Source organism: Hypomesus nipponensis, chromosome 18, assembly GCF_054491055.1.
Source record: "Hypomesus nipponensis isolate SF chromosome 18, ASM5449105v1, whole genome shotgun sequence".
Classification (NCBI taxonomy): domain Eukaryota; kingdom Metazoa; phylum Chordata; class Actinopteri; order Osmeriformes; family Osmeridae; genus Hypomesus; species Hypomesus nipponensis.
In genome coordinates, this window is record NC_140378.1 from 2,291,717 (window position 1) to 2,415,495 (window position 123,779).

Below are 123,779 nucleotides of genomic sequence, written 5' to 3' on the forward strand. Positions count from 1 at the left end.
GGACATCTAAAGCACTTTGTGACATTGCAAACAGGGCTATACAAATAAATTGGACTTGATTCTGATCCTAAATCTGACAACATGGACCCAAGCTCACCTGTTTTTCCCCACTCCCCCACTGCACTTTGGCAACACACACACACACACAGGCACAAAGAAGCTTCCAACGTTCCAACCCCCAATAGTCAGATATTTCTGAGGGGTGGGGGTGTGTACTCGAATGGTTTGCGGTTTCCTGAAATTGACCTGGGAGTCTTTTTAAACGACGCTCAGGGACAGCTGCTAGGTAAGGGTGGACAAGCGACAATAGTGACAATGGCTAGTCCCACCGGAGAGGAGGAGAGGGAGACCGAGAGAGACAGAGAGAGAGTGGGAAAGAGAGGGGTAGAGTGAGAGAGATGGAGAGAAAGAAAGCTGGAAGGGAGAGAGATCTGGAAGGGGGGTAGGGAGAGAGAGGATGAAAGAAAGGCAAAGTAGACACAAAGACCATAGTGTGCTACTGCATATCCTGTCCCTTAGAAAAGAGAAATCATAACCCACAATCTGTGTGGGAGAGTTTATAAGTATTTGAGTGACTGTGTGTGTGTATATGTACATTATATGAAGGTTTTTAGATTAGTGTCTATGAGTGTCTCTCACATATCTATTATAAGTGTATTAGTGTGTATTAATATTATTGTAATTAGAGTGTGTATTTAAGTCTTTAAACACCCTTTTGACCGTAAATGTCTGTGCTTTTGTGTAGATGTGGGCCAGCAGCACATAATACTCCAAGAATAAATGTACGCTCAAATAAACAACAAAGTAGATGTGTGTCTGGGGAATACAATGTGTGTGACACATGATGACATGGGTGTGTGTGGAATGTGCAGGGTGTGACGTGTGTGTGTGTGATGAGCCGAGTGGGTTGGTGCCACTGGGCAAGAGAATGCCGTGTGGCTCACATGACCTGGATTCCGCTTCTGCCCTGTCCCATCCCTGGGAATCCATGGGAATGTGTGTGTGTATGTGTGTGTACACACCAGTTCACTCTCCATCCCTCTACAAAGATTGCTTTGTCCGGTCATGGCCTAAGTGTCCCTCCCTACCCCAGAGTGTGTGTACGTGTGTGCATCTCTGTATTTTAAAGTTTTCCATTATTGATTTAAGAACTACACGTGAATATTAGATTTTTAATTGCTCTAGTAGTAAGGTTTTCCTAACTTACCCTAACTGGGTGTGAAGTCCATCTCTTTCTCTATGTGTGCATGTGTGTGTGTGTTTCTTTGATCCTGCGCCAGGCTTGGTGAGTAAATCGGTTAATATGGGGTTGGCAGTGTGTAGGTGATGACGAGTCTGAGCTAATGATACTTAATGCTTTCTCCAATTGATTCACACACACACACACACACACACACAGCAGCACATCCCTACAGGTACACTGAGTCTCCACTATGCACACAGACGCAGACATACAGGTAATAACACCGGTACTTAATGCCCTACCCAATCCTCCTCCCTACCATCAAAGACTCTGTATGAGCCCAGTACAGCTATTCTAGCAGGGATTAGACCCACTGAATAGTCTGCTGGAACAAAGCAGTGATCACACACAAACTTGCGCAGACACACTCAAGCTACCATCACTACCAAGCTACCAGCTACTGTTTTCTTTTAAATCAAGAGAGAGATAGACAGAGCAGAAGGGTTTAAACAAACTACAGGTGGCATCTTTTAAACCCAAAGGCCTAACAGCACACTAACACTCATCTATGATCACTATAAGGCTCTGAAGGAGAAAGTTGATTCTACAGGTGGTTATTGGATCAGCAGGCTGTGCCACTGTAGAGAGTTTGGGGTTGAAGCCCCCAGCCTGAGATCACTTTTATATTTGGAATGAAGAAGCTATAGCAAATCTGGGAGACTTTAACTAGCTTTTACTATCATGGCAGCTGGCCAACCTCTAATCCTTCTTATTCAGGTTGACCAGTTTCATATGTGTTCCGTGTTACTGGATATGGTTCCTTTGAGGCACTGATCTCGAGTAAGTTGTGGGATATCTACGGTCATGGCTAAGATGGTGTTTAAGGGTTGGGTAAACTGCTTCTGTAAGGCAGAGTACCCTCCCAGGAAGAAGAAATCAAGTTTGACAGATGTCTGTGGACCCCTTCCCTCCTCATCATTTGCATCAATTTCTGCTATTTCTGCTGGTTTCCATTTCTAGCTGACCTGCAGAGGGGGAAATGAGTATAATATAAAATATGTCTAAATATTTGACCAGGAAACAATACAATTCCTATCTTGACTACAGTCGACTCAGGGCAGCTGTAGAAACTTACAGTAAGCTTGTTACTGTAATTTTTCAATATTTGAGGATCATTGTATTTTAAAATTTTATAGTGGAGAAAGGCCAACAAGTGTGCAGGCATAACTTCAAATGTGAAGCTGCAGTAAATAAATTTCTGAGCATGGAATTGGACATCTTGGGCCCAGAAAACACTAAAAACTCCCAAAAGATTCTATGAGCTTTTATTTCCAGCTTTTATTTAAATTTGCGCCATTTAATGTTACATGTACTCTAAAATGAAAGCAAAGAACAAACAACCAACTGGTCATGGAAATTACTTTGTATTCTAAAATTGTTCTCATCAAAGTTGCCACCTTTTGCAGATACACCTGCAAAACACAGTCGTGGGATTCTTGACATAATGAAAATCTGATATTGTTTGGAAAGTTCTATTCAAAACTGCAGGTTTTGCTATCACCCTTCTGCACAGTTAGTCCCAAACAGTTTCAATGGAGTTTGAGTCGTAAGACTGTGCTGACGTTTCCATGATACTGGCTGTTTTTTATCCTTCTGAGGTAGTTCTGTTTAACACTTTTTATTGGTGTTTTTTGAGTAATCAATACAATTATACAATTTATACATCACAAATCTAGTGGTTATATCCCTATCCACAATAAGACCCACCCACCCCCAGCCAGCCTACCCCATGCAGCTGTAGTAAATACAGTAAGAGAGAATTTAGAATATATATATAGAAATATTATTAAATAGTATTACAATACAATTACATACAACAATGCTGAAAAACAAAGCATAGAAGTAAAAAATTAAAATAAAATAAAAGAGAGAGGGGAGGGGGTTGCCATCGAATCTTTCTCTTGTAGTGGCCTTTCTATGCTCTCATAGTACGACAAAAAAGAGGTCCAGGTTCTCTCAAAGCTGTGTATGTAACTTTTCAGAGTATATCAGATTTTCTCCAGTTTCAAGAAAGACATGGTGTCTCTAATCCATCTACTGAATGTGGGTGGTGTTCGTTCCTTCCATAAGAGTAGTATCAAACGTCTGGAAAGCAGAGAGGTGAAAGCTATGACAACACGGGCCCTGCCCTTAAGAAAACAAATGTTGTCAGTAAAGCCAAAAATGGCACATAATGGGTTTGGAGGGATGACCACACCAAACATTGTAGAGTAAGCATTAAAGATGTCTGCCCAAAATGTTCTGAGGAGAGGGCAGGACCAAAACATATGTATGTGATCAGCTGGTCGACTTATACAGCGGGGACAAGAGGGGTCAATATCCAGATTTTAAAAGCTGAGTCCAAGGCAGAGGGTGGGAAGTTGTGATTATTGACCTGAAGAGGGGAGTGAATTGACATTGAGATTGGTTGACATGTCTTTTAAACTGTGACCAGATTCTAACTGACTTGAGGACAATTGGGTTGGAGAAAAGTCGAGTTTGTGGGGTCGGAAGGGACGGAGCGCGTAAGACAGAGCGCAGGTGGACCGGGCCACTTGTGCAATCAAGATGTATCCAGGCCTCACTGCTGTCAGGTTGATAGTCCTCCATCCAGAACAACATTTTCTGGATATTACAGGCCCAATAGTAATACATAAAATTGGGCATAGCCAAGCCAGCAAGCCCATGGGGTCTTTCAAGTGATTGCCTTTTAATTCTATGTGATTTACCATTCCAGATGAAGGCCTAATCAAGATGGGAATGGTTTGGAAGAGATTAAGAAATGTTGGTAACACAATCATTTGAATTTGGTTAACCCAACCGACTAAGGAGAGTGGCAGGCTGGACCATCTCACCATATCTTGTTTACACTTACATTTAGTAGACGCTTTTATCCAGAGTGACTTGCAGTAAGTACAGGGACATTCTCCCCGAGGCAAGTAAGGTGAAGTGCCTTCCCACACAACATCATTGTGCACAGCCGGGAATCGAACCAACAACCTTCAGATTCATAGCCCAACTCCCTAACCACTCAGCCATCTGACCCCCTCACTTTTCAAAGAGCACCCCAAAGTTCTTTATAAGTAGCCAGATATTTTCCCAAACTGATTTAGAGTATCGATAATTGAGGGAACTGCAGTTATAGGGTTAGAAGTATATAATAGCAAGTCATCTGCATAGAGGGATAACTTGTGAGCAAGTCCACTTCGAACTATGCCTGGGAACTCATCAGATTGCAGGAGGGGAGAAAATATTCAGACTGGAGACCGTTGGTAACTACTGCGGCTAAGGGTTGGGCTTACAAAAGCTTTATTCAGGATATAAAAGCCTCAGCAAATCCAAATTGCTTGAGCGCTGAAAACATTTAGTTGCATTCAACTCGATCGAACGCCTTTTCGGCGTCAAGCGAAATCACCATTTCGGGTCATTTCGAGTCTTCTCAAGTTTGAGCTCGAGTGTCTGTTTAAAATAAAACCAGTTTGATCTGTGGCTATTATTTGCGGTAGTAACTTCTCCAGTCTAAGACATTGTGACCGACCATTCGGGGATTAACAATCTCACCATTTTGACCATGAACCTTAGGTATGCCCCTCCGTGAGTCACCACCTTACCGCGGTGGAGGGGTTTGCGTGTCCTAGTGATCCTGGAAGCTATGTTGTCGGGGGCTTTATGCCCCTGGTAGGGTCTCCCAAGGCAAACAGGTTCCAGGTGAAAGACCAGACAAAGCGTGGCTCAAAAAACCAACCATGAAGAAACACAACAATGGTTCCCAGTTGCCCCTGCCCGGAAGCGGGTCACCGGGGCCCCCCCCTGGAGCCAGGCCCGGGGGTGGGGCTCGATGGCGAGCGCCTGGTGGCCGGGCCTTTTCCCATGGGGCCCGGTCGGGCACAGCCCGAAGAGACAACGTGGGACCCTCTTCCAGTAGGCTCACCATCCGCAGGAGGGGTCATGGGGGTCGGGTGCAGTGTGAGACGGGCGGCGGCCGAAGGCGGGGGCCTTGGCGGTCCGATCCTCGGCTGCAGAAGCTAGCTTTAGGGACGTGGAACGTCACCTCGCTGGCGGGAAAGGAGCCTGAGCTGGTGCGCGAGGTAGAGAGTTTCCGGCTAGATATAGTCGGCCTCGCCTCGACGCACAGCACGGGCCCCGGAACCAGTCTCCTTGAGAGGGGCTGGACTCTCTTCCACTCTGGAGTTGCCCTTGGTGAGAGGCGTCGAGCTGGGGTGGGAATACTTGTTTCCCCTCGGTTCGGTGCCTGTACATTGGGGTTCACCCCGGTGGATGAGAGGGTAGCCTCCCTCCGCCTTCGGGTGGGGGGACGGGTCCTCACTGTCGTTTGTGCTTATGCACCAAACGGCAGCTCAGAGTACCCACCCTTTTTGGAGTCTCTGGAGGGGGTGCTGGAAAGCGCTCCTCCCGGGGATTCCCTCGTCCTCCTGGGGGACTTCAATGCTCATGTGGGCAATGACAGTGAGACCTGGAGGGGCGTGATTGGGAGGAACGGCCCCCCGATCTGAACCCGAGTGGTGTTCTGTTGTTGGACTTCTGTGCTAAACACGGCTTGTCCATAACGAACACCATGTTCAAGCATAAGGGTGTCCATATGTGCACCTGGCACCAGGACACCCAAGGTCTCAGTTCGATGATCGACTTCGTAGTCGTGTCGTCGGACTTGAGGCCGCATGTCTTGGACACTCGGGTGAGGAGAGGGGCGGAGCTGTCAACTGATCACCACCTGGTGGTGAGTTGGCTCCGATGGTGGGGGAGGACGCCGGTCAGGCCTGGCAGGCCCAAACGTAATGTGAGGGTCTGCTGGGAACGGCTGGCGGAACCCTCTGTCAGAAGGAGCTTCAACTCCCACCTCCGGGAGAGCTTCGATCATGTCTCGGGGGGGCCGGGGACATTGAGTCCGAATGGGCCATGTTCCGGGCCTCCATTGTTGAAGCGGCTGACCGGAGCTGCGGCCGCAAGGCGGTCGGTGCATGTCGCGGCGGTAACCCTCGGACCCGGTGGTGGACTCCGGAGGTGAGGGATGCCGTCAAGCTGAAGAAGGAGGCCTATCGGGCTTTATTGGCTGGTAGGACTCCTGAGGCAGCTGATGTGTACCGGCAGGCCAAGCGGAACGCGGCTCTGGCGGTCGCGGAGGCAAAAACCCGGGCATGGGAGGAGTTCGGCGAGGCCATGGAGAATGACTTCCGAACGGCTTCAAAAAGGTTCTGGACCACCATCCGGCGACTCAGGAGGGGGAAGCAGTGCTCTGTCAACACTGTATACGGTAGGGACGGTGCGCTGCTGACTTCGACGGGGGACGTCCTGGATCGGTGGAAGGAATACTTTGAAGACCTCCTTAATTCCACCAACACGCTTTCCGACGTGGAGGCAGAGTCTTGGGACATCGGGGGGGGCCCTTCTATCTCTGGGGCCGAGGTCGCCGAGGTGGTTGAAAAGCTCCGCGGTGGCAGGGCCCCTGGGGTGGACGAGGTCCGCCCGGAGTTCCTTAAGGCTCTGGATGTTGTAGGGCTGTCTTGGTTGACACGACTCTGCAACATCGCGTGGACATCGGGGACAGTGCCTCTGGACTGGCAGACCGGGGTGGTGGTTCCCCTCTTTAAAAAGGGGGACCGGAGGGTGTGCTCCAACTTTAGGGGGATCACACTCCTCAGCCTCCCTGGGAAGGTCTATTCAGGGGTCCTGGAGAGGAGGGTCCGCCGGATTGTCGAACCTCGGATTCAGGAGGAGCAATGTGGTTTTCGTCCTGGCCGTGGAACAGTGGACCAGCTCTATACCCTCCGCGGAGTCCTGGAGGGTACATGGGAGTTCGCCCAACCAGTCTACACATGTTTTGTGGATTTGGAAAAGGCGTTCGACCGTGTCCCTCGGGGGCTCATGTGGGGGGTGCTCCGAGAGTACGGGGTACCGGATTCCCTGATCGGGGCTGTCCGGTCCCTGTACGACCGGTGCCAGAGTTTGGTCCGCATTGCCGGTAGTAAGTCGAACTTGTTTCCGGTGAGGGTTGGACTCCGCCAGGGCTGCCCTATGTCACCGATTCTGTTCATTACCTATATGGACAGGATTTCTAGGCGCAGCCAGGGTGTTGAGGCGGTCCGGTTTGGTGACCTCAGGATCGGGTCGCTGCTTTTTGCAGATGATGTGGTCCTGTTGGCTTCATCGGGCCGTGACCTTCAGCTCTCACTGGAGCGGTTCGCAACCAAATGTGAAGCGGCTGGGATGCGAATCCGCACCTCCAAATCTGAGGCCATGGTTATCGACCGGAAAAGGGTGGAGTGCCATCTCCGGGTCGGGGAGGAGATCCTGAACCAAGTGGAGGAGTTCAAGTATCTCGGGGTCTTGTTCACGAGTGAGGGAAGAATGGAGCGCGAGGTCGACAGGCGGATCGGTGCGGCGTCCGCAGTGATGCGGGCTCTGCATCGGTCCGTCGTGGTGAAGAAGGAGCTGAGTCGAAAGGCGAAGCTCTCTATTTACCAGTCGATCTACGTTCCTACCCTCACCTATGGTCACGAACTATGGGTAGTGACCGAAAGAACGAGATCGCGAATACAAGCGGCCGAAATGAGCTTTCTCCGCAGGGTGTCCGGGCTCTCCCTTAGAGATAGGGTGAGAAGCTCGGTCATCCGGGAGGGGCTCAGAGTAGAACCGCTGCTCCTCCGCGTCGAGAGGAGCCAGCTGAGGTGGCTCGGGCATCTGATTAGGATGCCTCCTGGACGCCTCCCTGGTGAGGTGTTCCGGGCACGTCCCACTGGGAAGAGGCCCCGGGGAAGACCCAGGACACGCTGGAGGGACTATGTCACTCGGCTGGCCTGGGAACGCCTCAGGGTCCCCCAGGAAGAGGTGGTGGAAGTGGCCGGGGAGAGGGAAGCCTGGGCCTCCCTGCTTAGGTCGTTGCCCCCGCGACCCGATCCCCGGACAAGCGGAAGATGACGAGACGAGACCTTAGGTATGAGGCGAGAGGAGGTGGATTGGCGGGCTTGTTGGGCTAACAAAGTGGCTTTGTCTGTGGTCAGTGTATCGTATTCTGTCTGCAAGCGCAGCCTTTCTTTATAAAGACTTGGAGAGGGGAACAAGGCGTATTGTTTGTCAAAATCAGCTAAGGCTAGGGAGATGGTCTCAAGGTTAGCCATTGTTGTTTTTTTATTCTGGAGAAGTACTCAATTATCTTCCCTCTAAGAACGCTTTCAGCACCTCCCATATGGTTGAGTGGGAAACCTCTGGGGTAGTGTTAATCTCTATAAAGAAATTAATCAGGGAGATGTGATTTACAAACTCTTCATCGGCCAATAGAAGTGGGTTGAGCCTCAAATGGCAGGAGGGTCTGAAGCAATTGGGTAAGCTCAGTTCAAAGGATAGAGCGCCATGGTCGGAGACAGAAATTGTGTGATATTGGCAAGAGTCTGCTCTCCCGACCAACCTGTTATCTAACAGAAAATAGTCAATACGGGTGTAAACATGATGGACACTGGACAAGAAAGAGAAGCCTTTTTTATTGGGATATTTAAATCTCCAAATAAAACACACTGTATGGAACGGGTGTTAACTCTAGGTGTCATTTTGTCTAGCACAGTAAATGAGGTTTTAGATCAATTGAGAGCTGTGGGAAGCCATAGTGAAATGAGATGATGGCAAGGGGTGAGGGTAACGTACAGAGAGGATGGAGGGGGGAAATAATTAAAAAAAATATAACTGCAAGCAGTAATGGCGGATTCCTCCAAACACTGCGAACCATTGAAAAATGTTTATTCTTGACAAATTGTAACTGTATAGAAAAATGTATGCTGCAGAATTACCAATGGCATACCAAATCTGAAATGCAATACCATCAAGATCCACAAGGGCCTTTATTTCAAGCCAGTAAGTGAAGGAAGGGGGCTTGGTGAGCTTATCCATTCCAGAAAGCCTTGTATCTTTATGCATTAAGGCGTGGCCTGTAGCGCCACCTATGGGTAATGGTGGGCCATTTGTGGTGTGGTAGTTACTCTTGGCCTATACTATTAATGTTTCAGGATTTTAAAAACTTTTTACCATTGCATATAAAATCGGAAATGCAATACCAACAGGATCCACATGGGCTTTGGGTAAAGTGTGGTAGTTACTCTTGGCCTGTACTGTCAATGTGTCAGGATTTGGCGACCTTTTTACTATTGCATACAAAGTAGGAAATGCAATGACACCAAGGTCCTCAAGGGCCTATGCTGATATTCAAGGAATGAGTGGGGGCTTGGTCAGCCCACACAGTCCTGATATGTTGCGTGTGTGTCTTGCCAAGCCCGCGCGTGTCAAGGGAAGAATGAATGTGTGAGAATTTGGAGCATGCGCGGGGAGGAGCGGGGGACACATTTCATTGTAAATTTCCCTAGAAATTAGCCAAGCATGCATGTTTCAAAGATTCACCAAAAATCGACCTTTCATCTTAGAGTCAACTTTTTCTCAGATTTGTGTACTAAACATTCTCAAGAGTCTTCATATGAACTTGTTTGACTGGCTTACGTGTAAAGCATTGCGAACCATTGAAAAATGTATATTCTTGACAAATTGTAACTGTATAGAAAAATCAATGCTGCAGAATTTCCAATGGGATACCAAATCTGAAATGCAATAACATCAAGATCCACAAGGGCCTTTATTTCAAGCCAAGAAGTGAAGTGCTTTAATCTTCACAAGAAGTGAAGTGCTTTGTGCTTTAGGGCGTGGCCTGTAGCGACACCTATTGGTAATGGTGGGCCATACTATCAATGTTTCAGGATGTTTTTAACTTTTTACCATTGCATACAAAATCGGAAATGCAATACCAACAAGATCCACATGGGCTTTTGTTAAAGTGTTGTTGTTACTGTTGGCCTTTACTATCAATGTTTCAGGATTTGGAGAACTTTTTACCATGGCAAACAAAATCTGAAATGCAATACCATCAAGATCCACAAGGCCTTTGCAAAAGACCAAGGAATGAGTGGGGGCTTGGTAAGCCCACACTCTCCTGAAATGTTGCGTGTGCGTCTTGCCAAGCCCGCGCGTGTGTCAAGGGAAGACCTATGGGTAATAGTGGGCCATTTGTGGTGTGGTAGTTACTCTTGGTCTATACTATCAATGTTTCAGGATTTTTATTACTTTTTACCATTGTATACAAAATCGGAAAAGCAATACCAACAAGATCCACATGGGCTTTTTGTTAAAGTGTTTCTTTGCCTATACTATCTATGTTTCAGGATTTTGAGACCTTTTTACCATTGCATACAAAATCGGAAATGCAATACCATCAAGATCCACATGGACCTTTTTTTCAAGCCAATAAGTGAAGGGAGGGGGCTTGGTGAGCCTATCCATTCCAGAAAGCCTTGTATCTTTGTGCTTTTGGGCGTGGCCTGTAGCGCCACTTATGGGTAATGGTGGGCCATTTGTGGTGTGGTAGTTACTCTTGGTCTATACTATCAATGTTTCAGGAATATTATAACTTTTTACCATTGCATACAAAATCGGAAATGCAATACCAACAAGATCCACATGGGCTTTTGTTAAAGTGTTTCTTTGCCTATACTATCTATGTTTCAGGATTTTTATAACTTTTTACCATTGCATACAAAATCGGAAATGCAATACCAACAAGATCCACATGGGCTTTTGTTAAAGTGTTTCTCGGCCTACACTATCAATGTTTCAGGATTTGAGACATTTTTACCATTGCATACAAAATCGGAAATGCAATACCATCAAGAGCCACATGGGCCTTTGCTAAAGACCAAGGAATGAGTGGGGGCTTGGTCAGCCCACACTCTCCTGAAATGTTGCGTGTGCGTCTTGGCCGCGCGTGTGTCAAGGGAAGGCTGAGTGTGTGTGAGATTTTGGAGCACGCGCGGGGAGGAGCAGGGGAGACATTCATTGGAAATTTATCTAGAAATTAGCCAAGCAAGCATGTTTCAAATATTCACCAAAAATCGACCTTTCATCTTACAGTCAACTTTTTCACAGATTTGTGTTATGAACATTCTCAAGAGTCTTCATATGAACTTGTGATTGAATCAGAGTATCAGTTTTTGACTGGCTGATGTGTAAAGCATTATTTTAGCGTTAGCGATAAGTTCAATTTGCTTTATATCAATCATTTTTAGAGATATTAATTTGCCTTTGCACATGGTAACATGTTGTAGTGTCTTCCTCTGATCTACCAAGTTTAGTGTTGATATCTCAAAGATTTGCTGAGACATGACTTCACATCCTGTTTGGCGGCTTTTCTGATGAATTTGATTGGCTGTACCGGACAGACGGTTATGAGGATCAAAATTCCTTTGATAACTTTTGTGAGGCTTGGTCTGAAGATCATCTCTGGTGATTTTGAAGAAGATATGACAAAAATTGTAGGAGGAGTAGGCTTTCAAAGGTTTTTGATAAAACCGGAAATGGCGGGAAATCTATATAACCGGAAATTAACGCCATGGTGTGCGTTGAACTCGGCTTGATCCAGGGAATCCAATGGTACTTCATTTTTGAAAATGAGTCATACGGTTCAAAAGTTGCGTGTGTAAACATAAGTCCAACTTTGACCCATTGGTGGCGCTAGAGTGGTCTAATGGGAGACATGAAACTTGGTGTAGGTATAGAAGAAACTGTCCTTAATGAGTGTGCCAAATTTCACAAAAAGTTATCGATGGGGTCTAGGGGCTGCCATTGACTCCCATGGTACAAGAATTACAAATAATAAAACCACCAATAACAATAGGTTTCCTCCTTACGGAGGAATCCTAATAAGAAGGCTGGGCTGAAAAACTTGCAAGAGCAAAAAGCACAAAGAACATGTACTACCTATGCTTAAACTCTACACTGTACTCTGTTATTACAGAAAATATGTTTTTCATTAAAAAGGTTTGTGCACAACGCAAAATCAATAGGAGTAACACCTTTTAAGAGTAGCAAGAACAGTAAGAGGAACAGTTTTAGATTTTGAAGGATGAGATAGCCTAACTATGAAGATAAACAGTCTACTTGGCCTCTTAAAAAATGATCAAATCAATCAAACTTGGCATACAACCAGAGCATTTTCTTAACTTTTTTTGTAATCGAACAGGGCCTTATGCATCACAAAGCAGTCAAGGTAAAAAAAATAAAGACAATTTATAATGATTTATAATAACTAATAATAAGTTGACTAATGTGAAGTCCTATGGAGTAAGCTACCGTCGAGTTAGTATAATAAGATGTATCTGGAGTTAGCTTTTTCGACAGATAGCCTACTCGCGCTCGCTGCAGGTTTCACCCTGCATGGAAGTTTGCCTGTACGTCTTTCCACAAACAAGACTGCTTCAGGCGAGAGAAAAATATGTTTATACTGCCCATCCTTGTTGGTAACCTGGAGCTTGGCAGGGAACAGCGTAGTTGAATCAGCTACAGGATGCTGTTGAATCCAGCATTTTTAAGTGGTGACTTCACTGGGATAAATGCAGCTCTCTTCCTGGAGATTTCAGCGCTGAAATCCGGGGAAAAAATGAATTTGTGATCCGCAAAAAGAAATGAAGGTGGCCTCTCTTGCAAGCCTCAGGATGCGTCCCTTGCTCTGGAAGTGGTGAACTCGCACGATGGTCTGGAGTTAGCTGGATTCTTTCTGACCATGGCGATTCAATGAGCGGTGTCAGCGATCGTTGTTATCTCGTTGTTATGATCAGTGACCTATGCACTTTTGTAAAGCTCTCTTTTGGAAGTCGCTTTGGATAAAAGTGTCTGTTAAATGCATAAATTTAAATTTAAATTTTGAGGTTGGGAAAGCCTCCACACCAAATGTTTCTCTCAGTAGCGTGTCAATGAATGAAGTGGGGTGCGTTCCCTCAATTTTTTCAAGCAGGCCTATTATTTACATTTATGCATTTAGCAGAGGCTTTCATCCAAAGCGAGTACCAAGAGAGAGCTTTACAAAAGAGCATAGGTCACTGATCATAACAACGAGGTAGTCCCAAACATTGCAAGCAGCCAAAACATGAAGCATACATCGTGAAAAATTAAACAAGTGCCAAGTGAAGACCCATAAGAGAATGCAGTTATACAAGTTACAAATTGAAACAACATGAACCCCAAAAAGTGCAAGACTGTACCTGTAGAAGAACAATCAACAATAAAATATTTCACATTGAGTACAAGAGTTCAAGGGTTAACTTCGTTACAACTAACCTACAAGAGCAACAAGTCTCTCAATAAGTGTCATTGTGTTCCTGGGGGACATCTGAGCACTTGTGTTTTTGAGGCCCAAGCAAGGCTTGTTTTCTTATTTATCCATCTTAGCTACTATGCTATAGGCTATATGTAGCTACATTTATTACTGCCACTCAAACCTGCAGCTTGAAGTCTTCTCTTCACAATAAAAATGGGAACTTGCTTGCTCAGACCAGTGTTGAGTTGTGCTTGAAGCTGTTGTCCTGTGGTGCTCATTACGTAGGTTGTTGACTCCAGAAACTCATGTCTTCTGTCCTGGGTCTGTCAGAACTCCAGTCATGGGGTCCCTCCATTTTCCAAATGCCTTATTATGGTGAGGGAAACTTTGCTCACTGACACCTTGGTTTTCTGTGCAATTTCAAAGGAAAGATATACACTTTTGAGAGGTGTGATCTGTCTTGTTAATTGCCTTTGTCTCACTATTGTGATAACAATATATTACTTCAAACAGTACAATACTGTCCAAGTAATGCTTCAAAGGGTGTAGTAAAAACAAATCAACAAGGTACTGGTACTGATAGATCCAATTTACTTCCATTACTGCTAAACAGCTACAATATGTAAACCCATTACTTGAACTACATAATTTCAATGAAAACTGGAAAGATCTTGGTGTTTTAAAGGTGACATGACATGAAAACTTCATTTTATGAGGTTATTTAACATTAATATGAGTTCCCCTAGCCTGCCTTTGGTCCCCCAGTGGCTAGAATTTTCGATAAGTGTAAACCAAGCCCTGCGTGTTCTTCTCCGCCTTTGACAAAATGAAGGCTCAATTGCGCTGTTTGAAAATCTCCCCCTAGTGACGTAGATAGGGGGAAGGTTACCTCCCCTCTCTGCTTTGCCCGACCAGATCATCTAGCCTGCCCATGAGGAACTGAGCTATCACCGTGCAAGGGCGAGTGCGATATCGGTTTTTCCTGGAGAGACATCATGGTGAGCAAACAAACGAAGCATAACAGTTGCTCAGTGCTTGGATATTCAAATGCAAGCACACATCTTTTTTTTTGTTCCTTCATCCAAGCCTCTGCACAACCCGTATCTTAATTGTATTTTCGCTGGAAATGCGCCGACACAACTTCCCAAAGTGTTGTATGTCTGCACCAAACATTTCCTCAACTTGAGCCAACTCAAAGCTGGCCTTGCTGAAATTAAATTCTGGATCATTACTAAATCTCCTTGGTCAAGCTACAAACCTTGGACAAGTAAGTTAACTAACGCTATATAATTTTGTTGCTTTACTGTATATGGTTACCTAGCTTGCTACCCTTAGAATGTGGCTGTAACATTAGCTCTGCAGCTAACAGCTGAGTTACTGTTGCTAACGTAAAGATAAATGGCATCAAGTGTGTGTGTGAATACAAACGCTGTAACGCGAGTGTTGTACACTTCTTTGTTATTTGGATAACCGTTCTGCTGTTGGTGTTATGGCTCGCGATATCCCCCTTTCTCCACATTGAAAAGACTGAGTGTGCACCTCTGCAAACCAGGGTGATCAGATGAGAATGGCTAAATTCTAGGCATTTTACAGCAACGGGGGCAACGAGCCATTGCGATACATCCTGTAAACATTGGCGCATATTGCCGCCCCTCTCCTCCTCATTAGCATTTAAAGCTACAGACACAGAAACAGCGCGTTCTGAGGACAGCTGATTGTGGGACTACTTGTAGTGGCTATAATTCTGCACCATGGCTGAATTTCGGGAAAGACACTTCAGATACAGTATTAGGGGACAACTAAGGCCTATATAAAAGCATCCAAAAACAGCATGTCATGTCACCTTTAAAACGTTTGTCCAGTAGTGTAGATGCTATGCTTATTTAAGCAATAAGGTACGAGAGGCAGTACTTTATCGCCAATAAAGTACGTGTTCAAGGGTGTTGTTAGGCCCGACGCGCAGCGGAGGGCCGGCAAACCCTGGAACACGTACTTTATTGGCGATAAAGTACTGCCTCGAGTACCTTATTGCTTTTATAATACGGTTGCCAGCGAAATTATGAATAGTAAATAAATAGTAAGCTGCCTTTCAGCACAAAATAGTTATAGACAAAAAACATTGTGTATCGCATTTCAGTAGCCGAGAGAAAATAGTCCCTGTAAACGGTGGCTGTTGCTATGCAACGGACAAACAGAATTGTGCACTGCACGTTTGTTAGCCTAGCTAGATCTCGCACCATCTAATTCATTCAATGCTAATTTTATAAAAGCTACCTTTAAAATAACAACGACAATGGGACACTTTCAATAAAATAATATTTAATTTAAACACTAGGCCTAAACATTGTAAATAAATCATTAATGTTTCGTAGGCACTGGGTATATGGTAGCTAGCTAGCCTACTAACCTACATATGCTGTAAACAAGTTACGAGTGACTTGGGACTCGATAGACGAACATTAGGCTGTTGTTAAGGTTAGCTTATGTTGATTTGGATATCGCCATTAATTGTGCATCCGTGGAAAACGTTGTTTTAAGAAGCAAAGTCCGGGGTCTAATTTATAAAACTGCGTAAGATTCTTACTAAAACTGTACGTATGCCCAAAAGCCTAAAATGGCGTACGCACACAACAATTCAGATTTATAAAACCGTGCGTACGCACACCTGTACGCAATGTTCCCTTTATAAATCTTAGATTACCCACAAGTGTGCGTACGTGAATCAGCATTGTACCCCGCCCTGAACACGCCCATTTTTAACCATAAATAGTCAATGCAAAGCACCTCATGAATGCTAATCTAGTATCTCATCATGACCCTGGCATATGATTGTTCTTTACGGTGAATCATAGCGCATGACAACTTCTCAGACACTGTTAGCCTATTGGTGGAGCCCGATAACTCCGAAAATGTGGTGGCCGGTAGATCACCAATTTTAAAAAAAACTGTGGCAGTCAACTGTGGCAGTGATACTGCAGGTCGAGATACAATTTGAAAACAAAAGCGTTTTGTTATGAACAGTAATCTATTAAATTCTGGACTGATAACGAGGACGTAGAGTGTAGCGATTGCACGGGAGCTTGATGACTGTAATTCGAGTTTTTGACATATGAGGATATTTGCACAGTATTATATAAATATATTTAGTTATAGCCTACACTGTGTTCTGCAGTTATCTTAAGGTAGGATATGTGATGTTATCGTGTATTCCATGCAGTCGGGGAATCTCCCCCTCCTGAACTCCCGTAGTGGACAATCTGATGGTGAGGAATGCTGAATTTTTATTTAAAATTTGAGTTGGATTGTACAAGGTGTTTATGGAACAAGAATCACTCAGTACAAGTGCAAATAACATTGCTGGATGTAATATTCATGATAATCATGAAATTGAATGAAAAAAACGTGTGTCAGGAAAACAAAATATATAAATATTACGAGTAATGTTCTTTCCACATCCAATTTCTGCAGCCTGACTACAGTACAGTCATCTGCGTCGCCAAGTCCAACTGTTTTCAAAATGTGCGTAGGCCTATGGAAGGGTCGGAGTTTGCGTGGAGGGCCGCACATTCTCCCGTCAAGTTTGTTTTTTATAAATCACAACCTTTGCGTGGAAAGTGGCGTACGCACATTTTCAGTCCCGTTTTGTGCGTACGCAAGCTTTATAAATGAGACCCCAGGTCATGTAATTGCGTGGCTACGAAGGTCAAATTAAATAAGTGTAGTCTAGTTAGCAACTATAGACCTGAGCTTCCGTCCAACGTTTCAGTAGCTAGACCAGCTAGTTAGCACGGGACAGTGCAATATTATTGCTCAAAAATTAACCGAATGTTGCTAGTATAGCTTGCTAACCAATAAATTGCTGCATGCCAGTAGTTACTTGTAGACAGTCTTTCTTCGGCAACATTTTAGTTATTTTGAGTGCGCACTAATATGGAACGCTCCCGTTTTAAGGTAAATGTAATAAGTCATACCAGAGCATTCTCTGGGCGTACAGTACTTTATGCTCAATAGAGCACACCCTCAACCTCACTCTCACCTGACTCACTCTCAACCAATCAGAATGCTTGATTTCAACCACCCGTATTATAATGGCATTTACGTTCCTACTTGTTCGCCAGAGGTGTGGTCGGCTGTTCCCCTGAGCCCCAACTACCTCCACCTGCTCTACTCTGCACTTTTACCCGCGCAGCCTCACCCATTATGCCCATTACCCCCCCTCCTAAATCACTTAATCTTACCATACTACCTACTCCGCCTAACTAACAATAAATACATTCACTAAAATACTACCGACAGGTTAGTACAAATACCATCCCGCTACACAATGTTCTAGCTAAATAGCTCCCCAGCGCTTACCTCATACAAACACCCCTGTCCTCAAACAAAGTCTTACGTTCTGTGCCCCGCCGTTTTAAAAGACCCTTCCGACTTTCCGTTGGGTCTTTCCTCCGTCCGGACGCAGGATGTCACCGTGCCACCGCCCAGCCCCGCACAACGTTCGCCATGCGGTGCATGGACGGCTCCCCCGCAATGGTATGTTGTTTGCTAGCGGAAACGGGCAACCGCACCGTTACATAGTGAAATGTACATAACTGTTACTACATGTATGCATGTCACTACAGTACATGTACATTGGTTGTTCATATGTTGTCATTGCTTATATGTTTGTTATTTACATTGTCGTTGTTTATATGTTTATATTGTTTACATGTTTAGGTTGTTTACAAGTGTATTTGTTCATATTTTTTACATTATGTTAAATATACAGTACCAGTCAAAAGTTTGGACACACTGATACTGTATGTCAATTGGTTTTCATTATTTATTCATTAATGTATTATCTCTATCTCAGGCCTGTCACTCTTGCTGCAATGCCTAAAATTCCCCACCTGTGGATTCATAAAGCGTTATCTTATCTTATTAGAAGGTTTGTCCTCGTTGAGACATTTTGTCTAAGCCCAACTATGTGGTGTGTCCACATGTGTCAGACACAGAGGGACATTGTGTGTAGCCCCAAGTGTCTCTTCCTGTTGAAGAGCTCAAGTGGTTGACCTTTCATCTTTCCCTCTCCCATCTCATGACAGAGTCTGAGTGTGTGGGAGGACAAGGGGTGGACATAGATGTACAGCAACCTTGCTGTGTACTGTATGTGTGTGAGCATGTGTGTATGAGAAGTGTTTATACATTCTTGTTTGCGTTTGCATGCCTTCTTTTGCATGTACAATTGTGTATGCAAGTGTTTATACATTAGTGTCTGTGTGTCTGTGTGTGACTTCACATGAATGAGTCCCAGAAGAAGTGAAGATGTTTCCCATGACATCGTCTCAGACTAAACAGGCACCCTTCCCCTACCAGACATCCGCCTGTCTTTCTCTCCTCAAACACATTAGGAAAACACACACACACTCACAAAACACAGGAACACAAAAATCAGGGGCTTCTCTCCTCTTCCTTCCTCTCCGTCTCTTTCCTTCCTTTGTGGCCTTGCCCCCTCTGTGACTCTCCCTGTCCAGGTGAAAGACCTCTTGCTATCCTTCTCTTTGTGGCAGTGAAAGAGAGAAAGAAAGAATAAGGGAGGAAGAGAAAGATAAAGAGAAGAAAGGCCCAGAACCCCTCCCAGGAAGTCTGGGAGTGTGTGTGAGAGAAAAAATAGTCAAGAGAGGTATTGTATTCTCCTTCCTGAGACATTGTGTGTATGTGAATTGTGTGTGTGTTTGCGTGCGTGCATGTGTGCTGTTGTGTTTGGGAGAAGGAGTTAAATACTGAAATAGTCTATTCACAGGCAAGCAAACACATTTTCAGACCTCACACACATGTGCATCCCCACACACACTCCTCTGATGCACTGGCTGTAACATTGGCTACCAGAATCGTTGTGTGGAATCATCTTGGCCTTGCAAGCATAGCTCACTTAAGCTGGAGACTTTACTGCAGCTGGGAGAGGCAGGTCAGGGTGTGGCCCTCCTGATATTTTGGTCCCCAGGGAAGACCAAGCTTAGCCTCTTCTAAGTTCCATTATGGTAGACGGCATTAGTAATGTTCTGTAGGAAAGGACAGCTTCAAAGGGCTCAGAGTATACCTTGTATTGTTCGCTGTGTATCAGGTAAGTCAGCACCAGAGCTGGAGAGTGGGAGGAAGGAGAGAGTGAGTTAGAAAGAGGGGAGGAAGGAGATAGAAAGGTAGGAAGACGGAAGGAGGGAGGGAGAAAGATCTGAGGCTTCAGTGTTCTTGCAGTCGATGAATCTGTGTGTGTGTGCAATGTGTGCATTTTAGAGAACATACCTACAGGTGCTGAGGGAGAGAGATGATACATAAGAGTGTGAGAGACAGTATGTGAAAGAAAGGGTGAGAGAGTGAGAAAAAGTGTGTTCGTGTGTTTGTTTGATTGTGTGTGACAGTCCCAAGGCAGGACAAAAGCTATGAAATGTGTCCTCTTCTCAGCCATCCTGACAATGTGACGTAATGCGATGTTGCACAAACACACACAGTGATGCTACCCCCCCTACTGTTTGTGTGTATATATATATGTGTGTGTGTGTGTGTGTGTGTGTGAGGGAGGTACAGTATAGGTGATGTGGTTAGTTGTTTTGCCACACCCTATCACTAGAAGTCAAGTCCATTCAGATTCAACTACAATGGGGATGGGGGCACACTCACACCAGTATACTCTGCAATTGTGCCTTCCTTTGTGATTGTGTTGTTCCCCCTCACCATGGAAATAATTTTAGACTCAAATATCACACAAAACACAACCTGACCGACGACAGTAACTGACCCACACACACGCTACCTGACTCACATTTCGGAGACCCGCGCCTTCATGCATTGCCCAGTGTCTGCACACACAAAAACACAAAACAAGTCAAAAACTAAAATTCTGTCCCTGACAACAATCACATTCTGTTTCTATACTTAATGTATCAACACATTATTATTGACAAGGTACTTGGACAACATAATGCATTATCACACAACAAACATTTTATGCACATTGTCTCTGAGGCCAATGAAGTGAAAAGCCTTATGATGCTGTCATCTGTACTATGTTTGAGACACAGAGATAATAGCTGTAGTCATCGTAATGGTTCCAGTCCTATGAGGCCAACCAGGGGCGGAGCAAGGGTTGTGTCTCAAGGGGGGCGTAAACTGATTGGGGGGCCCCCTGTTATTAACATTTTGCAGTGCAATAAAATAACAATAAAAAGTGAACTATTGCTCACAATAGAGGTTCACAACCTCTATTGTGAACAGCACATATTAGCCTAATAAATGTGTTCAGTCATCATAGCCCATAAAGTGTGAACAAAATGTAGGCCAGTAGGCTCACATTCAGCATTCATTAGAATCTCTTACACACAGTATACTGTAGGCCTACACAAAGTCATGCATAGAATGGGTTTAATGATCTGTCCATTTACCAAATACATTATATTCAAATTCAATAAGAGGTCATAAGCCCCCCAAAATGAAGTTAAATACAGTAGCCTATAGTCATCCTAACAGTGACAACTTATAATGTAGACCTACACAAAGTCATGCATAGAATGGGTTTAATGATCTGTCCATTTACCAAATACATTATATTCAAATTCAATAAGAGGTCATAAGCCCCCCAAAATGAAGTTAAATACAGTAGCCTATAGTCATCCTAACAGTGACAACTTATAATACACAAACATAGGCCTATATAACAATTCTTTCAGCAACAATTTGGGTCGAGCTACACGCGCGAAACAAGCTCCGATGAAAAAAAAAAAAAAAAGAGTGAAGCGCACTGCAGTACGCCACCTAAAGCCGGCATGCTACAATTGAACTAAAATTCCATCAGACTATAATCATTTTCTGTTCTGAACTGACATGTATTGGGATATTCAAAGCCAGCAAACTCACAGGTCAAAACACATTTTTTAACTTTAGTTTTACAGAGGCAGAATATGCAGATATAGGCTATATTCAGACATGAAACATAGGCAGGGGCATTTGTTGTGGCCTATTTAAATCATCATCTGTTCTTATCGTTAGCAAATCTGTCTCTCTCGATGTCCCTCTCGATGCACAGCAGCGCTAAGTTGGACAGCCGCTCCTCTCCCATGCTTGATCGCAAGAAACTCATGATCAATTTCCGACAGCTTAAAGTACTCTCTGCCACTGCTTATCGGAAAGTAAATGCGATAGAGAATGGAAAGATTGGGGAAAGCACGGTCCATGTCGTTGTCAATGAGAAATGGTAGGATGCTGTGTGTGTTTAGTTAATGTTTTTCCATGCTCAGCTCGCGGTACATAGTAGCCTACGAAATGTAACAAATTCGTCAACCACATCATCGGCCTTAGACAGATCCTCCGAATAGAACTCTGCAAGCGCTCTAACTTTCCGAGCAGCATTGGGGTGACAAATGTTTCGGAAAATGTAGGCCTATATATATTTCGTTAAATTGTCTACCATGGATACATTAAACATTTTGTTGCCAAAGAGAAATTATGAAAAAAAAACAACATAGATCGGGGGCCCCCTTGGGTGCGGCCCAGGGTTTTTGGCGCCCCCACCCCCCCTCCGCCACTGAGGCCAACATAGCAGTGTGGAAGGATAGCTAGCCAGGCAGGGGGATGAAAGCATACCTGTGTTGGAGGAAATCACTGAAATAGCCATGGGCCTAAGGAGGTGGCACCTGATCTCTGCGTGTATGTATGTGACTGTATGATGGTGTCTGTTCTGGTGGGCTGCCCTGACACGCCCCTCTTCCTTTTAAATTCTTCCCTGCAGCGTCAACCAAAGTTGCTGCCCCCTTGCGCACACACACACGCACGCACATATGCACGTACGTAAAAGACATGCAAGCACATGAACATCTTAAATAACTCCCAGAGATTACTGGTGTGTTTGCAAACCACTTAGCAGAGGTTTGGAGAAAGGCCACGGGAGACAGAAAGAAAGGACTGAAAGAATGAACATCAGAGAAACATGACAAAATTAAAACAGAAAGGGGCAGAGCTGACTGTTTGTTGAGGGATGAACATGGTTCTTAGGTTTAGCTGTAATAGAGAACGAGAGAGAGAAAGAGAGAGACTGTGTGTGTATGAGTTTTGCGTGCACAATGTGTGTGTTCTCCCTCGACCAGTGGACAGAACCTTAAGCTCATCAGTCAACATCTGTCTGAGGCAGCAGAGAGATCTGAGGGGACTGGTGTGTGTGTGTGTGATGATTGACAGGTCTGGTGTCACAGCAAGGACAGTGGGGCTATTCAGATGAACATGGTGATACTGCGATGGCAGATATATCATGTCTTATCTCATGTTTTCTCAACAAAAAACACGTAGCTAAAGTCTTGCAGTACAAGATGTAGGTTGTATTAAATTTTTTGGGGCCTTTAGTTATAGAGATGTTGGAGAGCTAGACAGGAAAGCAGTGAGAGAAAGAGGAGACATGCAGGGAATGGCTCCAGTTGGAATAAAACTTGGTTTCTTATATCAAGGCCTCAGTCCTTGTGGTGTGCTGCGTTACCAGGTGAGCCACCCCAGGTTGTGTGAAACTTAAGCATAAAGAATCTTTATCATTTTGACTTTTGCATTTGACGCACACCATCTTAGCTGTCCATCGTATTCGATGATGACGCTTGCTCCAAGGGTTGGGTTGGGGAAGGGGGGGGGGGGGGTCAGCGACGTTGCCGCTGGTGCCACTTCTCGTGGGCGTATAGACCAATCCTCGAGCCGCACACTCGCCCGCAGATGGAACACGGGAAGCCAGATGCCAGGGGAACACCAGCCGCCCGCTGGTGTCGCTGGGTGCGCCTCTCGGATCTTCTGTCCTGGGTTTTTTGGTGGATTTGGGAAACTGCCATGGCACAGGTTCCCTGCCAGGCAGATCTGTTGGTGGCCAGGTTTTCAAGCTGAGTGAAGGGGATGTTCGCTCGCTTTAGGATGTCCCTGGTGTAGTCAGTGAAGCGCCGCTTTTGTCCTCCAGCGGAGCGCTTTGCGTCCAGTAGCTGGCTGTAGAGGACTTGGCGGGGCAGGCGGTGTTCAGGCATTCGTATGGTGTGCCCTATCCAGCGCAGGTGTCTTTTGGCCACAGCTGCTTCCATACAGACAGAGCCAGTGTTGCGGAGGATTTCTGTATAGGGCGTCCGATCTTCCCAGGACAGACCCTGGACCTTCTGTAGGCAGCGGGTGTGGAAGGCCTCTAGGTTGGTGATGTGCTGGCGGTATGGGGTCCATGACTCTGCCCCATAGAGCAGAGTGGAGAGACAGACAGCGTTATACACAGCAACCTTGGTGCTGACCTTCAGTTTACGGTTTTCAAAAACCCTGCTGCGCAGGCGTCCAAATGAAGAGGAGGCTTTGTTGATCCGGGTGTGTATTTCTGTGTCAAGGGAGCAGCATGAGGACAGAGTGGACCCAAGGTAGGTGAAGTGATCCACTGTTTTAAGTGGAACACCGTGTATGTGAAAACTTGGGGGTGTGGGGGCGGGAGTGGTGAGATGGGACATGACCTCGGTTTTTTGAGTATTAACCTGTAGGCCAAAGGATTGATACAGACCAGATATTGTATTGAGTGCGTGCTGCATAGAATCCGGGCTGTGAGCTATGACTGCACAGTCATCAGCATATTGAAGCTCACAGATTTGGCGTGTTTTTGTCTTGGTGTGGGCCTGGAGCCGGCGGATGTTGAAGAGGCTTCCATCAAGACGGTATTCGACATGGACACCGTCTTCTTGTCCCATGACCCGGTGGAAGAGGCAGGTTACGGCTGAGAGGAGGATGTTAAAGAGCACCGGAGCCAAGACACAGCCTTGCTTTACCCCAACGTTTACCTCGAAAAACTCTGATTGGAGTTCTCCTGTGAGCACTCTGGCTTGCATTCCGTCATGCAACTGCTGTAGGATGCTGAGAAACTTGGGTGGTACCCCAAGTTTGGTGAGGTGTTTCCAGAGCAACTCACGGTTGACGGTGTCGAAGGCTTTGCTGAGGTCGATGAAGGCTATGTAGATGTCTTTGTGGTGTTCTCGGCTCTTCTCCAGCAGCTGCCTCAAGACAAATACCATGTCTGTTGTTGACCTGGTCTTCCGGAAACCACACTGTGTTTCTGGGAGCACAGCTTCAGATATGTGCTCAACCAGTCTGCTGAGCATGACCTTGGCCAGGACCTTCCCTGCGATGGAGAGGAGAGCTATTCCGCGGCTGTTGCCACATACTGCTCTGTCTCCTTTATGTTTATAAATAATGACAATGTTTGCATCCTTCCAGTCCTGTGGGATTGTCCCATGTTCCCAGATGTTGTGGATCAGGATGTGCAGGCGACGTGTGAGCATGTATCCTCCGTGTTTGAAAACCTCTGTGGGGATACCATCGGGTCCAGCGCTTTTGTTGTTTTTCAGCCCTGCAATGGCTTGCTGGATTTCTGAATGGAGTGGTGGAGTGTCCAGGTGAGTCGTTGTTGGCAGGTCTGGGAGATTATCCAGGATATGTGGGTCAACTGGGTTGGCGTGGTTAAGGAGACTCTCAAAATGATTTGCCCAGCGGGCAAGAATCTCGTGGCGGTCTTTGAAGAGCGTGGACCCGTCAGCTGATCGGACCGGAGCAATCGCCCGCTTCCTGGGGCCGTACAATGCTTTTATGGCATCGTAAAAGCCTTGGGAGTTATTGCAGTTTGCCAGGTTCTGGATCTCTTGCGCCTTTTGCCTCCACCAGGTGTCCTCCATACTCCGGAGGGCTCACTGGGCTGCTGTTCTTGCTGCAGTGAAGGTGGATTTGAGGGTGGGAGATCCAGGGCAGGACAGGAGAGCTTTGTGGGCCTCACGCTTGGTTTTTAGGAGTGACTGTATCTCAGCTGAGTTAGAGTCAAACCAATCCTGGTGACGTTTCCTTGACTGGCCAAGCGCCTCTAAGGCTGAGCTGTAAATAGCCTGGCGCAGAGCTGGCCAGTCGGCTGATTCCTCCGAGATGTTGTCGAGGTTTTCAGCAAGGAGCCGTCGCAGGTTGTCTGTAGTGGTGGGGCTGTTGAGGGCTGTGCGGTTGAGTCTCTTGTTTGGAGCTGTCCTCGGGCCACGGGGTTGAACGCTCATGAGGAGTTTGGATCTGACCATGAGGTGGTCAGTCCAGCACTCAGCTCCACGCATGACACGGGTGATGAGGACATCTTGTCTGTCCTTTTGACGGACAATCACATAGTCAAGGAGATGCCAGTGTTTTGAGCGGGGGTGTTGCCAGGTGGTCTTGAGCTTGTTCTTCATCTGGAAGATGGTGTTGGTGATGACCAGCTGGTGCTCTGCACAGAGGGAGAGGAGCCTGAGCCCGTTTTGGTTCATTTTCCCCACTCCATGCTGGCCAAGAACCTTATTCCATACCAGGTGCTCTGTGCCCACTCTAGCATTGAAATCTCCCATGAGTATGAGCCTGTCTGTGGCCGGGGTTTTCTGTAGGATGGCATCAAGAGCTCGGTAGAAATGCTCTTTGATGTTGTGATCGGCATCAAGAGTTGGTGCATATGCACTGATGAGGGTGGCGACCCGTTCCTTTGCCAAGGGAATGCGCCACGTCATCAGCCTTTCACTGATGCCGATGGGGGATTCCGGAATGCGCTGCAGCAGTTTGGTCTTCACAGCAAAGCCAACTCCATGGTTACGGCGGGTGCCTTCGGGGACCCCCCTCCAGAAGAAGGTGTACCCAGCACCAACCTCTGACAGGGAATCCTCTCCATGTAGTCTGGTCTCGCTGAGAGCTGCAATGTCGATGTTATATCTCGCGAGCTCCAGGGCCACCAGTGCTGTCCTTCGGTGGGGCCTGTCAGGAGTTCCAGTTAGGTCCAGCAGTGTTCGAACGTTCCATGATGCTATATTTAGCATAACTTTAGTTTTTGTTTTTCGACCGCGAGGGGGGATGCTCCGACGGTTGCGGTTTACCGTCCGGAGTAAGGAGAGCAGACAATTTTTGGACCACCTTTTCTAGGTCCTTCCCCATCTCAGGGGTGAGCAGTGCAGGGCTGCTCAGTCGCAATGGAAGCTGCCGAAAGGACGCGCTGCTCCATCCCACAGTCCTAACGACCATCACTCCATTGCCGCCTGTGTGCATGGTTTGGCTAGACACTCCCAGCCACATCCTTGGCCTGTACCCACCGCCATTCCACAACGCCACAAGACTTTAAGGGGAGGGGGAGGGGGGGGGGGAGGGGGCAAGAAAGCTTGCGCGTAGGTGAGGATTAAGGTGAGGGTGAGGGTGCACAGACCTCACTCCCACCATCTTCACTCCTACCAGATTGACCTCCAGTGGCATGAGAGAACCCATGACGACCTTCGTCTGGCAGGAGCTGCAGGGGGCTGCCGGTGGTCCGGTCAGTTGGACTCCGCCTGTGCCTGTCCCCAGATGCAGGTTTGTCTTCGAGGTTTGCTCCCCTAGCCACTGTACCCTCCCGAGTTTACCCACGTGGCTGTGGGGTTGCCTTCTTCCGCCTTTCCAGCCGTTGTGGTGGTTCTCACACCCACCATCTTCCGCCTGTTCTGCCGTTGGGGTCTTGACTATTTACCCATAGTTGGGTCTATTTGCCCATAGCTGGGACAGTGGTTGACGGGCAGCAGGGCATTTCCACTCACCGATGGGCCTGCATGCCGCGTCTCTGGGGCCCACTGCTGCTCCGAGATCCCGTACAACTTAGCCTGGAGCCGCAAGGAACCAGTTACCATGTGTGCCACAAGGAGGCGTGTACGAGATCTTGGCGGTGGAGAGGCTATGTACCGGCTGAGGAGACTTACGCACTCGGCTCCTCTTTTCGCCCCTGATGACCAGGGGCTCTCCGGTGGCAGTAGCTGAAAGCAGAAAGTAGCAAGCAGAGGCAGCAGCAGCATGCAGCATGCACTAACTACAAGCACTAACACTCCAACACTACTGCACTGACGCATCACACGCCCTGTGCACAAAGACACACACACACACACACACACACCCAACCCCCCAACAACAACCAATGGAACCAAGGAATGAACTGAGAAGGATCAAGGTGCAGGCCATGGGTCCGGACGGCATCAGCTCAAGGCTCCTCAGGTCCAGCGCCGACCAGCTGTGCGGGATAGTGGAGCACGTCTTCAACTTGAGCTTGAAGCTGGGGAGAGTACCACAGCTGTGGAAAACATCCTGCGTGGTACCAGTCCCAAAGACCCCGCGACCCAAGGACTTCAACAGCTTCAGACCGGTGGTGTTAACATCCCACCTGATGAAGACGCTAGAGAGGCTGGTTCTTGTACATCTCTGTCCCCCTGGTGAGCTCAGCTCTGGACCCCCTTCAGTTCACCTACCAATCTGGCATTGGGGTGGATGACGCTGTCATCTACCTGCTACACAGATGTCTTTCTCATCTGGAAAAGGCTGGAAGCACCGTGAGAATCATGCATTTTTATTTCTCCAGTGCCTTTAACACCATCCAGCCTTTACTTCTTAGGGACAAGCTGGAGCAGACCGGAGTCAACCACCACCTCACTGCATGGATATTGGACTACCTGACCAACCTTCCACATTATGTGTCGGAGTGTGAGTCCGACCTGGTGTCCTGCAGCACGGGGGCCCCACAAGGAACTGTTCTTGCTCCATTTCTGATCACCATCTACACCTCGGACTTCAGATACAACTCTGCTTACTCCCACCTGCCACCTTTCTCTGACTCTGCAATCGTCTGCCTCATTTCCACTGGTGATGACAGGGAATACAGAGAACTGAATCTGGTGGATGTGGTAGGAGACAGGAGGAACACCTTCCACCCCATGCGAGGCGCCCTGGCAGCTCTAAGCAGCTCCTTCAGCCACCGGCCGGTTCACCCCCGGTGTGTGAATGAGAGGTACCGCAGGTCCTTCCTTCCTGCTGCTGTCAGGCTGTACAACCAGCTGTGCTCCCAGTAGACCACCAAACACAAAATCTGTGCAATATATTTAATTATTAGTACTCCATCATATTATTATAATACTTAATTTGCTACATTGTTGTTTTTTTTGTACTATGTAGTTTTTTTTAACTCTTGTTTGTAGTTTGCACTATCCCTGTGCTGCTGTAACCCTGCAAATTTCCCCATTGTGCGACTAATAAAGGATTATCTTATCTTCCCAAAGTGGAACTTGCCTGGAACTAAAAAGTGAACTGGGCCCTTTACTAGTGCCTTTACCTCGCAAACATTTAGCAGGGTAACAGCTTACCTATAGCCTCACGAATCAGACTTTTTAATATATCTTAATTGTGTGCAGAATTGTGCATATGTCACAATTTCTCTCTATCCCGCTATCTTTTGACAAATCATTGATTTAGGCGGGGATCTGCAAAACACACGTCATGTCATGTAAACAGTCTTCCCCTTGATTCCTCCCCACAGAACCAGTGGTCTCCCCTCAGAAGTTCACATTGTGAGAAAATGAGCTCAAGGTCAATTTACCAATCCCCCCCTTTACCAACCATCACTGCTCATTGTATAGTATTTGGGAAACGCTCATGGGCCTAAACCAAATGCCTGCACACAACACCGTTGCTCTACCTTTGGATTTCCCTGGCTACAAGTATGTTGAGACCAGAGGTCTTCAACCCTGGTCCTCAGGACTGTCCTTCATGTTTTACATGTTTCATTGCTCTAATACACCTGGTTCAAATGAATGTTATCAGGCTTATTCATTTAAATCTGGTATATTGTAGCAGACATGCAGGACAGTGGGCCCTGAAGACCGGGATTAAAGACCATTGCTTTAGACTATAGCTGTGTTCTTCTAAATCTAATTTGAAGTGTAGTGCTCTTTGCACACCTGTAAAGACATAACCAACTGGGGATGTTGACCACTTTAACCAAGTGAGGGAGCTAGGCTCATAGAACAAACACACACAGGTTCTCGTGCAGAGGGAGCTGTCTCATGTGATGTTGTGAGAGCAGGCCAGAAACGAGCTCCATCTTTGTAGCCTCAGTGGAAAACAATAGAGATCACTCACACTGCAATAAATTATTGGACTACTGGGCCGATAATGACACACACACACACACGCACAAGCATACACACACACAAGAGCATGTTCATACACACAACAGCACACACACCAACACATAGTCAAACACAGCGTTTAGACACAAACACATAACACACACGCACACACCAGAGATGCCTATAAAAAGAAGATAAACCTCAAACTCTGAATGTAGAAGTTTCAGCCATTGTATCACCCACTAATGTTCTTTTATTTTATTTTTTTATTCTGGCGTTAATTTGCGCCGAAAATACCTCCCGTCACCACAAAGGCCCCTGACGCAATGCACATGTGGTGCTCATCAATCATAATTATCATCTTTTACGAAAGCCACAGCTGTTATTTGATTTTAAAAACAAGGCCTGTGTCACCCTGCTCTCCAACAATATGTCAGGTTGTCAGTGGAGGCCATGGGACTGCAGATCCAGGAATATCCCTCCCTCCCTCCCTCGTCTCTCTGCCTTCCTCCCTCTCTCCATTTTTGCTCCTTTTCTGTTTCTATCGACCTCGGTCTCTCTGCCTGCCCTTCTGTATATCTCCCTCTCTCTTTCTCCTTCTCTCTTTCTTGGTACCAAAACCCTTTTTGGAGCGCACATCCGATCTGTGCTTCAACGTTTCCCCTCCATGACTCACTCCTCCTGCCGTTTTTATTTTTAAACACTTTCTCCACGTGTTTATTCTGTCTGAACGCAGCCCTGCCGCACACGACCTGACCCAAAGCCTGTTTCTGACGTTTCAGTCAGAAACCCAGACCAGGAGGACTTGAACATTGACACGCTATTCACACGCTATTCACACGTTCTCCACGTCTCTCAAGAGTGTGTGAGAGAGTGTGTGAGTGGGGTGTGTGTGAGATCAACTGATGTGTGTGTGTTTGGGTGACTTAGCACATGTAGCCCTATCAGCTGGTGTTCCTGTGTACACACCTTTCATCGCAATTAGCATGTCAGCCAATTGGCATCATCAGTACACCCGAGTCCACTCTCATCCGTTTGAGACTTAAGCATAAACATATGCCTGCAAATCAAAACTGACATCATGGAGGGCTAGCTTATCAAGCCTGTTCATGGGAACCTCCCCAAACATCCAGCCAGCCAGCGTCTACAACAGCGGCCAGTTCTGTAGGTGTCTGGGGTCACCCTATTCCCCTCAGAGGGCCTGACAAACCAACAAACATCACTGCATCAAACTCCCAGCAGGGAAGGGTTCCTGAGAGCTGAGTTTACGTTTGCTATCCCGGTGGTCCAGCTTTCTGAGCTACGGCTCGTCAGACACAAATACACGGGGGATCGCGTTCGCTCACAGGCTCACACGTCACAGCGGAGAACACAAACTCCAATGTGTTAAATCACACAATACGCAAGCTCAGGAAAACAGCAACACACACAAGCAGCTACAAACACACACACGCACATACATTGGTTATTCAGAATACAACCCACACTTTGTGAGGACGTGTGGAGCTAATCCCCAAGAAGAGCAACAATAAGAGAGGGGTGAGGTAACATGCTCCTTCTCCTCGCTGTGTCTGTGAGAGATGACCTGACATGACTGAGACCATGAGGTCATATCACGTGTTTTCAAAGAGGCATTACTATCACCAGTGTTGTGTATGTGTGTGTATTTGTATATGTATGTGTCTGTATGTGTGCGCATGCTGTACTCCTCCCTCTTCAACCAAAAAGCAGCTGAATCAACAACCCTCTCATGTCAAGAGTGTGTGTGTCATAGCATTAGTAAAAGGTGTGTGTCTCTATTGCAGCTCTCTATTAAAGAGAGAGGGGTTGTGAAAGAGACAGAGATTGTGGAAAAGAGAGAGATTGCAAGAGAGCGGTTGAGTAAAGAGAGAGAGGGATTGAGGGTTAGATCAGAGGAGAAGGTAGGGAAACATCTGGAAAAGAGAAAGGAGCAGGGACCAAGGAGGTTATTGCAATGCCCAACAATGATTCATTGGTTAATGTTCTCCCTGCTTCCTTCCGTCTCTCCCTTCTCTACTGACCCTTCTCACCTACCCTCCTCCCTCATTCTCTTCTCTCTCTTTATCTCTCACACACACACACTTGGTTGTCTTTTCAAATTTAAAAGAAACCTCTCACTCTCTACTCTCTCACATAATTGCTTGTTAATAAAATTACATGCACTTCAAGCTTTCTCTCTCTCCCTCTCTTTCAGTGACCTGAGCATGAACAACATCAGTGAAATTCAGCCCAGAGCCTTCCACAGACTGCACCTGCTAACCGAACTGTGAGTCGCAACACTCACACAAAATTACCATAATTTATATGTGACAAGAAGTTGTGTGATACACAAGCAGCAATATTGCTAGTCGGAGAAAATGCAGAGGAAGAGGAGGACAGGAAGGATAGGTGATCTCATACTTCTTGTCAAGTAAGGTTTTTCACGTTCGATTTTTAATCTCTCTGAACTCTGTTTTAACTGGACTACTGTATATACACACACCACTGGTAAAAGGTTTTAGAACACCTCAATTTTTCCAGTTTGAATGTGCCAACATGTTCAAAAAAGAAAACATTTTAGTCAAGACACTCACATTAATTAGCCATTTATTGCAACGGAAATACATTTATCTTTGACACAGTCGTTCTATCCAAGGGTCAGGCTTTCAGGAGGAACAATTTACTGAGGGATGGTTGGTAATGCAGATTATTATTATATTTTTGCAACAATAAAATATATTTCACAGATAAATATTCAGTGAAGTCACTGTCAGAGTTTGCATTGTTCCGTAGCTGATGCAGATACAGTATAGAGGAGCTGGGGACGGTGGAAGGTGTCAGCAATTGCCATACAGCAACACATGATGGGAAAATGTGTCCAATGCATGGGAAAATGTGACTGAATGCATACAGTATTTACGTCCACTATAGGGGAAGGCCCAGACCTTCAATTAGAAACATGCAGTGATTGCGGAACTGATGTCAAGAGATGACATGATATGCTGCACCAGTGCCATGCCTAAATAGCTTTGCCAATTTCACAAATAAACAATTGGAGCTGAAAAGAAATTGAATTGTTTTTTTCCACTGTATTTACTGTAAGTAGCCTTTTGCAGATGTGACAGCCAAACACACTAATGCATGGCAAGGTGTATAGAAAACCATCTGTAACTTGATCTGCATTTTAAATGAAGGAAAGTCCTACACTTCTACGTGTTGTAATGGTCTCACCATATTACTTCTAGACAGTGTTGGGAATAACACGTTACAAAGTAACTCCACTACTTTTGGCGGTAACTAGTAACGTAACTAATTACTTTTTTCAATTAAATAACGCAGTTACATTACTGAAATTTAAATGGGCTTGTTACTCGTTACTTTTTTCTTGCATGAATTCCCCAATTTCCTGCTTTTAAGTAAGGGATAATGCCCGACAAGGTGTCCAATATCACCTGAAGATGGACAATGCGGAGGCGTGAACCGTCCGACGCGCAGCAGAGTCCATTATCAGGTGATATTGGACACCTCTAAATGGCATTATCCCGCTTATACCATGGTCACTTTTCCCAAATTTTTTTTTACAAACATTGATTTATGTTTTCAGGCGTTTTGCAAAAGACGTTTTTTAACGTTAGCCAACTGATATTTTATAGTCCGTTCAGCTCATAGAACCAACACCGGCTTTCCCTTGGCTGAGCTATTAGCCTGAAAGCTAACGTCATGCTAGCAAGATTCAAAGGCAATAACATTGTGTACGGTTGACAAACAGTAAATATAATAAAGTATGTTTGACAAGAAGATTAGCTAGCTAACCAGCCATGTCACTGTCCCAAAATTAATATCAAGATTTCCCAAACAATATCCATAGGCCATATAGCCTACTAGTATTAGGCATGGCCGCAGCCTGTGGAGCGAGTTGAATAGCAAATGGATGTGAGATGACCGCATCAGACATATATCGTTAATTTTTATCGATATCGATACCATTTGAGACTACATAACGATTCGAGTCTTTATCGATACTTTTCTATTTCTTAAGTAAAACAGATTTAAAATAGAACAAGGGGAACGTGTTGCTCTCAGGAGGAGGCTGGCTAAAAGGAGCAAATAGGCACAATGGCTTTATCTAAATCTGTCCACAACCTGGATGAGTAACTAGACTGATTGGTTGGTTGACAAAGTGAAATTGTCAAGCTCATCGACTTTATGAAAAGTTGAACACGTTTCAACTGAAGGCACCTGATACAGCTAAATGACCAGCTAACCAAACCCAAACCTTCCTTATCTTATCCCTATTTTCTTCTGTCTCTGTTTTTGTTTAACACGATGTTTAGGCATCTCACAGAGACATGCTCGCGGTGGCTATGTTTTGAATGATCAACAATGGATCGGTCTCTTGTTATGTCTTATTTATTTCCATTTGTTAAGAAAAACATAAGTGTGTGAATCCCCCCTCTGTGTGATTTTGTTTGAATCCACCTTGGCCGTTCTGCGTTGTCATGGATACCAAACACTTTTTCGCCAGTCAGTTGAGTGCAAAGAAAGTAACGTTGGTTAACTTGTTGGAGAAGAGGATTTGACCTAAAATAGGGTGACCAGACGTTCTCTTTTACCCGGACACATAGCCGCGGGAACTTATTTTATCAGGGGAGTGCTGGCGGGGGCTCAATGTTGCGGGGCGGCAGGGAGGAACGGGGAGTAAAAGTTGGCCCTGGACTTTGATCCAGACCGGCCGACCGGACATGTCCTCTTTGAGACCTCAAATGCGTCCGGCAGGGATTCCAAAATCGTCTGGGATTTTGCCTCGTTGGATATTCGTCTTTCTCTGGGTCTTTCACCAACTATTATGCCCTTCCAAGTTCAGGAAAGGGTATCTCCCTTACGTTCCACTGTCTTGCGCGAATTCTGACTGTAGAGAGAACTGTCATTTTGATCAGACAGTGCAGCATGCAATACATGACCAGCACCCCCCCGCGCTCGCGCCGACGGGACCAAGTGTCCTCTTTTTCACAAACTCAAATCTGGTCACCCTACCTAAAAAGCGGAGAAAACTGGACCAGCAGCCAAGCATACACGTTTTTTTTTTGACGGTAAGTAACTTGATACCAAGCTAAATGTGTAACGCTAAGCAAATAAAACGAGTAGCCTCATAAAAGCATGAGTCGCTGTTTTTCTGATAAAATGGCGTGGTCACAATGCAGGCAGTCACTGTTTTGGAGAAATTACACCATTCCTTTAGAAGTGACTTCAAATGGTCAATGTAGTCCTCGAAACTATGTTCTAAATGTGCAAATGTTCATATATAAAAAATAATTGTAGGCAATGCACTTAACCAAAAAAAATGATACTCAAGGGTATTCATTTGGACCCCCCAATTGTCTAAACCATGGTTACGCCCTTAGTCGTGTTGGCCACAGCCTGTCTGAAGTGAAGTGAATAGCGAATGGGATGTGAGATGAGCGGTTACGTAGGGTGACCAGACGTCCTCTTTTACCCGGACATGACCTCTTTTCGAGACCTAAAAAATGCGTCCGGCAGGGATTCCAAAATTGTCTGGGATTTTGCCTTGTCGGATATTTGTGTTTCTTTGTTGTGGGTCTTTCACAAACTATTACGACCTTACAAGTTTTGGAAAGGGTATCTTCCTTCTTCCTTATCTTCCACCATAATTATCCTCCAAATACGATCATTTTGACCCCCCCCCCCGCGACAAAGTCAGTGCCAGACTTTTATATATGGGACGGCCAAAGGGTGGCCAGGGCTACTTCAGGGGGTCCACAGACCAAGACTGAAAATGTGTGTGTAACCTTAACCTGGCATCTAAGCAGTGTCAATTATTGATTGCTGGTGAGATAGAAATTCAAATTCACTTAAGCCTGAGTTCTTCAGTGTGGCCTAGTATAGTCCACTAGGGTTACTTTATCAAATTCTACATTTACTATGAATAGACCGTGTCTCTACATCTGAATTGCAACTCATTAGGGCTACTTCAGGGGGTCCACAGACCAAGACTGAAAATGTGTGTGTAACCTTAACCTGGCATCTAAGCAGTGTCAATTATTGATTGCTGGTGAGATAGAAATTCAAATTCACTTAAGCCTGAGTTCTTCAGTGTGGCCTAGTATAGTCCACTAGGGTTACTTTATCAAATTCTACATTTACTATGAATAGACCGTGTCTCTACATCTGAATTGCAACTCATTTCTTTCTTACACACACTCCTGTACTCACAAAATGGAGAGAATTTGGTCACTCTGTTTTCATGAATATATAATCTTGGTCTATCCAGGTAGGGGGTATGGAGCATTCGAAGGTAATACCAGGTTTAGCGTCTGTTCTTTCTGTTACGTCTGGTTTTAAAAGAGACGGTCACTATTGTTTTGTGGGCTAACTTTCTTTTATTTAGCATGGGCTAGGGCCAAACAGCCTGTGTACCGTGTGGTTAATAAACACCAATTTGGAACTTCATCTTATGCCTGGACGATTGTTCCTTTCTGACCTAGTCAGGTCATTACAAAAGATTAGATTTCAAATGGCTAAATGATAATGTTGTTGATTTAAAAGTGTGCTATATAAATGACAATTAGTAAAACAAAATTGAATCAACTGTGCTGTGAGCTACTATGGTAGTGTTAAGTGCTAAACAAAAACAGAGACATCTCTTATCTGAATCTGTTATGGAACCAAACTGCCAATATGCATCTTTTTCTGCAGCCCAGCAACTCAACTTTCATAAAAAAAAAATAAAAAAAATCAGGGAGCCTCAACCCCATTGCTAAACCTTAAAACTATAACTGTAATATGATGCTCTTGTCTTCCGTCGCTGTATCAAACGCTGACGTAGTGATTTGTGACTGACTGGTGAACTGTGGAAATATCCTCAATTGAAAAAATGCGCTGCCAGATGTCTCTTAGAAACTCTTCTTTTAACAAGATGAATTAAATGTCAATCAGCATCCAATTGCCAGGGATAGCAAATGACATTTTGGGGTGGCACCTGGGGTGGCCAGTCCGATATCAGGGGGGTCCAGTACCACCCCGGCCACCCCTCTGGCTCCGCGACTGGACGAAGTGTCCTCTTTTTCACAAACTCAAATCTGGTCACCCTAGGTTACGTGACACTGACACAGCAGCCTACATTCAGAAAAGTAAAATTTTTCAAATAGGTTAAGATAAATATTGAAGTCACTCATTGTTGTAAATACAAGTTAGCTTGTTAGTCTTTCAAAATTGTAAATGGAAGCTTTGACTCCGTCCCTGTTGTTATGGTTACTTATACTGCCGTGCAAAGGCAAAAGACCGTAACTTCAATTTTGTCGAAAATGATTTTTTTTTCATTTTCGGAGCAGTTAAGGTCTGCTTTATCATGTGGCCAAATATCTTAAATGAACTCGTCTGTTTTTCAGAGAAAATAAGGTTGTTGTCTTCACCGTACCTTCCAAAAGCCTGCTTTGGCTTTAGAAATCCAATGCAGAATGCTGTAACATCAGTTACGGTTCTTTGCCTTTTTTTTTGCGGCACTCAAAAACGTTCAAATGGAGTTACGGTTTCAATTGAACTAATACGTAACCTAGCAACAATAAACACATCTAGCATTAGCTTAGCCTACTCGCTGGCATTCAACACCAAACATCCCAAACATGAGTTGTTTGTAAGTATCTTAACCTGGCAGTTAAATCAAAAACACTCTTGTCTTTTGAGTCTTGTGACAGTTATCCACGTGTATGTTACATTGGCTTATAAAATAAAGAGTTTATATCGTGATAAGCAACTAAGTGAGCGAAGAAACGGAAGTTACTGTATTTTGCCTTGGCATGACCACTTATAATAGACTATGGTATACTACCGTAACTTAAAAATATGGGTCAAAAGTGCAGTTTAAGATCAACAATTTCAAAAATGTCTAGTTTAGATAATGTGTAATCACTAAAACATCAAACTGCTAGATTTACAGTGTCCTACCTAAAATGCATTTGGCAGGACAACTACTTTGAAAGTGCAAAAACTTTGAAGTCGTTTTTCTCAGTTCTACACTTCGGCGAGTTACGGTCTTTTGGCTTTGTAGGGCAGTATACGAGCCTGTACAAAGTGTCTGAAATATGTACCCAGCGCAATAATTTAGAACGGTGAAAAGACAGTTTTGCTACAATTACGTAGTAGTTGTCCGTTATCACCCGATAATGGACACCCCTGCAGCCAATCAGAATCGAGTATTCACACAGACCATGGTGTAATCAGAGCCTGTTTAAGAAACTTAAAGGAACTTAACTTAAACAAGTTTACGGCGACGCAGTGTATGTATGAATCAATCCGCATTTTAGACTAGCCCTAGACAATGGCCGACAGTTCGGACCGTGCAAGCTTTTTGTCATGGAAATATCAACATTATTTTTCCCTTTTCCAGATCAAGGATAAAATATACTGGTTAGTTGTAGTTTGTGTGCAGGTGCGAGAACTTTATCCACTGCGAAGAATAGTAATTGTAATCTTCACAAGCACCGAGTAAAACAACACGCTTCTACAAAGCCAATCGCGAAAATACCCAGTGCTAGCTCCGCTGATCAAGCAGTCGGAGCCACTTCATCAAAACAGTCGAGGCTTGATTTTAAACAGAAGTATTTATAGTCTCTAAGCCAGGCAGAACTAAACTGACTGATTGCTAGGTATGTTGTCAAGACATGCGACCTATGTCAACAGTTGTGTCCGTTGCCTTTAGGCAACTAATTAGCAACATACAATGATATAACATTTTACAGTTGTCTTTAGGGTTGCCAACTTCCTCAACCCCAAATGAGGGACACTTTCTATGCGCCTGCGCCAACAGCTGACCAACAATAAAGGAAATCATTTTGTTTTAAATTCATGTTGTTTTCTTGAAATAGCATTAGACTCTAACCATATGCCACAGACACTGAAAAGCTTTAGGCCTAAACCAACTATTGTCACCAACAAGCAACGTGTCCTATAGCAACGTTTGCGTGAGTTTTGGCACGTTTACAGTAGCCTATTATTGGCCGGCGAGGCTGTGATTGGAATACGGGACTGGAGCTGTCCCTGACGGGACAAATCCAAATAACCCATAATTCGTCATGTCCCGGACAATTCGGGACGGTTGGCAACCCTAGTTGTCTTGCCCCACACTGTGCCACTGCAACACTAAACTATTATAACTATCTGTGTGCGTTAATTTGATAATAGAAGCAGGGAATTAAAAGTAACGCAACCGTTACTTTCCCTTGTAACTAATTACTTTTCAATGCAGTAACTAGTAAAGTAATGCACTTCTGAAATAAGTAACTAGTAACTGGTCCGTTGTTAACAAGTAGCTATGTAGGAAGTAATAGGTAGTTCTACATTAACACCAAATGTAATACTATGAACTGATATGGAACCAAGATTAACTAAGCAGCAAGTAATAGCTAATTTACAGTGAAGGTAGTTCTTTGGTAGGTATTTGGTTATTACTAAATAAATGTATCCTCTTGAGAACTACTTGTGAACTATGACCAATTAAGAAAGAATAACCAATTAATTACTAATCACAAAAGTAACATGTCTTCAAAGTGAACAATTTGGTTGTTTTACTCTGAACATGGTCATAACTTTTCAGAAGCTTGTGCCTCAAATGGGTTCTTTGTGGAAACCATTTCATGAATATTATATCCCCCCGAATACGTTAACTACAGGTTGAGATTTTGACTACTCTTACCAAAGGATGGACGTATGTTCTCTGTTTATTTCCAACTTAAACATGGTGTTATACAAATAATGATAATTTTTAATAATGAACATTTTTAATAATTAGGAAGTGATGCTGACACTCATGATTGGATTAGTTTACTATTATGAGCTCTTGAGTGTCGGTTCAATGCCTCAGATGCCAAAGACCTACCTTTATGTTACAGTAGCCGCCTGAGGAGGACTTCTCTTTAGGATATGAATATAAACATTGATGTTCTCTTGTTAAAAACAATTTGCATCCTGCATTTATGTTGCGATAAGCGCAAAACCACATCATCCAGATTACGATGTTTGTTAGAATATCACTAGTGCCTCACAGAAATGTATGCCTGTACCGTATGTGTCAAATATAAAATTAGACTTATTATAGGCCTATTACTTGTGAAAACCAGTATAAGTCCTCACTAATTAATCAAGCGTTACCATGTCATCCTGCAGGAACTACTTGTGATGTGGACCATTATTTTAAAGCGAAAAACATTTTAACTCCTCACTAATTACTCAAGTGTTACATTGTCATCCTGCAGGAACTACTTGTGATGTGGACCATTATTTTAAAGTGACAAACATGTTAACTCCACACTAATTACTCAAGCGTTACCTTGTAATCCTGCAGTAAGTACTTGTGACTTGGACCATTATTTTAAGTGACTAATTTGTTAACTCTTCACTAATTACTCAACAGTTACCTTGACATCCCGCAGTAACTGTAATCTGGACCATTATTTCAAAGTGAAAAACATGTTAACACCTCACTAACATGTCAGCTCACAAGTTCTACAACATGCAATGATTGGATAACATTTTTTTAAATTATATGCACTGGAAGATTTCAATGAAATTGTAAAAGAAAATCCTACATAATGCAAAAATGCATTATGCAAATGGAAATGCAAGAATAAAGCATTTTGTAAAATATGTCTGAATTAAACTTTTTGTTTGGCACAATGATGAAACCTAGCATTTAAACAAATTCTGTATTTTGGAATGAAACAATTAACACATTTAACAAATAAATGATATGTGATGATAAACTGAGTCAAACATAATGGCTAAATAAGTAATAAGTAAGTACATGGCTCACCCTAACCCAAATCAACGTATAAGCCAACTAAATACTCACGAGTCTAGCATTGGCCACTACTGCGAAATACAACAGCAACGCAATTTCAAAGGAATAAAAATGATGAAGGAAGAAAGAACAAATGGCAGGACTGTAAAATAACTTGCTAGATAACCCAATTCAGAGAACAGGAGCATAGTGTCAGGATGTGAGGTGGGGTTGGACCCAAATGCACGAGAGTACCGAGGCATACGGAAAACAAAGGGTGTTATTCTCAAAAATGGGGGGACACAGAAAGGTACTCACACGACAGGTAGTAGTAACCACAACAAGGACAAGACAAAGGCTGGACACAAAACAGGAACCTAAATACACAGAACCAAACGACACACAGGTGGACACAATGAAACTAACGAAATGGTGAAGACAATGACAGGGAACACAAGGACAGGGCAAAACCAAAAACAACAGGGGGGGCACGTCTGTGGCCGTGACACATAGCCCAAAACGCTAGCTACAGTTGTTGCTAGCTGTAAAGCCAGCCTATAGCTGTCGACTAGCTTGTAAAAAGTCCCTCATACAAACTGTAGTATTGCAATCGAAATTCGCACTAATTCTACAATCCAAAATTTGCACTAATTCTACAATTCAAAATTTGCCCTAATTCTACAATTCGAGATTCTAGTGAAATTCAATAGTCGTTGTTGTTGTATGTTAGCCAAATACTGGATATTTACCATCCATAAAAATGTGCCACTGCCAAATGATTTCACGCTCCTAACTCACTCATTGACGTTGCACCAGTATAGGTTTAGGGAAAACATGACATAGATTCAGGACAAATAGGTTTTGGTTTGGATAATGGAAAATGGATTTGGAAAATGGACCGGCCGTGATTTTATATTTTCTGAGCTGCAGAAAGACGTAATAGCAGACACATCGAAATTGCCCGCATAATTATACAGTTCACTGTTAAAACAATAAGATCCTTGAGGAACCTTTGGAGGTTCTTCAATTTGAAACTTTTGAGGAACCTCTTATGGTGCTTTGAGGAACCTTCAAGAAGAGGTTCTTAGAAGAACCCTTTCATAAGGTTACTTGAAGAACCTTTTGAAGCTCTGTGAAGAACCTTTATAGAAGTTGTGTAGTTGGTTCCTCAAGGATCTTGTTGTTTTAACCACAAAATTAAAATGACTAGTAGTTGTAGTAGCAACAATAATAATGGTGAAACAGCAGGGGGTATTCCAGGTTTAGTGAAAACTTTGAGTTGTTTAACCCTGAAAGGAGGCATACTCCGAGTTCAACGTTCCAGAAAGAGAGGTAAACCTTTTGTTAAGTTTCAATGGTAACCTACTCCGTGAAACTAACCTGCTCGCTAGCAGGTTTTCCATGCCAAACTCTGCGTTTCTACCGATCCCCTCCCACTTTATGAGCCCGTTAGCGTTGGCAGACACAGCATATCATTTCCTGGTTCAGCCGAGCGATCTCGAACAAAATTTAATTTGCTTAGTTATACGCTGGGAGACGATTTTAAGATGTGATTTGATGTGCTTTAATTCCCTGATGAATACCTAAGTTGACGTTACCGTTTCCCGTCACAATCTGTAATTTATTTTAGCAACATTCTCAGCCCTTGGGCCTTTGTCACTAGTGTTTCATGCCGTGGACATGCACTCAGAATTGACCAAATGCTTTTGGGCACTGAAATAAATACAAATAATTGAAATTGTATTTGGTCTTCTTGATTGCCTACAAATAAAAATCACAATTAGTAGCCTAGCCTATTTCGATCGGCTATTGTTTCTACAATTTACATGATTCATATGATTCCTACAATTTACATAATGTAGCATCCTGAAACTGGTGTTTCAGCAAATCTATTTCAACATTGTAGGGGTCAATATTGGCCAAACAACCGAAACTAATTCCCCTATGGGAATTGAAGGAAGATGGGAAACTGAACAGTGAATAAACATTAACCAAATAATGCCAATACCTACAGTTATTTGACTATTTGGATTTTTGGGTTAAATCTGAGCAAGAATGGTCAAATGATTAAAAAGGTTAAATCATTGTTATCATTTTATCATATTGCAAATGAAAGATATCAATGAAGGTTGACTCTTATGCCTACTCTACCATGATTATTGTAAACCAGAGATAGGAAGCAAGAGGTGAGGAAGAAGGAGTAGGACAAGCTAGAGCTGAGGAGCGTCTCAGGAGATCAATAATCCACAGAACAATGCTTCACAATTCCTTAAGAACAACTACAATCACACCAGAATCTTGACCCTTACTTATCAACATGACTAGCAATGTTACAGTAAGTTACACAATGAGAAGTGTGAGCCATCAAGTTGAGACTCCATCAAGTAACTCCCTATTTTACCATATGAGGGTTGGGGGCAGGTTGATAGCCTTACACGATCAGCCTTTATTCTTCTGTCATAAGTACACCATCTCTTATCTAAATAGAAATTCAGCAAATTCAACTATTAATATTCATATAGGTTATTGTTACAATTACAATTAACATAATTAACATCAATTAACATCACCTGTGACCATGCATCTTCTCGTAACTGGTGTTCCAGTAAATCTTTTTCAAGATTAGCCTTTATTCTTCTACCATAAGTAGGCCTACACCATCTCTTGGTCAGTTTTTGGCACTTTCTTCATGAGGTGGAGTTTGTACAACTAATTTAATTGTAACTGGGTATACATGAGATTATATTAGCTACATTTCACTGTTCCACATGCAAAATTCACCTGTCATTAATTAAATATATCACTGTATACCGCATCCATCCATGCTCTGTGCAAGTCGTTTTGTGAATGTGAATTAAAAAGAGAGAGCACATAGCTGGGGTCAAGTAACTTAAGCTTTTTAAAACCTTGCTTTTTATCAATAGCCTACATATCAATACCTTGGCGCAAACTCACACTTTCTGCATGTTCCAATGAGTGATTTTACTTCAGGTGGTAAAAAAGGTTTCTTATATACTAGTATTAAAATTGCAACATTACGCTGTTCTTATTGGTCCAGAGACATTCTAAGAAGTCTGCAAAACCGTTTGCGGACCTCAAACGATTTACGGACCTAGCATGCCGTTGCTTTGGAGATGTTGACAACATGGCGTCTGCTCCAGATTTGTCGTGTTTGATTTGGGATTTTCCTACGTGTTGGTGTATTATATAAAAAAACAAATATGGGCTTTTCGACAGATCTACAAACACCTTTGTAAGCAGAGATTTGTTAAAACATTTGTTAACCGAGACTGTAGGTCGAGGTCAACAAGAAGTCCACATTTGCAGTTTCTCGTATTACCAGACTTGGTAGCCACCTGTTTGTATACTACACCAATATGCACCGAACATTGCTCTAATCTTTGTCGGATTTCAAAAAGCCAAACAACTTCCAAATAACTGAAGAAAACAAACCCTTTTTATTAGGGATGCACGATATTGAATTTTAGCCGATATTCGATATGCAGATATTTACAAGCTCATTTTGGCCGATTGCCGATGCCGATACATACACCTCTGCTTTTTGATTATTGAAAAGTCTCTCCTGTACTAGAATTAATCTGTTATTATGATGGGGTACTTGCTGTAGATACGGAACATTAAAAACTTGATTTGTATCATTTTAGAAATAGACATTCACTCATGAAAACTATTGAAATGATTTCAAATATGGCAGATTTATTTATATTTTCACGTCACAATTTTCATACTTGAACAGTACCTCCTTGAATTTGAACAACTACATTTTCCTTGTTGACAATGACACATTCTTGACACATATTCACCGAAATGCAGCTGTAACTCTGTAAACTTAAAATGTTTCGCATCACTGACAATTTACAAACTCCGCAAGTAGCCATTTTGTCATCATCCTTTGATACTGTGAAATCCTGCCACACAGCCGACATGTTGAATCATGTTGTTGGCGCTCATAGTAACTTCTAAAACTGTTTCAATCCTTGATTCTGATTGGCAATATCGCGTTCCATGCCGTTGTAAAATCCAGCATAACCTTTCAAGTTGTCCTCATAACATAACATTCCATATTACTGCGCATCGAATATTTCAAATAAAAAAAGACGTTACAAAGTTACACGGTAGCAAGCAACCTAGTCGTAAAGAGAATGGCAACATTTGTTGTGAATTTTGATTTGCTGGGTGGGTTGACGTTTGACGAGTGGTGAGGGACTATTAACAGAATGGAGGAGAAAGAGTTTAAAAAGACCAGGCATGCAGAAAGGCTGAAATCGAAGCGTTAGCAAAGGCAAGGAATGAAGCCGGTGTTGTATCACCCGATGCATGACTCTCTGGATTGGCACCCCTTCGCGGGAGCGCGCGCGATTCAAAGAGTGAAGGATTTCGTCTTGATATCGCATCCAAAAGAAGGGGAGACAGAAGTCTCACAGAGAAGGATGTCTGTTATCTGTGTAAATATCAGATGCTATTTTCAACACAAAATCCTTAAAATTCGTCATTCAAACGGTATACGCGAACCAACATTCTTACTCCACGACATCGCATTCCGAGGAAATATACCCCAGTATGATCATGATTATTGCTACACAAAATGTATTTTGTGTAGCAGGTTCAAAGTATTTCACATGGCATGGCTCTTCATACTAATGTATAGGTTCAAAGGCATGCGATTTTAATGCAGTTAGCCTGTGCGTAGGGTGGGTTACTCAGACAGGTCGAAACAACAGCCTTCTGATCCAGAATCAGCTGTCCTGAAAAGGGACCAAAGGTTCACATGCCTAGCCTACAAAAGACAAGTACTAAAAACAATGTATCAACCATGTATCAACATCAAAAGAACCATCAAATCCTTTTTTAAGATAGAAAATATTATTCTTATTGTTTAAGTCAATGAAATAAATAAAACATAATACTCCCTCACCTAACACGGACTATTCTGTTTTCAGACCTGTCCACCCTATACATACACATGTATTGGTATTCAATTTATGCTATTAAATGTACATAATGCTGGCGTAGAAGGATAGAAACGTATGCGAGGGGAGAGCATTTCATGGCATGTTTCCCATTAGATGTAAGTGCAATGAACCCCCTGTTAACCCTGACCAGGACAGTGTGACATGCCTGAAACTTACTGTGGTTACTCATACTAGTGCCCTTAGTGTACAGTAAGAATCATTTGATGCTGGGATATACAGAACAGACAATAGAGGGGGGGTGCATCTCACGACAGGCTTAATGCACCCTCTGCTAACCCTGACTAGGAAAGTGTTACATGTCTGAAACTTACTGTGGTTACTCATACTAGTGCCCTCAGTGTATAGTAAGAATCATTTCATCATCACTTAATTTGCACGTCACCTTATCGGCCAGGTACATTGGCAGAAAGTTTCATATCTGCAGATGCCGATAATTACGTTTTGAAGCTTTATCTGCCGATACCGATGACGTGCAGATATTATCGTGCATCCCTACTTTTTATCACTACTGTCAAACGATTAAAATATTTAATCGCGATTAATCGCATTAATGTCATAGTTAACTCTCATAATTAATTTTAATGCTCTTATCAACATGGAAAAGTGGTTCAGATTGCTTCGTGCAAATATTTTTTTTAATTGAAAACAACACTGCAATCGCCTGGCTTTGACGAGGGGGCGGAGAATTTGCATCAGCTGTGTGCTTGGCCATCAAGTGGTATTTCAGACTGGACGTGCTGCGATGATAGCTCAGTTTACAACGACAAAACACACAGATCACTTTGGTCTTGTCAATGGAATCATTTGGCAACTTTTAAAAAGTAAACCTTCCTTTCAGAATCTGACTGGCATCCATTTCGGCCTCTCGCGCTCGCCATCCACTCAAAACGAAACGTTAGCCTACTACCAGAGAATGTCTAATATCCGGGCTTTGCTACTACTCTTTAGCCGGCTCGCAAGCCAAACAAGTGTGTGTGGCGTGCCTGTTGTTTTGTTTCCGATCTAGCAAGATCCGGTGTGGTGTTGTAGTTTTTCTAACGTCGGTAGTTGTTGCAACAGCATGTGAAAAAAACTACAAAGTTTGCTAGGCCAAAAAGATTGTTAATCGCGCGATAAAAAATTTACGCTGTTAATTTGGGTTTGCGTTAACGCCGTTAATAGCGCGTTAAACTGACAGCACTACTTTTTATCAATAATTTCTTAATTGGAAGTTGCTCCCTCGCCATGGCTATCGCTGCCACTGTTTTCGGCAATAAGACTAATTTTCCGCGGTTAACATGAGTGGAATTCAATTTTTCTGTGGGAAAAGTCCAAAAGGACAAATTAGTAACGATAAGGCCTAAACTTTCCCAAAAACATGAAATTGAACATAACAGTAATGGAATCATAAACGAAGAGCTACAAAATAAAAGGTTACATATTTCACACTAACCAGGGCCGGATTAAGACATTTTGAGGCCTGGGGCTAATTACCAGAATGAGGCCCCAACGCACATCATGACACGCACACAAACCCACGCCAGGTGCACTGACACATCAGTGCTTTAAAGTCCACAGAGCCACTCTATAAATATTATCAGTTTAAACATGTGACTCACCATCACCATCATCACATCAGTGATATTAAAAGGCCCGTTGTTGCTCATTCTCAATGCAAACTCATCAATGAGCTCTTCAAAGTCCAGTTGGCGCAGTATGTCATGCTCTATTGTAGCCTGACGTTGTCATACTCATAATTCTAGTCAGAATATGAGTCTGAAAACTCTCCGTTGGGCTGTGACTACGGGGCGTGTTTCAACCGAACTCGTAAAAAAATGCCTCTTCGCTCAATTGGATAGACCTACAACCAATCAGAGCAACGTAATATGTTGTTTCTTGAAAACGAATTCAACCCAAGGGCTCTTTTGTGACGTTGTTGATTACGTTACTGTTGATCATCTGTCCATCATCGTATAAAGCCCGCCCTGGCAAATTCATTGGTCCGCCCAGATCCTGGTTTTATGTAGTTGTTCCCAATACGAGACCCTCCAGACCCAACTTCCCGACCAAATTTTTTGTGCGGAACGAAGTTGGTCTGGCAGCCAGGCTAGCTCTATTGACTAGGGATGCACCGAATCCAGGATTTAGTTTCGGCCGAATATTGGTCTTTTTGACGGGAGTCAGTTTCGGCCAAACCTTAGATATTTTTTCCACAGAACCCGAACCCTACGCTTGCACTTAACGCGCTACGCTGGTTGAAATAGTGACGACACCGTTGTTAAATATTTACTATTGTGTTAACATTTTAAATGCGTTAAGAACACGTTCATTTCGAAGACGTTCAGAATCAGCTACGTAGCAGATCAGTCGACTGACTGATTTCCTTCTCATACAGTCCAGTACCATCACAGTGCATTTCCCTGTTGAAAACCAGCTTCAATGGGCTGCTTTGAACAGTTTTTTACAGTGCTTCGAAACTGTACGGTCATTGGATAAATGCTGCGATTATGTCCCGCCCACGGACGCTCAGCGTCTGGAGGAGTGGGCTAGCCTGGATGCTGCTCTGTTGATGATTGAAGGGTCTATCGAAAGACTGCATCTCCTTCTGATTGACAGCCATTTAGTACTATAAAAAGCAAGCCCCCACCCCTCGCCCCTCACCTTGAAGCAACGGCCCCGGTGGATGTAGGTGGTATTGCATTTACGGTTAGGTTCCCGTGTCTTCCGGTCGTTTTTATTCTATTAACTCCAGTCAACATTTACAAAACTATCTCCCCCAATAATTTTTGTTCGATTCTCGAACCTGGCTCATACTACTAGCTTTTTCATAGAATATTTTTTCCTAAGATTGAAACCAATCCGAAATGGGTAAACTAGCAGCCCATTTATTTGCTTACGTCAAGAAAAGTTGCCTACAATAAAGTATATTTTAGACACACTTCTCGAGCTTTTATTTATTACATTATTAACACGTCTTGTTAGATCACGTTATATCCATTAATAGACGTTTGGTTTTCTAGGTTGAGCATGTAAAACACTGGTCGCATTTCGACACTGATGTGAAATTGAAGGCAGTGTGAATTTTGTGGTATTTCGTTTGAATATAAAGTTGACAGTAAGCTATGGTAAGTCTGCATTATGGAAGATTTCGGTTACCAAAATAACTATTAAGCTTTCTTTGCCTGGCGAGAACAACGACGGAGCTGTTCATGTTAACAGTTTATTTCATACGATACAATGTGTTGTAAATCATACTCATATCACGAAGAAAAAAAGCTACATATGTGATTAGTTTCATCTAGATTAGCCCTATATTTAGCCATATAGCCTAAAAAACAAGTGAAAGGAATACTATACAGTGACCGAATACATTTCTATTAAGTTTGCATCATGTGTCAGATTATTATCGGACTTGTACCCCATTCTGCCCATAGATTCTGCAACTGCAATGCCCACACGCTCGTAACCATATAAATCTATGCTCGCGACTGGTTGTCGCAAAGTATGACGTGTACAGCTAGTTGCAAGCGTGCACGAGGTCTGGGAGCTAGGGAAAAAACGAGCCACTTTTTAAAGCTAGACCGGAAGACACGGAAGTGGAAATATGGCTGCGTCCAGTCTCGCGCTCTCACTTGCCTCACTCCGCCACTGAGCACTTTTCATAGAAATGAATGGGCTCTTCTCAGAGATTCCATGTGCGTGGAGAGTCAGTTTGAATAAATGGAAATGCGAGGAACTTGACGTAAAAAATCGGCTTCCCTTGCTTATTTTTCTTTTCTTACCATTCGTTCAAGTGCTCCAGTGTTTAATAGCACCCTATATTAATCAATTTCTATACTCAGAATGGCCAGAATTGGGAATGGCCATTTGCAACAAAACAATATCTGCTATAACAGGGCATTTTTGCAGGAGGTGGGCCCCTATAAACTAGGCTATAGATCTAATCAGAATGTTTGTAAACGAAGGTTGCCAAGACACTTCCGGGTGGATAACTGTCATCCTGTCAACAGCAGTTAGTATGGTAGCTTAGCATAGTAATTCATAGTAGTTCATTTAAAAGATTAGCTAGATGGAAAAGATTAACGTCATGCCGACATAATAGGTGCGTTCGACTTCATGCAGCGCCGGCGTCGCCTGCAGCCCGGCTGACTTGAAGCAGCCAATGGCATTCTCAGCTTCAAGGCAGCCGACCGCAGCCGGCTGTCGGCGCCGTCGGCGCTGCATGAAGTCGAACTCACCTATTGTTGTGTTTGGGGTTGTAATGTCAAATGTACACAGGCATGTAAAGGATAAGTACGGTGGCCCTGAAGTGCAAAAGACCCCCCCTAATATGAGTACATCCCCCTAATGAAAACACTCCCCCCGAAAACGAGTCAACTCCCCCCCAATCGGATGACTTGTTCACCCCCCCCCATACAAAAACACGCTCCCCCGAATGGAAAACGACATTACATTAACTCTGAACGGAAAGGGTACGTACTACACTTCAGTGCTGATTGGATGCAGTAGGCTAACTAACAAGATAAGAAATTGATCGACAGAAGTACCTATGCAATAGCCTGACAGTGCTCCGGGACATTTGTTTAGCCATCGAAGAATGTAGCAAATAGTACGATACTTATGCAAAAGTGTTGCGTGTTAAATGTAAAAATCCATAGCCAAACAACTATATCCTGGTCATTGTGGCATTTTGTTCTAGTAGTTGACTATTAGTTCTTTCTTCTGACAAGACCTGCTTCCTTCAACTGCGTTTTTAGCGTGCGCATTGTACTTATTTTAATATTGTGAAACGTTAACAGCATATCTAAGATTGTTTCATAGGAATGACCCTGATTATAAGAGTAGTGTCATGACTCTGAATTGTTAACACAAATGTTTCCTCTTTCCTTCCTACCAAAACGATTAAGTTCATGATAATGAGAGAGTTACGTGGACTAGTTGTTTGGCTATCGATGTTTACGTTTAACACGCAATTTATGCAGTTGCATTAGTAGCCTATGCTACATGTTTCGATTCCCAAATAAATGGCCTGGTGCACGTGACTCTGTCAGGCTATGGCATTTTGTACTTCTGTCGATCAATTTCTTATATTGTTAGTTAGCCTACTGCATCCAATCAGCGCTGAAGTGTAGTACCTACCCTTTCCGTTCAGAGTTAATGTAATGTCGTTTTCCATTTGGGGGAGAGTGTTTTTGTAGCCTATTGGGGGGAGGTGAACAACCCTTACAAAAAAGAAGTATACTTCAAGTTTATTTTGTAAGTATACTTAGTATAAAAAGTATACTATTATCATGTTACTTAAAGTATACTAGCAGTGTACTTATTTATATACTTTTTTTGTACTAAGTAAACTGAATTGGCCCACTTTTTAGGTCATATAGTACACTTTAAAGTACACTTGTAGTGTATTTCAAGGTTTACTTTTGAATACTGCAAAGTAGCCTGTGTAGTGCACTTTCAGTTCATAAAGTATACTTCCTCAAGTACTTCAAAGTATACTTTGGAATACTCTAAAGTAGCATGTGTAGTGCACTTTCAGTTCATCAAGTATACTTCCTAAAGTACTTCAAAGTATACTTTGGAATACTCAAAAGTAACCTGTGTAGTGCACTTTGAGTTCAGGAAGTACACTTCCTAAAGAACCTCAAAGTATACTTTGCAATACTTTCAAGTGCACTTTCATTTAATGTATGTACGTCAACAAGTTAACTTCTAAATGTAATTTTACTATTATTTACTTATCTTAAAATGTGACTAGCCAATGAGCCACACTATCTTAATTATTTCACGTAGTTATTTCGTTCTTCAGTCAGTTTGACAGTATAACCTTCAAATTCTCAAGTAGCTTTTTCGTTTTTTTCCATTAATACTCCAATTGATAATTATTAGTATAAGAGTATAGGGTTTCAGAATGTTTTAGCAGTAATTAAGGTTACAGCTTCAGTAACAAAAAAAGATTCAATGTGCAATGCATTAGATTTTCATAGACATGAATAATTAGAATGAGATGGATCAAAAAAATGTAACCTTTAATGTACTTTAAAATTATTTTGACTGTTTTTGCTGTATGATAATAGAAAACATCCTAATCCAGAAAAAAAATTATACCATTTTCTGTTTCTAAGCATACTTCTTAAAAGTACGTTATTGAGTACGTAGTGAAGAGCTACGAATCTGCAGTAAACTATTATGAGGGCCCCGTTCTCGCCAAGTGACTCAAGATCTGAGGTGTTTGAGGGGCCCATAAACATTTTAATACATTAGTAAATAATAGTAAAATTACATTTAGAAGTTTACTTGTTGACGTACTTACATTAAATGAAAGTGCACTTGAAAGTATTGCAAAGTATACTTTGAGGTTCTTTACGAAGTATACTTGATGAACTGAAAGTGCACTACACAGGCTACTTTAGAGAATTCCAAAGTATACTTTAAAGTACTTGAGGAAGTATACTTGATGAACTGAAAGTGTACTACACAGACTACTTTAGAGTATTCCAAAGTATACTTTGAAGTACTTGAGGAAGTATACTTGATGAACTGAAAGTGCACTACACAGGCTACTTTGCAGTATTCAAAAGTGAATTATTTTCAAAGCATACTTAAAAGTATATTTAAAGTAAACTATGTTCTTAGTATACTTCTTAAAAGTATATTAAAAGTGAACTATTTTCTAAGCATACTTCTTAAAAGTATATCAAAAGTGAACTAAAAGTGTACTATCCATATTTTAGTATACTTATAGTATACTTTAATATACTTCTTTTTTGTAAGGGTACTCTACGTTTACAGGGCGGTCTCGCTGCATCTAACGGTACCAATGGACAGGTTGGCAACCATAGAGTTAATATAACTAGAGACAGCTACTTCTGTCTTCCAAGATGGCGTCCCCATTCATTTCTATGAAAAGTGCTCAGTGGCACAGTGAGGCAAGCGAGAGCTCCTAACGGACCGCGCCATCTTTCCAGACCGACTCGTCCGGTCTTGCGCAGAAGCTTGTTCCTAGCTCCGAAACTCATGCATGCTTACAACTAGCTGTATACGTCATACTTTGCGACAACCAGTCGCAAGCTTGTGAGCTGGAGCTAAGGCATTGCAGAAAACTGTCAGAATGTGGTAGAAGTCCGATCAAGAAGCAGATAGCCTACATGTGAACTTTACGAAAATCAATACTATTAGTACTGTAGTATTATACGTGCAGGGCCTATACGTTGTTCTTTTTGCTTTGTGTTTATAGTTTAACTGCTTATGTATTGTGTCGGATAAATAAACTTTAAACCTGAATATCTGGCTCCGTTGTTGTTCTAGCTTTGCAAAGCAAATTAAGCCTATACCTTTACTATTACAATGATGATGAGTGTTGTTTACAATTACTCTTATTGTTAATGCCATCGTTGTGGTGTTAACTGACTTAAAGTTCTAACAAATATAACAACCATAACAATATTGACGTTATCAGACATGATTTATTCATCTTTGTCTTTGCCTCAGAATAACATTTCAACAATATCTAATGAAGCCGTAACATGCCACGATATTATAACTAATTAGATTAGGCTATAATTACGTTCTCATGCCATGTGCATAATAGCGTTCATTACAAAATGGTTAAATCTGCTTTAAAATAACAAATTAGATCTACAAACAACCGTCATGTATGTGCAACCATTTGTAAAACTACAATAAAGGCAGGCAGCTGTAGATTATCAAATCCTTTCTCTTTGTTCTCATTCAGCTCAGGTAAATCAGCGATTTTCTGATGCTCCCTTTTGTGCTCGTTCATTGTTCGTATCCGCGAGCACGTTTCCAGGCAACTTTTCTTGACGTAAGCAAATAAATGGGTTGCTAGTTTACCCATTTCGGATTGGTTTCAATCTTTGCAAAAATCAGGAAAAATTCTTCTATGAAAAAGCTAGTAGTATGAGGCTGGTTCGAGAATCTAACAAAAATTATTGGGGGAGATAGTTTTCGATATGTTGACTGGAGTTAATAGACTAAAAACGACCGGACGAGTCGGGTAGAAAATCGGAAATGCAATACCAACTACATCCACCGGGGCTGTTGCCTCAAGCCGAGAGTCGAGGGGTGGGGGCTTGCTGGCAACCAACCACTCATGACCGGATTTAAAGGGGCAATTGACTGCAAAAACCGATTTTACCTTGTCATAGTTGAATAACGACAGTTCGGTGGGTAAACTGAACATACCGTGAATATCAAAGTCCATTGACACCTCTTTCCTATTCAAATCTCAAAAAGAAAAAAATTGGCTGTAAAACGCTAACTTTTCAACAAAGCTACCGGTCCTACGTAGGACCGGTGATCGCCCTCTTATTGGCTCTGGTCTGTATCTTTGTCACGCCCCAGAATTAACATCCAGACCAGCCCGAGGTAGCGTCTATCTCCGATACTAGTTTAGCTGCGCCCTGCTCTGTGTAGGCTACTTATAGGGAATTACAAAGAAGAACGTTTTGAATTATAACAAGGATATTGAAAATGGACCACGGTCGTAAATGCTGTGTTCCAGGCTGTACAGGGAAGGCTAAAGGCCGTTATATGCTACTCCGTATACGATTACGGACACATGGGAAGGGCCTACGCATAGTTGGAACGCCCTGAAACGCCCTCTCCGTCGTCTGCGGGGCCGACGGAGACCTTTCCCGTGCACCGTTTAAATTCCTGTCGATCCGTCGTGCCGTGCTGTACGCGACGGATACCCCTTGGCCGTGATTGGTCCGCTACGACATCATTTCCAAACGACATCATTTCCGACTTCGACAGAAAGCCGATTTCTCTAAGGTCGTCTTTTTGAAAGACGTCTGTGATGATAACTTCTTGGAGAATTTTTTTATTGTGAGCTATGCTCTACTCTAGCGAATTCAGAAACGTGAGTTTGTTGTCTGTGCACTGACTGCCACAGTTTAGTGACCTAGAGTAGTACATTGTAGTTTTGACTGTAGCCTACATACAGTTTGTATGGATCTTTTTGTTTCCAATTCAGTCTTTTTGTTTATCATTTTTCACATTGGATTATACACTTGATGGAGAAATGAATTCACAAAACCAGAGCCTTGTCTATATCGCAGGGGTGTCAAACCCATTTTCACCGAGGGCCACATCAGCATGGTTGCCGTCAAAGGGCCAGTTGTAACTACGATGTAACGTCAGTAACGATGTAAAAACATGGTGTTTTTGTTGTAGCTTTTGTGAACATAGGGCATTTTATTATGCTGCAATTTAAGTCCGCCTTTTAATTCTTGGACAATCTGCTGTTTTTCTTGGAGGATACATTTGCACATTTTTCTCAGTGTTTGGTGACAAAATGCAAGCGCGCATAGCGCAAGAGCAAAACTTGTTTTGCACTTCATCTGAACGCAGAATAGCTTTTTGAGGTTTATGTAAAATAAACATTACCGTTTTCCAATAGCCTAGGTAAAACCTTGTCTAATGAAGGTGATGTCTTCATCATTGCTGGCTCTAAATTGTCGATAAGGGAAGCAGAAACATGCTAGCTTGGCTGAGTACTCTAACCAAGTTCGAGAGCGATACCAACTTGGGTTGAATGCCCGAGGACCTTGGCTGAAAATGCACATGGGGTACGTTCGCAGAACCGGCTGCATTGGAGTGCTGTCATTCAAACCATGCTCGCCTTCACCCAGTTAAACTTTGCGTTTAACACTGATGTGCATACACTGCTTTCTAGAGGCGGGATGTCGTCACTTTGCCGTAACACAATTGAAATGCATGGTGAGAGATGTCGTTTATGGTCAATGCACGCTGTAAAGCAGCGTAGACTTATTTCAATAGCCCATTAATCTTCCGCGGGCCACATAAAATGACGCGGCGGGCCTTGAGTTTGTCTTTAATATAATATTATGTGACTGCACCTGCTGCACTCATCGTCTGACGAGTGACAGCTAAGAGTGTCACACATGTGATGAGAGGTGGGAGATAAACAACGACGATTTCTAACTTACAAAGACGCAACAAAGCAACGTGTTTTCGACAAAAAAACGCTTCTCCACCTACTGTTGTGTTCTGGCGGTGAATTGTTTTCAGCACCCCCAGCCTTCAGAGAACCATAAAGGCAACAGAAATGCTAATTAATCCGTCCTATCCGACGGCCCGCCCATCCGTAACGGAGTCGGAGTACCATACTGGCACCTTTACTAGTAACACCTAGACTGTAGGCATGTAACTAAACAAGTTTAGCTTGCTAGTTAGCGCAAGAGCATAGGTAGAATGTGTGATAACTTTGCCTAGTTTATTGGCAATGGGGCTAACGTTGATTCATGTTCCTGACTGTGTTTCATTCAAATAAATAACCTGTGGAATGAAAATCTACAATTCACGATGCATGTTTGTCCAGATCTTTGTCATGTTATTTTAAAGCAAGATATCTAGAGCTAGCCTAGCTAGCTAACTGAAGCCGAGTAGAATCACGATATGGTTGCTAAGCTGTAGCCTAACGTTCTACCCACCTAAGTCAATCCTGTTTGCTTCAACAACAGAAGTGGAAACAAGTAATGTTATCATTTCAAATGATATATAGTCAATCTGTTGAAAACAGTGTTGTGTAGACACAATAGATTTATTTGCGCGTTTTTATTTCAAGTCTCCAACTTCGGTGTTTCAGCGAGTGCTGCTGCTGTTGGCCGTGTTGCGTTTTTGCTCCCAGCTTCACTCGTTGATAACCAACCAATCAGCGCGCAGCTTATCTAAATATTAATGAGCATACCATAAAAGGAGTTATAATACGGTTGGTTGAAATCAAGCATTCTGATTGGTTGAGAGTGAGTCACGGGGTGTGCTTTATTGAGCATAAAGTAATGTACGCCGCCTTATTACATTTACCTTAAAACTGGAGCGTTCCATATTAGTGCACACTCAAAATAACTAAAATGTTGCCGAAGAAAAAGACTGTTTACAAGTACTGGTGTGCAGCAATTTATTGGTTAGCAAGCTAGACTAGCAACATTCGGTTAATTTTTTAGCAATAATAATGCACTGTCCCGTGCTATCAGTGCTAACTATCTGGTCTAACTACTGAAACGTTGGACGGAAGCTCAGGTCTAGCCATTAGTTGCTAACTAGACATCCACTTTTAATTTGAGCTTCGTAGCCACGCAATTACATGGCCTGGTCTTGGCTTCTTAAAACAACGTTTTCCATGGATGCACAATTAATGGAGATATCCAAATCAACATAAGCTAACCTTAACAACAGCCTAATGTTCGTCTATCGAGTCCCAAGTCAATAGCAACTTGTTTACAGCATATGTAGGTTAGTAGGCTAGCTAGCTACCATATACCCAGTGCCTACGAAACATTAATGATTGATTTAGAATGTTTAGGCCTACTGTTTAAATGAAATATTATTTTATTGAAAGTGTCCCATTGTCATTGTTATTTTAAAGGCAGCTTTTATAAAATGAGCATTGAATGAATGAGATGGTGCGAGATCTAGCTAGGCTAACAAATGTGAAGTTCACAGTGCTGTTTGTCCGTTGCATAGCAACAGCCACTGTTTACAGGGACTATTTTCTCTCGGCTACTGAAATGCGATACACAATGTTTGTTGTCTATAACTATTTTGTGCTGAAAGGCAGCTTACTATTTATTTACTACTTATAATTTCGCTGGCAACCGTATTATAAAAGCAATAAGGTACTCGAGGCAGTACTTTATCACCATTAAAGTACGTGTTCCAGGGTTTGCCTAACAACACCCTTGAACACGTACTTTATTGGCGATGAAGTACTGCCTCTCGTACCTTATTGCTTAAAAAAGCTAGTGTTTTTTTCCCGGGAACATTTCAGAGGATCAGTCAGAGGGCATAGAACAGCACCCGGGCCATTTTCAACCCAACCAATGTTACATACCCTATTCGGAGACCTTAAGGAACATTGTGAAATACCCCAAAAACCCAGTCAATTGCCCCTTTAAGGAAGACATTTCCTCACAGATCATTTATAAAACGTTTTTGTTGGGTTGCTGTTGGGTAGCATAAAGTTGGGTAGCATATCGTGCAAGCTTGCTAGCGTGAGAGTATAGTCCAGTTGATGTAAATAAACAAACCACTCACAGTGGTGTGATCTGGCTGGAGTTTTTCATTTACAGGCCATTCCATTTCAGGCATAGGGCCTAGACCTCAGGTCAAACTACAAACATCATAAAACACTCAAGGCTCTAGGTATCAAGCCCTATGGCTCAATATAATTTGTTTCCAAAATGTGGGTAGGAAGAATATCAGACAAGGAGATCAGTGCACAGTCTGACTTGTACACTAACATCAATTCAGGAGATCAAGTGGCAGACAGGGTTTTTTTTGATTGTTGAAGAACTGGCTAAATGTGGTGCCACACTAGTCATGCCTTCATTCCTCAAGGGGAGAAAGCAGCTAAATTGTAGCTAGGCCAAACACTATTATAAAATGGCCATGAAAGCAAAATACATATATTTTATTATTTACTGTATTTTTTTTTTTTGATGTACGCAATCTCACTTGTCCCACTTATGACATAACATTAAAACATAAAGAAGCACACAGTCCACAAAAATAATAAATGATAATACAAAAACCATTCAATAGAGGTTTTCTGGCCTGCATAATATTTTAAAGACATGGGAGAAAGCATTTGCAGAGCAAATATTTAATTCAGTGACATAAATTCCATAAATAAACAATATGTTGGATATGTAAATACAATAGCCGAAAGATCCTCTAGGAACTTTAACTCAAATGGGTTCTTTGAGGAACCAATTTTCATACTGAGGAATCCCAAAAGTTCTTGCAGGCACCTCTAAGAGCATTGAGGAACGTTGGAGTTCTTGGAGGAGCCCCTAGATTCTTGGAGTAACCCAGAGGTTCTTCAAGGAGCTACTCATTTTTTGCAGTGTACAGTATGATCAAATATTGGGGAGGATGTGTCCCATAATCATACAGTATGATCAAATATTGGGGGGGGACGTGTCCCATAATGATAAAGGGGCGAGTTATAACGTTAATATTCATAAACTGGTTTCCACAAATAATTCATTTTAGGCACAAGCTTTTGTAATGTTAGGACCATGTTAAGAATAAAAACACACAATTGTTCACTTTTTAGACATTACTTTTGTGATTAGTAATTCATTGGTTATTCTTTCTTAATTGGTCATAGTTCACAAGTAGTTCTCAATGAGGATATATTCTGTTAGTAATAATCAAATACCTACCTAGTCAAATCAAATGTATTTGTATAGCCCTTTTTACACGCAAGCATGTCACAGAGGGCTTCACATACGCCCATAGAACTGCCCCTCAACCAACCTAAACCCTCAAGGAAGACAAGGAAAAACTCCCAGATAAACTCCCAACGGGAGAACAAAATGGAAGAAACCAGAGAGGGATCCCCTCCTCCAGAGACGGTTGGTAAGAGAGAGGAGCAGAACACAAGCTAAACAGTCATACAGTGTCAATGGGTTTTGAAACACCAAAATCCATTGTTCGGCTTTATAGACGTTGGATGGGACCGGGAAACTCGCTGTTGGCCGTCATGGAGACTGGGTTCCGGTAGACGACCTGGTCCAGCGTTGGTAGACCGACCACCAGGCAGTTCCTGACAGCTCAAACCCCCCACACCACAGGGGATGTGTGTGTGTGTGTGGGGGGGGGTGGGGGGGGATTAGAGAATACCAGGAGCAGCTAACAGTTACAGTCATAATAGAATGAGATCCCCACTGGTCAAGCCCCACACACCAGGACAGCGACTGCCCCCCTCGGTTGGAACATGAAATCTGTTCCGGGGGAAATAACTCTAAAATAGGTTGTATTTATACGAATAAGGATGAAAACAACCAGTCCCCCGTTGTCTTTAACTAGTAAAAAAAACTATAACAATAACAATATACAGCAACGGAACTATAACAGTAACAATATACAATAACAGTTTTACTTTATTTGTAACATCTAGATGGGCAGTGTGAACATAAGCTAAAATTACAATTTAAAAGTTACATGTAATACACACATAGGCAAACGCACACCCCAGGTTTACATAGTGTACACACATACTTACCTTTAACAACCATAGAATTGACTAAACAAGAACGTTTTTAATCTAGTTTTAAATGTCGAAACAGTATCAGCCTCCTTAATTGAAACAGGTAATTTGTTCCAGAGAAGAGGAGCTCTATATGAGAACGCCCTACCTCCAGCAGTTTTTTTCTTAATTTGGGGTATTACCAGATAGCCGGCATCTTGAGATCTTAGAGTCCTTGCGGGGCAATAGGGTGCAAGGAGACCGGAGAGGTACAGTGGTGCAGAGATTTGTAAGTTAGTAGTAAAACTTTGAAATCAGCTCTGGCTTGGATAGGGAGCCAGTGTAAAGAGATAAAAGTAGATGTTATATGATCAAACTTTCTTGTTTTAGTCAATAGTCCAGCAGCAGCATTTTGCAACCGCTGTAAATTTTTTAGGTAGGTAATTGGGAGGTCAGAGAACAACACATTGCAGTAGTCCAATCGGGACGTAACAAAAGCATGTATTAGTTTTTCAGCATCATCCTTTGAGAGGAATTTTCGTATTTTGGCAATATTAGGTAGATGGAAAAATGCAGTTCTGGTGATTTGCTTAATATGGTACTCAAACGAAAGGTCTGGGTCCAATGTGACTCCTAATTTTTTTACCAGCTGGCTTTGAGATACTTTGACGCCGTCTAAGTCTAAGGTCAGATTGGATAAATTATTTCTGTATCTTTTAGTGCCGAAAATTTGAAGCTCGGTTTTATCCGAATTTAGGAGAAGGAAATTTGCTGTCATCCAAGTTCTCAACCCGGAAACACATTTTTCCATAGCATGTGGAAATTCTCCAAGGAACTACCTTTGTACTAAATTCGCTATTACTTACTGCTTAGTTAATCTTGGTTCCATATTAGTTAAAAGTATTAAATTCAGTGTTAATGTAGAACTACCTATTACTTCCTGCATAGCTACTTATTAACAACGGACCATTATTCTTAAGTGTTACCCAATAAAGTTATAAGTCAAATAAGCTTACAAATACCATTCGGTCAACAAAAATGGCTACAGAGAAAATACATAAAGAATACAGATACAGTTAAGAGGATGTGCACATGCTGATCTAGAAATATGTTTTTATTGGTATAACCCTTTTTACAAGCTACTTCATAAAATGCCCCAATAACCAACCCAAACCTTCAGAGAAGACATAAATAATTCTCAGAGAGAGATCTAATGGAATAACCAGGATTTATACCATTACGGTGTGAGATGTTGAAGTGGTGTATCTCTGTGTGTGTATGTGTGTATGAGAGAGAGAGAACTGTTTGTTTTTACTAAATCCAGGATGAGAGGAACCAACTCAATGCCTGTCACTGTCTAAATACCCAGATATGCCCTGAGGGAGCTCTGTGTGTGTGTGTGTGTGTGTGGTGGTGAACTGACCTGCACCTGGAGCTTTCTCTGCTAATGCCTGTAGCCAGTCGGGCACTGGCTGTGTGTGTGTGTATCAGGGTGGGGTCGGGGGTGGGGGGTTGAGGGGGGGGGGGGTTGATCCATCTGCTGCTTTCACTGCTAATACATGTAGCTACTGGCTGCGAGGTATAAGGGCTGTGAGAAGACTGCAGACAAGTACTGTACGCTTTAATAACGGTGCGTTCACACTTCAGCGGGGCGGGCAGAGCGGGGCGTCGGCTTCCCATTCATTTTCAATGAAACCAGGCGTTGACGCCCGCGTAGGGCATTGTGGGAAGGCGAGCGGGGCGTCGCCGCTCGCGTAGGGTATTGTGGGAAGGCGAGCGGGGCAGCGAAAGTTGGATTTTCTTAACTTTATGTAAATGAGGAGCGTGAAACCGCCAGCGATGGCCAATCGGGCTGGTTTCTTGTTTCTTGTAACGTAGCAACTGTTTGTCATGGTAAACATTTCTAGGTTTGACAATTTCAAGATGGAAGAGCAACTCATCGTATGTGTGTCTACGCACTCAGTCTTGTTTTATACGCCTCTGTACGATTAAAGAGACAAAAAATGTATAACTGGCGCAGGGTTGCCGAGGTTGTCTATGTCCCTGGTGTGTTAAATTCAGTCTCGTCACTTCAGCTAGCTACAGTGACAGTACGTAACTTAGCTCTAACTTTCTTCTGTGCTAGCCGCATACTACTAGTCTAGCTAGTCTATTACCCGGCACACGATTGACATTCAACGTTGAAATGTTGGTTGGCAGTCACTCGCTAGCCATACAGTAAATGTGTAGTGGCCATAACCTAGCGAATGTTACTGGAAAAATGTTTGAAGTGCTGTACAGTACCCTATAGCCTAGTTGACACGATCATGCAACATCTAGTCAGCTATCTGATTCCTTGCATCATGATGTGCAAAAGCTGTATTTTGATCAAGACAGGAGCACCTATATATCAATAATGATCGCTATTGTAAATACATGAACCCAAGTCTGCGCACTTGTCCATGACACCGTTTTACACAAACTACAACAGTGACCTTAGAGAACTACAACTCTGTATTAACTTTTTAAACACACCCCGAGCGTGGAGCACTGTGGGAAGGCCAGCGGTGCAGAGCGGCAAAAAAGTCTGCAGTGTGAACGCACCGTAACAGTGGTTACATGACCCTTATGGCAGGGCGAGAGAGGGCCATCATATATGAGTGTTAGGTACATCACACAGAATGTATACAGAAAAGTGTCATCTTCATTGAAGGCGAATCGGGCTGTAAAGAGAAGGTTGAAAAATTGAGCTGCAATGTAAAATAACAGTTGTATCCACATCCACGCAGAGCATGGCATATCTACACATACCCATCGGTTAAGGATAGGTCTCTCTTCTTCAGGCATCTCTCTTTTTCTGGCATTTAATCTTATATTCTCTCATCTACTCCTGTCATTTGCTCTCCTCTCTTGTTACCCTCCCACCCCACCTCACTCAAAGCTCTCTGATGTCTGGCCACACAGTATATGGTCGGGTTTCTTTGCGACTCATCCAGAGAGGATGCCCCTGCTTTAAAAAACATATTTACGACCCGTGCTTCTGTTTGCTCTTGGAGACAGAAAGAGAGAGTGGAGAGAGAGGATGATGATGTTGTAAGATGAATAAAATCTTACCTCAGATCTTTTTATGTATTCACTGTTCATTTGCGTGTATTTTTGTGTGTTTGTGTATGGGATTATGGTAAACACCTTGCCAAATAATTGTCCCGTCTTATAAAATCAAAGCCCTGTTATGTGCTCTTGCGCACACGCACGCGCACACACACACCCTCCAGGGGGGGGGGGGGCTTCTAACATGCTCCATGGGCAGAGTTAGGCAAGGCAAGACATGTTGTCGCTGGCACAGATTCAATGTTCCCTTCTCTCCTCTTATGATTACCCCCCTCCATACTGTGTACCAGGTATCAGTCTCACCAGGGTAAACATACCTTTGGTGTAGCATGTCATTAATGTTTATAATGACATGTAAGTGTGCATCATCCATCCCTCCAGGTCTCGCTCAATCCCTCTCTCATCTGTCTAAATTCTCTCACTCTATCCCACCTCTCTTTTCTATCCCTCCCCGTCTCCATTGATGCCAAGAGACCTTTTTTATGTCTTGATGCTTCGATAGGTGTATCGTATCAACACATACTCATACATAACGCACCCACACATACACGCATGCAAAAACACATACACAAGTGGAGATAAAAACAAATATAGGCAAGGGAGAGGAGGGAGGAGAGAGGGAGGAGAAGGGGAAGTACACAGTGGAGGTAGAAGAGAGTGATAAAAGAGGAGGGGGGGTGTAGGCAGGCTAGGTGTCTGCATATTGATGAGAGGGCACAAAGTATTGCTCTCCCGCCTTTGTGTCTCCCTACTCTATTTTCCGAGACTCAGAGGACGCAGATAACCGGTCTGTGGCTGATACCCTATAATCCCCACTCTTACTTTACCACCCACACAGCCTCTTTCGGCCCCTCGCCAACTAGCACCACATCCTACTAGTCTTTGGCTGAGGTCCACACATACAAGTGGATTCACTTGTACCTCAATCCCCCCCCCCCCCATCAACTTTTCAAATATTTTTTAAAGGTAACATTTGTTTTCCTCATCACTTGCACTTAATCATTCTAGAAAGTAATTCAAGGGCAGTCTTCCACAGTGTTAAGTAGCCTGCCAAACTGTAGCCAAACATTTAGCTTTTGAAAGCTGGTTGCTTGTAGGCTTGTTGAATTTCACAGCCATACTATATCCTATATATGATATGGACTAAAGCGTAATGGGTTTGTTCATATTTCATTTAACAACACTAAATAATATAGCAACTTCTGCCTAATAAAATATAGCTATAAAGTGTTTACTAACTGTTAAGTCTTTTGTGTGACCTAATCTAAAGTGCGAACTCTCTGTACCTTTATCATGCATTTATTGACGATCTGTCACTCCCTTCTGGCTGGCCATGCCTGAAGCTGCTGTATTAGTCCCAAATAAACACAACACATGATTTTAGTCAAATAAAACAACAACAAAATACAAATTTAAACATAGTGTTTTGCCATGGTTTGATGAAACCATTTGTAATTAAACAGGCTGTAATTAAACGATAATATAATTAGTACAGTACGCAGTAGTCACTAACACTGTCAGAAACATGATGCAAGCAATATTACTCTCATTCAGACTCATCATAAATATATCATCAACCATACATGTAAGTACAAGTTAGTAAAAAGAAGTCAGTGTTCTGATCCAAAAAAACTGTAAATTCAAAGCAAATTGAAACATCAGGTTCAAATTACCCTCTGCATGTCACTTTATATAAAAGCTTTGCTAAAGGAATTTATTATTATGTAACATTTTCCTTACAGTAATTTCTTCAGTAGGTAACAATATTCTACTGTGATAAATAATTAGTTTAACATGGTTTTCCCACTTAAAAACAAAACAAAAACGTTTATTATGGAATAGAAATCTACTCTTTTTGCCTCATTGAAAAATTCTGGATCCATGGATATTTAAATACGCAAATATAACAGACCTCGCCCTGTCAATCAGGGGCCCTTAGAATCGTCCTAAATGTCCCCCCCTATACGGTGCCCCTGATTGCAGACACACTGTCCCTCCAGATTTGTTGGCATGTCAGCCCAATGTCTATACAAAAATTCCAACCATTTCAGTAAGATAATGGGATTTTTTTGTGGATAGCAGAAGAAAGAAAGAAGGTCTGGTTTAAGTCCAATAATTGCATACTCTACCATGTCTGCTGTCCAACCTTTCATTACTATGCAAATGCCAACTGATAAATCCACAAATTTGCAAATACCTCATTGTTTGTAGTCATTTTAACGGATTATCCAAACAATATATGGTATCTAGTACAGTGGGCACACATGCGAAACATGCTTTTCAATGTCGTATTTTTTAAGATAAATAAATAAAATCCTATATTTAAATTTAAAACAAATTATGATCATCTGCCAACCTTGATGAGATTCATCATTCTGAAAACAGTAAATTGAGAAAGAATGAATCTGTCATACAAGCTTTGGCTTCAGCTGTTTGGCATCCTGATAAAGATTGGTCTCCTTATCATTTAGATGCAACACCCTCTCCTACGCACATCAGGCATTTTTTTGAAACTGCTGTTCCAAACTCTCCTATCCTGTTCCATCAGATGCCTCAGACTGAAGCCTCAGATGCCTCCAAATGGGACTGAGTGGAGGCTGAGAAAGAGAGAGGGTAGAGTGGAAGACTTCCAAGAGAGAGAGTGAGAGACTGAGAGAGAAAGAGCGAGAAAGGTTCAAACTACCCCGGTTTCATGGACAGATAAGATTGTCTGGGGATAGTGTTGACTGTGACATGGGGGTGGACACAGAGGAAGAGTTACTGCTGGTTGCTGTGAAACACAGGTATGGTAAATAGCCTCATGGTATACTGTATGTATGTTTTTATGTGGGACACTGACACTGATGCACGCATGCACCCACACAAAACAAACATGTGTACAGTAACACACACACACAATGTATATATGTTTGAGGGGTTACAGCAGAGTAAAGGTCTATATTACTCCTTCTTCGAGCTCAGAATATCTAAAATTACTTTGACATACATTCCTCGATACCAAAGTATTCCTCCAAACCAAAGTATTGAGAAATACATACAAACACACATACAAACAGAATGTACACCCCCACACAAAGAAAACTGCCACAAACACCCCCACCCACAAACAGTTTCTCCCTAACACATATCCTTCCCTCTCATATCTGCCAGATAAGGCCCTATCTCTCCTTCATGTATTTCATCATCCAGGTGAAGCAACATACCCCTATACGTACTCTACTGCTGTCCAACTGTGCACCAGATAAAGCTAAAAGCCTGTTTAGATTCTTATTTCAGGTATTTATTTACTTCAGTAAATAGTTAGATTAGATGGAATTGAAGTTTTTCACAACAAGTGGACCTCATTTGCCTATAAGCATATAACCCAAGTAGGGCAGAGGTGAGTAGAGCATTACATAGCACAGAAGATACAGTAAGCCCAAGTATCCTAGTAGTCAAAAATAGTATAGTTCAGAACAGTCAAACACAGTAGCTGACAAACCCATTTGCCAAACAGAAACTGGTGAAAAACAGTGGTACATTCCATAGATATAGAAAGGTAGATAGGCCATTTGTTGCTGCTGTATGTTGCTGCCAGGCATCTGTGTGTCTGGTATATTGGAGCAATCAAGATCCTCCAGTAAACGTGCATGGAGAGATGCAAACTTCTGCAAAATCTACTGTAACTCACAATCATTCCGAACCAATATTCATGTTTGTTGTAATTTTGTATTTATTACAAGTTTGACTAATTGAAAATGACACTGGTTACTAAATGTCCATGCAAAGTGAAAAGGTTATTAAACTAAATCTTTGTTGGATATGCTGCATTCAACCACCAACCATTAACCTAACACAGTTTTCTTAACATGCTTCTTATTGGTTGCACCAATTCTCGCAACAATAACATCTCAATTACAGTATCTAGCTAATTAAGGCAAGGGGAAGAAAAATAATACTTCAGTGCAGCAATAACACCTCAGTTACAAACTGAATTTTTACAATGCTACAAAATCCACAACATGTAAGTGCAACATCAAACACTCTAATAGGTACAGTCTAATGCCAGACAGTGGAATAACAGGATCTTCTAAACAATGTGAAGGGGACAAATTTGTAGGTATCACAAGAAGCAACAAACTACTAAGTGCTACTATGGGGGGCCTTACACTGAGCAAAATAGTATTTATTTGAGGTAAAGCTTGAAGAGGAGCATCTTGAGACCATGGTGGAAGGACCGAAGGGACGGACTGTGTAGTTGAGCGAGGAGGTCATTCCACTACTGTGGAGCATGGAAGGAGAAGTACCGCATTTTGGGAGTACGAGGACCCCTCTCTCTTTGTGCAAGGGTCACAAGACAACCCCATGTTGCGGAGTGGAATGCCTCAATCGGTGCGTACATACAGATGTGAGTAAGCGGGTCCTGTCCTGTTGGTAGCAGCGTAGGCAAGTGTCAGGGATTTGTGCCTGATTCCCAATGAGCGAATCAGGCACAAATAGTTGGTAGTTGTGTGTGACTTGGGGAGCTTTGAAAAATGGGAAGGCAGCTGCTTTCTGGATGATCTGCAGAGTGCGTATGACACACGTTGGTAGGTTGGAGAGGAGACAAGAGGTTACTGTGGCTCACAAGAGCAGCTGGGGGTAGTCTGTCAGAAATAGGCAGATCCTCTTTTTGTTGCAGGTCTGTTTCCCTGCTGGTCTGTTTCTTTAATCCAGGTTGTCATTGACGATGACGCCTAGGTTTCTTGCCAAACAAGAGACTGCCACAGAGATGTCAGTAGTGACGGAGAGCTCTCTTGCCTCAGAGGATCTGGCAGGGACGAAGAGTAGCTCTGTCTTGAGATTCAGTTTCAGGTAGTAGGAAGACATGTGTGAGGAGATGTCAGCCAGACATGCCAAGATTCTTTTGTTGGCTTGTGGGACAGAGAGTGGAAAGAAAGAAACATCTGAGTGTCATCATTGTAGCAATGGTTAAAGAGAAGCTATGTAATTGACAACAAAACCAAGTCATCTGATAGATGGGGAAGAGAAAGGATCCCAGCACAGATCCCTGCGGGACTTCCAGAGTGAGAGGGCGACGTGGTGAAGCAGATCCTCCTCAGTGGACTTGGAAAGTCCTACTAACTAGGAAGGACCTGAACCAGGTGCGCCCATTCATGCCCATTTCAGCCAATGTGGAGATGAGAAGCTGGTGAAGTGTCGAAGGCTGCAGATGAGGAGGATCAGCACGGACAAGAGATCAGAGGCTCTAGCTCTGTTGAGGGCCTCCATAACTGCCAGTAGAGCTGTCTCTGTTGAGTGTCCAGCTTTGAAGCCATATTGTTGAGGTTGGTAAGCCAAGTTGCTATGCCAGATTGGTAAGACAAGTTGTTCCTGGTTAGGAAGGGGGAAATCTGCTTGAGAGCAGAATGTTCCAGACTTTGGGAATGGAATGCTAGGAGGGACACCGGACAAAAGTTGTTGATGTCAGGCGGGACCAAGGTCAGCTTCTTCAGCAGGGTGGGCCTTTAGTCATCTTTAAATCAATAAGGGGACAATACCAGCAGTTAGGGAGGTGTTGATGATGGAGTAAAGATGAGGGAGGATGTCACCATATACAGGCCAGAGAAGGGTAAAGGGGATGGGATCCAGAGTGTATGATATCTCATGGTGTGCTGTAATGAGTCTTTCCTATTCAGAAACTCCAAGTGTCTGGAAGGAGACGAGATGGTCGCTTGGCGCACTCAACAGCAGATGTTTGCACATGCGAATTGTTGCACTGAATTGACTATATATTCTCATCCATCAATGTTAGGAACCAGCAAACAAATTCAAATAAAGGAATAATTTAATTAGACTTTAATGCGATTTTGGCTCTAAATGAGCCAGCTAATGAGGAAAAGCTGCGTTGGCGGACTGGCACAGAAACAAGGGTTGTATTTCTGTGTTCACTTTAAGGTCTGTGACAAACCAGATTGATACGGATGGTTGGATGGTGTTTTTGTGCATGTGTGTGGACACCTTTTCTGCTGTGTGTGTGTGTAATCATATGGTGTGCTTCTTTTCTCAAGTTGTATGTAGCCTATGTGTCCCCACATGAGAATGTTTTTGTATGTGTCGGGAAATGTGTATGGTTGTGTGTGTATGTGTGTGTGTAGATGCATATGTGGTTGTATGATTGTGTTTCTTTGCTTGAACTCTAAAGCAGATATCGTACAGTAGGCAGGACCCCAGAAGACTCTATTGAGATCTTTATGTAATACTCCCTGGTGAGCAGCCCGTAGAATGGAATTAGACCTTCATTGATGTAACAGACTTCCTTGCATCCCTAGGGAGACAACGAGACACAAGGGATTTACGAGCCCAAAAATACAGACAGAGAAAAAACTTTGAACCAAAGCAGAAGCTGAATCCCTTGGATCCAATGGCAAACGGATTTGTAGATCACTCAAACTTCTGTGCTAATGTAAAGTTGAATGCGTCTAAAAGCCGCCATGCAGTCCGATGAATTGAGACGTCACGTGGCGTGGTCTAGTTTGGGTAGAGGTTTCACAAAGCATGACTTAACAGCCACACCATGGCTTGCCGGAGGATTGAACTGTAGACCACTGGGTGTCTATGTGTGTGTGTGTACGTATGTTCGCCTGCTTTTGAGTGTGTTCTTCTGTACTCCCTGATCTGTCTGTGTGCGCGCGTGTGTGTGTAAGCACAAAAGAGAACAAGAACAGAATCTTAGTGTGAGTTTGGTAGGCGTGTGTGGGGGGGGGGGGGGAGTAGCAGTGCACCACACAGCAATAAAAGTTATACAATGTGTTGACAAGAGTATCAGATGTCAGACCTCCATCCATGGTCCGCCATGGCCGCTGTCTGCCAGGACCTCTTGGTTGTTGGCTTTGTGAGATGCAGCCTTTGGCGGAGACGAGTGAGCAGCTTGTGTGCCACATCCAGACTGATGTCATTCAGCTCAACGCAGTGCTTGACATTGGCTTGACACTGCCAGGCACATTTCACCTGCATAGCGTGGAGCTATGGGACACAATTTAATTTTTGGGGGGCCAGAGCAGTGTGTGCTTGTGTATGCTTTTATGTAGTGTGTGTGCTAGAAATGAGTCGTCTGAAATAGTGAAGACCAGGGGTCTCATTTATAAAGCTTGTGTACGCACAAAACCTTGGCTGAAAATGTGCGTACGCCACTTTCTACGCAAAGGTTGTGATTTATAAAAAACTAACTTGACAGGAGAATGTGCGGTCCTCCACGCAAACTCTGACCCTCCAGTAGGCCTACGCACATTTTGAAAACAGTTGGAATTGGCGTCGCAGATGACCGTACTGTAGTCAGACTGCAGAAATTAAATGTGGGAAGAACATTACTCGTAATATTTATATATTTTGTTTTCCTCACACTCGTTTTTTTCATTCATTTTCATGATTATCATGAAGATTACATCACGCAGTGTTATTTGCGCTTGTATTGAGTGATTCTTGTTCCATAAACACCTTGTACAAACCAACTCAAATTTTAAATAAAAATTCAGTGCTTCCTCACCATCAGATTCCACTACGGGAGTTCAGGAGGGAGAGATTCCCCGACTGCATGGAATACAGGATAACATCACATATTCTACCTTAAGATAACTGCAGAACAGTGTAACTAAATATATTTACTTAATACTGTGCAAATATCCTCATATGTCAACAACTGGAAATACAGTCGTTAAGCTCCCGTGGAATCGCCACACTCTACGTCCTCGTTATCAGTCCAGACTTTAATAGTTTACTGTTCATAACAAAACGCTTTTGTTTTCAAATTGTATCTCGACTCGCAGTATCACTGGCACAGTTGACGCCACTCGCACAGTTTTTTTGATCTACCAGCCACCAAATTTTGGGAGTTTTCGGGCTCCACCAATTGGCTAACAGTGTCTGAGAAGTTGTCATGCGCTATGATTCACCGTAAAGAACAATCGTATGCCAGGGTCATGATGAGATCCCAGATTAGCATTCATGAGGTGCTTTGCTTTGACTATTTATGGTAAAAAATGGGCGTGTTCAGGGCGGGGTACAATGCTGATTCACGTACGCACACTTGTGGGTAATCTGTGAGTTATAAAGGGAACATTGCATACGGGTGTGCCATTTTAGGCTTTTGGGCGTAGGTACACTTTTAGTAAGAATCCTAAGCACAGTTTTATAAATGAGACCCCAGGTATTTGTTTAAAACTGTGCTTCCAGCTTGTGACCTTGAGAGTTACTAATTTGGACAGTGTTATTTATTTGGATATCTTATACACACACACAAATCACCATTAGCTGGTGTGTTTAATAAACACTCTGATTGGATTGCTTGAATGTGAGTGTGTGGTGTGTGTGGTGCAAACACGCACCTCAGAGACCAAAGGCGAGGCCCCTCAAAGTCACTCTGCAACCAGTAATAGACACGTACACACACATGCATAGACAGACACACACACATTTAAACAGACAAAGGCCTATTTTCCTCTCCTGCACACACATTGACCTAATCTCAGTCTCATTTAATCCACAGTCCACTCAGTCATTCCTGCTCTCTGTAGGCTGGGTTTGGGTAGAGTTTGAGGGCTTGCTGTGGGCCAACATCAACCATGTTGAGAAGGGATAGAATATTTCTCGCACATTGCCTTGACTCTAACCCCTGTAAAAGGAACGAGAAGATTACATCATCGTGGAATTGTGATCCAGCAACTCAGAGCTAAACATGTCCCGTAAGACAAAGCAGACACTGCAGTCATAACTTGTGTCATAACTTCTCTGCATCTTTCTCTCTCTTTCTCCCCTTTCCTTCCTACTGTTCTCTCTCTTTCTCTCTCTCTCTCTCTCTCTCTCTCACACACATAGGCGCATCTCGGGAAACCAGCTGAGGTATATCTCTGGCCACGCCCTCCAGGGTCTTCACAACCTCAAAGTCCTGTGAGTAACCTACCATGCTAACCCCCTATTTTCCTCTGATGGGCTGATCCTTCAGCACTTCCTGGCCCTGGTGGGCTGTTCCATTCTGACCATGTGGCAGGGCTACGGTGGCCCTAAAGTGCAAATCACACCCACTAATATGAGTGCATCCCCCAAATGAAAACACCCCCCAAATACGAATCAACTTCCCCCAAATAGGATGAGGTGCTCACCTCCCCCCAATACAAAGACAAGCTCCCCCAAATGGGAAACAACATTACATTAAGTCAAAAACACATTTCATTAACTCAAAACGGAAAGGGTTGGTACTACACTTCGTCGCTGAGTGGATGCAGTAGGCTAACTAACAAGAAATAAGAAATTGATCGACAGAGGTACAAAATGCAATAATCTGTCAAAGTTGTGCACCAGGACATTTATTTGTCTATCAAAGAATGTAGCAAATAGTAGGCTACTTATGCAAAAGTATAAATTGCATGTTAAACGTAAAAATCGATAGCCAAACAACTATCCTGGTCCACGTAACTCATTGTCATTGTGGCATTTCATTCTACTGTCGTGGACTATTAGTTTTTTCTTCTGAAAAGTTACTTCCTTTAACTAAATTTTTAGCGTGCGCATAGGCTACTTATTTTAATATTATGAAACGTTAATGGCATATCTAAGATTATTTCATAGGAAATACCCTGATTAAAATAAAGAGTATAGCGTTAGTCCAAGTCATGACTCTGAATTGTTAACACTAATGTTTCTACTTTCCTTCCAACCAAAACGATCAAGTTCATGATAATGACAGAGTTACGTGGACCAGGATAGGATCCATTCAGCAACGAAGTGTAGTAGGCCTACCAGTACCAACCATTTCCGTTTTGAGGTCATGTAATGTTGTTTCCCAATTGGGGTAGCGTACCTTTGTATTGGGGGGAGGTGAGCAAGTCATCCTATTTGGGGGGAGTTGCCAAACATTGCAAACAGCCAAAACATGAAGCATACATTGTGAAAAACCAAATAACTGCCAAAGGGAAGAACCATAAGAGCATGCAGTTAAACAAGTTACAATTAAACAACATGAAACCCCCAAAAATGTAAGAGTGTACCTGTAGAAGAACAATCAACAGTAAAATATTTCACAGCTAGTACAAAAGTTTAAATACATTATAACTAACCAACAAGAGTAACAATTCTCTCAATAAGAGTCATTGTGTACCTGGAGGAAACTAACATCAGGTCCAGCCAAGCTTTCCTAAGTAGGCCTACTGTTGTACTCCTGGAACAAGTGCATCTTGAGCCTTTTCTCGAAGGTGGGAAGACAGTCAGTGTCCATGATGGAGGTGGAAAGCTGATTCCACCATTGGGGGGCCAGACAGGAGAAAAGCTTGTGTTGGGACCGGGCGCTCTTGAGCAGTGGGACCACCAGGCGGTTGTCAGAAGAAGACCGTAGGTGGCTAGTGGGTGTAAGTGTATGGGTGGAGGAGAGACTTGATGTAGTCGGATGCAGTCCTGTTCACCGCTCGGAAGGTCAGTACCAGAGTCTTGAATCTGATATGGGCCGTGATGGGAAGCCAGTGGAGGGAGATGAGGAGTGGGGTAACATGGGAGCGTCTGGGTAGATTGAAGACCAGACGGGCCGCCGCATTCTGAATCCTCTGGAGAGGGCGGGTTGCGCATGCTGGGAGACCGGCGAGTTGCACTTCAGGGCCACCGTACAGGGGTGTGCTGTGTGTCTGCACAGAATAAAATGCATAGGACACGCATCATTGAGCACAGTTAAAGTTTATGAGTGGAGAACTGCCCAGCTGAACGTTTCTTCAGCTCTCACCCCCCCCCCCCCCCACCCAGTTGCCTGAACATACACTTATACACACAGGCTCACAGGTGTTAAGCAGCCATTTAAAGAACTCCCAGCCTCACTCACATACACACCACCCACAGAGATTAGAGAAAGTGACAAAATGTTTCTTACCTACCAGTGTGAAGTCCCTCACTAACACCCCATAACGCTAAGCCTGTTCTTGGTTTTCAAACTCATAGAAGAACAGTCAACATATGTTATTATCCTACTGAGCATGGAAATCAATGATTGGCCTGTAAAAGTGACAATATATTACAGTCTGTTTGCTGGATCAAACTTCAAGCCTTTTCAGTTTAAACATTCTCAAATTCATCAAAAACTAGTCCAGGAAGGAGTACTGTATAAAACAGGAGAAATCACCTAATGGGATAAACTTTGTAATAAAGTTAATTTATAAGGCTATGATAGACCATTGCATTCAATATTTTCTGTTAACCAACATTTCTAGCAAATAATTAACTTGCCATACTGATCTGTAAGTTATACTGGAGATATAGATGAATACTATTATTATAATAAAACATTTAATGAAATTATAAATGAAAGAATATAATAATGTTGTAAATGTGGTAAATCCTGGTCTAGCTGGCCTACTAGTGGACCAGATCTACTGGTCTGGCTGGTCTACTAGGATCGGGTCTACAGGTCTGGCTAGCTTGGCAGGAGACAAGGTTTTGACCTGCACACAAACAAACTTGGAGACACACACACACAATTTTGTACAAGTACACAGACACATACATACACACACGCCCCTCTCAGCTGAAATATTTCCTTCCTCAATATATCACAGTTCCTTTGTGTCAGATTCAAACAGACCGGTGACTTCCAGGAGGGTAGCACAAGGGTCCCTGTAGACGCACACAAGGAACCACATACACACACATAACATGAGCATGGGTTTCCAGTGACTCCTTGCTGGGGTTTGCTTTGAAATATGACCACAGTCAGAATCAAATGTATTTATCATGTCATGTCATCATTTCCATAGAGGAATAACACACCCACACACACTTTAATAATAATAAAAAGTCTGTAATAATAAACTCACAGAGGGAAAGCCAGGCTTACATGTGATGGTGTTCATGACTATTCAGGCTCCCTGACACTGGGTGTCCTAGACTCACACACACATATTTGGCATGGGCACACACACATTTGGCACTGCCTGTGGTGGCACCCTGAACGACACCATGATAGAGGCCTGGGCTCTGAGGGACCACTCAGCAGACAGTATTGCTCCAACTCAGATGTCAGAGACGACTGGGCCTAATAAAGACTCCTGAGACAGAGAGGAAGAGAGAGGGGGTCAAAGACAGAGAGGGTTAGAGAAAGAGGGTCAGGGGGGAGGGGTACGACATTGTTTTCTCTCCACTTCCTCCTGACTTTCTTCTCCATTCTTCTGAGAATTACATCAGCAGCCCACCCATGGAGTCCCCCCCCCCTCTCACTTTCTCTCGCTCTACATTTCCCTCCTCTATTCCTCGTATTCTCTGTTTCTCTCTCGCACACAGACACATGCTACCTTTTCCCATGTCTGGTTCCTGCCATTGAACCAACTGAGGGGGATATTAATGTTTATCTGCTTTGCCTGATACACATAAACATAGCTGCACACACACACACACACAGAGACACATCCGGTTCAGTCAGAAAACACACATATACACAAACTTTCTTTGGCTGGAAAATAAAGTGCTATGTGTTTGTACTGCAGGATGCTGCAAAACAACCAGTTAGAGAGATTGCCTGAAGACGCACCATGGGACCTACCCAACCTCCTGTCCTTGTGAGTAGTGTGTCCTGACACACGCACGCACACACACACACACACACGCACACTCATAATAGAAAGAGAAATGGTTCCTCTTATGTTGCTGACACCATCTGGAAGCCATGAGGAGAGGGCAGACACTGCCGGCCAGGGAGAGCATCTCCAATGAGCTGTGAAACAACCCCATTTTCCATCAATTCTCGCTCTCCTCTCTTTCGCTCTTCCCCTTCTCCTCTTCTTCACTCTCCCACCCACACTGCAATCCCCCAGGCTAATAAGGGTTTCTGGGGGCCTAATTGTATCATCAGAAGGGTCCGTGTGTGTGTGTGTGTGCGTGCGTGTGTGCGGAGGGTCCATGTGTCTGGACTACCTCGTTTGCCCTTTCCCCTTCTCGCAATTTCGTAACACATTCACTCCAGATCCTTCTTTTCTAAATGAATAATTTCCCAGTAAACATCTGTATGGTAATTTCCATCACCTCGCAGACACAAACACACACAGTTACACACAGTCGTGTTTCCTTCTTCTCCCGCTGCCTGTGTTTTCACAGAGGCCGGGAGGGCATGTGCCACCAACAGTGTCGGTGAAAATACTTGAAAAGGCCTGGTGAAAACCAGGCCAATCCAGCTACTGAGCCTGCACTCACACACTCAACTGTGGCTCTGTGGTCAGGCCCTCCCTGAGGCACTGTGTGTGTGTGTGTGTAAGCCACACAGGGTGTGTGTGAAGCGTCTAGTGCAGTAGTGTAGGAGTGCTTGTAGTTAGTGCATGCTGCATGATGTCCCCTGCTTGCAACTCTCTGCTTTCAGCTACGGCCGCTGGCTAGCTCCCTTATAGGGAGTGAAAAGAGGAGCCAAGAGTGTATGTCTCCTCTGCCAGTACATAACCTCTCCACCACCAAGTCTCCTGCAGTGCCTCCTCGCGGCCACACATGGTAACTGGGTACCCCGCGGTCCCAGCCTAAACTGGCCTCAGAGATGTGGTGTGCAAGCCCACCATAAGGTGGACACGCCCTGGCACCCATCAACCACTGACCCAACTATGGATAAATAGCCCCACCGCCTTATGGGGTAGCCTCTCAAGGCAAGGCTAAGGGAGCAGACCCGATAGAAAAGCAATGCGATGGCGGTGCGCAATAGGTGGCCCTAAATAGAGCCAGGACCCGGTAGCCTCCTGCAGCCTGGATGGGGAACTGGTCGTCCTGGGTTCACCCATGCCACCAGATATACCTCATGATGGCGAAGATAGTGCTACAGGGGATAGCGCTCCTCCAACGGCACTCAAAATAATTTATTTGCGCATGTATCCACCTCTGACCACGGTGTATACTCTCTAGACCCTCATCTGGTTGAAGACTGGTGGTGTTGGAGCAACTGGCGACGGGAGCAGGTTTGAATAGACTGGGAGCTTCTAGTCACAACCCTGCACGTCAGCGGCACAGGGTATTGGTCGCTATCAGCTGGGACTGAGTGCAGCTGATCTCGGCAGCACCCTGTGTGACTGAGCAGCCCCTATTTAGGGACCACACTGCTCAACTCAAACTGAGGAGGGGCCCACAAAGGGTGGCCTAAAAAATGCCCCCTTATCTCACACCTGGACAGGATACCGCACCTGTCGGGTCATTCCACTTCTGCGGTCGAAACAGAAGAAATAAATCCCAAAACCTAAAACTGGCAACATGGAATGTAAGAACTCTCCTGGACTCCTATGGCAGGACCGAAAGACCTCACAGAAGAACAGAACTGATTGCGGATGAGCTGAGGGGTTACAACATCGATATCGCTGCGCTTAGCGAGACCAGGCTCCTTGATGAAGGGTCGCTAATAGAGGAAGGTTCCGGTTACACCTTCCTCTGGAAAGGCTACCCCCTAGGTGGACAACATTTGCACGGTGTTGGACTGGCCATCAGGAACACACTGCTACCAAGACTCACTGAAACACCTGTGAGCATCAGTGAAAGACTGATGACCCTTCGTATCCCCCTGGCGAAGAGCCGCTTTGCTACACTTCTTAGTGTGTATGCACCAACCCTGCCAACCGACACTGAGGTTAAAGACTCATTCTATCAGTCACTGGATGAGGCTCTCCACCGGATCCCCAAGACCGACAAGATCCTACTCCTTGGGGTCTTCAATGCTTGTGTGGGGCAGAGTGACAGGATATGGCAAGGAGTACTTGGCTGGCATGATATTAATCAGGCCAACTCAAATGGCATGAGATTACTTACTCTCTGCTCTGAGCACACCCTGACCATAACCAACACCATCTTCCAGCAAAAGACCAAATATAAAACATCAATGGATGCACCCACGCTCTAAACATTGGCACCTGATTGACTATGTCATCGTGAGACGTTGGGACATCAAAGGTGTTCAGATGTGCCGGGCCATGAGAGGTGCAGAATGCCGGACAGACCACCGGATGATCATGGCCAAAGTCCACATGAGCGTATGTCCCCCATGCAGAACGTGGGTCCAGTGGAAGACGCTTAGACTGCGCTCATCTGGAAGATACTAGCACAAGAAATGAGTTTCAATGCTCCCTGGCTGAAACACTTGAAAAGCTAGAGTTCTTTTTTAGTGGAGAGAATGCCACAGACCAGCAGTGGACCACTATGAGCTCAGCCCTTCATGAAGCAGCAGCCAGCTCAATCGGCTAAAAGACCAAGAACCACTAGGACTGGTTTGACAATAACTCAGACACCATCCGTAACTCTCTGAACGCCATGCACAAAGCACACCAGGCAACCCTGAAAAAACCCTCATCGAGCACCGTCAGACAGCAATGGCAAAGGACAAAGGACCCTGCGGACAATGCAAAACAAATGGTGGACAGAGAGGGCACAGGAAATCCCCGACCTTCCTGGAGGTTCTGTCAGCCATCTGCTCCTTGAAGAACAAGTCTCCGGGCATTGACAATATCCCCGCAGAACTGCTTAAACAGGGTGGTTACCTCTGTACAAGAGCGCTACATCAACACATCATTAAAGTATGGGCTGATGAAAACATCCCACAGCAATGGAGAGATGCCAAACTTGTCACCATATACAAGAACAAAGGTGAAAAGACCATATGTGGCAACCACAGGGGTATATCACTCCTTGCTGTTGCTGGTAAGGTCCTGGCCAAGGTGTTGCTGCAGAGGATACTCAACAACATCACAGAGTCATTGCTCCCAGAATCACAGTGTGGCTTTAAAAAGAACAGGAGTACAGTCAACATGGTTTTCACAGCCAGGCAACTTCAGGAAAAGTGCAAGGAGCAACATCAAGACCTGTTTATGGCTTTTGTCGACCTCTCCAAAGCCTTCGAAACTGTGCAGAGAGACCTACTGTAGGACAGCCTGTTCCGGTTTGGATGCCCTAGCAAGTTTGTCAACATCCTCAGTTTCATGATGGTATGAATGCTAGGGTGATAATAGGAGGAAAAGAGTCTGCCTCCTTCCTTGTGTGCACAAGGGTCATGCAGGGGTGTACACTAGCACTAGCACTAACATCTTCCTCCTATGCGTCACTCAACTTCTCCATAGGGAAATTGATGACAACAGTGGGGTGACAGTAGTCTATAGGCTAGATGGCAATCTCTTCAACATCAGCTGCAAGCAACCACCAAGCTGCACAGAGTGAGGGTCCTTGAGCTGCAGTATGCAGATGACTGCGCTCTTATGGCTCACACTCCTCAAGACCTCCAGGCTGTTGTGGATGCAGCTGTGAAGGCTTACAGCAGGATGGGGCTGACTATCAACATCACCAAAACAGAGGTAGTCTGCCAACATCCCATCCACTCCACCCATTTTTAGCATCACTGATAAGCATCTGTGTGTAGTACCATCATTCAAATACCTGGGGAGCATCCTCTCTGAGGACAATGACATTGACAATGAGGTCCAGAACAGAATCCAACAAGCATCAGCTGCCTCAGACGGAGACTCAGGCGCTGGGTCAATGGCGCAGTTTACGCTACATGTGATTTTGCGAGTTCGGTAATAGCGCCCGCTATGCTTCCTCATTTTGCGCAGTATTTATCAAACTTGACACTCATCAGGCAATCAGCGTATATACTCCACCCATAAGTGTAATTAGCACGCCTCTAAAAGAGCTAACAATGGGCCCGTATGTATCTGTCATGGATCTTCCTATGGGAAAAAGAAAGCGCAAGCTTAAATTTAGCGACGGGCATGAAGTAACAGCAAACCTGAACATTTTACAGGGCAGATAATTGATATTTACATGTAATCATTTAGCAGACGTTTTTATCCAAAGCTACTTCCGAGAAAGAGCTTTACAAAAGTGCATAGGTCAATGATCATAAACAACGAGATAGCCCCAAAAACATTGCAGGTAACCAAAACATGAAGCATAGAAAACATGAAGAACATCCACACCCTCGGAAAATGTATTTGCCTTGCTTGGATCACTGCTGCCATTGAATAAGGTACATTTGTACACACAGGAAAACGCGCTCCTGGTTTACACCTGCTTTTAAGAAGCAGAGAATTTCCCCTGCAGAATAGAGGCTCGCTCTTACTGTCAGTCTTTGTAAATACCGCAGAATATATAATTAGGCACACTTTACACGTATCTTCCCACAATTTGGGGTGGAACTCCCACTTTACCCATTACCCTCCCACTTTCCCCATGACCCTCCCACAAACGCACATTGAAAGCGCAGCTTGCCTGTTCTCGCTCGTGTGGCAGGCAATCTGTGATTTTACCAAAGTGCGCCCTGTTTGTAAATAGCCTGCATCGTTAAGTCAGTCTTTGCGAACAATTAACGCCTGGAAATAGGCGCGAAGGCCTTGATAAATGAGGCCCACAGTGTATCAATCCATTTGCATCACCACCCTCCTCACAGTTGTGAAGCCTGGGTCACTTACAGCCGCCATGTGAAGTCCCTGGAGCATTTTCACATCCGCTGTCTCCAGCGCATGCTGGACAGGAACCACTTGGCGTGACCGTGTGCCACACACTGAAATCCTCAGGAGAGCAGGCTGTAAGAGCATTGAGGCCACCATCACCCACCATCAGCTATGATGGCTGGGGCACATTATAAGGATCCCCCTCAATCGGCTGCCTCACAAAGTGTATGGCCAGCCAAAGGCCAACGCTCTGCTGGAGGGCAGAAGAAGCGCTTTAAAGACCAAATAAAAACAGCACTGAAGAGGTGTAAAATCAGACCTGGGGTCCTGGAGGGCTTGGCTGCTGACCGTAACACCTGGAATCAGATGTGCCAAGACGAAAGCACTGGAGGAGGACAGGACAGCCAGGAGACAGGTAAGAAGGCATAAAAGAAATGCAACCACAGTTGCCAGTACCGCCACTATTACATACACATGTCCCACTTGTTATACAATCTGTGGATCCAGAATAGGACTACCAGACAATTCACCGTTGAGTCAGAAGTGGATGTCATCATCGGCCTCGATGGACAACTACAAGCAAGCAATGAGTGAAGTTTTCCCCGGGAGTCTCTCGTATTTCACACCCGTGAAACTCCCTTAATATGTATGGCCAAACCTCATTATAGAAATATTCACATCAATATATTATTTCAAAGTTGTCCAGTTACCAGATCTTGTATGAAACGCATCCATAGAAGATGGAGAATATAAAGATGGAAAACCAGGCCAAGAAACGTAAACGTAATTACCTTCACTGGACAATGTTTTACCAATTGAAAAGGCGGCTATTTGTTTGTTTTACATAAAGCCTCAAAAACTTTTTCGCTCAAATCAGCCACAAAAAATTTGCTCGCTCACATTAAGCGTTGAAGTCCCTATAACTAGCATCACATCAGGCACAGAAGTTGCATGCATTAGCAGGGCGCTCGCTGTGGTGGCGTATACGGGACTGGTTCTGGTGGGCCGGTCTGGATCAAAGTCCATGGCCTATTTTTACTCCCAGTCCGTCCCTGACAGTAGGCTACATGGACGGAGGAATTTAATGTCTAATCAGCAAGCCGCATCGACAATTCCCCCCCCCCCCCCCCCCCCCCCCAAAAAAAAAATGTTGACAGGTATGCATCTGAAAAGCAAAGCACGGAAAAAGCATCTCACATATCCCGTTCTGCAGTGCACGTTACAACCGATCTCAGGGCCGGCCCAAGCCTTTATTGGGGCTTAAGCAGAATTGATTTAGGGGCCCCCCTGTGACACAAATATTATTGATTATTTTTAATCCTTGATTATTCGCACACTATTAATCTAATGCACTAATTAGCAATGTCATTAGTTGTGTTGCTTACATGGTAATATTGATTTATTTCGCCCTTATAACGTTTTAAATTTTAACAGAAGCAAACCCATATTAGTCATGTGATGATTTGAACTTTAAGTATTCTAAGTCTTACAGTACTAAGTGGTGTACCTAATGTGGTGTACTGAAAAGTAGTTAAATAAACCAGACAATGCATCTATTGCATAACGCCGCCCTAGTGGCTCCCTGGAGCTTTTTCAAAAATATTAAAAAAGATAGTGTGAACTTATTTTTTGTTTTTAAAACAGAAATGTTTTAATATTGTTCTGTCTGCTTTGTCTGTCTGCTTCGTTCTGCCAGCAAAGATTTACGTCATAGCCTGCGACACACGTTTCTTTCAGTTCGGCGTAGTGCCAGTGGCTGTTGCAAACAAACCGGCAGGTGTGTCATGGGCCATGGGTCCCAAAGGGAAAAAGAGAAAGATAGCTGAGGAAAGAGGATTCAACAGTTCTTGGACCGAATCATTTGCTTTCATTGCCAATGCGGAAGGATTGCCTGAATGTTTGCTTTGTAATGAGAAGTTGTCAAATAACAAAAAGAGTAACGTGGAAAGACATTTCCAGGGAATGCATGCTACATTTGCAGCCAAGAAGCCTATCCAGTTGGGAGTGAGAGAAAAAGTGCGATTGCATTACTTCTGGAGAAATTAGACAAGTGCAAGATAGATTTAAGAAGTGGGTTGCATGTCCAAAGTCCACTACTGCTGCTAGTTTTGTTGCAAACCAGGAGATAATAAATACAGGGCTGCCAACTCTCACGCATTGGCCGTGAGACACGCATTTCAACCATTTCACACGCTCTCAAGGGGAGTTTTCCCCTCCCAAATAGAGTTGGTTGGGTCCATAGCCCGTTTTTTCCAAAAGGTTCTCAGATAGGCTACCGATAGCTGGGCCGGGGGGCCCTACCGTAACGATACGCGTCAGCGAGCATGGATGGGAGCAGGGCCGGAGTGATGCGCTGTGCGCGCTCGCATAACGAGTGGGGCCAAATACCAGTGCTGCCGCTCCCATAACGCGCACTACGCGCTGTGCGTAGGGCACCATGTCCTGAGGGGGCACCAAAAAATTGCCAACTGAAAAATCATCATAGTTATTATAATTATAATGCCGATATTATTTCAGTAGGCCTATATAAATATTACGCACCTTTTAGGCATGTATATCACAAAACAGGCAAAACAAGAAATATATTTAATTGCCCAAAAAACGTTACGATGGTGCCCCCCCCCCCTCCCCCACCCCACAAAAAAACAAATACACACTCAACTTTCCAAGCTCGCCGTGGGTGCCCTTTCCTATCTCAGTGGCCTGACGAACTTTGACAGTAGGCTAAGTAAACTTTTCAAAAATGGCAGGGGCAGAAAAAGAAATAAACTGCGAGATGATGCCCGTGCATCACTTTCAGGTAAGTCCATGTTTAATTATTGTTAAATAAGGGAAATGTGCTGCTAACTTATAGTTAGCCTATGCATACACCTGAAACTAGCTGACGTTATTGCTAATTTTAGCACACTCAAATATGTTAGGTGCAAACTAAATTTGGATTTTACAGTTAATCATGAAGGAATTTACATTTACATTTATTCATTTAGCAGACGCTTTTATCCAAAGCGACTTCGAAGAGAGAGCTTTACAAAAGAGCATAGGTCACTGATCATAACAACAAGATAGTCCCAAACATTGCAAGTAGCCAAAACATGAAGCATACATTGTGAAAGCTAAACAAGTGCCAAAAGGGAAGACCCATAAGAGCATGCAGTTATAGCCTACAAGTTACAAATTAAAACAACATGAACCACAAAAGTGCAGAACTGTACCTGTAGAAGAACAATTAACAGTAAAATATTTCACAGAGTACAAGACTTAACTTCGTTATATATAACCTAAAAAGAGCAACGAGTCACTCAATAAGAGTCATTGTGATCCTGGAGGAAACGTAACTAACGAGTCCAGCCAGGAATTATGTGTAGGGCACCAAAATGGCTAGCAAGCGGCACTGCCAAATACCAAATCTCACTCCAAGGTTTTTGCAAAGGTTGGCAGCCCTGAATAAAGCATGGAAAATAGTAGACTAATATAGCTACTATAGACACTTACAGCATGTGTTGCCTTCATTATAAGGCTTATATAAAGCTTGTAATTTTTTGAGGGTCCAGACAGATTTTTTTTTTTTGGTCCAATATGGCTCTTTCAACATTATGGGTTGCCGACCCCTGGCCTAGGTAAATCCACCTAGGTGAATGCATACTAGCAAAAGAAATGCCCATTTTAACGGGGGGGATCTAGCTATTGTTATATTTTGTTAGCTAGCTAGTCTAAGTGTTATCCTAAAATGACAGCGAATTAATCATGCAAACATATCTTGCTGTTTTTTCTCTTCCTTTGTTTTCTTTTCTCTGCACCACAGAAATGTCTTTTTTTGTGACATTGCTTTTTGCCGTGTCAGATTGCGATTGCCGACTGATCTTTTCTGTTCTTGAACAATCGACAACGTTGTTGCTGTATGAGTGCTGACAAAGGCATAATTTATTAACACAGCAGTAGGCTATTATCTTCCTTGCCAGCCGGTCAACATAATATTGAGTTTATTGCAAATTTGTATAATTACCATTAACATAATATAACTAAAAAATTAAGCTGTAACTTAAAGTGCTCTTGGGGGGCCCCCTGGTGGTCATGGGGCCCCAAGCAGCCGCTTTGTTCGCTTATGCCTTGAGCCGGCCCTGACCGATCTCACGAGAGCTGAGTACAGCGAGGGCTATAATCGTCTCATCTCCACCAACACAGTGCCTACGCTGCCAGTCCTAACTCTATGCTCCGTTGGGCTGTGACTACGGGGCGTGTTTCAACCGAACTCGTAAAACAAATGCCTCTTCGCTCAATTGGATAGACCTACAACCAATCAGAGCAACGTAATATGTTGTTTGTTGAAAACGAATTCAACCCAAGGGCTCTTTCGTGACGTTGTTGATTACGTTACTGTTGATCATCTGTCCATCATCGTATAAAGCCCGCCCTGGCAATTTCATTGGTCTGTCCCGATCCTGGTTTTATGTAGTTGTTCCCAATACGAGACCCTCCAGACCCAACTTCCCGACCACATTTTTTGATACCCAGTGAGTGTTTCCTGAGCATCCAGAAAAAGTCTCACTAGCGAGGTCTGCTAGATCGTTTCAGACCTTCTTGGGTCCGAATGAAACCCCCTCTTTGATGTGACCAGGAGGAGAAAACAGACCCTGCTTTATTGGCTCCTATGGAACTTTCTCAGTTCCGGTTGGAACCTTCCCAGGGTTTTGGCAGCTCGGCACCCGGAGCAATGGTGTTATTAGACACTGGATCATGGCAGCGGAAGGCAGGGTTCCTGTACTGCAGGTCTACAGGTGGCCATGTCGCATAGAACCAGAAGGGTCCGAGAGTGAGTTGTAGCTGACGCTTGTGTGTGTCATAGTCCTCTGCTGGGCCAAGTTCAACGTTTCAGAACCTACTTTGATGATTGCGTTTGTTTGGGGAGGGATGAGGGGTGAGGAGGGCAGGATGGGAGTAGGTGTAGGGAAAAGAGTGTCTGTGCTGTATATGTGTGTTAGTGTGTGTGTGTGAGATGCAGAAGTTGACAGCAAGTGGACTGAATCAAAAAGTAAAGAGGAAACTTTTGAGGAAAGAAAGGAGCGAGGCAGTAGAAAGAGGCAAACAGGCAGAGTAAGCGAGGCAGACAGGAGGAGAGATGAATAACAGAGTGTGAAAAGCCACAGAAAGAAGAATTCCGGTGAGGGAAGTGGACTCTGTCCTGTGTCTCCTTGAGAGATCATACATCACCACACCATGGAGTGTGTGTGTGATGGAGTTTCAAATGAGGCTGGTGCCATGTACAAATTGTCTAAGGAGTGTGCATAATCGGGATGGGCATTGCAGTAGTGCGTGTGTTTGTGGGGGGCTTGAAAGATACAGATAAAAAATACAGATACAAACTTTATTGCCACACAACAATGTTGGTGGTATTCTTTTGTCATAGGTAGCTCAGTCCAGTAAGGAGGTAAGGAGGGAATGGGGATAGGAAAAAAATAAAAATCGAAAAAGTCCAGGTCAGCTTTGGCAGTTCAGGAGTCTTATAGCAGAGGGGAAGAAGCTGTTGTGGAGGCGCGTCGTTCCAGCTCGCATAGATCTGTAGCGTCTCCCAGAAGGCAGAAGTTACGATAGGACCGTTTTCTGAACCTGACGATGGTATCGGAGGGGCGTTGCTGTCTACGGACACTCTTTGAATGCCCAGGTGTGTCCCAATTTTGTGCCGTTGTCTCTCTTTCGCGTCTTACTCTCACTCCAGCTCTGGTACCTCTTCTGTGCCTTCTTATCTCCACAGGAATATTGAGCAGGGGAGCGCTCGCAGCCTTGCATCTGAGGAGCGTCTCTCTAGAGTAGCGCAGCATTATTCAAATAGACGCTGCACCTTGAAAAATGCAAAAACAATCTAAACGATCTATACTGATCAAACTCCCTGAAAACTAAAACCAAAAGTATCAGATGATATAAGTTCACAGTCCCGCAAATTACTACAGTCGTGTTAAGGGAAAAAAAACTATGAAAAACAATGAAAATAGTGAAAAATGCAACAAAAAAAGTAAAGGAGCTACTGTAACAGAGTGCCATCCAGGCGCCTCCAAGGAGGAGGATATGGAAAAAGGGAGGGAAGTCAAATGCGTCAGATGAAAGAAGCTTCAGTGTATATTGAGTTGAGTATCAGTGTATGTTGACACTGGGCAAACATTTATCCAAGCAGGGAAAAAATCAAGGTTGGTTATGGGGGGAGGAGAAGAAAGGGAGGGAGGGAGGCAGGATGAGAATGAGAGAGAGACTAAGAGAGAAACACCGTAAGAAAGAGATAGAGACACAAAGACAGAAAGCATTAGAAAATGCATGCTCCATGGTCCTCAAGCATACTCTGGAAATGAAAGGCTCCTCCAGGAACCAGAAATATCCACCAGGAACAAGACTTGTAAATGTTTTTGAGGGTAGACTTTGTGTGTTTCTGTGTGTGTGTCCCTTCCCCATACTGTACGTCTATGTGTAAATCATGTGAAGGAGCCTTCAGAGAAGCGACAGTCAGCATAATGCAAGATGAAAAAAATGGAGGGGACTAAAATATTCCTTCATTCTCCTGACGACTGCTAGTCCTGTAAACTAAGGCGCCACTCAGGCAAGACACAAGCTCACTGTTAAGCAGTTACAATATGGACACTTGATTCTAGACATCACACAAGTGTCTTGTCACTCCTAATTCCTGTTTCTTTGAAAAGCTCTTTCTGCTAAATATAATCACCTCCCCAACCTTCTCGACTCGTTTCTCCTCCTTTCCATCCTCCTATCCCCTCCCTCCTGTCCCACTCCTCTCTCCCCACTTCTCTCACCTACCCTCCCTCCCCTCCACCACTCCCCTCCTTCTCTGCCCCACTCCCCTCCACCACTTTCTCTTCCCTCCTTACTCCACTCCCCTCCATTCCTCCCCTCTACCACTCCTCTCCCCTACCATCTTTCTCCTTCCTCCCTACCCTCTCCCCTCCACCACTCCCCTCCCCTCTCCACCCCTCCCCTCCACTACTCCTCTCCCCTACCCTCTCTTTCCACTCTCCCTCCTTGGCTCCCACTCCTGTCCCCCCGCCACTACTCTGCCCTCCCCACACCACCCTTCCCCTCCTGTCCCCTCCAGGAGACTGGATGCCAACCTGCTGTCGGCAGTCCCCCCAGAGGCGTTCCGTGGCGTGCGCTCCCTCAGGCACCTGTGGCTGGACGACAACTCCCTGAGGGAGATCCCCGTGGGGGCACTGGATGCCCTGCCCTCCCTACAGGCCATGACCCTGGCCCTCAACAAGATCACGCACATCCCCGACTACGCCTTCACCAACCTGACCGCCCTCGTTGTGCTGTAAGAACGTGTAGCTGTGGGTGTGGATGTGAATGTGTACTTGTGCTGGTGCAACTTGACAGTGATTTCAGTGTGCTTGTGATTGTGTTTATGCTATTGCGTATGTAAGAGGATAACATTTACATTCAGTCATTTAGCAGACGCTCTTATCCAGAGCGACTTACAGTACAGGGACATTCCCCCGAAGTAAGTAGGGTGAAGTGCCTTGCCCAAGGACATAACGTAATTTAGCACGGCCAGGAATCGAACCAGCAACCTTCTGATTACCAGCCCATTCCCTAACCATTTATAACTCCCTGGATAAATGTGTTTTCTGATTCAATAGGGACACACAAATGTGATTCATTGTGTGTTCGTAACTTCACCAGTAATATTGCTGCTGTCTTGGCATGGGGTAAGCTGCATGGTAATTGTTTTCAATGCCTCCCCATCTCTACAGACATCTCCATAACAACCAGATCCAAGGTTTGGGCCAGAGGTGCTTTGAGGGCCTAAGCAGTCTGGAAACACTGTGAGTATCACACACACACCAAAAACACACGCACACACACATACACACACACACTCAGACTCCAATACTTTCATTACTAACCGGTAAATGACAACCTAGTATGTTTCCCCCAACACACAGCATTTATCATAATGAGAGGCAATCATGATGGCAACAGCAAATCAGTGAGCTGGCTGGGTTTAGACCAATCACAAGACATCTGTATAACCAGGGCCTAAACTGCCAAGGAGTTATATAAATCAATTATGAAAAACTATATAAACAACAATTAGAGACATTTTTTGTGTTTTATATTGTTAAAAGTTCAGATAAAACTAGCTTTGTTTGAATTTATAAACCTGGTTATGCTGCCCATTGGAATGCTTAATTTATGCACTTAAAACTGCAGATTAATATTTAACATAACTAAATCACTAAAATAAGAAATCCAAGCCCTTAGGCTCATGTTTCAATCTGTGAAAAAAAAAACAAAGAAAAAATTAAAGAGCCTGAATGCACAGACATCAAAGGAAAAGTAGCGAGGGGGTGAAGCCAGAAGAAAATTCCCCAACAAATGATAAGGTTTCATAACGGGGGCTGTCAATCACACTAAGGCAGGCGTCAATTCAAGGTCAAATCAAGGTCAAGGTGATGGTCATCTCCATGCCAGCTCAATTTCTTTGTGGGATTATTATTGTTTTGTGTTTTGAAGCGCAGTTCCTTAAATCACTGCTATTGGAAGTGGTCTTCAGCTAGGATTTCTCAGTCAGAAAGTTTTCTTTTTAAGACCCTAATATCTATTTTGTAAGACATACCTGTCTAGAGAAAACGTTTTCAAATGCTTTGAAAATAAATAAAGGATGGCCTGTGACTTTTAGACTTTGTTCCAGTCCAAAGGGGAATATGCAAAGTTTGGAACAAAGCTATGGTCCTGCCTTTGCTGTGTGTATGTGTGTGTGTGTGTGTATGTGTGTGTGCCATATTCACGGTGGTCTGTTGAACACAGCATTTTTGACACATGTTGTTTAACAGCCTGCTGAAGTGTAAAAAATGACGTCTTACCCCCTTTTTTTTTTACAAGCGTGTGTGTGCTTGTGTGTGTCAGCCAAGCTTAACACTATTTAAAAGCCATTATCCATGCTGGGAATTGTGAGGGATCAGAGTGAGTCTGTTGAGAGATAGAGAGATGCAGGGACAGACTGGGAGTAAAAATAGGCCCTGGAGGGTTGATCCAGACCGGCCCACCAGAACCGGTCCCGTACATGCGAGAGGAACTGAAAAAGCCAGGTAAAAAAAGAAAGATCAGTCGCTTCAGTGTTTCCCCTATGTTGATTTTGTCGTGGCGGCCCGCCACCGCTAAATTTCTGCCGCCACGGTATCAGAAATAGGGCTGTACAAGACAGGCCGTCTATCAGCAGTGATTGTTAGAGTGCATGTCGGAGAATAGCAAGGACACGTGCTTCACAGCGCAGTGGAGATTGCGTGTGTGCGTCCTTGAGAACTGTAAGTTGTATAACTTATGTTTTCAGTTCATTAAAGCCTGTTATTGTATTAGTCTACAGTTATTGCAAATTTAAGTTAACTGGTGATTTTCGTTGTTTGTATTCTTTCCCTGCTAGCATAATTGCATGCCTGTTGTACGGTGGCCCTGAAGTGCAAAACATACCCCCTAATATGAGTACATCCCCCAAATAAAAACACTCCCCCCGAATACGAGTCAACTCCCCCAAATCAGATGACTTGTTCACCTCCCCCCAATACAAAAACACGCTCCCCCAAATGGAAAACTACATTACATTCACTAAAAAACACATTACATTAACTCTGAACGGAAAGGGTAGGTACTACACTTCAGCGCTGATTGGATGCAGCAGGCTAACTAACAAGAAATAAGAAATTGATCGACAGAAGTACAAAATGCAATAGCCTGACAGAGTTACGTGCACCGGGACATTTATTTGGGTATTGAAGCATGTAGCATAGGCTCCTTATGCAAAAGCATAAATTGCGTGTGAAACGTAAACATCGATAGCCAAACAACTAGTCCACGTAACTCTGTCATTATCATCAACTTGATTGTTTTGGTTGGAAGGAAAGATGAAACATTTGTGTTAACAATTCAGAGTTATGACACTGCTCTTTATTTTAATCAGGGTCATTCCTATGAAATAATCGTAGATATGCTTTTAATGTTTCACAATATTACAATAAGTATCCTATGCGCACGCTAAAAACGCAGTTGAAGGAAGCAGGACTTTTCAGAAGAAAAAACTAATAGTCCACTACAGAAGAACGAAATGCCACAACGACAGAGTAACGTGGACCAGGATAGTTGTTTGGCTATCGATTTTTACATTTAACACGAAATACTTTTGCCTAAGTAGCATACTATTTGCAACATTCTTCGACAGCCAAACAAATGTCCTGGTGCACGTAACTCTGCCAGGCGATTGCATTTTGTACTTCTGTCGATCAATTTCATATTTCTTGTTAGTTAGCCTACTGCATCCAATCAGCGCTGAAGTGGAGTACCTACCCTTTCCGTTCAGAGTTAATGTAATGTGTTTTTGAGTTAATGTAATGTCGTTTTCCATTTGGGGGAGCCTATTTTTGTATTGGGGGTAGGTGAACAAGTCATCCACAAGTCATTACTCAACAGCTTATTAACTGTTGAGTAATGTATTGTTAATGTTTATTTTTTTAAATAAAGGATTAACTAACTATTAGTTAACACTTTGTAAATGCCATAAAGCGTTGACTTATTATAAAGTGTTACCACATTGTCTAGTGAAGGTAATTAGCCTATGTTTACGTTTCTTAGCCTGGTTTTCCATCTTCTTATTGTCTCTACTAGCTAGCTTTCGATCTGTCAGTGTCACTGTTGTGTATAAGCGGCACTAAGGACTACATTGACCTTCATTTGGAATAGACCAACCGTGCTGGGGGAAAGGGGGTCGGCCAACCGCGTTGCTGGCCAACCAACGCTCAATCTTCTGCCGAAATTGTTATTAGTAGTAAAATAAATTACAAGGCAAGTGGCCCTCTGGCCAAGAAGTGCTTCAGCCCATAGGGAATTCTCCCAGTGCTCCCGATGGCCAGTCCGCTACTGGAGAGATCAGTAGCGGAGGGAGGGTGGGGGTTCCAAAAACCCCGGGCCCCGCACCCAAGGGGGCCCCCGATCTATGTTTTTTTTTCATAATTTTTCTTTGGCAACAAAACATTGATTGTATCCATGGCAGACAATTTTACTAAATATATATAGGCCTACATTTTCCGAAACATTTTTGTCACCCTGATGCTGCTCGGAAAGCGCTTGCGGAGTTCTATTTGGAGGATCTGTCTTAGGCCAATGATGTGGTTGAAGAATTTGTTAAATTCCGTAAATTGGACAGCCGCTCCTCTCTCATGCTTGATCGCAAGAAACTCGCTATCAATTTCAGACGGCTGAAAGTCCTCTCTGCCACTGCTTATCGGAATTGTCAAGTAAATGCGGTAGAGAATGGAAAGGTTGGGGAAAGCACGGTCCATGTTAGGGCCGGCCCAAGGCATAAGCAAACTAAGCTTACTTAGTAAGCTTACTTAGACTGCTTAGGGCCCCCGTGGCCACCACAGGGCCCCCAAGCGCACCTGAAATTACAGTTTAATATTTTTTAATATATTCTGCTTAAGGCCCCTCCAAAGGCTTGGGCCAACCCTGACTATAAGTATACTAAAATATGGATAGTACACTTTTAGTTCACTTTTGATATACTTTTAAGAAGTATGCTTAGACAATTTTTCACTTTTGATATACTTTTAAGAAGTATGCTTAGAAACAGAAAATGGTATACATTTCTTCTGGAGTAGGATGTACGTTTTCTATTATTATACAGCAAAAACAGTCCAAATAATTTTTAAATACATTACAGGTTACATTTTTTAGATCCATCTCATTCTAATTTTTTATGTCTATAAAAATCTATTATGCATTGCGCATTTAATATTTTTTGGTATTGAAGCTGTAACCTTAATTACTGCCAAAACATTCTGAAGCCCCTCGAAAAAATAATCTGAACAAAAAAAGTAAAACAGCACGGAAACGGCAGCAAAGTTTGATGCAAAGTGTTTATTCGTTTATTCGAGTAGACCCCGGAGTCTGACTGAAACTTTTCTCTGGACATTTGCTTATATATTTTTTATCCATTATTTTATACTATTTTATCATTGGTACATTATATGTGGTCACAGATTCATGTATGCATTTTCACACTCGGTTGGTCCATTGTCACAGAATTTGCATAGCCTGGACTTTCCCTAACTTTCTCCTTCCAGGGCCCACGTGAGGCCTTGCTGCCCAGCTGCACGGTCATATGGAGTTTAAGGACATAAATCTGTCCCCTGATGTCTGGCGCTTGTAGTTCTCAATATCTGGGCCTTGTAGTCTTTCATGGGAGAGGCCTACACACACACTTCTCTCTGTTGCTCTCAAACTCTATCTATCTGGACTTCCACATTTTGGCCTTTATATCTTCTACCTTTTAGTGGTAATACTAATCAGTCAACAGCTTTGCATCTGCATTTTTCCACTACACCCTATAATCTTATACTAATAATTATCAATTGAGTATTAATGGAAAAAAACGAAAAAGCTACTTAAGAAAGAAGCAGACAGAAGGGTTGCATTATGCAGTTGAAGGTTATACTGTCAAACTGATTGAAGAACGAAATAACGACATTGGCTAGTCAATTCCCATGATGCAAGGCGGTAAATAGTGTTAACATTTGCTGATAAGTTTGCCGTTTGTTCGAAATACAAATGTAACTTAATGAATTTTGTTTTTTAAATGTGTCTGCTTAGAATGTATAGTGTTTTGTTGCGTGGTAATTGTCATTGTTGTGATGGTTTACCATTGTAACCATGAGTTAAGAACAGCTGGATTCTTGCAAGGTTTTACCTTACTTAGTGATTAGCTTTAGTCAGCTAAGAATCTGCAGTGAAATGTTGCGAGTGCCCTGTTATCACCAAGTGACTTAAGATCTGAGGTGTTTGAGGGGCCCTTAAACATTTTAATACATTAATAAGTAATAATAAAATTCAATTTAGAAGTTAACTTCTTGAAGTACTTACATTAAATCAAAGTGCACTTGAAAGTATTGCAAAGTATACTTTGAGAGTCTTTAGGAAGTATACTTCATGAACTGAAAGTGCACTACACAGGCTACTTTGCAGTATTCAAAAGTAAACCTTGAAATACACTATACGTAGTGTACTTTAAAGTGTACTAAATGACCTAAAAAGTGGCTGTACTGGCACGTACCACTAGCTACAGTAGGCTACAGTACGGTTTCGGTTCTAACTGCCTCTCGTCTGCTGTGTAACTTTGTGATTGGCCCCCGTTCTTGCCATGTGACGCAAGATCTGAGGCGTTTGAGGGGCTCCTAAACATTTGAATTTATTAGTAAGTCATAGTAAAATTACATTTATTAGGTTTACTTCTTGAGGTAGGGTGAGTTCAGGTAAAGTGGGACAGTTATGCATTTTGATGAATCAATATGTGCAAAACCGACATCCAATCACCAGAGCTGATCTTGACTTGTAAATACAACACTTCTAGTCACAATCTTGCCACACCCTTGCACCTAGCATTGTTGTATATAAACTAATTATTATATTAGCAGACTAGGCTGACAGACGATGACTGTCCCACTTTACCAGACAAGCTGTCCCACATTACCTGAAAATGCTGCCTGCGTGAGAGAGGGGGTCATGTTATGTTTGAAAGTGTGTAGCTTCTAAAATATAGTGTATTCCCATTTCATTCCAACATGAAAATGTTCCTAAGCCCTAAAACGATTTACAGAAACACCACTGGGGCGAGTTAACAGTTATTTTGTAAGTCTAATGGAGCCTCTACCAAAAAGTGTCCCAAATAACCTGAAATCACCCTACTTACATTAATTGAAAGTGTACCTGAAAGTATTGAAAAGTATACTTTGAGGGTCTTTTGGAAGTATACTTTATGAACTGAAAGTGCACTACACAGGTTACTTTAGAGTATTCCAAAGTATACTTTGAAGTACTTTAGGAAGTATACTTGATGAATAACACTATAAGTGTACTTTAAACTGTACTAAATGACCTAAAAGGTGGGCCAATTCAGTTTACTTAGCACAAAATAGTATATAAATAAGTACACTGCTAGTATACTTTAAGTAACATGATAATAGTATACTTTTTATACTAAGTATACTTACAAAATAAACTTGAAGTATACTTTTTTTGGTAAGGGTAACTTTATTGTCCAAGTCAAGAATCCAGAATGGTTATTACTCTGTGGCTGGAAAACAATCGCTATCAGTATCCATGGCAACCGGAGGACTATAGGTCTACTTTATACGTGTGAACTAGCTTGCAGAAAATAACTATTTCGTATTATATCAAATAGTTTGCTTGCTGTACCAGTTTACAGAAACAACACCATGGTATTCACTGTAAAAGCTTCTATCTACTTTAGCTCATTCAGAAAGCTAGTCAACAGCTCTCTCGATCATCTAGCTCTGACAACTTTTTTTCTGACAAAGTTTTTTCAGAGAATGACAGAGGTTTTTCTGACTGCGTTTTTCTACGGCGTTTTGTCTGAGAATGACAGAGGTTTTTCTGATAGCGTTTGGTTTGACAAAGTTTTGTCATAGAATGACACAGGTTTTTCTGACTGCGTTTTTTACAGTGTTTCGTTTGAGAATGACAGAGGTTTTTCTGACGGCGTTTGGTTTGACAAACTTTTGTCTGAGAATGACATAGGTTTTTCTGACTGTGTTTTTTTTTTCTTCCGGCGTTCATCAGAGCCAAGCATGGAAGGTTTCCTACTCCAGCCATCTGATGTACTCATCAGGGCTAATATCTCTATCTGTCCATCTTTCCCTCTATTTCTTTCTTCCTGCTCTCTCCCTCTCCATCATCTCCAGGGACCTGAACTACAACAATCTCCAGGAGTTTCCTGTTGCCATCAGGACCCTCACCAAGTTGCAGGAACTGTACGTCAAAACAAACACACACACACCTGCCTGACATGACTATCATACTTGCATTATTGCCAGTAATCCTGCTAAATGATTTTAATGTGGCACTTGGATACAATCTCGCACCCTAAACAGGTGCTCCCTCCAGCATCATCATACACACACACACAAACCCCACACCATCAGCAGATATTCTGCACTGTGAACGTCTACGTGTTCTCATGTATCTTAAAATCATGTCTGTTGTTCAATAACAGCTGTTTCATATGACACACACCCTCCCCCTCTCTCACACACACAGCCACAACCACACACATCTAACGTTTTATGTTGGTGTTTCAGGGGTTTCCACAACAACAACATCCGAGCTATCCCTGAGAGAGCCTTTGTGGGTAACCCCCAGCTACAGACCATGTGAGTCCACCTACCCAGCCCCCCCTCCCTCCCACACACACACAAACACACACACACACCAAGCGCAGAAACACTTCACCAAACTCCAGCAACAATCCCACTGTTATCTCACATCCAACCATGAATCCATCTCATGTTCCAGACACTTCTATGAGAACCCAATCCAGTTTGTGGGCAGATCTGCTTTCCAGTTCCTTCCCAAGCTGCACACGCTGTGAGTCTGAGAGCAGGTTGAACACAAGGTTCAAATCTGACAGGGGAGGAAGGAAGGAGGAGGGTAGCTAAATAGAGAAAAAGGGAGAGACATAGAGAAAGAACAAAAGAAAGAAAGACATGGCTTGCTTCATACTTTATAAATCAAGTTTATTGTTTATCGTCAGTTGGAGGACAGCTGAACTGATGTGGTGTTAATGTTGTGCTGTGATCGGTGGTGATCCAAATGTGTGTGTTCTACAGTAAGAATGTGTTTGGTGATGTGTGTATGTGTGTGTGTGAGTTATGATGTCTAAGGAGACATTCACGGTAGCCAGAACAGTTTTGATGTTGGAAGACAACTTTGGGGGAATGTGCAGTAAGAATATAATTTTTTAGTGTGTAAGTATGTGTGTCTCCTCTAACAAGCTGTCGTCTGAAATTAATGCAGCTCCCTGAACGGAGCGACCCAAATACGAGAGTTCCCCGACCTGAAAGGAACCACCAGCCTGGAAATACTGTAAGTCTCTCTCTCACTCATTTTCTCACACACACTCTCTCCCTCACACACAAACACACACACCAAACATTACCAAACACTCACTCTCTGTTCCTAACGGCGCAAGCTTTTCATAGACAGAAGTTGGTACAGTAAGACTGTACAAAAATGAACTTGCGTAGGAGTATTAAGGATTGAAAGATAGAGGAGTAGGAGAAGGATTAGGTGGTGTGGAGGAGGAGTAGAGAAAGAAAAATATGGAAGAGAAGAAGGACCACAAAGAGGAGAAGGTGGAGGAGGAGGAGAAGAGAATGAAGAGGTGGAAAAAGAGGACCAAGAGGAGGAGAAAAGATTTAGGAGAGGATAATATGCGGGGCTAAGGTGGTGGAGGATCAGTAGGCAAGGAGAAAGAAGGAGGTGGTTGAGAAAGGGGGTCAGTGTCAGAAGGGGCCAGTGGACAGAGCTATGCCAGTTCCATACGAGCCTACCGAGCCCCCTGTCTGATGGGATTAGTGTCACAGGGCAGGGAAATCCTCTCGCCTGCCTGCTCTCGAACAACACTTACACAACTCCCCCCCCCCCCCCCCTCTCTCTCTCTCTCTCTCTCTCTCTCTCTCTCTCTCTCTCTCTCTCTCTCTCTCTCACTAGGACATTGACCAGAGCAGGTCTCTCTGCTCTCCCTCAGGGCCTGTGTCAACAGCTGCCTCATCTCAGAGTGTTGTGAGTATACAACTCACACACACGCCACAGACAAAATATGCTATTAGAGGGCATGGGCACGCATAAGGTGCATATGCCCGCATGGGACATGCACATCAACACAGTCACAGTTTCCTGCACACACAGCTTTAGTACCAAATGTACACCTTAAAACATCCATCTCACTTGCAGACACGACTACTTTCATGTCCACACAGACATACAGTAAATACCCATGCATTTATGCATGCTTTATGCTGTACATCATCATTTCACTTTTGGTCTACAAATGCCCACCAGTTCTCAGATCCTACCACTTCGACTTGCCCTCTCCCCAGTGCTCTGCACCAAAGGGAACAGATTGTTGAGCTTGTGTCATGTGTCATCGTGTCACTCTTCAGGATCACTTCCTCCCTTATGTGCCCACTCCTGAGATCAAACTCACACGATGACCACCTTTTTATAAACACCGCTTTAGCCAGCTACACCACTGAAAGGTTTGATGCCGTGGGTGTGCAGTGTTTGTACTTAGGAGTAAGTTTAAGCAAATTCAACTTGTGTGTGTGTGTGTGCTTGCTTGCAGGGAGCTATCTCATAACCAGATTAAGGAACTGCTCAGCTTCTACCATTGTTCAGTGCTACAGGAGATGTAGGTTCACACAAACATACTCAAACACAGTAACTGCCAAATTATGACTGACTTTTCCCCTGAAATTGTGAAGAAATTAGCTCATTTTAACTTCAAATGTATCCTCCATGTGCTTTTTCAACTGGAATTTATGTGTTTGTTGTGTGTGATTATATGTTCAGAGGTCTGCAGCACAACCAACTCAGGAGGATCGAGATAAATACATTCCAGCAACTCAGCTCTCTAAGGGTTCTGTGAGTAAACACCTATCAAAGGCTGGAGCTGCAGGATACAGTACTGACACCTAGTGGTGGTAATATGTTGACACACTTTGTGTGTGTGTGTGTGTGTGTGTGTGTGTGTGTGTGTGTGTGTGTGCGTGCATGCATGTGTGTGCGTATATTTCTCAGGGACCTGAGCTGTAACAGCATTGAGTGGATCCACCCAGAAGCGTTCACTTCCCTTCACTCATTGATCAAGCTGTGAGTGACCACAGCACACACTGTACCCATTCCCTATCATCGTGTCCTCAGACACTGTCACTGTTTCTTTTAGGGCCCTATTTAAACGATCTGAAACACAAGTATCAAACACAAAACGCAAGTAACTTTGTGGGCGGAACTCGGGCGCTGTTGCTATTATACTGGCGGGATAAATTACTCTTGCGCCCGACGCAAAAATAAAATGGGTTGGTCTTAAGTAGGCACCGGTAGGGGAGACTGGGTATGGTTGTAACACGGGGAGAGTTGTAAAACTACCAATTCCACAATTCAGGGATAAGATAGGAGTCGTGACAGTTTCAGGTTCCTCAGGCTTCCTTTACAATCCCACATGGTCTGTGTTGCTATCTCTCCTGAAGCTACAGCAGAAAATGTAATTCTGAGGAAAGAAAATAAAAAATAAAATAAAAAGATAATATTGTTGTATTGTATTCTATTGTTGTAGATAATGTTGTATGAGTTATGTCAGGTCAAACTGTAGTTTCTCTAGTAAAGAATGGTGTATTAACCTCCTGCTAATTTCAAAGCCCCATGCTAATATAGCTAGCTAAACAATGGGTAACAGTGGCGGGGATGATTGTAACACATGTTTTGAAAGTGTTACAGCCAAAGGATTGTTGGTTGTTGGTATATTTTCAGAAGAGGAAGATTTGTGTGTCGTCTGCATGGAACCATTTAGAAATTCAAGACCCAAAGAAGTGTGGGTGAAGTGTGTTTTATGTAGCTTTTGGGCCCACCAGGCCTGCACTCCAGGCTGACCAATTTCATTTGTCACCATTGTGACTCTGATTAACAATGCATAAAAAAAAAATGTGTGGAATGTGGGTAAATGTTTGTTAATTTGCTCACACACACACACACACACCAACACACACCCATATGAATGTGCACATAGGGATATGCACACACAAACGCACGTGTGCATGCACAAACACACATAATATGCACATACACTCCCCATATTCACACACATTTTATTGTTGCAGCCATTCATAAAATAAAAAAAAACTGTTGTTGTGGCATATCTCTTGGTTTTTGTGCATTTTGTCTACCTGTTACAAGTTACCCCAGTATGTGTTACAACCTACCCCAGTAGTGGGGTTGGTTGTAACAAAGGACCACCTTGTATTTGTCATCATCTCACAAGTATTTGATATAGTTGAAGACATTTAAATTGTTGCCATTTGTAGTAGACAAATATGGGTACTTTGCGTAAAAGTTTCAGACGTGTAGCAAAAAAAAAGGTTGTTTTAAGTGCTGAAGAAAAAAGTGTTAAAACCATACCCAGTCTCCTCTGTATAACTCATAGGTGTGGTTTGGGCGTAACGTGCAAGCAACCAATCAGAGCGTCATCTCACATTGCCTTTAAAAGCAGGCGCCCTTGTTCCATGGCGGATTGCTATTATAATGGCGGATTTGCAAGGCGCACACCAGGAGCAGTTTCCAGCCGAGAAGACCAACGTTTTCGTCAGGGCTGTAAAAGACATAGAAGTGAAATTGTATGTGGATGGGAGAAACCCACCCAAATTAGGCTTAGGTTTGCGCAGGAACACGCCTCCTCTTTTCGCTGAACCAAAAAAACTTGATTTGTCTGTGTATACATAAACTAAGTTACATGTGTTAGTACTGTCCTTGCTACTGTTAGGAAACAGGAGGTATTGAAGTTGTTTCTAATTTGTGAGCCACAAATACTCATAAGCTCTCTCACTTTCCCATATTGTGCTTTTCTTTTTCGGTCTCTTTTTTGTTCTCTTTTTTGTTGTCTTCTTGTCTGTATGTCTGTCTGTCTGTCTGTCTGTCTATATGCCTCTGATTTCTCTCACTCCACTCATCCTTGTTCATCTTTCTCTCCCTCTGTCTCTTATATGTTGCTCCTCTGTCCCCCCCTTCCCCCCTCTCTTCACTCTCCCTCTCACTTCTAGAGACCTGACGGAGAACCATCTGAGCACCATGCCGATGGGGGGTCTGGGGGGACTCACTCACCTCAAACTAAGGGGGAATGAGGAGCTGTACGAGGCATTCAACCCCGACCACTTCCCCCGCATGAGGTGAGACACACAACCAGACACAACAAACATAAAGTTAAATTCATGAGTGAAAGATGGGTAGAGCTCATGTCAACATTTGGAGTAGAGAGTTGAGAAGAGTACAGTACAGTAGACTAGAGCAGAGTAGACTAGACTGGACTAGAGTCGATTCAAGTAGCGCATAATATACACTGTAGTTTGCAACACCAAATCCGACAATAGCCAAGATGAGCAAGTCCTGAGATCTTGTAAGGATGCGACCACAACATGGCCGGCTGGCAGAGGCTGGAAAACCCAACCATTCCAGCTGACATTCGAAGCCTGATCATGGCTTCACAAACAGGGAGAGTAGTTCCTGGAGCCCTTTAATGTCCTGGGAGTGAAGCACAACATGTTGAACTTGATCACTAGTAGAAATAGCATCACGAGGGAAGGATAGATAATAACCCTGTAGCTCACGTGTAACATTACCAGATGTGCTGTCTGTTGAGTCTATTTTGAGCCTTTCCCATTAGGTTACCATGTCTCTGCAGCCAATAGCCGGCAGGTATGACATGTCATTTCAGGTGCGGTCTAAACTCACCTCTTCATCATCCTTAAGGAAATGGAGCCATGGAGCCAAGTTGTTGATCGTTTGCGTTAGTCTATGGGTAGAATGGGTATAGCTGCAAGCCATATTGGTTGAGCTCCAGCACACAGTTGTCTCTGCTAGCGAGCGCCTATCCTGCAGCGCCGGTAGCAGACCTTTGGGCACCTCAAGGACAAGACTCAAAAACATAATAATGTGCCAAGATGATTATTTTTAAATGTCTGTTTCCAACTGGAGACAGGTGACCACTCAACCTTCCCACCCCGCTAACCCAAGGCCATATCAACATGAGCCACATCTCCCAATCAGATCTCTCATTGGTGTGCACAAGCATTGAACTTCTCAAATACATGCAGACGCCTGAAACAGCCACGGGGTGTGGTGGCACAGGGCCACAGAGACTGACAGCTTAGTTGTTGTTATTAGTCAGAACTGATGCCAGTTATGTATTTTTGTTTGTCCTAGGCTTACTGTCTACAGGCACCACTGTAGACACTGTGGGCACACAGTGCATGTTTAAAAAAAAATCTGCATTTAACCTTTCGTTGAGTCACAACCTTTAATGAGTTTCAAAGGTTGGATAGTCAGTCAATAACCATATATCTAGAAAGATGGATAAATATTTTTTTTCTTTTCAAGGTGTCCCAGTTTTTAGGATGTTTTGACATGTCAATTGAAATTATTGCATATTTACACAAAAAAATCTCTATGAGTGTATAGGTTGCCCCTCCATCACTCTTTCTCTCCTAGGGTAATTGAGATGCCGTATTCCTATCAGTGCTGTGTCTACGGGTCATGTGACAGCTATAAGTCATCCAACCAATGGGACACAGAACAGGGCAACGAGGAGGAGGAGTTGCACAAGAGGACAGTGGCCTTATACCCTATTCATGCCGACACACACTGTAAGCACAAGCACACCATAACTACATACACATGTGCAGCAAGTGAGACACAATATTAGGTTGATGCATTTATGTTCGTGTGACCTTATGCAAATGCAGGTAAACAAATAAGTACATGTACACACGATCAAATGCACACATATATATTTTATATACAGTATAAAGACGAATAATATAGCCAGTCTCTACTCTGCGCCAAAGATCCCTGGGTTATATTTTTGTCTGTTGGAATTGGGTAAATACATGTTGGGCCTTCCTGAAACCACAGCAAACTGCCAGTTCACTCTCTCTCAAACACACAAACACACCTTTGTTCCTTCTGCTCACACCTACGTACTGTGGGATACCACATTAGATCATGTTGTAGACTAACAGAATAACACAGCACATAGACAGTTACCATGAATAAAAGCAGATTAAAACCCGAAACCCAAGGTTTCTTCACAAATATAATAACTAGAACAGAGAAGTCTGATCGGAACACTGCCTCCACCTGAGAGAAAAATAAAAACAGGCCCATAAAAACAGGTACATGCCATCATAACATTTAGAATAATAATAAAAAAATAAAAAATAAACATTTACTAAATTACTGTACATTTTAACATTTACATTTCATTCATTTAGCAGATGCTTTCATGCAAAGAGACATACAAATAGTGCATATAGTAAGTACTACAGCAGAAAATCAATAGTCTTACTGTACATTTGGCGCACAATTACATAGCAAAACTATTTTACTATATGATGACATTAGGTCGGCTGAAAGCATCTCCTAGTTAGGAGAGGATTTTCAATTTGTAGTGGGCACTCAGACCGAGTCCAATATTCGAAATCTTCTCAAATAAAGGACTTAGAAGGATGTGTGTTTTGAGGCTCTGATCTCGATCTCTGCTGTTATGTTGTAGATGACCCTGACCTAGAGGAGTTCCAGCAGGAGTTAGAGGAGGCCAAACTGCAGACTAGTGTCCAGTGTACACCTATTCCAGGTAGGAGGATGATGAAGTAAATAACTGAAGTGGATCTGGACTTGCAGTGGTATCCACTTGTCTTTGAGGTGCACTTTTCATTGAAGAGACTATCTTAATGTGATACCTGAAATAAAAGAGAGGATCTTGAGTCAGATGTCAGTATCAGCGTGAACTATTGGATGATGATGAACAGTGTCCGTGTTATTAAAGTTGTATGTCTTTGCCCTTTTTCTCTCTCCCTATCTCTCCATTGGTGTGTCTCTTTATTGTTCTCTGTCTCTCACTCTCTCTAACCCGGCTCCTCTCTCTTTGATTCCTCCTTTTCTCTGCCTCTTCCCCTCAGGTCCATTCCGTCCTTGTGATTCTCTGCTAGGCAGCTGGCTGGTGCGTGTAGGCCTGTGGTCCATCTCCCTGGTGTCTCTCCTGGGAAACGCTCTCCTGCTCCTGTCTCTCTTCGGCTCAGCGGGCTACCTATCCTCCCTCCGCTTCACCGTGGCCTGCATGGGGGCATCCAACCTCTTGACAGGCGTGTGCACCTGCACGCTGGCCCTGGTCGATGCCCTGACCCTGGGTGAGTTTGGTCATCACGGCGCCCGCTGGGAAGGCGGGCCCGGTTGCCAGGCGACAGGCTGGGTGTGGGTGTTTGCGTCCGAGGCCAGCGTGCTGCTGTTGACCCTGGCCGCTGTGCAGTGCGGCGTGAGCGTCACGTGTGCACGCGCCTGCCGCAAGTCTCCCTCTCTGGGCGGCGTGCGCACGTGCACGCTATTCTGCTTCACCCTCTCCCTTGTGCTGGCGTCCCTCCCCCTGGCCGGCGTGGGAGAGTATGGCTCCTCCCCCCTGTGTTTGCCCTCCCCCCTGCCCCCCCCAGCCACTCGCCCCACAGCCGCGCTGGGCTTTCCTCTGGCCCTCATCATGATGAACACCTTGTGTCTGCTGATAGTGACCGGCTCCTACATCCGCCTCTACTGGGAGCTGCTGAGGGGGGAGTGTGAGGGTCTGTGGGACTGTGCCATGATCAAACACGTGGCCTGGCTTATCTTCACCAACGGCCTGCTCTACATACCCGTGGCCTTCCTCTCCCTATGCTCCCTGCTGGGTCTACTCCCTCTAGGCGAGGAGGTGCTCAAATCAGTCCTCCTGCTCCTTCAACCTCTCCCTTCTTGCCTCAACCCCCTCCTCTTCCTCCTCTTCACTCGTGACCACACCCAGTTTCTGCTGTGGCCCCACCCCAAGGTACGCTTGCAGCTGCGCCGTGACTGCACCCTCGACTCGCTGGTCTCCGTGGAGACCGAAAAGAGTTCATGCTCCAACTCGTCCACCCAGTCTCTCACCGAGGGTGATGCCCTCTATGCCAGGGGCTCCGGGCAGCTGGAGCCAATCAGATTTTCGCACTGCTCGTCCTCTTCCTCCTCCTCGTCGGTGCCTCTCATCCCCTGCCAGACGCCCTCTCCCAGCGTGCGTGACAGAGAGAGGAACACAGAAGGAGGCGCTGTGAAAGATGACAGTTTCCTGAAGATGAGTAACCATGAGACCAACACAAAGCCTTGTCCGCTCTATCACAGTGCTTACCCTCCCTCCCTGACCTGTCACCCCTGAACGACTGGTTGAGCCGCTGGCTGGCTGACTGATTATCTGGCTTTATGGCTGACTGGCTGGGACCCTATGGAATTGGACCATCAAATAACAACAACAAAGACTATATGGGTCCCTTCAAACAGGGGCCACAGAAACAGTGAGTGAATACGCCACTCACTAATTGTCCCTAACATTACAGTCCAAAGTGCCTTTAATTGTCCATTGAGGGAGAAGACCCAAATGAATCGAAACTCAACGTCAAGACATCTGGAAAACGGATCAAATGAGGAATTCAAAGATGCAGACAAGTCTGTTTAGTAAAGCACAAATTAGAGCCAGGTATTATGCAGTGTAGTAAAGACCACCTAAACCAAGACCAAATCACTCATGACCAAGACAAGAGTATGGTGACCAATACAAGACCAAGACTTTGAGACTGTGAGACCAAGGCAGGGCGAGGCCAAGTCAGGTCCAAGGCTGGATCATTTTCTTATCGTAACACTGAAATAACATACCGTATTTTTCGGAAAAAATACGCAGCATTTTCAATAAACCGCACCCCACCAGAATGGGAGCTTTGTGTTTGTAAATCTGAGTATAAACCGCACTGGAATATATGCCGGGAACGATGATACCAATGCACGGGTATAGGAGATCTTACAGCATGCCGTTGCAACACACTTTGAAAATGAAAGTGTGTAATGTATGTTTTTCATTGCCCGGGAATGAACTAATATTTACCTTTAGCCGCATGAGTTCTAAATATTAGATATATAATATAAGATAACAGTCCCCAAAGCGTAAGTTAATTTTCCGAAACGGTAGCTAGCTAGCTTTAGTTAGCTTCCGGGCTAAGTTAGCTAGCATAATACTCGTAGCAATGCTACTACTATGCTAGTGGTACTTGTTAGCCTTCTCAATAGTAGCTACATTTTGAAGCCTGTTTTGTTATAAAACATTATATAAGCTGCTTTGAAATATATTAAGCCTCACCGCCACAAGAAAATTGTAAAATCGAGGTATAAACCGCGGCTTTATTTCCGAAAAAAAACTGCTATCTTAGCGTGTAACTTAGCGTTAATATCACCAAATTGGTAGCGGTATGGAGCTGACATTAGCGAACGTTGATGTAACATAACAATAGGTGTGTTCGACTTCATGCAGCAGCCGGCTGCCTTGAAGCTGAGAATGCCATTGGCTGCTTCAAGTCAGCCGGGCTGCAGGCAACGCCGGTGCTGCATGAAGTCGAACGCGCCTATTATTTGCTACATAGTTTTATGTGGCCTGTCTTGTCACTGCACCACAAGTGATTCCTTGATTCCGAGACTACAACACACAAAGCAAAAGCAAAGCAAAAACTGTAGCAGTCTAAATCTTCCCTCAGAGAACTTAAGTCTTTAGGCTCTTAGTTTTAGTGATCTTATCTTCCAAAAAGCTGTGTAGAAACTGGGTTGTCAGGTTTTTCTGGCCCTCGGACAGTTCTAGTGACTTCTATAGAAGCAATGCTGTACAGCCAGATCAATTTGTCTTATAGACTGAATGGGATGTAGCTTGGGTCCTTTTACAGACTGATAGAATAGCTAATGTACATACAATGTAACTACCTCTGAACTAACATGTTAATGTTTCATTATATCCCATTGTTATGTCTCCTTGTCTTATGATCTTAACATAATTATATGATTACATTTAAGAAAAAAAACCTTTAGTTTTTAAAAACAGACTTGATATTTTGGATGTACATAATGTTAAAAATGAAAAAAGATTGTTTGAATAAAGTGAATAGCGTAATTTGTTATGGTAGTAAAGATGATTTATCTGTATGATATGGATTTCCTACTTACAACCATGTGACAGCGCAAGCACTGATATATGGTATGCTCTATGCAGAATGTCAAATGAGCCTTCACAAATGAGCAACGAATGCACTGTTAAAGGCAAATATATATTTTTTTATTTGAATTTTCATATAAGAAGGAACATAGCTAAGAAAGGTAATTAAGAGTGTCCATGTATACATCTGTGAATACTAATCTTGAGAACAATTGAACACAAAGACAAACCAGAAGAATTCATACCCAAACGAAACAGTTTCAAACAAGAAAAGAAAAAGAAGATGATCCAGTGAGGTGTGACCTGCTACATCTACACACACCCTCTCTTGGGTTCCTGAGGCCCCACCCCGGGCTGCTCCTGCCCACTCGGGGTGTCTCTCTTCCGGGACAGCGACTTCTCTTCCTCTTTGCCCGTCTCCTTTGACTCTACTACTCCCTGCACACAAACACATGGACCTGTATCAAATTCTGTGTCAAAGTAAAAATCCACTGATGAATTAAGTTGAACTTAAAGATCCCACATGCTGTTTTTAGATGCTTTTATATAGGCCTTAGTGGTCCCCTAATACTGTATCTGAAGTCTATTTCACAAAATTCAGCCTTGGTGCAGAATTACAGCCACTATGGGCAGTAGGGATGGGCGATATGGCCTAAAATCCATATTGCGATATACATTGCAGCCTCTTGCGATAACGACATATATCACAATATATAAATTATAATAGAACCATTTCAGAACAGGTTATATAGACCCCAGTGTTTCCCCAAACAGACTGATTTTTGGCGGTGTGCCACAGAATCAACACCGGCCGCCACATAGTGCGTTTCGTTATAATTTTTTTAACAAGCAGCGTATTAGTTCAGCTGCATTTCCTTTCCCTGCTCTCCTTCTGTCACTCACATACACAGTCATAACGTCAGCACACGCTAGCAATGAGGTTTCAACCAGTGCTGCTCAAGCAGAAAGACAGGGTCAGGGAGATAAAGAGAGATTTGTTACACTTTTAAGAAAAAGTAGAAGAGGATATAATACATATATTTAATAAAAAAAATAAAAAAGCTTATTTGTAACGTTCTGTGTAACGACCCTCCCCAGTAGTTTGCTGCTGCTCATCGGACGGCTTAAATCCAAATCAAGTCCAAATAATGGATGTTGCACCGGTCTTTTTCACCAGCTTTCAGCCATAGCTACTCAAGATTATTACGATGATGCGTTGCAGCTTGTCTCTCTAAATTTCGCGGGTAGATTGCGTTCTACATGCATTATCGCGATAGTCCAATAGAATTTAAATCTCTATTGTAGGCCAATTTTTATCGTTTATATTGCATATAGTTTATATCGCCCATTCCTAATGAGCAGTCCCACAATGAGCTTTCCTCAGGATGTGGTGTTTGTGTTTGTAGCTTTAAATGCTGTGAGGAAGAAAGAGGCGGGACTAACTTTCATGCTTCAGTCGTTTGTAAGCCATGATGTCTCTCAAGGAAAAACCAATATTGCGCTCGCATGGTCGTTGCTCATTTTCTCATTGGTGGGCCAAATTTTCTGTGCAGGCAAATCAGAGAAAGGGGAGGTAACCTTCCCTCTTATGACTAGGGATGGGGATCGTTAAGTTTTATCGATATTGATACAATTTCCGGCTTAACAATCTGAGTCTTTATGGATACCACTATCGATACTTTTCTGGGGTGAGCTTGAGCTAACCTCAATCTAAATGAATGAATTTGGCAAATGTTAAACATATTGCAGCACCCACCCAACCCACTTCACAAGATTACTAAACAACATTTATAATAATGACTGTGCTCGTAAATAATTTCTATTTTTAGATATTTCATATTTTTATTTTCCGGTTCTGGCACGCATCAAATTTTAGGGGCATATGCGAGTGAAATAGTTGCACTGTAGAACCCTGGCTCTTATTATTGTGGCTTATTATTGTCAACGATTCTTCAAAACTCATGAAGTTTCCCGAGAGTGGCAGTTCTCTCTATATTAGACATTCTCTGCAGGCTACCAGAGAATGTCTAATATAGAGAGAACTGCCACTCTTGGGAAACTTCCGCGTTCTGAACTGGTTAAAGTTCCATGTGAGGGCGCTAACGAGCGAGTGCAGAATGAATGGAGGTCTATGGAACTATACCCCTCAAAATCCACTTTTCTCAGGATATAATTTTTTGTCTAGTAATTTGAATTCTGAATTCGAAAGGGAAGGCAAAAAAAATACACACTGCTGGCTGTTAGATTTTTTCAAAGTCGCCTTTCTGTTCTAAAAAGCTTTTGAAAATGTAATTGACGTCATACACATCGTACCACCAGAGCTACTGCTTTACGGCAAGCTCTGGTCATTTACTTTTTTCTCTCAGGGCATCGACAACACAGCTGACAGGTTAGGCTCTCCCTGTCAGTACACATGCTAGAAAGAGTTTTGGCTTGCTACTGTTGTTGCTAATGTTGCTAATGCTCTGACATTCTGATTCCGCTTCGGATGCCATCAAGCAAGAACTCTGGTCGTATCAGTCCTTCACTAACCAATCAGCATTCATTAGCAGAATGCTAACGTGTTAAAGGCAACAACGACTCACCCTGTAAGAAATCAAAAGGACATAAGTACTCGTTCATTCAACTTTTGACCTATAATCCATGTTGAACATGCAAAAACTAGAATCAAACTTAACGACAATCTAATTTAGCCGTTTAGCTCCATAGACTCCCATTCAACAAGCACTCACTCGCGATCACCCCCAGTGGAATTCTGGTGGAACTGCAACCAAATTCGGTACAATGGGGCTTAATAGGGAGTGGCAAGCCTCTCCTTAAACAGGCTCTGAGGCTACCTTTAAATCACACCTGGGCAGCATATGGAAATTCTTAATGGAGACACAGCACCCTCTTGTGCTTGGAAGGTGCCAATAGATTAGACTAATGCAGTCTGGATTTCTTACCATGTTTTTTTGCATGGCGTGTTTCTGTGTCCATTTCCTGGCCTTATCCAGGTAAAGCTTCTTGTTGTACTTGAACTCAGATGACTACAAGTAAAATACAAAAATAATCACTGGATAGTTTTTGGTGAAAACACAACCAAAAAACACTGTGTATATATGTGGGTGTTTTACTATATCAGCCATGAGGGGATCATCTGGGTTGGGTTCTGCCATCAGCAGCTGAAGAGAAGTGAGGACCGTCGGGATGTTGAGGGAAGGCTTCCACGCACCCTGCATGAGAATGTTTAAGGAAGATTTTAAAATCAGAAACTACCCTCTCCTTTACATTCTGAAGGAAAAATGCTGTGGACACTGTCTGCTGTGTAAGATCAAATAAAGGCACACACATTTATACAGACAATACAACAATCAGCACACTACAAACACGTGTGACCCTGAGCATACAAGTGGGTCTGGATTTGATGAGTAAGGAACAAGTGTGTTTGTGGCAACTGAGCCTGCATTGGGGGACTTAAAACCATCTGCCAGAGGGGAGGAGCTGGTACTCAGTTTGAGTGGGACCAGCTGACAACTCCTGTCTCCTTTACCTACAATGGTCGACACAAATCAAACCATAGACGAGAACATTCCAGTACCTTGGGAGGTAGCTTGAGGGCGTCATGGCAGATGCGTCCAGCATTGTCAATGTTGGGGTGGTATATAGGTGTCAGGTACCGGATTTGGGGAGGCTCAAATGGATACCTAAAGAGGAGGTAGATGATGATGCCATCTGCAGATCATTCAACATGAAATGTTTAAACTTTATCACAGAGGGTGAGAATTCACGTTTACAGTGCACTGATGCAACAACCTACCTTTCGGGGACCTTGATCTCCAATAAGAAGACACCTCCTTCAAATGGAGTTCCCGACCCACCTATTATCTCTAGTAAAGGAAGGTGCGAATTTCAGTAGGAGGGAGTCCTTTATCTCCTTGCTCAGGTGATTAGGCAGTGTCCGTGCATGTTCACATTTCACTTACGCGCCCGGAGATCGTCCATTTGTCCCTCTGTCTGCCAGCACGTTATCCCTGGCGGAGGTTCTGAGGTTAGTAGGTGAAGCTCGCGCTTCAGACGAGAGATCTTCTGCATCCTTGTCTGGTTTCTCTGTGAAAGTGTATTAACCTTTTGATTACGCAACACAATAAACGTTCACACAAAACGAATATGATGTGTTTTGCCACCCACGAAAGAATGTCATTTTGTAATGGCGAACTAAACCACGAATACAAGAATGCTAATGCTACTTCAATTAACGTTAGCAAACTTGCTAAAATCTTTGAAGCAGGAAGAACATAGCACCAGCAAACATTACTTTCTGTTTGCAAGTCATCTCTTGTATCTCGCACGGGCCTATTATTATCGACACACATTAGCGTACTCACTCGGTTCATAAAAACAGGGCTTAGCGTTACCTATAAAGTTTTAGCCTATCGTTTCCAAACAAAACTATACACACATTGCGCACTCGTCACAGCTTCAAATTTCCCACATTGTACGTCATCTGAACTCGACCCTTCCTTGGCGCTGCATTATGGGTGTGGTAGTTTTACCAGCAAAAATGAATGAACGGTCGAACCCGAACGGCAAGAGTTCAGATTTCCCACATCTCATTCTTCCTCTAAACTACAATTTCTGAAATGCAATGGATATTTATATTACAGCAACATTCCGATTTTAATTCAGTAAGTAAATGTCATAATTTCCCAGAAAACATTTTTCAACAATCTGAATAAGCTATGCCTCCATTATCAGTTCCATTTGATTAATAGTCTACATTGCATTTGATTCATTAGTCGTTACAAAATCTTCTGGTTTTATGAAAAAAATCATGAAATCGCTCATTTTCAGGCAGTGGCATATGGCTTCAAAGATGATTTCACGGTTCTTAAGGTTCTCCATCCACACATCAGAGAACCCAGGAGTCCCTCAAAGCCTCCATGTATGCTTCCAGACGCCAGTTCTCCCCTGGTAACACCTACTTAGATGCCAACTGTACCACCCTGTTCAGCCTTTGCGTGGTAACCATAAGCCCACCTGGAGTAGTAGGAAAGAAGACATGGAGAAAGAAAGCATGCCAGGGGTCACTATACACTTAGAATGATGAGTTATTTGTTATGTCTCAATAGTTTAGATGGCGAACATAGCTGGGCTGTAGAGTTGGACAATGACATACCTGGTTTCATCACCCTATGGATTTCTGAGGTACCTTTCCTCAGGTCTGGCCAGAAGTAGTAGCAGTTACAGTGGAAGGGGCATGGTCGCCACATCCTGTTGATGCAGAATCACCTTGCCACAAGCCAGCTGCTCCTTCAACAGCTCTCTTGCTATCTACTGGGGACGGGAGGGGAATGAGATCAAGTCTCTTTTCTATTCACATATGCAGTGTGTTTCCTATTTCAATCTTACAAGTTGTGGATGAAGCCAGTCATACTCCTACACAACATTAAAATTTTTATAAAATGTCACAAAGGAGGATGATCCTCCCCTTCCTCTCCTGACAAGCATTCACTGACACACACTATATGTCACCTGGTGCATGTACTGAGACTAGTCCACTCCTACAAGTTTGCCAGTAGGTCGTGTGAGCAGTTGGGCTGCAGACTATAGACCCAATCCCGATCCGTGTCCCAGCTCCAGAACTGTATCACCGGGCTGAATCCCACACAGCTGCACCGTGTTCTCCTCCAGGATCCGGTTATTTGACTTTAGAAACTTGGTGACCAACCATCCTGCAAGTGAGCGTGTCGGACGACCCAATTCCTGTGATATTCTCTTTGCATACATCTCTACAGAAAGAGGTAGCCGAGAGAAAGTCATTTTCCTACTAATCATTTACATTTTATGAAAGCATTGTTTGACTTAACGTTTTACTCAAATTGTGAATAAAGACAGTACATTTCAGCGCTGTACCAGGGAGCTAGTGTACAGGTAAAGTTGAGGGTGGAGAGAGCGAGACAATGTGAGCAACTGTGCAGCACCGAGCAAGAATTTGTGAGAGAGCATCTATCTAATAATGCCAGTAATCTCTGTGTGTGTTTGTGTGTCCCACTTTAGTTTCCTACAATTATCTGGAGAATTGGGCACTGCAAAGTTTGAAATGTTTCAGGTGCCCTCTTTATAATCCTAAAGAGTGTAGTTTATAACCGGATTGACGTTGTTCGGATCAGCATTTCGAATTTTTAAATAACAATCCCCATCTTTCATGTGCCTCCATGGGCATCATGGGAACTCATTTCAGCCCCTTCACTCTGATTGGTACGAGCCCCTTCACTCTGATTGGTTCTCTGTTCATCCCTCGCACCATTAACTTCACTAGGGTGCACTAGGAGGTTGTATCAGAGGCTGTATGATAACTGTATGATAATTTTTATTTCTTTAATGAACTAATGCGATTAACAAAGACATTCACAGTGAAATGAAACTAAGCTTTTAACACACCGTAGATCGTAGTAAGGAAAATATGGAAATTCAGTTTCAGATTCAGGCATTGTTAGAATAATCTGGTGTCAATTTGAGTTTTTTAATCCAATTTTGAAAATGTAATTGAGTTTAGAGCAGTTTTAATGCAATTTTCTGAGATAAGCATTTTTTCTACAGGAAGTGGAAGTACGCCAGGCATTATTTGAATAATCTGGTGCCAGTTAGAGTTTTATATGCATAGAAATATTAAAAGAGACATCCTTTTTCAAAATGGTACAGGTAGATTTAACCCGGTCCCTAACGCAACGCCGCAAACTGGCCGAATGTCCAATTTCGAAAATGAAATTAACTGCACCTCGTCGATATACCCTTAAGCTTTTCTGTTGTTGCAGTACTGTTTGTGTAGCATGAACGTATCCTATAAAATGTTACGGACACGACCTCAGAAAAGGTCCCTTTTTGGCTGAATCTTCTGTCCCAATGTATCTGATGTCTAGGAACGTAAAACCAAAACCATTTTCCATAAAAAGTGGATAGTTAAATAGGCTATGTTTTATTATAAGACGAACAGTTAATAAATAGCAACATCCTACAACCATGTTTGGTGTTATACCCCTAGCCTACTGTTTTAGCTGCAGTAGGGCCTACTCTTATTACCATAAAGACTAACTAAACTCAATAGAGTAATTTATAGCCCGCAAGCGCTACCATTATATAACCTTTGAAAAAAGCTAATCTTATCAGTGATCGTAGAGTTGAGAGTAACTAACCGTATCTACATGCAGTTGTGAAGCCTAAATGAAACTGTGACATTGGAGTCTGTTCTAAAAGAAAACCAAAAGATGAAGATAATTTCGTTTAGAACTTATTGAAACCTACTGAACACGCGATGAGGGTGTAGCCTCAAACACAATTCTTTTTTACAAATACCAATTTTTGTATTTGTATATGTATATTTGTGTAAATACAAACATTTGTATTTGTAGGCTGTGCTTCGAAATTGGTCTTGATTGCAAACTTCATTTCCTTGTAAAGGCGGAGCCAAGCAACGCGCAGCTGGACGCGCACACGCGCGCAGCACTGATATAAACTTCAGCGCTGAAAATGGTATAACTCAATTGTAACAGTTTGAATATAATTAGAAGAAGTTATTACACTACAGGAATGATTACAGGTTCACATAGACATATATAAGATCAACCATTTTTAAAGATTGTATTAAACGTAACGAACCTCTTCCTTTGTCTTTTTTGTTACATGCAGTCATTGAACCTTTATGGATCTGTTCCCTTTCGTTTTCATTTCCCGGAAGGATATGAAAAGCCCTATGAGGATGTCGATCTTTTTGTAATTTGTCGTGGCGACTTAAGTGTGTGGTGATCTATAAAAAAAAAAATCATACTATATTTGTCTGTAGGCCTATTTGGAAAAACGTCGTGGTAGTTGCCCTTTCCAATCCAGAACAGGTAACATAATGGGAGACGTTTCCCATTCACCTTCGATCAAGGTAAGGTCCAATAATTAGAACGGGGAAGTCTGCTTTTTTTGCGTGTTTTCAGTAACCTGAATGCCCACAATAAGCAATGTATGCACGTACTCGAATAAAACAACGAAAATAAGAATATTGAACTTTAAACGATTATTTTAGCTATAAAAGGACCTTTAAATGTTGTGTTGTGTGAAACATGCAGTCTTTTTTTACTGGATACATCTACTATACTATGTTTTATATGACTAAGTGATCGTGTGCATCTACTAAAGATATACAATTAATGTGTGTTGTTTTTTCTTTCTAGCAAGAAAACAGAGGAACCAATGACTTGCCTGTAACCACACCAATGCCTGGCAGGGCAATCCTACTTCCTCCTGTAATGTGCCCTACCGCTCCTGACCTGCCTGCTGTTTGCCACCCTGCTCAGGAAGACCTGTGGCAACTACCCGGACGGCTACGTGAGTGGCCCACCGACAACACACACACAAACACTTATTATGCCTAATTTATGAACAAACAGCCCTTTCGATTGAAAATGTACATGTTTTGACCCTTCATTTGAATTTCTCCCATCTCCAAAGCACTATGCCTTTCATTGCTATTGTGGTTGAACTGGGTCAAATGCTGTGTGCGTTCCTCAGGTATAAACCCCTCTCTGTGGGACAAGGAGGATGTGGCACACTGGCTGCACTGGGCCCAGAAGGAATACGCTCTGCGGCGACCAGAGAGAGGACACTTTGAGATGAATGGACGGGCGCTGTGTCTGCTCACTAAGGAGGACTTCAGACGACGCTGCCCTAGTTCAGGTATGAGTGTTTACAAATATGACGTGAGTTTATGTGAGTGAGGAAAGAAGTTAATACAAAGACAGAGAGAGAAGAATGTATGTTTGTTAGATGATATCTTATTTCATTATTATTATCAGTAGTTATTTTGTTTATTGTATTTTTGTTTGATAGTTTTTTGGCACTAGGGGCACTTCACTCAGGTAGTTTAAGTGAGGTCGGTAATTGGGGTTAGTTATGAAGCTTGCCGTAGGACGAATGTTTTCTTTTACCAGAACGAGAGAAAGCCAGAACAAGAAAGTCACAGGGAGCATTGGCATGACTTGGTTGTTGCTTGAATGGATTAAGCCTACCCAAATATCCAGTTTGTAAAGTGAACTTTCTTTCTCTGCGTACAGCATGTCTTGATGCTGCATCAGTGGCCTTTTATGGTCTTAAAAACTTGTGATTTGAGTCAACAGAACGCCACAATATCATCTTTATATCTCAACGCAGTCTTTGTATGTGTTTGTGTTCACGGTGTAAACTCTTTTTACTCATAGGCGATGTGCTGTATGAGCTTCTACAGTGTGTGAAGCAGCAGAAAAGAGGTGTGGTCTCTGCCCCCCTAAAACCTTCCCATGGCCACCTCCCGCCAAACCCTTCCAGTCACATCCAACAACCACCTATCAGCCAACTGGACCTCCATCACAGAATCCAGGGGCCTCCACCTACAGGTTCAAATGAGGCCACAGGTGAGTCTGTATGGCTATCTTATGTGTATTTGTGGAAAAAACTGTGCCCACTTAATTAGACCAAGCACAGATAGATCAGACATACAGTGGTAACATTGATAAGCCAGTTTCACTAAACAAAAGAGTGCAGGTAGGCTTGGTTGTTGAGCTGCCATTCATCCAAATGATATGTTTAAAAAAGATACTGTTACAATGTCAGTATTACACTTCCTGTAGCCCTACCTGCCATATACATACTTCATTAAGCAAACCTGGTGTTTTCAGTGAAGCAAGTTAGAGAGTGGGCGGATTGCCAGAAGGTGTGGTTTACCTGAAAACATCCATTAGCCTGCCTCTCACCAGACCAGGGAAACTAGCCTGTTCTGATCTGTGGTTAGACAACTTCCTAAAACATAACGTTTTCACACAGCATTGCACTTTCTTCCAGCAAAAAATATTGCTCAACAATTCATTGGTAATTGTCTGGACATGCTGTAGAAAATGTACATTCCCTTTCAACACTCTACCCCTCCCGCCACTCCTCCCCCTTCTCCCGTTTCAGGTAGTTCCACAAGTGCCTTGTTTACATGTCCCTCTATGACCATCTCCAACATCAGCAAGCATGACTCACCCCACTACGCACATCTGGATACACATCCACAGCACACACATACTGGTGAGTCACAGTACACCCCCCCCCCCCCCCCCCTTGGTTATTGACGTCAGACTTCTTGATACGTCCTGTTGTGATCAGTGTCCGTAGCTGTCCCCGTGTTGTCCCACCACCAAGCCCAGACTCCTCCCACAGTTCTTTGCAGAAGGGAGGAGCCTCTCAACCTGTCCAATCGGGAGAGAACTCCGCCCCGCGAGGCTAACGGCAGGATCCCAGGTAGATGGAGATCATTCACTCAAAAGATTTGGTAGCTTGTGACTGTTAATGTGTGGAAGTAGATTACATAAGTTACATAAGACACAAACTCAATCATAGTCTTTTGTGTGTGTGTGTGTGTGTGTGTGCATGCATGTTTCTAATAGAGTGCAGATTGCTGTGGGACTATGTGTACCAACTGTTATCTGACCAGCACTACCAGGACTTTATCCGCTGGGAGGACCATGACAGGCTGGTGTTCAGGGTGGTTGACCCCAATGGACTGGCCCGACTCTGGGGCAATCACAAAGTGAGTAGAGGGTCTGTCTGGTTGTTAGATTGAATGGATTGAGGAATAAATGAAATGGTTAATCACGGCTCTTTCCAGAACCGAGCCAATATGACCTATGAGAAGATGTCCCGCGCACTGCGGCACTACTACAAGCTCAACATCATCAAGAAGGAGCCGGGACAGAAACTGCTCTTCAGGTAGGATGTACAATGCATCCGGAAAGTATTCACAGCGCTTCACTTTTTCCACATTCAGTATGTTACAGCCTTATCCAAAATTGATTCTATTCTACACACAATGACAAAGTTTGTTTAAAATTTAATAGATTTGCAAAAATGAAGGACGAAAATGTATTTGCTGAAGCACCTTTGGCAGCAATTACAGCCTCAAGTCTTTTTGAGTATGATGCTTGGCACACCCATTCTTGGGGAGTTTCTACCATTCTTCTTTGCAGGACCTCTCAAGCTCCATCAGGTTGGATGGGGAGCATCGGTGCACAGCTATTTTTAGATCTCTCCAGACATGTTCAATTTGGGTTAAGTCTGGACCACTCAAGGACATTCACAGAGCTGTCCCAAAGCCACTCCTTTGTTATATTGTGTGGTTAGGGTTGTTGCCCTGTAGGAAGATAAACCTTCGCCCCAGTCTGAGCTCTAGAGTTCTCTGGAGCAGGTTCTCATCAAGGATGTCTCTGTACATTGCTGCATTCATCTTTCCCTAGATCCTGACTCGTCTCCCAGTTCTTGACGCTGAAAAACATCCCCACAGCATGGTGCTGCCACCACCACGCTTTACTGTAGGGATGGTATTGGCCAGGGCATGGTTTCCTCCAGACATGACGCTTGGCATTCAGGCCAAATAATTCAATCTTTGATTCATCAGACCAGATCATTTTGTTTCTCATAGTCTGAGAGTCCTTCTGGTGCCTTTTGGCAAATTCCAGGCGGGCTGTCATGTGCTTTTTACTGAGGAGTGACTTTTGTCTGGCCACTCTACCATAAAGGCTGATTGGTGAAGTTCAGCAGAGATGGTTGTTCTTCTGGAAGGTTCTCCTCTCTTCACAGAGCAACACTGGAGCTCTGACAGAATAACCATCAGGATCTTAGTCACTTCCTTGACTAAAGCTCATTGTACACTGAGTCCGAAATTTGTATACGAAATGTTTGCACGTTAAAAAATAAATACAACCTCACGTTATGTCAATCGCGCTTCCACACTGCCACTAAAACTTTTGTCCGTCAACAAAAAGTTTGGATCGGGTTCGATTTTCTGTGTGTTCGCATCCATAGTCAGCATTTTGATATATATTTTTTTAATTCAGAGCCACCGAATGTTGAGGCTGAAGATTGCGAAAAAACGCATACGAAAATGTTGCACTCAGTGTGCAAGGGCCTTAAGGCTCTTCTCCTACAATCGCTAAACTCTAGGAAGAGTCCTGTTGGTTCCAAACTTCTTCCATTTGTGGATTATGGAGGCCACTGTGCTCAATGGGACCTTCAATGCTGCAGACATTTTTGTCTACCCTTCCCCAGATCTGTGCCTCGATGCAATCCTGTCTCAGAGGTCTACAGACAATTCAAATCATGTCCAATCAACTGAATTTACCACAGGTAGACTAGAAAAATCTCAAGGATGATCAGTGGAAACAGGATGCACCTGAGCTCAATTTCGAGGGTCATGGCAAAGGCTTTGAATACTTATGTACATGTGATTTTCTCGTTTTTTATTTTGAATAGATTTGTGAAAATTTAATTTCAATTTTCCTTTCCTTGACCCATTCTGCAGGTTTCTCAAGACTCCCCAGGAGATCAGGAGACACAGAGGTGACCGTCTGGATTCCACCGAGTCCCCGGAACACACACCATCTCTGAACGGAGCCTCGCCAGTACACACACCAGTACACACACCAGAACACATCTCTTCCAGACACTACATCATGCACGGCCTCGAAGTGTCCCCTGAGCCCTTGTCTCCCCAGTCTGACCCGGAGGCTTAGCGAAGACAACTCCTGTCACAGGTGACAGGTCACATGACTACATACAATGTACTGCACTATAAGCAAGCTTTGCTTTTTCTGCTAAACTAGTCATCGGTGCTGACTTACCTGATGAAACTTCAACAGAACACTACAACACTAACATTGAGGAAAGGATCACACTGTCAATGCCATACCAACTAACTGCTCTTTCACTTTAAACCTGCTTACATTATTGTCACTTACACCAAGTCTCAAGGTTATTTTCAACAAAATGTATTACTTGAAGTAGAAACCACTTTACTTTCATCTCCTCAGATAAACACACTAAGCATGATCAGTTGGATCACTGCTTAAACCACAGGTGGCCATTGAAATGAAATGTTTAGGTCAGTGCTTTCACCTGATGAATACATACACACAATGTATTCTAAGTGTGTGAGATATATAGACAGTGCTTCCTGATATTTGGAAATTTGTATTTTTTGAATTTATACTGTAAATACTTTTTCACTTTGATGACTTAAGAATACAAGCCAAGATTCATTGCTTAATCCTTCAATATTTAAAACAATGTTGAATATGCTCCCTTATTTAGAAAATGAAAATTACTTTCCAATTTTCTAACATGTATAAGTGTGATTACTGTGATTTAAGTGTTTAAATTAAGTTTGTGGCTACAGAACATATTTTATAAAGCTGCAATACCAACTGCATATCATCCCATTTGCTTCCTTATTTCCTGAGATAAACCTTAACTGTGGGGTTTCTGGAAGTTCCCATATTTGGACGGTTAATAATATCAACCCAAAGGACTTGGTAAATAATAATGAAAGCAGTGTTGGGTGTAACGCACGCGTTGCAATGTAACGCACGCGTTGCAATGTAACGCACGCGTTGCAATGTAACGCACGCGTTGCAATGTAACGCACGCGTTGCAATGTAACGCACGCGTTGCAATGTAACGCACGCGTTGCAATGTAACGCACGCGTTGCAATGTAACGCACGCGTTGCAATGTAACGCACGCGTTGCAATGTAACGCACGCGTTGCAATGTAACGCACGCGTTGCAATGTAACGCACGCGTTGCAATGTAACGCACGCGTTGCAATGTAACGCACGCGTTGCAATGTAACGCACTCGTTGCAATGTAACGCACGCATAACTTAACGCGTTACTTATTCAATTGAATGAATCCGTTACTAGTTCCTTGTTCAAACAAGAAACGCGTTACTTAACCCTGTAAGACCCTTTGTTGTAATATTACAACGTCACCTTTAGCTCTCCAAAAAACACATTTTCAAAACGAACATTTGAAAGACCACATAGTCATAGACATTGGGTCTTATTGTATTGCATTACAATGCCATTGGATAATTAATGTGTATATAGATCTGGCTATAAGGCCATGAACTCAGTCCACCAGCCAACTTTTCTGGAAGTGAATCTCCTTGTTTAATTTGATTGGATATATCAACATTGAAGTAAGTACATTCCATGAAATAATTTTTTGGGTGATTGTTAGAATATGTAGTTCATGTAAATACAAATTTATTGTGGAATTCATGCATCACATTTGATTTTCAGCTTGTTCCGCTTTGTTGTAATTTTACAACGTTGGGTTGAAATGGTAGCAAAAATTGCACCTTGCACTCTACATGGAGACATTACACTTCTCGAATGTTCAGATACAGGATAAATACTTACAGAAATATAATGTATTTGATGAATCACACTTTACAAAAGGATTGTTTTTTTTTATTATTTTCAGTTTAGACCAGATTTGAAGATTTCTAAATCAATGTTATTTCTATGTTAGCAGTGAAATACAGTCAACAGTTTTTTTTAAAATCTGGACTTTGCTTGTTTGCCCAAATATTTGCTTGTTGCACAAAGCAGATATTGTTTGCGGAATGCTTTGGAGGATGGTTGTTCAGGGACAAGTGTAAATGTTTTGGAATGTGGAGGTTGCATGTATGGAGCATTGTTCTGGGACAGGTGTGAATGGTCTGCAATATGGGGATGTAAGAGATCTGGGGGGTTGGATCTTCCTTTTAGAATGTTAAGTAGAAACACATTATGCTAGCCAGACTGTATTGAGTGCCTTCAGTAGAATGTACTGCATGAATAAGATTCATTTGTATTGGAATTAGGTATACTTGAACATACACTAACTATTATTTCCATTTCAGATTTACACCAGCAAGGAGAGTTTACTTCAGTATGCATGATGTCGTCGATGCTATCCAAAATGGAGAAAGTGATGTTGACATGGAATCAGACACCAGTGATTCAAGTGATGGGGAGGTGGTTGCAAATGTTGAGGAAGTGGGAAAAGAGAATCAGAGACCCACTGATTGTCCAACTAATGATGATGATGGTAAGGACATCGAGCAAACCAACACAAGCCAACCAAACCCCAACATATGCGCTGTCAAGTGGTATGAGAACAGGGCAGTCACACTTGTGTCATCCTTTGCTGGTATTGATCCTGTGCAAAAGATTCAACGCTGGAACAAAGCCACCAAATCCTGCATTGAAGTTGAGAGACCTCATATGGTGGGCGCACAACAAATACATAGGCGGTGTGGATTTACTGGACTCATTTGGAGCCAAATACAAGTTCCTCATGAAATTGCGCCGCTGATACAGTTACATCTTCTGGCACACTTATCATTGCTGTGATCAACGCTTGTCTCCTCTACAAACGGGACTGCAAGGCTCTCAATATTCCCAAGAAAAAGATGAACAGGAGACTGTTTCAGGCGCAACTAGCTTCCTTTCTCATCCTGACAAACACAGCTGTCAACACACCAAGGAAGCAAGTGGGAGCCCTTTGAAGTTGATAACTGTGACACCTCAGAGACCTGTGACTGCTAAGAGGAGACCATCCTCAGGTAATGGGGGTCCACCAAATGGGGTTCCAGCCAAGAGGGCATGTGAAACCAACGGATGTGCACAGGGACATGGTCGCACATTTCCAGTGAAGACAACGAGAGGACGTTGCAGACACGGCATAAAAGGATATTCTAATATGCTCTGCAGAAAGTGCAATCTCTGTCTCTGCTTTTCAGAAAAAAGGAACTGCTTTTGGGACTACCATTGCACGTGAACAATGGTAGTCCCAAAAGCAGCACACTCAAAATTAACCATTAGTAGTTTTGTGTATTTGTTCTGACAGTATGAGAGCAAATACTGAAATTCTGCTACCAACTAGGCCCAACGTTTTATTATGTTTCCCTAAAAACGTACAAAAACATATTTTTCATAAATCCTTCATTATCTTCATCAGAAGACTCTTACAACATCTGACTTAAAAAATATATGTATTAATTATTTTTATGTTTGGGTCTTACAGGATTCATTTAGTCTTTTAGTCGCGAGACCTCAGCATGTAGCTAAAAGTCTAGCAAGGTTGAGGATACTTTTCGCTAGGTACCTACGAAAACGTCTTAATCTGCTAGACAGGTGGGTTCCTATTCGTTCTTTTGGTGAGCAGTCTCACGAACCCAATTTACCCGGCGTCATGGAGCCGACCAGCTAAATAGTTATTTAAGACTTGCATGTACAGTCCTACCTAATGTCACATTAAATAATGTATTGAACTCAATCTCGTGTGATGTGTTGCTGTATTGTTCAGTGGTTAAGGTTTAATATTATATACCAGTAAGTAAAATTGTCTGGTTCAGTACATAGGTGAACACCCCCTTACAAAAAAGAAGTATATTAAAGTATACTATAAGTATACTAAAATATGGATAGTACACTTTTAGTTCACTTTTGATATACTTTTAAGAAGTATTCAAATAGTAGCCTGACGTTGTCATACTCATAATTCTAGTCAGAATATGAGTCTGAAAACTCTCCGTTGGGCTGTGACTACGGGGCGTGTTTCAACCGAACTTGTAAAACAAATGCCTCTTCGCTCAATTGGATAGACCAACAACCAATCAGAGCAACGCAATATGTTGTTTGTTGAAAACAAATTCAACCCAAGGGCTCTTTCGTGATGTTGTTGATTACGTTACTGTTGATCATCTGTCCATCATGTATAAAGCCCGCCCTGGCAATTTCATTGGTCCGTCCCGATCCTGGTTTTATGTAGTTGTTCCCAATACGAGACCCTCCAGACCCTCGAGCCTGGCAGCCAGGCTAAGAAAATAGTTCACTTTTGATGTACTTTTAAGTATGCTTTGAAAATAGTTCCCTTTTGATATACTTTAAAGAAGTATGCTTAGAAACAGAAAATGGTATACATTTCTTCTGGAGTAAGATGTACGTTTTCTATTATTATACAGCAAAAGCAGTCAAAATCATTTAAAAGTACATTACAGGTTAAATTTTTAGATCCATCTCATTCTAATTATTCATGTCTATGAAAATCTATTATGCATTGCACATTGAATCTTTTTTTGTTACTGAAGCTGTAACCTTAATTACTGCCAAAACATTCTGAAGCCCTATACTCTTATACTAATAATTATCAATTGGAGTATTAATGGAAAAAAAAGAAAAAGCTACTTGAGAATTTGAAGGTTATACTGTCAAACTGACTGAAGAACGAAATAACAACGTGAAATAATGAAGATAGTGTGGCTCATTAGCTTGTCAATTCCCATGATGCAAGGCAGTAAAGTGTAAAAATTGCTGACAAGTTTGCCGTTTGTTCGAAATACAAATGTAACTTCATGAATTTCGTTTTTTAAATGTGTCTGCTTAGAATGTAGTGTTTTGTTGCGTGGTTATTGTCATTGTTGTGCTGGTTTACCATTGTAACCATGAGTTAAATGACTGTTACGTTTCATCAGAAGAGCTGGATTCGTAAAAAGTTGATGCCTGTGCAGTAAGTAGGTTCCTTCAGAATCTGCAGTGTGACTTTGTGAGGGCCCCCGTTCTCGCCATGTGACGCAAAATCTGATCTGAGGCGTCTGAGGGTCCCCTAAACATTTAATTTATTAGTAAGTCATAGTGAAATTACATTTATTACGTTTACTTCTTGAGGTACTTACATTAATTGAAAGGGCACTTGAAAGTATTGCAAAGTATACTTTGAGGCTCTTTAGGAAGTATACTTTATGAACTAAAAGTGCACTACACAGGTTACTTCAGAGTATTCCAAAGTATACTTTGAAGTACTTTAGGAAGTATACTTGATGAACTGAAAGTGCACTACACAGGCTACTTTACAGTATTCAAAAGTAAACCTTGAAATACACTATAAGTGTACTTTAAAGTGTACTAAATGACCTAAAAAGTGGGCCAATTCAGTTTACTTGGTACAAAAATTGTATATCAATAAGTACACTGCTAGTATACTTTAAGTAACATGATAATAGTATACTTTTTATACCAAGTATACTTACAAAATAAACTTGAAGTATACTTCTTTTTTGTAAGGGCCATTTTGCTACCATATACCTAGCTATAGCTTAGCTTAGTTTTGCTCCTAGATTCAAACCTAGCCCTGGTAAATTGTAGAGCTAGCTAACTACTAGACTTCTGCCTGGCATTTTACAACATCATTTAGTGATTAAAGAGTTTCTTGATTCAATAACTTGCAAATATTGCTTTTCATTATAGTGATTATATGGCAACAACGATAGTTTTACTATCCAGATGATGCTGAAAAGATTTGTCATCGAAAGTGAGGATGAAGATTAGACTCTTTGAATCACTTGTGTCGTTCTTTTGTGTTGAAATTAAAGCTTTTTTTTTTGCAGAACCATGTTGTCCGCTTTCTAATGAGTTGCTAGGCAACACTTGAAACACACCGTGAGAAGACTTGAGAGCTAGCTACAATTAGCCTAGAGGTAGCCTACCATTTATTTTCGTTTACAAAATGAAAAGAAGCTAAAAATGCCATTTTATAAACTACTTACTAACTTCAACCGTTCGGTCATGCCGGGAAATATCAAACCTCTGCTTCGTCGATACGTTCCAGCCTCAGTTTGATATTTCCCGGCATGACCTCACTCTCGGTTAGTAAGTAGTTATTATTGCCTTGATCCGTTTTGCTGTATAATGAGGATTGATCATGTTATATGAGTGACACTGAATATT

The 123,779-nt window shown here is 43.1% G+C and overlaps 4 protein-coding genes across 5 annotated transcripts; 2 read left to right on the forward strand and 2 right to left on the reverse strand.

Moving 5' to 3' along the window:
* The first annotated feature begins 31,517 nt into the window (after window positions 1-31,517).
* Window positions 31,518-105,149, forward strand: lgr6 (leucine-rich repeat containing G protein-coupled receptor 6). The gene is made up of 17 exons (XM_084680457.1): window positions 31,518-31,583; window positions 71,004-71,075; window positions 74,645-74,716; window positions 86,652-86,867; window positions 87,307-87,378; window positions 94,303-94,371; window positions 94,699-94,770; window positions 94,913-94,984; window positions 95,414-95,482; window positions 96,110-96,181; window positions 96,744-96,809; window positions 96,971-97,042; window positions 97,199-97,270; window positions 99,211-99,336; window positions 100,655-100,809; window positions 101,718-101,798; window positions 102,124-105,149. Exons 1-17 carry the CDS (start codon window positions 31,522-31,524, stop codon window positions 103,374-103,376), a joined length of 2,673 nt encoding a protein of 890 aa, XP_084536583.1. The 5' UTR covers window positions 31,518-31,521; the 3' UTR covers window positions 103,377-105,149.
* Window positions 105,150-105,286: 137 nt separating this feature from the next.
* ube2t (ubiquitin-conjugating enzyme E2T (putative)) lies at window positions 105,287-109,778 on the reverse strand. 2 transcript variants are annotated; one of them, XM_084680455.1, is made up of 7 exons: window positions 109,646-109,778; window positions 109,154-109,277; window positions 108,988-109,057; window positions 108,769-108,874; window positions 108,305-108,403; window positions 108,134-108,217; window positions 105,287-105,626 (listed from the first exon to the last, which is right to left on the reverse strand). In XM_084680455.1, the coding sequence occupies exons 2-7, from the start codon at window positions 109,260-109,262 to the stop codon at window positions 105,501-105,503; spliced, it is 594 nt and encodes a 197-aa protein (XP_084536581.1). In that variant the 5' UTR covers window positions 109,263-109,277; window positions 109,646-109,778; the 3' UTR covers window positions 105,287-105,500. The 2 variants fall into 2 exon arrangements, with proteins under 2 accessions (XP_084536581.1, XP_084536580.1); XM_084680454.1 differs by having other exon boundaries at window positions 109,556-109,692.
* A 165-nt stretch (window positions 109,779-109,943) lies between these two features.
* On the reverse strand, window positions 109,944-112,945 carry LOC146250823 (uncharacterized). Its single transcript, XM_084680453.1, is given in 6 exon segments — window positions 109,944-110,090; window positions 110,092-110,207; window positions 110,347-110,423; window positions 110,425-110,501; window positions 110,703-110,959; window positions 112,827-112,945. Coding segments are annotated over 6 exon segments (708 nt in total). The 5' UTR covers window positions 112,861-112,945.
* On the forward strand, window positions 112,943-118,425 carry etv7 (ETS variant transcription factor 7). The gene is made up of 9 exons (XM_084680452.1): window positions 112,943-113,100; window positions 113,390-113,543; window positions 113,727-113,891; window positions 114,413-114,604; window positions 115,146-115,259; window positions 115,338-115,472; window positions 115,619-115,761; window positions 115,840-115,940; window positions 117,529-118,425. The coding sequence occupies exons 1-9, from the start codon at window positions 113,068-113,070 to the stop codon at window positions 117,737-117,739; spliced, it is 1,248 nt and encodes a 415-aa protein (XP_084536578.1). The 5' UTR covers window positions 112,943-113,067; the 3' UTR covers window positions 117,740-118,425.
* The last annotated feature ends 5,354 nt before the right edge of the window (window positions 118,426-123,779 follow it).

Coding starts and splice junctions, on each gene's coding strand:
- lgr6 (XM_084680457.1), top strand. CDS start 31,522: ATGAACAACATCAGTGAAATTCAGCCCAGAGCCTTCCACAGACTGCAC. Junction 94,985..95,413: donor CTTCCCAAGCTGCACACGCT/GTGAGTCTGAGA, acceptor AAATTAATGCAG/CTCCCTGAACGGAGCGACCC. Junction 101,799..102,123: donor CCAGTGTACACCTATTCCAG/GTAGGAGGATGA, acceptor TCTTCCCCTCAG/GTCCATTCCGTCCTTGTGAT.
- ube2t (XM_084680454.1), bottom strand. Junction 109,058..109,153: donor AATGGACGATCTCCGGGCGC/GTAAGTGAAATG, acceptor TTCCTTTACTAG/AGATAATAGGTGGGTCGGGA. Junction 108,404..108,768: donor CCCTCAAGCTACCTCCCAAG/GTACTGGAATGT, acceptor ATTCTCATGCAG/GGTGCGTGGAAGCCTTCCCT.
- etv7 (XM_084680452.1), top strand. CDS start 113,068: ATGGGAGACGTTTCCCATTCACCTTCGATCAAG. Junction 113,101..113,389: donor CCCATTCACCTTCGATCAAG/GTAAGGTCCAAT, acceptor TTTTCTTTCTAG/CAAGAAAACAGAGGAACCAA. Junction 115,762..115,839: donor GACTCTGGGGCAATCACAAA/GTGAGTAGAGGG, acceptor GGCTCTTTCCAG/AACCGAGCCAATATGACCTA.